The 144,179-nt window shown below is 36.3% G+C and overlaps 1 protein-coding gene across 2 annotated transcripts; it reads right to left on the reverse strand.

The window, feature by feature from the left end:
- Nucleotides 1–5,282: 5,282 nt before the first annotated feature.
- Nucleotides 5,283–97,857, reverse strand: LRPPRC (leucine rich pentatricopeptide repeat containing). Of its 2 annotated transcripts, none has more exons than XM_062571905.1 (38): nt 97,710–97,857; nt 87,341–87,543; nt 83,643–83,765; nt 82,770–82,891; nt 82,624–82,682; nt 81,881–81,967; nt 81,265–81,391; nt 80,161–80,305; nt 79,256–79,398; nt 78,826–78,931; nt 78,635–78,742; nt 72,448–72,566; nt 71,706–71,799; nt 68,477–68,546; nt 65,550–65,577; nt 63,432–63,489; nt 62,221–62,327; nt 61,931–62,008; nt 61,533–61,586; nt 60,660–60,773; nt 59,328–59,458; nt 57,847–57,932; nt 56,037–56,241; nt 48,040–48,164; nt 47,319–47,425; nt 33,372–33,440; nt 33,035–33,125; nt 29,295–29,437; nt 29,081–29,168; nt 25,346–25,469; nt 21,589–21,677; nt 17,984–18,188; nt 14,839–14,978; nt 14,563–14,678; nt 11,375–11,449; nt 9,993–10,077; nt 7,156–7,298; nt 5,283–5,806 (listed from the first exon to the last, which is right to left on the reverse strand). In XM_062571905.1, exons 1-38 carry the CDS (start codon nt 97,826–97,828, stop codon nt 5,750–5,752), a joined length of 4,143 nt encoding a protein of 1,380 aa, XP_062427889.1. In that variant the 5' UTR covers nt 97,829–97,857; the 3' UTR covers nt 5,283–5,749. The 2 variants fall into 2 exon arrangements, with proteins under 2 accessions (XP_062427889.1, XP_062427890.1); XM_062571906.1 differs by lacking the exon at nt 97,710–97,857 and adding an exon at nt 93,605–93,697.
- Nucleotides 97,858–144,179: the final 46,322 nt, after the last annotated feature.

Raw genomic sequence — 144,179 nt, forward strand, 5'->3', positions numbered from 1 at the left:
CGGCAGCGCCGGTCCTTCACCGCGTGGGGCTTAGCTGCCTTCCCGCCCTGCCGGGCATCCCTAAGGAAAAGCGGTCGAGGAGGACAGGCTGGGAGCCATGAGAAAGGCAGAGGTCCCCAGCAGTTTCGTCACCCACCCCGTCCGCCAACGAGCTGAGGGCTGTTCCCGCTCCTCCTGGCCCTTCAAGCCCGTGTAATTTAAACTCTGCCATTTCCAGTCCAAACAGGCCTAAAGCACCACCATAACGCTTCCGGCTCCTTGTCCGTGTTACCTTCTGCACGGCCGAGCCCCCAGACAGCAGCCGCCTGGCCAGAGCTGCCTCCAGACGTCGCTCCAGCACTTCTCACCCCTTTGGAGCTCCACCACAGCAAGCCTGACCACACGTCACAGCCTCTGCCGTAAATAAAAACACAGCACTCAGCAAAAACACCTTTCAGAGCCTCCTTCGAGCAGGCTAGAAGTACCCCTGCCCGTGCTGCCCACGCTCACCCTTCGTGCCCTCCAGGACAGTCCCGCCCCCAGCAAGCCCCCATGGCTTCCCCTCAGCCCAGCCCATTCCCTGCTCCACTTCCATCCGCATCTCCTCCCCTGAGGGCTCATCTCAGGTACCGCAACCCTCCCCACCCAGCCTAACTCCACCTTTCACACACCCCCCCCCCCGCTCTCAAGGACTACGTGCAGAAAGGCAGGCGCAGTCCACTGGTAAAACCAACAGTTGAATGTGTTGCTGGTTTTCAAGAGTCACCATTCTCATTGCGAGACATAGCAGTTGGCTATTTTCCGAACCTCGAGCTCACTCTCGTTCAAAGCTCTTTGAGGTGAAATAACCATCAGAACTAGAGAACCGCAGGGAGGTTTGGAGCTACTGCTGAAGGCCACGGCAACGCTGCCGCTGCCCTTCCTTCATCAGGGCGGTACATCAGTGCGGAGCGCTAACCACCTGTAACGCACACGTTTAAGAGCATCACAGAGAAACTTTGTGTTAATAAAAACACAGCACTCAGCAAAAACACCTTTCAGAGCCTCCTTCGAGCAGGCTAGAAGTACCCCTGCCCATGCTGCCCACGCTCACCCTTCGTGCCCTCCAGGACAGTCCCGTCCCCAGCAAGCCTGCATCTGAAAGCAGAACACAGCAGAACCCCTGTCCACGGTAGCCGCGTGAGACGGTTTCTGTTATCTCCTTCTGATAACTACAGGAAACGGTAGAGAAAATTCAAATCTCGAACGTCCGTATTTGCTCTTATTGCCGTACCTAATGGAAAACTCAAAACTTTGTTCATGCAGCTGATGATCTGCACGCTCATTCAAGGACTCAGAACAACGCCCCTGGATTTGGTTACAATCTCATTTGGAGCCAGTCCTCTAAATAATAATTTTGGGTTTCCTCTGATTATTCATTTCTAAAAGTACTGGCAAGCCAGCAGAGGCTGCAGCCATTCTGAAGGGGTAATTTTGCACTTTACACAGAAATTATGAGAAAGATTTAAAGAAATTGAGAGAAACCTTTGCTAAAAGGCCGTTTTTTCCACCTTTACTGCAAAACCACAACAGCGCTGGAAATTGCAGTTTCCTTCAACATGATAAATCTGTTTGCATCTATGTCATCGACCAGCGAAACATCTCTCATTGCATCCTTGCCACTTCTCCTGCTACCGTGTTCCTGGAGAGCCTGGGAGCGCTGCACCGCTGAGAACAGCAGTAAAGACCGTGGATCCGGTGGACACAGTCCCTCTGCCAATGCACGCGCTTAGGATCCTGCTGTCACCAAAGTCCTCACCGTGAGCTGCAGATGGGATCTCGCTGGCTCGGGTAATCACCTACAGAAAACCATTGGAGCTGCCACTGCCAAAGGTAGGATTGCTTCAGCTACCCATTTTTCAACAGTGGATACATTTTAAGGAAGTCTAAAGACAGCCACAAAGCTACCAAGCTATGTTTCTTGCTACAGAAAAGGGTCTCAGGAGACAATGAGCTAAATGAACTGTTTTAGTAGATAATGATAAAACTACAGCATATAATTATCATGCTGCAAAATGACTATATTTGTAGTTAACAGGGAAACTTTTCCTATGTTGAGTTTAAAAAACAAAACGCAGCCTCCCCGCAGCCCCACGGGGAGGCAGGGGAAAGAGGGGAGTCTGCAAGGCGGCGCCGGGCGCAGCAGCGACGCGGAGCCACCTCAGGTCAAGCAGGAACCTTTCTCTGCTCCTCTCAACCCAATCAAGACGTGCTGTTCTGCAAACACGCACACACGCTTTGCTTTTTACGGGAACGTGTCAGGTCATTTCATGTCAGCGCATGATCAGCTTCCCATGGAGCCTCTGGAAAAGCACACTCCTATCTGCAGACACCCATAGGACACCACACCTGCTCTACATCTTGCCAAATTCCAGTTATCCACTAGCCAGCGGCAAATGATTCTGTTTCAAAGGGATAAGTAAAGTGCTGTGGTCAGTATGACAGAGTAAGTTTTGTATCTGGACTAATAAATCACAGTGACATGTTCACAGGACTGCCATTCTGCATTTTGTCATCTTACAGGTTTCTTACTTTGAATATACAAAAAAGAATTAAATAAATAATGAAACTGCCTACATATTTGGTGAAGAAATGTTAACCGTCTGAATTGTATTTTTATTCATGCTTGAAATGGCTGAGCCTCATAGGGCTGCACAGCGCACCAAGGCACAAGAAACTTATCATTTCAAGCGTATTATAGGAGAGGTGGCACAAATGCCGACTCTGCAAAACCCTCCTAGTGTAACACTGGTTTAGACTGAGATGATTGTGCCCCGGACTGGCATGACTCCCTCACTGTTCCACATTTTAAAGACAGGAGAGAGACTATTTCTCTGTGTAATCATTCCTTAATTGTACAGGAAACATTTACTGGAACAGAAATTCAGAAATACGACGACGCAACAGCAGTCTTTCCCGATCCCGAATAACCCTTGCCTTCCCATTTCTGCCACAATAATAATTTAAGCTCCATGGGCCAGGGCTATGGCAACGTGATCCCAAGCGGTCGGTCAGCGTGCCCCTTTTCCGTGTGCCACTGGGGCCACAAAGCCCCGGCGCCGTTTGCTCCTAGCACGCTCCAGCAGCGGCTCACCCGGAGCAGTAGCTGCCTCAGCGGCCGGCTCCTTCAGCCCACATTAAAGCGTCCCACGCCGCCGCTCACAAAGCAAGTGGTCTTTCAGAGCGAAAAGCAGCATCACTTGTATTCTTCGGTTCCGGACTACCAAATTCGCTTTCCACTTCCAAGCTGCAACTGTAAAATTATGGGCCACCACCCAGTCAGAGCTCAAGTCAAGCAAGTTACAAGAAAATGTAGAGACACGGGACTGGTGCTACCCTGCTGCGGCCAGACAGCCTGCGCAGGCACTAGCAGCCGGCAGCTGGGGTCAGCGATGCTCTCCATAAGAAGGCTTCAGCCAGAGAAAATCATGCCCCAGAAGGCACAGCCTGAAGTGAACAGGGGCCCACGCTTACGATCACAAGCGCCAAGGCAGGGCTAGGCGGACAGAGCCACGCGCTGCGTTACGGGTTTCCTTTCCGCCTCAAAAGGAGGCGGCCAGCAGCCAGGGAGCACCCAAGCTGCCCGGACCGCAGCACGGGACTAACGAAGGCTGCAGCACCTGACAACAAACCACAGCAGGTCAAGCAGGCGGAAGGTCCTCCACCCCACAGGGTCCCTCCTCCTTGCCTGCAAAGCTGGTTCACATCTACAAAGCACTGCCGCTACCTTCCTCAGTGCAGACTTAGCATTTGCCTCAAGTAATATTCACTGCCCTTCCTTACCCTAAGTGCTAGTCCAGCTTAAAAAGCAAACAGGCCCTATTGCCTCAATTTACACTCAGATTTGACTCCACTTACTGGAGCACAGCTACTGCTGTGAAATTGAGAGATTCACAAGATGACCTCTAAAATCAAGAGCTGCGGCATGAGAGAAAGGGCTGCAAACTAGTTGACAGAGTCTTCAATTATGCTGCTATTATACTGAAACACATTTAATGTAGCTGTAGCTTAGGAAAGGGAAACATCTCCATTTTAAAATGAAATAATCTGACTACTGCTTCGTCCTGCTTTCAGATAGGGCACGCAACAACCATTAAGCTGTGAATGAAATTTCAACAGTTAATGCCTTGATCTTGGTAATACAGGAACAAGAGGTGCAAGATAGCTAGCACCACATAGGTACAGAATATATAGTGTGTATTTTCTAGTTCATATGTAAAGTCATCTATATTCATATTCCAGGACTTTTCATCTCTTCCCACCCCATTCTGGATTACAGTAGCCATCGTGCAAGACTACTGTTATTAGGTGAATTCCAAAACCAGAGATTCTCCGCACCAAATCCAATAGGGAGAACAAAACAAAACAGAATAGAAAAGAAAGAAAGAAAGAAGCTGCATACTAATAGTGAAGGTTATCATACAGCCATACCACCGATACAACAGACAGAGCTCATAGCTGGGATTCAACCAGTCTGCTTGGAAAACAAACTTCCCTTCTGCCCTGTCTAGCGTTACTCAAAAAAATGAGGCGTAAGATGAATATTTTGGGCATTTAGAAGCACACTTGCTAGTTTAAGTTAACTGAAAATTTTACCGAAAAAAATTAAGTCTTCCAATTCTTCCCAACTTATTTAAGCTTGCTTATGTGGGAAAACCAAACAAACAAATTAACTAAAACCGCAAAACAAAAACAGCAATGAAAAACACATCCACAAAGTTAAACACTCACAGATAAACTTTCATTTGGAGCCCTGCCATGGGGGGAACAAATTACAACATTAAAACGTGCTTGCAGTGTTGCATTGGCACTTTATTCCGTTGAGTATACTGATACACAGATCTGTGGGTTTCCATCATCACTCACAGAGATAAGGGACATATTTTCTTTGTACCCTTTCATCCTAGTGATTTATAGGAGTGTGTCATTTTCAGGATCCCACAGCCACAGACAGTAAAACCTTATGGGTTTATAGGTTATGCAAACTCCCACATTTATACAACTAAAGCATATTTGTCAAGGCATGCAAGTTAACTGTTGTCCCTGCAAGTAATATCTCCCTTGTTAAAAATGCATTTTTAGTGAACGTGCAGTTCTTACTGCCATAAATAACTGGACTAACAGCTACGAGAGTGGATTAAAAACAGTGCAAAGCTACAACACACAAGCTAGTGTAAAATGTAAAACCTCTTTTTTTTTCTTTTAAAACCTCCCTCTAATATCCAACCCCCTAACGAGGTATCTTACACAGAAGTACATTGAGGTAAATTCTAACCAAAAGACGTCTTTATTTTTTCTCAGTTAATACAGATGAATATTGAAAAGGATGTTCTTTAACCTTTTACTTTCCAAGCCGAAGTACATTGCTCAGGGAAAGAACAACGAAAGACAGGACAGTTGGCTAAGTTACAGCTACGTATCCCTCCAGCAACTTTCCTCGTATATACATATTTAATGAAGCAACAGGAGCCAGAGTACAATTCAGGTCACAGCAGGTCAAACATCAAAACAGAGGAATAGCGTAGAAGCTGCATCTTAATATTTCGCTAGCAATTTTAAGAGAAGAAAAGCATTTCTATTAATAAATGTTTCTATTAATTATAGCTATGGAAAGTGCTGTTTAAACATAGTATTTATATTAAAAATTACACAGAACAACATGCTTTTTAAAATTTTTATTGAATGTAATATTTAAACAATTTCATAAACTAAATCATAAAAGATAATTTGTTCAAGATGCTTCAGATCTTCTTTTCCTCCATTTTTCCACATAGAATTTGAAAGTCTCCTATAAATAGAAAAGCAGAATAAACAAGTTAAACATTGTTTGAACTGAAAAGTTACTAACTGTGAACAAAGTCGTATATCCCGGCAAAAGAAAAATCTATTATTCTGTCATGAAAAACTACATCTGTATTGAAGTCTGTGTAATTAAGAGAAATACCACGGAGAGAGAATAAAAGGCAAAGAGAAAACCTTGCCAAAAATGCACAATGAAACATCTATTACAAAGTGCGATAATATAATCTTTTTCATTCTAAAAATGAAAATACTTTTTAACTACAATCTGCAATTCCGCAGGAAAAAAAAAGTGTAAGATGCTTTTAAACATCAAGTTGTATTAAAGAAATAATTGAACATGAAAATCAGATGATGAATCATTCCAGTGACTTTGAAAAAACCCTCCTATTTTCACTAAGTGCACATGAGAAATAGACATTCTAGAATTTAAATTTACACAGTCCAAATAAATTCCATATTATAAATTATGTCACAATTCAGGAAAAACTGTGCAGCTGGTTACAGGCTAGCACAAACATTTTGAGGCAACATTTCCTCCCATTCTTCTTTGCAAAATTTAAAAAGAAATCACATTTATCGCATTTTATCACAAAGGTCATCACATTTAACATGATGCAATATAGAGAAACCACATATACTCAAGTCCTTAGAAAACAACAGAAAAGTACTTATTTCAAAACGTAAAAAGGGGCTGGCAGATGGCAATAAAAAAAGTTTGCTTGGAGAGGGAAAATAACTCTTTAAAGCCTAACATTTAACTAAAACGGTACTAATAGTCTGTTAGTCAAGGGAATGATGTGAAAGAAGCATTTGCAGTCTTGACAGATTTAGTGTCATGCCACTTGTCACCTTCGAATAAGAGATACTTGCACAATTGCAAGTATCTGTTAGCAAAGTAGCTAGAAATAAAGCTGCAATAGAAAAAATAATTCCTACAAAATTCCATCATACGAGTACAACAGCTTTTATTAGCTATAAAACAGGTAATTAATAAAAACAAAAATCCATTAAATGCTAATGAAATTCACATTCTAAAAATCTTTTGAAGTTTAACTACTGAGATAAATGTCCAAAGGACATTTGATAAACATATACCTGTAGATAAGTGCCTGATAAGGATCAGGTACTTTAAAAACAATAAGCCCCAAAAGGTTTTTATTTTCCCAAGTCAAAGCCAACGGAAGATTACCATAGTTCCTACAATACTCGGTACTTCCTACATTACCTCCTCTGAGGAATCTCTGCAGAGATTTAATCCCCATTCATGCAATCTATTTTATTAATAAGGAACATACCCAACTCTGCAGATCTATTTTTTAATTAGGAAATACTCACAGGGGGTTCAGTGAAAGGGACAGGCTCTCCTGCTTTTTTCAGAAAAGCTGCTATAGATTTCAGAGATAGCTCATGCAGCTGTATATTCTTTGCTTTCGTTTTCTCAAACACAGCCTTTACAGACGCAACATCCCCATCTAATTCTGAGGAAAAAAATGACAACACCAAAACGATTAAAAGCTTCTCTTTTCACCTGTTTTTGTGATGCCACTCAGTCCCATTATTTTCTAAGACATATTCTAAAAGGTCTATTGACAATTTGTATATGAAGAAACACAGAACATAACAGCCATTCGAGCTTTCCCTTTTGCTTTGAAGCTGGACGATCGATTCCTTCCGAATGTGCGGGAACCACAAAGCTGCACAGTGAGAACGCTCTCGGGTTTGAGGTGCAGAGCCATACGCCTCGTTCTGAAGCAAGTGATAAAACATAAAAACAGATCTAGAACAATAACTCCTCGAGTTCAGCACTCAAGAGCTTTGGAACAGAACTTCATTCCTTCAAGTAAGTAAGAGCAGAATATTGTTATGGTTATTACAGTTACAGGTGCGGACTACATCAAAACTACAGGAACAAAGACAAAGGTCAGAATTCATTAAAACAAAACAAAACCCCCAAGAAAAACCGTATTTCATCCTACTGAACAGGACAAAATCTTTGCTAGTCAACTATTATAAACCTTAACTACTTAAGTAACCAGTAACATTTTGCTGGTTATTCCATTAACGGCACCATCTCTATACAGCAACAGTCTCTAGCAAATCCTTTGTCCATTTATTTAAAACTCTATTCATTTCAAGCTGTAGAAGAGCAGAGTGTATTTCTCCTCCCTCTAAAGTGGGAGAGCAGAGAAACAGGATGGTCTCTGCTGTGCTCTTCCTTTTCCATTGACTCCTCTCTCCCCATGCTTAGCCATAAACGTTTCTGCTGCTCAGAGTTTTGCTTAAGCAGCAACAGGATGAAATTAAACAGGTTCCTGACAGTATCACTGTTGTCCTCAGGATCCTAGAAGCACCATAACAGCTCCCAGCACCCTGAAAACAGCAGGGAAACCATCATAACCAGATAAATTCATCTTGTTGCTTGGGAAAACTCAAACATCTGGAGAAGGGGAGCTGTCTCAGGCTCAGAAATAACTTGCTATACCAGTGGTTGCATTTGTTCACATTTAGAAAGTTATCTTCACCACCATAAGGGCTACAAAACTAGTGATGCTTGAAAAGCCAAAAAAGAAAAAAAGCTTAAATTATGCAGAAATATATACCTTGGTCCCTTTCTCAAGAGAAAAGGCTTCCCACTCACATCTGGTAAGTGGATGAGCTACTTTTTAAATGTAGGAGGCTACAGAAACTGCATGAAGTGACAGTTTAGTGAAAAAGACATTATTAACTTCCCATTCCTTTAAAATAGAAGTAGAGCTAATAGATTGTGTTTAACAGACCACACAAATGAGACTTGGCATGATATTTCCTTTTTCTAGAAGACATACTTCACTTCACCCCCAGATATCCAAGTAGTAGGACAACACCTATCTTCCTAAAACAATGATGCAGTGGAAAATTCAAATATAGTATCCTAATATGACTCATCCAACCACGTCCTGGTAAAGCGTGTCAAGTAACTGATTTACAGTCTTTCACCTGATTCAGAAATGAAATGTGTCTAGTACAGACAAGAGCTCTGTACAGACTAACCTAGGAATAGCTTTAAGAACTCTCTATGCTGGTATTTAATGCCTCAGCATTTGAGGCTTCTCTGCAACCTCTTCACAAAACACTGAACTATGGTGTAGCCAGTGAGTATTTAAAAAAAAAATCTGTTCACTTACAGAACTTTTACTGAGGTAAAAGTATTAAGGGACCAGTGAGAGTGTAAAGCAGTAAATAAAATGCTGGTGACAATAATGTATTGTTATTATTTTTAAATAATGACATGGTAGAAAATATCCTCCTGTGAATGAAACCACAGGGCTAAAATATTTTGCTAGCAATTACTGTTTTGAACATTACTGTGCAAGTGAGTTCTGTAAGTTAGATACTCTATCATAAGATAACTGAAATACAGGAATGTTTGTATTCCTTTAACACTATACTTTGATCAGCTAAAGAAGGTCAAAGCCATTGTGTTTGCTTCAGAAGCGTTTTACTAAAATGTTCCTATTGATCTCCCTTGTAACGTATTAGAGCATGAAGACTTTGGTCATTTTATCTTTTTGCTTGTGAAACACATGTGAACAGAATTACATATCCTTCCTGTAAATAAAACTACTTAGCTAAACCCAAATGAAGTCAGCTAGAATATTAAATTTAGCCAAATTAACCCAGGTATAAAGAATCTATACTAATAAAAATAAGGTCTTTGCTAATCACGATTTTGGAACACACAAAAGGAATTAAAACACATATTACAGTTTCAAGCAAGCAAAAAAAAAAAAAAAAAAAAAAAAAAAAAAAAGTCATTCATCCACTTACTTATTTCCCAAGTAATTCTCTGCATAGGTTAGGATGGATTCTTTTTCTTTCCAAGAAGCCACTTCCTAGCCTCTATTGCAGCACTGTCCAGCACAGTTGTTAATACAACTTCTTTTGTAAAGGATTCAGGCTCAAGTCAATTGGTTATTTTTCCAGTCTAATAGCTAGTATGGCATACAGGGCCCAACAAAATTAAACAAAAAAAAAAAAACCCTAGCCAAACAAAAACTCCACCTCTTTGTAGCTCAAGCTGTAAAACAAGCTCCAAGTCGTACAATAGGATCCTACTGCTGCTCTAAGGGTTTCTATGATATTAAGATTTAGCTCTTACTAAAAAAAAAAATATTGCAAAAACAGTACATTACCGTAACATCTCATGAGGTATCGGTATGCAATTGCCAGATCTAGATGATCAGGAATCAGTTCTATAAGTGTCTCTATCTTCTTTGCCTAGGAGATTAAATGCACAGACAAAAGGAGTACTTACTTCAAATCTTATAGAACAAACTATAATTGCCAAAATTAGAATTATTTCAGACTCTTTCAAAGAATTTAACAAGTAGTGGAATGTTCAACTAAATGTAGAAGTCACATTTCACACACAGACAAGAAATAGCCAAAGAAACCGGGCACAAAATAAAATAAATGAAATAAATAATGGGGATAGAGAAGAAAATAATGGGGAGGCAAGGGACAAAACCTCCCACAAAAAGGAGTCTAAAAGTTACCTTCCCAAATAATTTTTTGAAGGAAGTGACTCATCTATTAATAACAATATGTTAGGGTTTCAACGATTAAAAAAAGGTAGCTCACTCAGCTGTATTCATGGACTTAATGGTGGCTGATGATCAACGCTTAAAAACAGTCAGATCACTAATTAACGTGCTTAAATTTGGAGCACCCATACCCCCTTTCCCTCCCTGCCCCCTGGTTTCAAAAAGTCTCAGATGTTGAATTAAAAAAAAAAAAATACAGAAATTAATAGCATCTTTATTCATCTATAAATATTTGTTAATGACGATTTTCTCAGTATATATAAATGCACATTTTAATCACTTGAAAGTATTCACTCTGTTTTTTGTTTGAATTGTCTCCTGGTGCTGCTCTTCTGTGAAAGAAAATTATTATTTTTTTCTTTACTTCTTGGGGCACAGAGGGTGGGGACAGGAGAAGGGCAGGTACATAAATGGGAACATTTTAGATCATGGGAATGAGCAGAAAGGCAAAAATCTGAATACATCTTCAAACTAGATTCATGCCCAAACCACCATAGCAAGTAATACAAATAATGTAAACAGAGGTGTTTTCTAATTAGAAATTGTCTGAGGTTCTAACTTGTATTCATACAATGTAGGCAAAACAATATATATATATATACACACATACACACACACACACATATATATATATATTTCAGAGTAAATTCTCATACTGAATTGGCTAGTGCTGTAAATAAAGAAGCGTGATGTTTGTGAGATCTAAAGTAGCTCATAAAAAATACTGAAACAATAGAGAAGTATTAATTACATTCTCATTTTCATTATGCTCTATAAAATACACATATATATATTTTTAAGGTAACCAGCTCTGCAAATTAACCTTTTCTCCTTCCCTAGAGAAAACTGACAACACTGTCAAACTTTGAACATGAAAAGGTTTTGAAGTTTGAGATCCAAAGAACTTCAATAAAGGTTGATTAAATAAGATACTGTTACATATTCCATGATGTAAATGCAAAATATTATACCTGTCCTGGTTTAGATGATGATTTAGCCATGAAATTCACTAATGTTCTCTTCTCCTCAACTAATGCACCACACCTCTAAAGAAAAAGAAATAATTAATGTAGCAGTCAAGAGCAGATTCTTGATAAGTAAAATGACTAAGATGAAAATTTGCAATTGCAGAGGTTTACAATATAATATATTAATATGTATTACTGGTAACTATACTATTACTTTTCAAAGTAATTGACCAAAAAAAAAAAAAAAAAAAAAAAGACTAAAAAAGACTAAGCATGGAAAATAAGTTCATTTCATGCCCACTTCTGATAAACTTTATACCTACCATTCCAAAAACAATGTTTGTTTAAAACAAAAGGGGAAAGAATTAAACTAATACTTCAACATACCACAAAAACGAGGTTTAGGACTGCAAAAGAACGAAAAAGAGAAACACTGTTCCTCTCCAATTATACTGCCAAGCATTCACAAGTGAGCTAGGGATCATAAGGTTAATTATACATTTAATAAGGTGTCAGGGAGATAACTGCTCGTTTCTTTATAAAAATTAAAATGTACAAAGCAAGTTCTCTTTAAAGTATAATTACCTACACTTATGCATACAAAGGACTGATTTCAATCTCTCTATTTTATAAAAGGCTTTCACTGCAATAGACAGTGTTTGAGAGAGAGAAAGAAAAGTTGAACTTAAAGTTTGAGACAGACCAGATAAGTCAAAAATCTACCTTATTTTAAAAACTAGAGCAATATAAAATATACAAGACAATATTTCAGTTTGTTTCTCCAAGATGTAAATCTTAAAATTCTTACAATGCCCAGTGCTTTTCATGAGCTGTAAGACATTCTATCAGTACCAAAATGCCCAGGAAGAAGAGAACGCTGTGCATATAAAAGTACCCATACCGAGAATTTACTGCATTCAATTAGTATTTCAGACACCCACAGACAAGAACGTTTTGTTGCTTCATTGTTAACGTACTGCGCGTATGATACCTTTTGACAAGTTCTTTAAGGTCCAGGTGAAAGAGGCAGAAGCCTCAATTCCATCAAGGAAATGGAGATGGAAATGGTGACACTCATGTACCCTATCCTGTTCCAACAAAAATCTGCTTTATGCTGATAAACAGATGCAAAACATTTGTGGGGAAAAAACCTTGTGACATCTCATCTACTGCTTCTTGCCACTCTCACCTATTGCCAGTATAAAAAAACAGGGAGCTCAGAGAGCAAAGGGACAGTCTAACTGAAGAAATGCTTTCTGCAGTCCCCTTTCAAGGCTAAGCTATCAAACACTTGCAACTTGCCAGTAAAAGCATCCTCCCCCAAGGTAGTACAGGCGTCTCCCCGCTCCCCAACAAATAAAACCCCAAATCTCTATTGTGTTCTCTTTAAGGGGTAAACAGATCCTTAGATGCACTTCTGAAAGCAAAGGTTCTCTATGTATTACTAACACTTTAGCTTGTTACAAGAGAAAATGCATTTTGGTTGTGCTTTACTTTCTACTGTTCAAGAGAATAATAAGAGGCAGACAGTGACTACTATCTTTGTGTTACCTATTAGTAGAATACTTGATCCACAGTAATGGTAAAGAATGTTTAAAACAACTTAATTTTTTTCTCCTACAGAATATTAAAAAATCTCAAGTCAATTAACTCTGAATTTCCATTTACCATGATACATTTTAGAATCGTCCCCCAACATATAGTATATACAATATTATTTCAAGTATGCTATAGAGTCATAAACTTAAGTATATGTCCTAAATTTGGATTCTGTCCTAATTAGAGGTTTTAAAAATATACCAGTGGAAATTATTCATTAAAAAAAAAAATTAGAACATGCAACTTTTACATAAAAATGTAAAGAACTCTCTTTGCAAAAAGCAAAAAAGAAAAAAAAAACCCACCACTCTGATTTTCATTATCTAATCAAAGAGAAATCAAAGACAAGAAAGAGTAAGGTAACTTGAGAATATTTTCACATTTTGATGCTTTGTATTATCACTAATATAGGAATAGGCTTAGCTTATGCAAAATCACAGAATCACAGTATGCATGAATACAAAATGCTTTTTGTATTAAAAATCATAATCTCCATTAAAATTAATGACGACCAAGTTAGGCAAACAAACAGAGTAATATTCCACAGAGGTCAATATACAAATAACAGACCTCGCTCTACAGCATTGAGTCACTGAACACATTTTTTGATCTCCGTTCTTCTTAAGGAAGCAAAAAAAAAAAAAAAAAGTCTTGGAACATCATAAACCATCTGATGGATAAAGCAGAGGTTTTTCTTTAACAGCTTAAAATACTTAGCAGCTGGTAAGTGAATATAATGCTATTCACTATCAGAAATTGGTAACAGGCCTCAATTTGACACAGGGAGCCGACACAAACACAGCAATCTGCAGAATCGCTGTGATTGTTTGACTGCCACCTGCTGGGAAGAGACTCCCCGACGGAGCCTGTTTGTGTACACTGCCAGCGGCAGCTCTTATCACCCACCGTTCGCTCTGCCTCTGGCTCAGCTCTGTATTTAGCTCTGCTGAAATGGCATGAATGCAGTCGTCTCATTCCTCGAAGACTGCTAATTTCACTGAGACTGTGGCCACAGAGACCAGCATTCGTCTTTTAATGCATCTGTGAGACTCAACTGAATAGAAGGCAAATTCAGCTCTTAATAAACCTTGAATGCAGCACGTACAGTTTTTTAGCAATCAACTGAAATATTGTCTACAAAAAGCAAACACTGACCACTTGTCACTGGCTTGTACACTTTTAAGAGACACATTACGTTTATAGCACTTAAGAAAGTAGGTGAGAAATTAAAAGGAGATAGTTTGCAAGAAGCTGTGTAATAGAATAATTGTCAGTGAATATTGTCTTTGGACAGAATTTCAAGAAACACACAAGTTCTCTTTCCTTTGCTTCAGGTTATTTCACAGGTTGTTAGAAGACAGAAAGCGTTTTCACTCTGGCACCCACTAGTGCCATTAGCACTACAGCGCTAGGCTGCAGTTTAGAATAGTCTAATCTAAACACTATCATCATGCCATTCACACTGTAATGCTAAAGCAGACTACTATTAGCCAGTGCTATGCACTGCACTTCATGACATCTTTTTCTGAGTAATTTCTCAGTTTATTTGTAAAAAATCGTAAGCAGTTCTATACCTCTTGTTGTATCCTTACCTGTAGCAGTGCTCTGGCATCATCCACTCTGTTGGCATCTACATATTGAAGGAAGAGATCTGTGACAGGTCTGTAAATGCCAAACTGATTGGCTAGTCGTTCTGCCATCACACCAACTGCAAGAAGACGGGTACATAAGGAACATTTGACTAAAAAGCCACTTCTGTAAACTTCACTGGCATGACTTTTGCTGACTGCACAGATTTTACATGCAATAGCTCTTCCATAACATCTTTACCTTGTCATAATATTTAAATATCATTGCAATCAACTTACATTTTTCCAAAGCTGGCTCTAATCCTTCCTCAGACAACTTTCTTAACAAATAGGAAATATTTCTGATGGGTTGATCAGGATTCTGTGCACCAGAGATAAGCAGAGGCTCAATGTATTCCAATGCAGTATCAAGGTTATCGCTAAGAAAAAACGACACTGGCTTAATTTTTCACATTAAGATTTATATACCTTAAACAGCATCCATATTCAAGCTTTTCTTCTAATTAATGCTACACGTTCCAGCAATGGTTAAGTACCATGACTCCCTTCATTAAGTTATTGTAACAAAGTTAAACCATTTATGAATGAATGAATAAATGAACCTGCAAGTTGATTTTTTGGATGACAATAAATGTAAAAATACTTAAGCATATCTGCCTGTGCTTTTTTATATCTCTATTCCCCCCCCCCCGATTAAATGAAGATGAACATTGGCTAGTTGCTTTAAAAAAAAACAAAGAAAAGTGTATTCTGCAAAACTAGAAGGTAAAACCAAAACATTAACAGAACGTATTTGAATAATTAATGTAGACAACTCAAGTATTTTTTTAATGCTATTCAATTAATTATTTACTTGGCTTCCCATGTCTGCCTTTTTAGATGCAAAAAATGATACAAAATGTCATTTGGTCAGTACCTTTACCTACATATGCTACTAATGCATGGTGTTAACATACCAAATGCTAATAAAATAATTCAGGAATTATTCATTAAAGTGTAAAATCTACTTCTCTAGTGTTCTAAAAAGTTCAAATGACAACCTTTCTTATCAGTCCACTCAAAAAAATAATTTAATTAAAAAAAGGAAAATAGAGCATGAAAAAGGTTTTAGGAGAAGCAGAAATGCAGTACATTTGAAAGACATGGAAGACATGAGAAATACAAACCTACTAATAAATTAATGGGCATTAAAAATATTACAGTAATTAAAAATATGTATTTTTCATAGTTCTCAAGGTACAGCTTGCCAAGACATTTAAGAATATGTGTTTTTAGAGGAGAAAAAGGCACCTTACTTATGCTGCTGCTAAATCTTTTCATGCAGGAAAACTAGTTTCGATATGGGAAAAGAACTAACAACGCTTAAATAATGTTGTCTGCATATACCAGTTTACTCAGTTTTTGTAGCCAATCTGGTTCAGGTTAAGGACATGTATCGACTTTGAAATGTCTTCATGACATGGAAATATAGGAAAATATGCAGCTTATAAAACTAATCTGGAAGAACCTCCCTTATTTGGGATGTTTAATTTAGGCAAAAGTGATTTCACTAGAATTATGTGCCAAGGCCCACTCAGATCTAAGTATTTTCAGGATCAGTCCTTCACAAACAGATTGTTTTTCAATGACAGTACAGTAAGCTCAACTACTGCAACTGGTCTGCATGGCTCCCCCTCAATTTAAAATCATCTTGCTGTTCCAAATACTTTAGTGGGTATTCTCTCTGGTCTGACATGCCGGAGGCAATCAAGCATCTGTTACTTACTATATAGTTCTACAGCTCTCCTGCTGAATTAGATAGAGGAACTCTACCTCATGAAACTAGTTTCAAGTAAAAACCAGACTGTTTTCCACAAAGGATATTTGAGAAGCTCAGCATCCTTTTTGTCCCAACAGGCCTCTCACTTCAGTTTTATACAAAGGTTAAAGTAACATACAGAGTAGCATAGCAAGTAGCACAGAACCAAAATACGAACAAAGATGTTAGGCAAAAAATGATATTCAATTAAACATTTGAATCAAAGGATATCCAAAGTGTGGGGATAATTGCCATGATGGGAACTCTGGCCCTGTAACAGCACGGCAAACAAATTTTTTCAAATATTTTCATATTGACAAATACTCTTAAAATCATCCCACAAATACATTTTTTTTTACCCTCAAAATGTGCAGGCCACACGTTATCATTCTGACTGCTGAAACAGGTAAGAGATTTTGTTTTCAAGCTAATATTGTACTCATAATACATGCATGCTAAGATTTTTTACATTTATATTGATGAAGTAATTCAACATTCAGATTTCATAGGACTTTTCATCTAACATGAAGGAGAAGACTTTACATAAGATATAACATCTGTTAGAAGAAAAGTATCATAGCTAAATAACACTACCAGAAAGAACATTATGCTCTCCCAATTGCTTCACAGCCATCCCTGTATTTTGTTAAATGATTTCCAACCCAACTATGTTTGTAGAACAAGACCAGATGGGAACTGAAAACCCAGTGTTCAACTTTAGCAGAATTTTAACCTCTAAGACACTAAGAAGGGAAATGGAATGAAATGGATGATGTAAATAATTGAGAGAGGAATCTCATGTAGTTCCACAAAGGGAAGTGCAGGGTCCTGTATGTAGGGAGGAATAACCCCATGCACCAGTACAGGCTGGGACCCACTGGAAAGCAGCTCTGCAGAGAAGGACCTGGGGATCCTGGTGGACTGCAGGCCGACCAAGAGTCAGCAATGTGCCCTGGTGGCCAAGAAGGCCAGAGGTATCCTGGGATGCATTAGGAAGAGCATTGTCAGCAGCTTGAGGGAGGTAAGTCTCTCTTCTCTCTTCCCACTGTCAGCCCTGGTGAGGCTGCTTCTAGAGTACTGTGTCCAGTTTGGGGCTCCCCAATGCAAGTGACATATGGAGCTTACTGAAGAAAGTCCAGCGGAGGGCTACTAAGATGATAAAAGGACTGGAGCATATCTCATATAAGCAAAGGCTGAGAGCTGGGACTGTTCAGACCAGAGAAGACTGCCAATCTTATCGATGCATATAAATATCTGAAGGGAGGGTGTAGAGAGGATGGGGACAGATTCTTTTCAGTGGTGCCCAGCAATAGGATGAGAGGCAATGGGCACAAACTAAAACACAGGAAGTTCTGTCTGAACATGAGGAAAAACTTCTTTACTATGAGGGTCCCTGAGCACTGGAACAGGTTACCCATAAAGGCTGTGGAGTCTCCTCCTTTCTTGGAACCCTCAAAAGCCATCTGGATACCTCTGAGGCAACATGCTCTAGGTGATCCTGCTTGAGTGGGGGGTTGGACTAGACTCCTCCAGAGGTCCCTTCCAACCTCAACCATTCTGTGATTCTGTGAAATGATTTCTGACCAATTCACATAAGAACTTACATCGGTCCTAGAAATTACTTACTTCTTAGCGTGAACCAGTGCAATGGAATTTACGATTAGTGAGGGAGATAAAGCAATTGATTTTGTGATGTCTTCCATCATATTTTCAAGTGCTTGTAGATTCTTCAGATCTCCTTTCATTGTCAGAGCCTCAGCGAGCCTTGTAACAGCTACTCTAGAAGGCAGCAAGCCGCTGTCAAGCATTCCTTTTAAAACAGCCATGGCATCTAGTGAAAAGGAGAAAAGAGGAGAAAAGGAATTAAAATTTTATTTCAGAAGATGACCATACTGCTGATATTATTACCCACTACCTGCTTTGTAAAAACATGTACAGAAAATTTACTAAGTCAAGTTTTGCTCCAAAATTGCTATTGTGATTTATAACATAGATATGTATACAAAAATAAAACTTTCACTAGCAATTTAGGATAAACTCCTTTAGTATTTGCTCACTAAAAAAATATTAAGAGACTTTCAATATTTAATTATTTTATTTCAGCATCCAGTTCAAGGAAAACAGCTATGTTATAAATGCCCTCCCTTATGACATTAGTTACAGTCGCGATGTTTTCAGTCTATTTTTTCCTCAAACTAATGAGTTTTCTTTACTGGACACTAAAGACATTGCATAGTTGAGAAAAAAGATTTTGTTTAAAAAATTAATTCAATATTAAAATAGCTGAAGCCTAACATTGAGATTTGTCATCTTAAGTGTTCAAAAGTTTGTTTGCCAACACTTAATTTTAAATTAATCCACAAGATTCAAGTCTCAGTTAAAAACAAGAATAAACAAATTAAAACTGGACAATTACCTCAGAAACATTCTAAAATGGTAGCAATTACCTATGTTAAAAATGCACAAAATAATTTACTTGCCACAAACTCCCAAAACCCAACAGAGGTGCAGTCACTCTCATTTCTCTAACTACAATTCTTGTCAGTTTACATTATACCTGAACAAACATACATACATAAAGACATGCCCCTCTGGTAAAAACCTCTCACTTCTTACCAGCACAGGCAGGATTAATCACAGATAATAATTATAATACCAATGGATAACACTTCTAACATAATATACACCCACTTGAACTCCACAGCATTAACATTCAAATTCAATATGCAGGTACTACAGAAACCAAGTATTACTTTGTACAGGAAAAAGAGGGGAAAGAGGGAAAGAAAAAACATCCTGTATGCCTAACCTTTGCAGTATATTTCCTCTTTGCCCTCATTTTTTTTTCTTTCTTATTTAGGGAAAAAGAAAAAAAAGACAAGTTTCCTGAAATATAACAAAAGCAAACTTAAACACGCTAATTTCAAATTCTCCTGACATTCAGTGTGGTCCTCCCTTCAGCACAACATGATCAGCCTTCTCAATAACAAAGGACAGAGAGAGTCAGATGCATGCAGCACTACTGCAGGAAACTACCCACAGGTAACGTATTAGATATCCTGCCAGTATCTTTTCTATCTTACGCAAAAATGTCAAAAAGTACTTATTACTTCTGGTCTGAATTAGTAATTTTATCCCATTAACTTTCAACAGTTAAAAGCAGGTAACTATGGGTTTGTGAAACCTAACGTTTATCTTTTAAAAGGCTGGCCTATAAAGCCTCCAAATTCCATAACACTAAACTCAAGTTTTCACTCTTTACTTATTATGTTTTTTAATCAGTTCTTGCCACAAGATATTAGAGTTCTTTTGAGGATACAAATTTTTATGTAGTTCCTTAAATAACTGTAACATATTACACAGCAAAGAATGATGATGAACTACTTCAGGATGTGATAAAGCAAGCAAGTTTTAAGAAGTGAAACTTGTGCAGTGTGTCTGCCATAACAGGATGCAGACCAAATAGAAATCATCAATGCAAGCTTAGAAAAAAAGTTTTCCTTAGAATTTTCTGGGTAACTGATGAGACTCAGAAAATGACTGCTATGGCTAAAACATTTAGTGGTTTACATTTTCAAGGCTTCTTTTACAAAAAGAGAAGCAATTTTTTTAATATGAAAATAGACACAAAGATAATTCTGGGTATTCAATTTAACTGCTAAAGAAAAGTCTGTTCAATGCCAATGCACAAAGATCAAATAAAGTAGTAGTACAAACCAATACAATTCAGGATATTTCTTGAGAAACTCGGCATTGTGCAAAAAGAAACATTTTTAGATTAATCCCTGGACAAAGTTGAGGCAGGCTAGCATCTAGGACGCTGGCTAATAGGTCAAAGAAAGAGATTGCCAGAATACAGAAACATCAGCAACGTTCTGAAGTGAAGATTTTTAGCTGTAATATTTGGGAAGAATTCACCAAGTTTAATGACATATTGGACAGAGGAAAAAGTAGAAGGTTGATTAGAATCTAACAGGACAGTCAGGTGAAGGACTTGAAAGCTGCAAAAACTGAGGACTTGACAGCAGCAAGAGAAGCAATTCCATTCACCACAAATACTTCAGTCTAATTCAGTCTACTTCAGTTCCAATACCTGGAAATGACATCAGACTGGCGACTGAAGGGGGAAGGAATTTGAAAGAAGACAAGCTTATCAGCTGCAAGAAAGAGTACAAGTGAGAAGATGTACCTATATGCTCATCATAGAGTGTTTTAATGTAGCTGATGTTACAGGAGAATAGGCTACCATAACTGCACATGAACAAACTAGAATTAATTAATAGCAAGATCAGAAATGATTTTTCCCACCTTTTTGTACAAAAGTAAGACCCAATTCAATTTAATGCATTTTCTTCAGATGTAGCACCTTTAACATTTAAAGATACTGTTGAAAATAGGTATCAACACTGTACTTATATTTGCACAGAGATGAAAGAAACAGTTATGTGTGAAACTCTTGTGCTTGCACTTTTCCTCTCACAAGAGTTTTACAGAACTGAGCAAGTGAATAAAAATGCAGGCTTCCAGAACTGAAGACTTAAGATTACAAAACAACCAATACTGAGAACTGAAACAGCACAACAATAAAGTTTATCCACCATCTTGTTCTACTTCTTAGACACCCTTCGTCTGCCATTTCCATTTCTATCACTATTGCTAGTTTAAAGAAAAAAAGTAAAATGAATATTTTGTTACTGATGGTATTGAGAACTATTAAAAAGTATTTCATTAAGTTTTAAAATCAATATTATAATCATTTAGTGCACAATCCTGCACATTTAACACTCAATTTAACTTATCTGGTATCTCACACAACCAACACAATACGCAAGAAACAACTGCTGGGAATTGTTTCAGATGCTCTAAAGTATGTTAATTTCCAAAGCAAAATGACTTGTGCTGTGAATTTTAACGCACTTGAAAGCCTGTACTTTCTCTCGTTCTGGAGCACAAATTTTGCATGTCTGAAGAGCTGTGATTCATCTTAAGAAAACCCATCTTGTGTTAAATGGAATGGAAACTGGACTAAGTGGTCAAATGACAAGTACATTCATATTCGAGCTGTATTATAAATGCATGTACAGTAATTTACGTCTCTCAGCTACCACAAAAGGCTCTTGATAAGCAGGTAATTTGCTAAATGGACTCCTTTATCCAAGTATTCGAAGGGCGTTACAAGAAAAATCTGCAGAGGCATTAATGTGACGTAAAGGTCAAGCATTGTGACATACCTTTCAAATAATCCCGCCTAACTTGCGATATGATGAGGAGGCTGCTGGCAGCACTGTTCAGTGTGAAGCCCTTGATGTGGGTCTCAGCGCTAAAAGAAGCAGACATTTAGAAAGGAATTACTGACATGCTTCTGATACGATAATAAATGGTTGAGCACCAAGGTGAAATTATAAAAACTACTGTTCGTATGTTAAAAATATTGCCGCAAAATATCGACCTGGAGACAGCTTTTGTGTTATCCTGTCAATGGTTATAGAAGGATAATTTTTTTTTGCATTCTGACAGATGACAAAGTTGGAAGTGAGCAACAAAAGAAACAAAGTACAAGATTTTTTTTAAACAATCGGTTCAGATTCTTGAATGCTGACATATTAGATGACTAAAATAACTGCATGCCCTGCATTGTTCTGTTGTATCCTAAGCTGGATACTTTTTCTTCTTTTTTCAATAGTCACCATAATTATAAAATGTAAAACTATTCTTTCAGCAATAAAAATGAAACATTTATTTTCAGCACTGTATATTTTAAACATAAACTAAAGCATATTATGAACTAACACCATATCATTTGGTTGATTAATTTTCAAATTTCTGTCATCTAGATGTATACAGGTTTTAAAGTGAACATACTACATTTGCTGCCTTAGCCATGTTAAAATTGTATTTCGCTTATCAATTCTCCATCTCCTACAATACAAACTTCACATATCTACAGTAAAGAGAACTTGTACTTTAATAACACCATTAAAGCTTTTCAGGAACTACCACTACAGAAGTTAGTCACAGGAGACTAACCAGCAATCACGTTTATTTTATACCACACAATGTTCCAGTTCCTAAATGACATACAGCCACATTTTTAATATACCAGGATAACTTTACAAATGTTCATTTCTAGATTACAAAATCTCTGCGCAGAAAAGCAGGGCATTGCCATTTACCATATCAGCAATCAAGATAAACCCCACTGATCATCTTGTGGCAAACAACTGAGCAGCCTACCTACTTGAACTTACATGCTGAGCGGATTGGGAGGTAAGCAGGGTCATTGCTAAATTATTCTCCTCAATCCCAAGAAAATCCTTCACACAGCACACAATATGACTATCCTCTCAGTCACTTTCAGCCTCCCAGGCTCACATATGCAGTCACCGGACTCAGGATTTTCTTACTCTCCCACCCAATCCTCTTAATCCCTGCCTAAGCACCCACTGCTCAGTTCAGCTTTTTTTTCCCCCCTCTTTGTCCCATCTGTCAAAGCCCTTAAGTCAACAATTCATGCATGAGACTGTAAATTACATATAACAAAGGATTTACTTTCTCCAATCTTCCAGTCTTCAGTGTGATTAAATAGATGTTAGCTACTATTACAGAACTAATCCATCATTCCAATACTCCTAAATTTCTATTTAAAACTTCTCAGACTAAATGCAGAAAATATTCCTTAAAACTAACTAGAATCCCAAAGCAACTAGACACAGGCTCACCAACAGATCAGCAACCTTCTAGGTTTTTTTATACCGGGAATAGGAGTGCAATTTCCTTCTACAACAACATCACTTTCTCATGAAAGTTTCTCAGTTCTGGTAACAGAATGCAAGTTTTAAAATAATCTAACCCTTTTAAAAGACAATAATTACTTATTTTGTTGCCTATGCTAATACTTTTTCTACTAATAAAACGCTTCCAGGCTCTCTAAATATTATTTAAATTTCAAGTTTTGCTTCAAGCAGAGTACAAAGAAAAAGATGTTAGCTTGCACAAATGAAGGTAGCTTTCATATATTTTATGAAAATATTAGGAGTTGCACAAGTTTCAGGCCACTGCACACATTTAAGCTTTGTAGGATTTATCTCTTTGTAATATGAGGTTGGTAAAATTGTCAAGCATGCAGAAATATGTACGAAACACAGATTTGCTTTTCCTCAACTGTATGTACACACACAATCACTTTCTCTATATAAGCGAATAATTTAAAACTTACACTCTTCAAAATGCTTAACGTAAGCATGACTAGAAAACACATACACAAACAAACACCATAAACTGCTTATATTAAGACTATTCTGTCTTCTTTCTACAGATGAAACAGAGCTGCTGCAGGCTTCTTGGAATGTTATTATTTGGCATTTCTATGCTATATGATTGAATATGTGAGTTCTGAAAAGCACAATAGCTATTACTATAGTTGGCTTTGACTAGTGATCATGAATACAAAATCCAATTAAATCCAATTTTCATTTTCCCCAAATATCTTGAAGTTTCATAGGTATATTTCCAGGCCTTAAAAATATATTTCAAACTTTATTTAGTCTTTAGAACCCCCCCTGCTTCACTTTGCATGCAGATATTCCAAAATATTTTTCTTATCATTTGAAGTGGGAATTCTGAATGACCAGAACACTAAGAACAAACTATCACTTTCTCTCTGCTCTTTCAAACTGCAAATCACTACTGATAACATCTGTAGTATTTTGTCCATCTTCCTTATAAGGGTGTTTGAGGTGATGGGTGTGGAAGTATTCAGTGCATGCACAAGTCTTCAGTAGAAAGTTTCAAACTACTTTGAAAAATCTTTCTATACATGCATTACCAAAATGTTCTCGAAATGTTTAGGAAATTATGTTTTCCAACATTCTTTGTACTTCTAAAACATGACCTTTTCATCTTTAATCTACACAGACTTATCAGAGTCATTTCTATTTCTTGGAGCATAAATTGTTAAACAGTTTTAATTTTTCCTTGATATATACTATATATCCATCAAGCACAAACATTTCTTATCGTAAAGCCTAGTTACTTAGACTGATTTTTAAAGCTGTCTGTCCTTTTGAATGCAATCTCAAACATTTTTCAAAGACAGACATTTCTTTAGGCAAATATTTTGAACGAAACCACAAAAGTAATAAATGTCTTTTTACACTATATTATTCTCAGACATCCACAACTAAGTTGACAATAAAAAGTATTAAATTTTTACAGTGTCCTATGCACCACATAAGTTACCTACAGGTACTTTCAAATTCACTGTACACAGTCAGAGAATACTGAAAAACATTGTTCTTTTTTTTTAGCTGAAGGAGACTACTTCTAAATTTTTGTTCTTCAGAACTACTTTGATGACTAGTAACACTTCTATTTTGAAGCCTATAATCTGACCAGACAAATATTACATGCAATACTTAAAGTGCTACAGCATACAACCCACTAAAGGTTAATTCTGATTCTAATAATGTATGACAGCAGCTTCAGAGGTATAAGAGATGGATCTAAAGTTTATGGTCAACTTCTAACCATTGGCATAACAGTCAAACATACCATCTGCATTCAGCAGGCAGGTACCTGCCAGGGAAAGAATGGATAGGGTAGGGTACCAGCAGGAATGTGGGTTGAGGGGAAAGCTCAGGGAAAGTTAAGTGCAGGAATCTTGTCCATTTGGGTATTGCTCTACAGGAGAAAAGGAGAAGCTCCAGAAGGGTACACTTCCAGTTCTGATGCCAAGTACACTTGTTGATACTGTTAGTTGAAATGGGTTATTAGCCATACATACTGCCAGCCTGTTACCTTTTTTGATTTACAAAATATTGTCCTATGAAATCTTAGTGTATTTCTTACTATAACACCTAGCTCCTAGTCATGGCCCGTTTGCCCTTTAAAACATTAGGGCCTACCTGAAACTGATCCAGAAATTATGACATAAAATAAATAAGTAATAATAAAAACAATTTTAAAAATAACAAAAAAGAAAAGCCTTACATGCGTTTCACTTGGATGGCTTCTTCAAGACAACCCTGTGACAACAATGCTTTTATAAGGATGACATAAGTACGATAATGAAATTCATTCTTCCCTTTCATTTTCTGCAAAACATTGTAGGCCTCTAGAAAAAAGAAAAGGTGAATGAAGTGTCAGATTGTGATGATGCTGAAGATAAAAAGAAGCCATCTTTTCATTGAAAAGCTCCACCTTAAATCTATTTGTCCTTCTCTTATATCTTTGAGCCCAAAGCTGTTGTTCACAGCTTATTCAAAGTTGCTTGCTCATAACAACCAACACCTTCCTCCACAGAACAAAGTTTGCTGCTGCTGTTCTTCTGTATGTAGCCGTTTCTTAAACATTCACACAACTGGTCAGAAGGGGAAGACTCGGTATTTTTAAAGTAACACCTAATTCTGGGGTATATAGTTACAGTGTCTGGTGCATGATAACAACAGCATTTAACAAATAACATAGGAAGTGATTCCAATATGGGGAAATCAAATTATTTGGCTACGACAAGATTTATACAAAACATACAATTTACAAATATACAGATATTTAACAAGCAAACTATGCTGCACTTGTTTGACTGATTAACAGTTTTATTTCATGCATTCACAATAACTGTCACTGTATGAAAAGATGTTACCATCATTTTTGAAGAAAAAATGATAAGCATACTTTTCAGTCACTTATTTTTCTGAAACAGGATTATGAAGCTATAAACCTGCAGCTAAAACTGCTATCTAGGTAGTAAGGAATGCTAGAAAGCTGTATTAAGAATCACAAATGATCTTTAACATCTAAAATTTAACTGTGTTTCATTTATAAAAACGCAAAAAATAACCACCTTGCTAATTCAACTTTAAGCTACAATAATCTTTAAAACAACTTATCAGAAATACTTTGAGTAGGACTACAAATCTAAAAGCTATGCAAGAAGTTTTCTTATACTTTTCTTAGACTAAAAATGAAAACAATCCATCTGAATCCTACTGTCAAAAGGATGATACTAATAGTATTTACTGTAATGTGCTGTTGAGTTTATATTGGTATTCCCAAAATCAAAACTATTGGTATGCCTTTAATTGAACTTCTTTAATTAAAGAGAATTAATTAAAAAAACTTTCTAAAACGTAGACACAAAAATAATTATGTACGAAATTCATTACTTAAAACATATATTCTTAAGACTGAGTTAATATTAGAGTTAACACTGCTATCCAAAATCTGCTAGGGATGCCTCAAGTCACATTAAATATCTAAGAACAGAGACAAAGGTCAAGAATGCCACAGTAAAAATTATCTCTACCTCAACATATCACTGAGTTATGTGTACACATGAGACAGAGAGAGAGAGAAATAATGATTACTGTTTGACATTACAATTGCACTGTCAACCAAAAAACCAATAATCCAACAACAGTGAGAGGAAGGCAAGGTCTTAGAATCCTTCTCTTTGTTCTCTAATAGTCCAAGGTCTGCCTGTTGCTGCTCATGTAAGAAATAACAGCATTTGTAAAGGTGTGTTCCTATCTAAATTTATTAAGACAAACATTTTTTCTTCTGAAATCTGAAACATCAGTAGATTAAAAATTATATTCAGCAATAACAAAACACTTTCACTAGTGCAATGTATTACAACAGTGTAATTAGTTATTTCTTTAAAAAAAAGAAAGTAGTGACTGGTGATATATTCTTTCCTTGTGCTCATAAAAGCCTGTCCAGATTTTAGTTTTTAAACCAAGAATTCCTTATATTTGGAGACATCTACAAAAGCTCTGCTAGCTTCAGACAAAACTAGCATTTTTCCCTGGCTTTGCACATTGTTTCCCACTAGCTGGATACAAAAAAGGACTTTGCCACCTGCAGAGATGATGTCAAGAATGTTGCTATCAATGACTACAGCTCACAAAATAAAATGGACTGTTGTACTTCATATTTTTATTTTAAACTAATCTTGTTCTGTATAGATGTCTAAGGTGCGTATAGTATCCTCCGCCTCTCCCACTGATCATCTGGGACACCAAAGGCTCAGGCTGTTTTTCTAGAAGAAATGTTATCCAATGCATTCAATTGTCTGTTTCTCAATGTTTCCCAATGAAAAATAATTCTGCTATTTTCTGTATCCTTTGATGTCCCAAATTTACCAGTGTGAAAATTAATGTTTTCAGGAAATCCTTATATCTGCCATGAGTCTTATATACAATCCATAAACAGAATGAGTTTGTACCCCTCATATATATAAAATATACAGACTCCATCTTAAGACTTCTCATCAGTGCTCTTGGGACTCAGTAACACCAGCATTATTCCACTATCAAGAGGCTGTGTGAAGGACTAACAGATTCTTCTTTTAAATTCAAATCTTAAAATTCTGAGTAAAAGCTGAAAAATATATTGCTGACACTGAGAGAAGAAGAAAACTAGGAAATTTATATTTATAAATTCTAGTATTCAGCAACCATTTTTTTTAAAAAAAACTTAAATTAATTCATTTTCTAATCTGCTTTCATGAGAGATACCTAGTTCTATGCCATAGTACAGGCAAAGAAAATAAAGAATACTAAAATACTAAGATGCTCTGCACCTTGGCAAATGCCAGAAGTGGACTCAACTCTTTCCCCTTAAAAGGCAACAGTAACAGTAGTTCCAATTCTGTTACCATGTTTCGGGATGAGATGAAAAGGTATGGATTTCTCACGAGTTAAACACAGACTGAATCAGAGAAACTGAATTAAATTACATTCCTCCTTTCCAAGGCAAATGGTTACTTTCAAAGGCAAATATCCAATCAAAAGTTAATTCCATTTTTAGTTGAGGTAAGGAAATTTGTATGGAAGGGGTATTCATTTTACGTATCAAGACTGATCCCAGTGATGACTCAATAAGCCTGTTTTAACTGTCAGATGGCACCCAGAGGTACAGTGGTTTGGATGTGTGGGACATTTGATTCGATCTTTTGTTTACAATCAATGCATTATAGCTTAAAAGAACACACACTTTTAGCATCACCTTTCCTTGAGGGAGAAGAACAGGAGGAAAAGGTTTGCCAATTCTTTAGAGAGATGCAGGCAATTTTACTCCTTGTCATAAAGAAGCTAAAGATGCAAAGTCATAAATGGAATTCTCCCTTCAAATAGGAATAGCCATTTAAACATTAAAACAAAAATAAAATAGACTAACAGATAAAGGCCAGAAAGAAGGACAACAATGATCATCTCCATAACACAGGCTCATCTAATTAAATCCCATCTAATTTTTTTTGTCAAATCTGCCCCTTAAATAAGATATATAAAGTATCTTATGGAACCATACCTGATCTATTCTTAACTCTTCCAAAGCAGGGAGAAAGCAAAAAACAAGAAAAAAACTCAAAAATACAAGGTGAACAAAAAGATCACCTAGAACGTCGTGTGGATTCAACAGTATAACATAAACTGCCTAACAATATCCCTGTAATTTTAAAATTGGCAGATTCAATGAAGAATGACTTTGAAATACCATTTAAAAACACTAGCACTTCAAATGATATTTTAGACATTTTAGCATTGGTATTTCTCATATCAAATTGAAGCACAACATTATCGCCTAACATTATCAGCTATTCTTAGCTAAAATACTAGCAAACTAAATTACTAGCAACAGTTGGCAACCTGCTGCTCTGTACCTAATCATTTTTTAAAATGTAATGCTGAGGGGAAAAACAAAACCCCCAGGTTTCCAGTTTACCTTTTACATTATTTTTCTTGCAAAGCATCCTTATTTTCTTTTCTTCCAAATAAGCAGCTCTTGAACCTACAGTATCTTCTTCCCTAGCCTTTAAAACAGAAAGGTTAGTTAAGTTACTATGATGCTATCTGTTCACATCTTCCAAAGAAAAGGAATATATGCAAAAATACTGCTGGCACAGCACAATGTGCAAGCCAAATTAAATTCAAATTACCTTAGGCACCTCAAATGGGACAACCTGACCATTTTTCTCAAATATATTAGCCATTAAGATCAATGTTTTCTCACGAGGAACAATATTTTCTTCTTGAATTTTAGTCCAAACAGCTTCAGCCTTTTCCCAGTCACAGTTGTTGTCTGAAAAAAATTCAAGTTTTTAAATCAAAACATGTTTGCAGTATATACATTTATTCAGACAAATTCAGAAAAGGCATCCTTGGGAAATACTTAATCAATTAATCATATTTCTGCTTCATATATGAATCAACTTGACATGTTTCTTTTCACTGTTCATATACATAAATATCAGAGGATGCAAACAGAAAGAAAAAGCTAAATGATTGTACAAATCTTTAAATGAAAGAGACATCAACTAAAAAAAAGAATTATTTTTCTTCCAATCTCTTCAGTTCTAATATTCTTGGTTAATTAATTGCAAAAACAGCTGGAAAAAAATTTCAAAGTCATTACAAAACATTAACACTCTAAGGCACCATTAAGTTCCATTCTGAAATTCTGGAAATGAAGTCCTCTGGGCAAGTTGCTAATAAGAGAGAGTCCACATCCCTGAAGTTTACCACTTTCGAGTCAAACAAATGTTGCAGGCCTTCAGACTCTCCTTTTGCTAAGAAGAAAATATGCATACCTGAAGAGTGTAAAAGATGCAGCTTCTCTAAAGACAAAAACATAACAAAATTGCTACCAAACTTGCAGGCCAATTTACCTGTTCTCAACAAGAATAGCAACTTACTTATGCACATAAATATAAAACTGCAAACAGATAAAAAAGCTGGATTTCTTGTGAAATAAAAGAGCTACCTAAAATTTATCTTACTTACTATTTACATATAGCAGGTGGTTTCACATATCTTATCAGAAGTCATCAGAACAGTAACAGTAATGATTCCTAGTTTCGGGTCCTACTTACAGCTACTTACCTATTCCCAACATCTGCTAGCCAGAATCTGTCAGTTCTGTATCTTTATTCAGAACCTCAGAAATAAAGAGATACAAGGAAAAAGGGCAAAGACAGAACTGTACGATGGAATTAAATATTTGCATGGCAACTTCTCTCTGCTTACAAAAGCAGTTCTTCAGTTACTCTTTACCTGTTCGTTAATGAACTTCAGCTGTTTTTTTCTCAACTAAATTAATTTGCTCATGATTTTGGTGACCAATAAGCAGTAATCTAGATGGAAGATGCCTCTGAAACTATCTCACTTTTCTTAGTTGAGAATCGGACTGTTTGTCTTTAAAGCTTAGCAAGAGATGTGGTAGATGCAAAGATCATAATGCTTAGTCTGGGAGTCAACAGCTTTCTGATATAGAAATATTCTTGAAGGAGACAGATTATGTAGTTAAAGCTCCACTGGACTGGGTATGAAGAGGAAAAAGCTGGAGCAGGACTTGGAAGCAGCTCCAAAAAGATGGCATGAAGGAGATAGATACTTTCTAGCATTTTTACAGAGCTACTTTTTTAAAGCACCAGAGATGGCAAACAATATTGTAATGCAATAATGAAAACATCACAGTGAAACATTTTCTTCCCCAGGAGCAGTATGGGACTCAGGTAGGGAAAATTATGGTAGGTAACTGGACTGGTTCAACACCCAAGCCCACTTTTGACAAGGCTCCAGCCTCACTTCAGCTTTGTAGAAGAGGCAGTGAACTCTAGACTAACCTAAATCAGACAAACGATTGGTTAAGAACTGGATGCTGTAGATGACTTTAAGGCAGTTATGCCATTATTATGGCAGTTTAAAGACGAAAAAAAAACAGAGAATGTGTTTAACAGGTTTTCATGTGTTTGTCCCTCTATTTGGCACTTGGATATCGCATCCAGAGTACTGTGTCCAGTTTCACGTTCAACAAGTATACGACAGATGCTGGCAAGCTGGGCAAATTCAGCCATCAAAAGAGAGGGAGAGTTCAAACAAATAGAGTAAAAAGTTGAGGAAAGTGGTTTTCGTGCAAAATTTCTGAGGCTGGTCAAACTCTGGAATAGGTCCTTCAGGGAGGCTGTCAAATTTCCACCCCTTGGAGCACACAAAACTTGAGTAGACAAGCTGTGATCCAATCTACCTTTCAAGTTGTTCTAGCTCTGAGCAAGGGTTTGGCCTAGATAAACTTCAGAGGTTCTCTCCCGCAAAAGTTTTTCTATGATTCTACCTAACTGAATGCTTTTTTTAATCATTTTTGATCACAGCTTAGATTAGACCATAGACTTTTATTTCTTTATACTTAAAATAGATCTAAATTTATGGTTTAGGTGCACGCTGACAACTCTCTACCATACTTCTGCATAGGGCAGCTTTGATAGATGATCTAAAATGGTTGAAAGCAGGAGTGTGCATGGTTTTTGTCTTTTATGGTGACAGAAAGCCACAAATGTTTTCCACCTCTTTGAGTAGATGAAATTGGTTGTGTCTTTTCTTGCTGACTGAAAAATTTGTGTGACAGAATTTGATAAATTGTATCTTCTTAGATTCTCTTCCTAGCAGACACACTGTCAGACTGAGTCACTGCTGGAGGGGAACAGGCTGCTTGTGAAGAAATAGGAGGACTCCCTCCTGTTGAGACAAGATTGTTTTTCAGGCCCAGTTGCTTTACAATGGTGAACCAGTATGTGGAAAGCCAGAACTGGGTAATATTACAGTTTGTTTTTGAAGTTTTCTGAGGCTGTTCAGGAAATAAGAAGGAATAGAAAAAAGTTCTCATAGGGTCCCCAGCCATTTTTTGTGGAAGCACTCATCTGTTCTGCCTGTGGTAAGTCCAAGGCAGAAGCAACCTCTCTTCCTTATATGAAAATAAAAAGGTGGCTCTAATAGTATTTTATTTAGGGTAATAGCATCCTGTCTTAATTAACCAAGAATATACATGAGGAAAAGCTTAAAATTCTTCTAAGCTCAGATGTGAATTTCTCCTTGAACATATATATCAAATTGCTGTAATGTCTCCTTAATAAATACACAAGACACTACATTTTATGCAATCATTCCAAAGTATGTAACAATCCATCTAATGCTATTTTTTATGTCTTGATTTACTGCTTATTGTTGTTTAATATCTAATCTTAAGAACATAAAATGTTTTTCAGAAGACTTTGAAATAACTAGTGTGAGCAAAATTTCCAGTATTTCTTAGGATGTATGATACAGTACAATACACAGAAAAACAGAACCATCACAGACCGAAAAATACAGAAAACAAGAAACAAAACCCACTACACATACAGTTTAAGACCATAGTATAAAAAACTTTCAATCAAAAAAAAAACCATGCTGTTCCACTCTCATAAGAAATATGGAAATTAGGTAGTGATCGGTTAGGTAAATTTAAAAAATCTGCACCTTTCAAAAACAGATCCTACTACAGCATGTTCCAGATCTTTATCAACTATGAAGACGTATAATAAATGATAATAAACGAACAAAGTTGTTCTTTAAGTTTATTAAAACAAAAACAAATTTTCAAATTAGAATATATGACAATAACATGGGATGGAAGACTTGTACTATGTAAGTTCTATGATGCTACTGTGTTGAGGTCTGCAGATAAAACTCCTACATTCCCATCTAAGACTCATCAGAAATTGTGTGCATGCTAATTCTGTATCAGGCCATCTCCTCTCCAAATCAGGGTTGTATTTCCCATTTCCAACCCCCAAAAATACCCAACCCAAAACCAAAAAACCCATGCAGAATACAACAGGAAAAAGATCAGTTGCTAACTTACCACACAATTGAAGGAGATGGTAGTACATCTCATCTCGATCACATTCAAATAAATTTTGAGTTAATTCTACCAAGTGTTCCAAGGTCTCCATCTTTGAAAAGAAGCAAGAAAGAATATAGCTATACCTCAGCCAACACTCAATTATTCTTATATGCAGTACACATTCATATAAAATAATATTTCTGTTGAAGTATACACTAGCGTTTACACACAGGATTATGTTTACATCAGCCTGTTCTTTCACAAAAAATCTATGACAAAAATAACCTTTCAAACCTTTCAAAGTAATTATTCTTGGAATATGGTCCCAGTTATATAGAATACATGAGTAACATACCTGATTAGATGATATACACTTTTTTGCAAACCACTGCAATCTTCCAGAGTGTGCTCTCAAGCCTGGAGTCTGCAAAATAACATTTCCAGAAAAAAAACACAAAAACCCAATTACTTCACTTAGAACAGTCTCAGCAAATGTCAACATAAAAATGTGAACTTTCATTATGACTAAATATAGTTCCTTAACATGAATGAGATTAGGTGCTCACAATCAAGTTCCACTTACAAAAGATTTAAAATTGTGATCACATTTTATTAAAGACATTTCCCATTTTAGTTGAACACCATTGTTTGCTATGACAAAAAGTATTGTTTTAAAATATGCTTCAGATAAATAGAAATATTATATCTACTTCTGCAGTAATAGAATATTTCTATTACCCTTGGTAATCATATCTGTTATTCATGGTAAAGAACTGTACCAAATATTTGCAAATTATGTTCACAAGGAAAGGTTTATATTTAAAACAATGGTAGAATTTCAGTAACTGGAAAACATTCCTCTCCCATCTTAATGGTAACAGCAACATTTGGTACTCCTCTGCTAACATTGTAATTTCCTTACAACTATTAAGATCTAAGAACACTATTGTTTTTTGATTTTGACTCCTCTTACTACTGTTCAGTAACAAAAAAACATTAAGTTACAGAGCACTAATTGCACTGTAACCAGCTGCCAATGCTAGATGTACTAACTGTAAGGTAACTCCTGCCCCAGAAAAGAGCAGAGGCTTACTCTAGGTATATCTACAAAAGAAATTACATAATATAGTTAATATCCTGTAGTTTTTTCTGTCATTAATTTTCCCAGGTTAGATGAGCCTTTGCTTATTCATTTCTTTGAGTGGACTATAGCCACACAATATACATTCTCTAAAAATGGTAGCTTCACCTAGCATAGACTTCTATGTGTGCCTTCTTAACACGACAGACCATCACAAATACATCAGTTTCTCCACTTTCAACAGTAAAATTTTTCAATAAAGAAAACCTAAAATTCTTAAGGAAAAACATTACAGATCTTCTATTGCCTAAGTCCACAGCACTTAGAAAAATTATAGAAAAATAACTATGTGCAAAGCATCCTGTACTTTTACCTGTCCCTCCCATACAGTACGTGAAGTAATTTTCTATCTTTGTGCTGTCTTGTTTCACTACAAGAATCATTTAGGGAACAGAGGACTGATTCCAGTTTAGGGGTCTAGATTCACATTAATACAGTCAAAAGTGATACCAAGAAAATATCTGCTCATCCCTATATAGAATAATGTTCAGATATAAGAAGTCTCTACCACTTAAGCGTTAACTGCAATTCTACATTACAAACACTATTTTGAAAAAAAAAATGCAAGAGGCAGTTTGAACAGAAAGCTCTGAAAAATACTGATTCTGTTCCAAAATAGTGAAAACAATTACCACTGAAGAGCCAATGTATCTTCTGGCTTTTTAAAACAGATAAACAATATATATTTCCCTGTCACCTCCTGCAATACCTGAATTTACAGAAGAATGACTTTGTAATTCTCTTGTAATTACCAATTACCTCTTCCTGCAATAACTCAGCTTTCACCAGAAAACCAGCATGTAAAGATTCAGTTAAAAATATTAAAATTTGCTAGAGGTATAAGAAAGTGACTTGCAGAGTAAATACTAAAGTCTATCATTCTGCCATTCATCCAAACCAATTTATGCAATCACTGCAAGGAGTTTAAAAGGAAACAAACAAACAAACAAACAAAAGCTCCAGGACCCTAATCATCCACCCCAGTTCCTCAACACAGACAGTCTTCACTGTGAATTTCACTGTACTGGAAAAATATGTCTCAAACAAGAGGTTATAGAAAAATAGTGGCTGCTCATGTATTCAAAAGTGGTATATAGTAAAACCTAAATGGAAAAAACAGCACTATTTGCAAAGCAAAACTGTTTATCCCAGTTATTCATGTTTACAGATATCTGTTCAGTGCTTTTCTAAGATCCACTGAGCAGTTACACATAAAATATGCTGGAAATTGAGTCAAGAATTAACGTCTTACACAACAGGCTCTTGAAAATGAAAAAAGAAAATAGTATGTTGCTTGCATTTGTAGCTAATCCTCTTTGGGACATGGCAAAATTCAAATGCTGAATTCACTTACAACTTTCAATATCATTGCTGATCCGAATGCCAATGAACTCAACAGCTCCAAAGCTACAAACTTTTTATAGTAAATCCTTTCCTGTTCAGAAATGATTGATGCGTCTGTCACTACACGGACAGCTGAGTTATACAACAGATATCCTTGTGTTTCATTTTGAAATTGAGAAGTGTTTTCACAAACTGCAGGTCTCAATCATCAAAAGAACATCTAGGTCAGATTAACTAAATCTCCAGGGCTTGCCTGATAGTCCATATTTGTAGCTTATCCCTTACCATCTTAGGGAATTTTAAACATTGCATTTAGCAGGAAGTAGACTTTCTACAATATAACAGACTAAAATAAAAAATAAAAAATGTAAGGACTACAAAAAAGTTCAGTAAAAATCTGTTACTCTAATTACTCTTCCCAATTCCTTTTAAAAATACTGCTCTTATCTGTTTAATGGACAAAACATCTGTATTTGAGCTTATTAATATTTTTGATTATTATATTTTGTCCTTTTTGCATTTTTAAGAAATTCACTACTTTAAAGAGTAAAACAGCTATTGAGAGTCTCAAACAATTCATACAGTGTATAAACTAAACATGGATGGTTTGTTTTTTTAAAATTATCTTGGAATATAAAACAGCTGTACTGTGTCAGACCAAAGCCTCATCTAGCTTTTTATCCTCTTCCTAGCAGCGATCAAAAGCAGATGTCTACGGGAGGATACGAAATGAAGGAAAACCTATGCAATACTTTCCCCTTAGTGCTCTTCCATTCCTCCATTGGTTCAGTGGTTCAGACTGTTTGTAGTAAGGGATTTCTCTTTTACGAACTTTTCTGCTTGCCTTTGAAAGCCACACGCATTTATCATCCCTAATGCTTTTTGCAAAGGGTTCCATGCCTCAGCTAATCTCTGCAGAAAAACGAACAAAACCCAACCACTTTTTCTTTGTTTTCAATCTAGCTTCTGCCATCCATACTTGAAGTCCTAAGGTTTTGTACTGTAAGACAATGAATTATTGATTTTTCTTTATCCTCTCCATTTTCACTCATTTTATACGAACGATATCTAAAACATGTCCCTGTTCCACTGTTTCTTTTCCAGACTAAGAACTCACCTACTTAGTCAATCCCTACTACTGAAAACATCCTGTACTTTGGATCACCTTTGAGACTATCCTTCTGATATATATTGATTCATTCACTGATTCTCTACCTTCACGCAGAGAACAAAAAACTAACCAGAGAAAAATAAACCTGCTGCATCTTTAGATAAACTGTTGCCAAGGAAGCATTCAGAAGTCATGGGAATGCAATGACTGAAAACCACTGAACCCACTGAAAACTCCTGATAGGTTCTCATCTTTCCCAGAAAAAAAATTTTAGATAGGCAACTGAAGAGTTCTAATCACCAGAAATTCTCTTCTGTACTAATGTTTCTATTTGAGCTAATTTCTGCATAATACAGTTGAAAGAAACAGACTACCCAATAAAATATTGGACTGCCAGAGAACTCTATTTGACGTTTTTGCAGACATTTAAATACTATCATAGAAATAGTTAAGCTTTGGTTAGTGTTCTGTAATCATTACAGTTAGTAAACCAATACATCTATACTCTACATTAATCAGCACAGGATAAAACTTTCAAAAAGTTTCTTCTCTAAAGAATTTCAACTGTACCTTTAAACACAGATTTTTTAAAAATAAAAAACAGCTTTTTGAAAAAAAAAGTTCCTTTTTGAAAAAGCAAACAAGTAATTTACAGAAGAAATACAAAGAAAATACTTCTTCACTTCTCTCTAGTCTCTTAAAGCAGAGATTTTCAGAAAACTGAAGGTGTTGAGTATGTCCCAGAATGGTAATGCTTGTGCTATAGCTGTCTTTCGATGCATAATTATTTGAAAGCCAGATTTTTTGGGGGGAGGGGGGTGTGGAGGGGTGAAGGACACAAATATGTGAGAATGAGAAGATGATTACTGTGTTGTTTTAACCCTCCAACACTGCACATCACCAAACTATTGGGTTTTGCTGTTTGGCTCAATCTCAACTGGTCGGCAAAATAAGCATTACGCATTCTAGGCACTTCCTTGACGACTTATTCCAGTCTTTCACAATATAACATTGCTATGGTTAACACATTCATTTTAAACATTCAAGTTTAACCGTGCCCTCCTTAACAGTTTTTTATTTTCTTCCCAAAGCAGTCCAATATTTTCTTAGGGAAACAGTTCTATGATAACTGACAATTCAACCATTACTAAGAATATTCAAAAGAAACAGTCTAATTTTATAAACCCCATCAGTACTGCACTTTCTGATGGTATTTTTCGGACAGATAGATCCATTCATCTTTCTCTTTGCAGCTGAATAATCCAGTAATAACAAGAGACAGCTAATGCTGCTAAGGAAGAAGAAAGTTTCACAATGAGTTATATCACAGCCAGAAAAGACTTATGTTACCAGTACCAGAACCAGTTACCAAGATTTAGATGCCAAAGCAATGCCTTACAAGAAAATGTTACTTTTCCAAACAGACAGCCTTAAGCAGACAGCTATGGGAACTGATGTATGTCATTCCTAACAGTTCTCTCCAACATAAGCATCGCTGAAGATAACAGTTGATGGCAAGCTTTAAAAGTTTTTTCACTTGATTCCACAAAAACTTTTAAGATATTCAAAAACTTCATGTAGCTTCAATGAAGCAAGAGTGTTTTGCATAGCACCTTACTTGAATGAAGTTTATTTTACACTGAAAGCTAGTAACTCAACACTTGCTTAAATCTTCCCCTATGTTAACTCTTGGCCAAATTCCTCACTTTCCCTAAGCAGTATGTGTACAATTTAATCAGGAAGTTATAATGAACATTTATATATGATTTTCTGCATCTTACATAAGAGACTGTTTACAGTGTTAAAGTAATATAATTCTGCTACACTTTCACTCATTATGAAATATTCCTTCACTTTCAAATAACAATGCACTAGTTTAAAAAAATTGATTCAAAAAATGTTTTAAAATAAAATTAAAATAATTTTATATTTCCTATCAGATACATGAAATAAGTATATCACTTTGCTGCATTTCTTAAAGTTATAATCTTTATATCATAAGTGAATTACCGTTTTGAGATATACAGAAAATGCAAGAGACAGATTTAATTCTCAGCTCTGAATAAATCAATTTTCAGACTGCACAATACTTCAGAAGCTGTAAGAGATGTGAGCTTTAAAAATTGAGAAGCTCTAAAAAAAAGGACTGTGCATCAGAAAACTTCTTTTGCATTGCAATTTGTATTGTCCAACAAAATACACCTCTCTAGAAGCTTTGCTTTTCTTAAAGCCACTGCACTATCAGGACAGCACTACAGCTAGGAATATCTATGCCAGGTATTGTCCTCTAATGGAAGTAATGCTTTTTCTGCAAGTTCATTTTCCACCTTGAAAGAAGGCATGCTCTTCTGGATTTCAGAAAATGGTTTTGCAATTATGGTACAGAAAAAAATCCTCATTTACTTTGTTTTATTCTTTCTAAACAAAACAAAACCTTCAGAACTGCTCATTATTAAGGTGAGATTCCTCGGGAGGCGGGGATGAATAATTGCTTTGTTCTTTGTAAACAATTTTGCCCAGTAACTATTTTCAGAAATAAGTAATTTGACCGAATGCATCCCAAAGCAATAATGCTGATTTAATGAGAAGCTGATCTGAAATATACTGACATTTGCAAAACTACTCAGTCAAGGAACAGTTATAATAAAGTTTGCATACAATTAAATCTGTACCTTAAATATGACAACTTTTCAGACTAGGGCAAATACTCCAGTGTCTGAGTTTTGAAAACTGAGTAGCTCCACACAACACAATTTATGCCTTCAAAAACTAAACAAGTATAGAATATTTGATATATTATTTGTATGGTATTTAATAAAAGACATAAGTGAACACATGCCTACACAATTATCCCACCTATATCTCATTAGGAGTGATTACATTGAAGTCCATGTTCTCCTTTCTGCCTTGGGAAGAGTGTTGCCAGTAGGTTGAGGGAGGTGATCCTGCCCCTCCATGCAGCCCTGGGGAGGCCTCATCTCGAGTACTGTGTCCAGTTCTGGGCTCCCCACTACAGGAGAGACGTGGAGCTACTGGAGAGAGTCCAGCGTAGGGCTATGAGGATGATCAGAGGTCTGGAGTACCTGCCCTGTGAGGAACGGCTGCGAGAGCTGGGCCTGTTCAGCCTGGGGAAGAGAAGACTGAGGGGGGATCTTATCGATGCGTACAAGTACCTGAAGGGAGGGTGTCAGGGGGACAGGGACAAACTCTTTTCAGTTGTCCCATGCGACAGGACAAGAGGCAATGGGCAGAAACTGAAGCACAGGAAGTTCTGCCTGACCGTGAGGGGGAATTTCTTCCCTGTGAGAGTGACGGAGCCCTGGCACAGGTTGCCCAGAGAGGTTGTGGAGTCTCCTTCTCTGGAGGTATTCAAGGCCTGCCTGGATGCAACCCTGTCTAACATGCTCTAGGTGACCCTGCTGATCAGGGAGGTTGCACTAGATGATCTCCAGAGGTCCCTTCCAACCTAACTGATTCTATGAAGATGAGAACAGAAGTGACTATTTTCCAAAATTACCAGAAAATAAGTAGAAAATGTTTAAAACATCAGCTTTACTACTGATGGTCAAGTCTGATGTATATTTAAGTATTATTGGAATGTTCCAAATTTACTAATAAGATTGCTGAAATAAATAATGAAGTAAAATATTACTCTACAAGTTCATTATAATAGTAAGAGAGGTTCACAAAAAATATTTGTGCTTAAAGAAATGATGAAGTCAAAGATACGTAAAAACCTTGCTCAAAAATTAAAAATCCTTGTTCTGGGTTCAAAATTTTGCTCTTTCCATTCTAAAGTGATTTCATGCTGTATGATGAACCCTAAAAGCATTATAAACTCAGTATTATTTTCTCTTTAACAAAGTCCTTGGAGCTAAGAAAGGATGCAAAGCTCTTACCATGACCCCATCTTTCAAACACGTTACACCTCTACTTTTCTGGAAGGAAATGGTTCAATAGTCATCTCCTTTATTTTTCTATCAGGAGCATTGAATTAAAATTCACTAAAATTTACTTTAAACAAATTCATCTATTTTTCTTTAAAAAAAATCAATATTTAAAAACTTTAAAATAACATGCACTGAACCAGTAAGCACGTATTTGTTTATCCCACATACACACATGCATATACATGCACGAACAAAAACAAAATACAGCTTCAATAATAGCTGTATCAGAGTCCAGTTTCACAGGGAGAAGTAATACTTTTATTAGACTAATGGGACTCAGTAATAAGAAAAAAATAATCTTTTCTTGTAATTATAGGGCTTGTGTGCCTAAAAGCTCTTCATCAGTTCCCCTCCCTCCCAGCTGTATACAGTTACTCTAATAAAAGCTATTACATCTCTGTATAACTACTCCTCAATCTCAGACCACCGTATCTATAACTACCTTTCCATTACAATTTGCATTAAGCATTCAAACATTTAATAGTCACCTCTCCTCTTTTCTTAACTGCACCAAAAAAAGTCTTTGTAGCTAAATTCTGACACTAGATACAATCATCATTAAACCACATATTAAAAATCTAAATCCTGCTGCTACAAATCAAGAAAACATCTTCTTCCAGTAGTTTCATCTCCAGTATAAAATCAGCAAAACTCAATTTTATGATGTAGATTTTTATTAGAGCAATTTGGATGAAAGAGGATTGTAATCTCTCAATATCAAGTAGAAATACTCTCATTGTTTTTATGGTAGATTAAATCCAATGGCAACTGGTATCCTGAGGTCTACTGACAGTGGATGTCACAGTACTTTGCTTAGATCTATTTACCTCTAGAATTAACCTGACATCTGTTGATAGATATATTCCTGTACACTAAACTTTCAACTCCAAATAGTTCTTTTGTCAGGTCTTGCAAATACTTCCCCCCCACACACACATTTATTCACATTGGAAGGACATTTCAGAAAAAGTATTTCACATCCATCTGTGTCTCAATTCTTCACAAACACATCTTTCAGTGAGATATGGTACAATATATTTAACTCTAAGGTAGAAGATGAGAATTTTCCACAATTTGATTCTGTCAAAAAGAATGCCAAAGCCCCACACTAGGCACTGGAATTTTCAAGGGAGGTTCCTCTCGCAGTACAACCGTACACACCCCATTTTCTACAGGAAATTCTGCCTTATGGCTCTGAGATCTTTAACTGTCTCCCGAGCACAATAATCTCCCTTTGCCTTTACTTGCAGGAAAACTACAAGAGAGACAGGAACAGCAGCTGTAACTCTCTTACAGGAGGAATCATTTTAATTTATTAGCTCATCAAATGTTTAATCTAGAACAATTTCAAGAACTATCTGTAATAAAAGTGAAGCTTCTCTACAAGCTCCCTAGTTTGTATCAGAAGAGAATATAAGCTTCTCAGATGATTAAAAAATGCCACTGATCCAATAACTGTTTTTTACAAAAGTATTTTGTTATCCAATGCTACAATCTCCCTGCTCTATAACATTATCCTTACCTTAAAAGGACTAAAATTAAAGTTACGAAGATCCTATCTTGATAGTGCAGTGCTAACAGAAGGCTGGTATTAAAATAAATGCTAATATGCACATCCTTAGAAAGATCTAGAAAAAGAGGAATTCGTGTTTACAGATTCTTGGACAGGTAGGTATAGCGGCAGGAGAATGAAAGAAGATTTAAGAGTTGTCTCATTGTTATTTTTTTAAACTGTTCCATGAAAATAGGAAATATTCACACTTTAATCAGAAAAGCCTAGTTTATGAAATATTTTTTGCTCATATTAAAGAGAATCATGTAAGTCAGTAGATAATGCTGCAAATAGATAACCTCTGAAGACACAAAAAGCCAACTGCCCTTGCAACAAATGGAGTGTGATACATATTATTAGGATATTTTTACACAGAAAAGACTGAGATTGATTCATGTGAGTCTTCAGAAAAATAAAGAATTCTAGAAGAGTTCTAATTTTACATATTTTTTCAAGTGTCCTTTTAAGAAAGGGTTATCTAAAGAGATGCACAGGATAAAGAGACAGAGAAGTTTTAGGAAACTGTTACCAGTCATGAAAACTTGAAGTTTTGGATGCAGCTGTTGACAGTATTGTACAACCTTAACACACAAGCTGTTAGCAGTGCCGCCTACACCATCACTGCAGTACTAGCAGAGGCTGCATTACGCTGTCATTCCAAATCCTAACTACCATGGTTTTTGCACATTTATGAAGTAGCTTCAGAACATAGAGCTTCAACCAGTTAACCCATCCTAACAGATTAAAAATTACATAAGCAGGTTGACTAACTCTTCTACTGCAAGCAACAGAAAATGATTAATAATGCAAGATAAACACTCATTAACTATTTTATTATTCTGTTTTCTTTCTTTGGAGTTCTGATAATGCAGTTTTTTTGGTCTTTTTTTAAGAGAGACTACATGTATGAATATACAAATCTGATAGTTCACTTACTTTTTATTTCACATCCTGTAAGTTAACCTGTACTTCTCAGAAAGGCTGATTTCAACTACAAAGAGATTCCTCACTGGTTCAGAACCATGCATATTTAAGTCACAGGTGTCAAGCGTTTGTTTTAACTTCATGAAAACAAAGTTCAGACTTTCCTCAAGTAGATTTTAAGCACTGCTTGCTTGAACCTCTGCTGCAGGACTGTTAGAGTACTTAACTACATGTAAATGCTGTGCCTCGACCAGAAGGAGCCAAGAGCAATCTAGACTATAATGTGGTTTAACTACATGCAAATTTAAAGAATATTTTGAAAACAGGAGTGAGCGTCAGAAATAAATGAAGGAAAAGGGCAAATCTAAAAATATCTAACCTTCAAGAAGGCTAACGGCTGCAAGTATGAGTTCACTGTGCAAAATTCAGAGATGACCTAACAGCTAAGTTAGACATAAAACTACTATATTCTAACTGTTTCAGGTAATGAATTCGTTTAAAGCTAAATCTCCATACAGCATATAAGGAAAATAACAGATTAATGGGACAGAGTGGGGACAGAAGCAGATTTTTTCTAAGGTAGCGTAATACTCTTTTTCATTTCCCCCTCTCCTGAGCGACCTTCTTAACAGTCTAGTCCCCACCATCAGCTAGATGAGTTAAAAGAAAAAAAGTAAAAGCAGAAGCCAACAATGGGTTAAACATAAGGGAATCCCAATTTCCCAGTTCTGACAACAGGGAAGAAGTTATGGTTTGGATAGCAAACAGAGGCTCTAGCAATTATCTTTTGCATATCAGGCTTATAATAAGAGTATTGGGCCAAGAAATTTTTCCAGGCTCCAGGTTCTCCTACTGTATTTACTGACTCTAGAGCCATAAACATGAAAAACTCCTTGAGAGTTTTTTTTCTTCCTACTTGAGAAAATCTGGTTAGATGATACCAAAATAAGACATTTTAGAAGATGACAGGTAAAGAAAGTATTTTTCTAGAATGAACTTCTGTGCCAAACCCATTTAATGAAACTTCCCCTCTGCTTGCGAAATTCTTTTAGCCTTTAGTTTTAACATTTTTAGCTAAAACCAAAATGTATTCTTTTTTCCTTTAAAGAAAAAAATCTGAAAAACAAAACTGAAGAAAAAGGCAATTAAGCTCAATTTTCCAAAGTAACCAAAGCTGTATTTGATGACATAAGAGAAGTTTTCCTGTGCTACTCTAAGGGGAAGAAAACTGTACCCAACCTCATGGTAAGACGCATGAAGAGAGACATACCAACTGTTTGGGTAAGATCACCTTTGAAGGACTCATGAGAAAAGCTTACTTTATCACGGTACAACTAAGAACTGAAGACCAAATCATGCTTGGATGCATTACTGCAACCAATCTTCGCTGCTCACATAACTCTTTCTTCCACAATGCTTGATCCCAGCAGAAAGCAAGTGGGCATCTACCAGCATATCCTTCTACCAGCAGTGCTCCAAGGGCCAGGCACAGCTAGATTAAAAGACTTAGGTGCATTTTTTTTTGCCCATTTCTTTCCTCCTTTCTATTAACCTTTAGTTGCCTTTTAGTCTTATCATTCTCTGCTTAGTCTTGCTGTCCTTCCAGCCTATTCAGTAGCAGATGTGTCCCCAGATCTTTCAGTCTTCTTGCTATGACAGTCTTACACAGGATGAGCTTATATACATGCATGTACAACAGCACATTTGTTACAGATCATGTATGTACACAACTCTGTGACCTAATTTTTATAATCTCACTCAAATCTTAACCCTTTTTCCATTCCTATTATTGTTACCCAGTTGTATTTTATTGAAGATTGAGACAAACTTGTTTGTCTTAGCCCAGAGCCTCAAGTTGCAAATTTTTGAAAGCAGCAGCTCTCACTAACTTTCCCCATAAGCATCCAGTGCACATCCGATTTTGACAAATGGCAGGAGTAGGCTGAGGCAGTTGTCTCCAGTGAGTAACACCTCATTTAACAGATGATATCCTCCATGGTCTTTGCTCCTGCACTTCTTAAAGAAGCCATCTTCCAGCTTCATTACTAACCCTTTAGATACTCTTATAACAAACGACATTAGTAAAATCAGTTGACCATCATAATCAGCAGTACATGATAAAAGTACATGTTGAAAGGTAATCTGTGCCTAATATGCAACAACAACTTCTAAAAATAGAAAGCAGCCCCAAATTTAATCATCTTTGCTGAATACCATTTCATAAGAAAGGAAAATAGAGAAAATCTGTGATGACCACAAATGAAGGAATTTGATTGTAGAAACCAATGGATTAAAAAAAAAAAAAAAAAAAAAAAAAAAAAGGATAAATACACACCTGGTACTCCATCTTTCACATTAGACACATTAAGGCTTCAACAATCAACCTCCCAATGAAACCAAACAAAAGCAAATAGTAAATTTGTTTCTGGATTAAAACAATAAAAGCTACCTGCTGCCTCAGCAAAATAGCAATTTTAAGAATCATTTTTCTCTTTCAGAAAAAAATTTGAAAATACTTAATATTGTTATATAATGTGCTATGTTTTATGCATATTTATATTATATATAATTCATTTTTGACACCTCATGTACTGGTAAAAATACATGCATAATATTCCTAGGCAAATTCCTGTATTCCTAAAAATACAAGAATTTAGAACTTCTTCTCAAAACCATATACAAAAGCTCAAATTCAGACTTTATGAAAGCTAAATAAGATCAGGAAATCCTAATTTAAAGAGTATAAACAGTGAAATAAAGGAGCCAAACTTCCACTTAGCCTCCAGATACAGCTTTACAACTAAGTGTATTTTAGTGGTTACTAATACTTTATGATTGATCACCAAATAATGATTATTTGCAGAGATAAACTGGTACCTATTAAAAAGAAAAAGATGTCAAAGCAAGAAAAAAAATCATAATTTGGTTACTAACCTAATCATGACTACATGACATGCAGCCATTAAAAAAAAAAAGAGTTAAGAAATTAAATACCAGTATTATTGAAGACTCAGTATCAAAGAAACAGGTGCTAAACTACACAAAGTACCAAGGTTCCTATTCATTTACTATTAATTTTATTTCCAAATTTCACCAAATTTCATTCTTCTTGTCCCTCTACATGCTTTAATCACTGTTAAAAAAAAACAAAACAAAAAAAAAAACCCAAACAAAATCAAAAAACAACAACAACCAAAAAAAACCCCCAAAACCCCAAAAGTTAGTCTGTCATCTTCTGTTAGATATTAATATGTCTATTCTTTTGCATTCTTAAGATTTCAGGAGGGCCAAAAAACCCTCTCAAAACAAAATGCCAATGCTTGCCTTCAGACGTGTTCAGCATTTTTTATAGTAGAACAATATTGTTTCAGCACAGGCCACCAAGATGATCTTCAAAGGTTTTTTGAATGCCAGAATTCTATTAGATAGCAATTCAAATAACTTGCATCTCAAATATTTGTAAGTGAATTAGGAAAAAAAACACTTTGTCTTAGGAAGGAAAAAGAATAGACAAAAAAATTAGGTCAGAATTATCTATGTACATAATACAAAAACGAAGAGGACAAAGTGCTGCCTCTCTGCAACATCCCTCCTCCCACACATGAAGTGGAAAACTTATGTAGCATTTAAAAAACATACAACTGTGTTAAGAAAAATAATCACAATCTGGGCAGACTCTGCAGCTGCCCCTTTGACTTATCAATTTCAGCAAGCACAATTTCAATCAAGTCTAGATAAAATATACTAATCCTAAATAGACCAAGTTTGTCACCTACCACTTCCTATAAGCTGCTTAGTATACTGAAAAAGAGAGAGAGAAGAAATGCTAAATTAAATGCCAAACAGTAGCAGACAGCACTTGTTTGGCTGATTAACTTGTAGACAAGCTTTACAAATAAATCTGAGCATGGTCTGCAGCAAATTAAATTCCAGTGCTTTTAAGAACAAAGAATTCCTTCGGAAAGAGGATTAGCAACTTTACACCCAGGAATGCCAGTTTAATTTAATTGTTCCACAATCCGATATTTAATATGCAAATATCATTTTGATACATAACAGTGAATTTGACAAAGTAAGGAAACAATTTCAATATACAACCAGACTGTCTCTCTTCTGAACTGTAATTATACACAATAAAGATGATTTTTTTTTTCATTACTGGAATTGAATTCTATTAACAGGAATCAGAACAAGTCTAATTAAAGGTTAAAAACTTTAAATGTTTCTAATTAAGAGTCTAAATAGCTGCATGATTAGAATACAATAGTTAAAAATCCCACCTCAATGACCTTCCTGGCCTCTTTGTATTTTCCTGTTTGCAAGAAGGCAAAGAAGAGATCATAAAGAGCCATCATGTCCCCATATTCTCTGCTTATAAAATCTGAAACTAAAGAGAGAATAAACTTCATTAATTTACTAAATATATTGAAACTTTTTAACACATAGCCAGACACTGATAGTGAGATTCTCCAAGACACACAAACTCCAAGAATAACCTATAAGGAAATAAACTTTGCAACACTAGGAAGAATTACAACATATTACATAATCCATTGTAGATTGGCAATTGAGTATATTTATTTTATTTTTTAATCAGCACTACATTTTATAGTTATTACAGTCAACAAATTAGAGAATGCCATTGTATAATCTCCCTACTTGTACAGGGCAAGGATTTCTCAACTTCACAACTATTTGAGACAGATGTGAACAAGTTGTTTCTTAACAGTAATTCGTAGATAGAAGTATTAGCACTAATCATCATTACTGATAGCTTGATGCTCTATTACCTAAACATTAAGATTCTCTATATTTAAAATTAATATGAATTTTCAACCTGAAGAAGAGAACGTAGGCATCATTTAGCTGCTTTAAGATTACACGTATACACACATACAATTTTTCTTTCATTTAAAAGAAATGATATGCAGATCATGGAAGAAAAACCACCAAAAATATTCTATATAATCAATAGGCAGGATCTGCTTATATGCAACTAACCCTTTTGCAGAAGATCAGCATCTCCTTTTTCTATCAGTCTACAGTAGATGTTATGAAGCTGCAGAATTTTACCATGCTTCTTGTAACAGTCCATTAAAGCTTCCAGAGCTGCAGGCATGTCATCCCTTGTGGAATGAAACAAAACACAAGAATAAACAACTAAATATTCGAGAAGCAAAATTTAACAGGAGTAGTGCATGCTGAATGTACTTTTATCTTGAAAATTTCAAGAAAAAATCATGCAGAAATATATAATATAAAAGAGTGGTTTTTTTAAATACACCACGGTTCATTTCAAATTGTAATATGAATTTAAAATTAAATTTATTCTTTACAGTAAACGGCTACAGGTAAAGTTTTTCTGCACACAAATACATGCATGCCAGATAGCTACAGAAATGAAACAATTACAGTTTTATCCTTAAACCTCTTCACTGTATAATTTTGAGCGCTTGATTACTGTTTACTACAAATTAATCACTATCAAAAGGTTTCAATGATACATATGTAGTTGTATTTGATTTCTGAAGTAAAATTCTTAAGTTCTACCACGTATCATGTATTGTAACAAACTAATGATTTCAGGGCAATTTCAAATTATATTTCAGACTTCTGTTTTTCTTTTTAATAAATAACATAGTGCATCTTACACTACCTCCAAATGTCTCTGTTCAGACATTTTCAACTTTCAAGCACTTTGAAATTTATCCACAGCATTTTTCAGTATAGAACTTCAGGATTTTAACTAAGTTAACCAAAGCTCTTTAGATTGCTTTATACTTGCTTCACACCTTTACAGAAAAAAAAATATTAATATTTACAAATAATCACATTGATTTCTATTTCCATGCTTTTGTTGCAATTGTGGGACTAGTATTTTTCTGTTTTACGTAAAGATCAGAATCCAAAGTATTCATTAAAAAAAAAATGTATTTTGCACTGAATTAAACAGTATATTGAGGTCCTAAAATTTTTGTTGTTTTTGTTTGCCTATATATGGCACATAGCATAGTCACAATACAGCTGTAAAGCCATAAAAATGATCAGATCACGAATTAAAAAATATATACTTTTAATACTGTAAAACATGCAACAAATAGAACTAAACCACCTAGTGCAGACCCTTCTTGAAAGGATTACAACCCAATTAAAAATAAAAGACAACTACTGAAATGTTGGTAATATGTGAAGTAATTCTTTGAAAGAGAAGATTTAACTTTAAATGAATCAAACTGAGAAGTTAAATAAAAACTGTAATAAATAGCCATAAATCAGTATGACTCCAATTTTAGATTTCAGAAGTCTTAAAGAGCAGTCGAAGCAAGGAAAAAAAAATCACTGAATATCAACAGTTAAAAGCTGTAGAAAACTTATTTAAAATAATGATTTTTGAATTCATGAAGCAAGTTTATTATTGATCAACTCAACTCCAAATTAAAATATTACTGTTAAAAATGAGCCAAACTCAGAGGTCTCTTCCTCATGTTCCAACTTCTACTGCAGCACAAATTTTGCATTTTCAAAGCATGAACTAGACTACAATAAACTACTATCTTAATTTTGAAATATTATTCTAGATGAAGAATAAAGCATAGAAGAATTAATTTTATTCAATAATACTGACATTCTGAAAATGAGCTTAAGATGATGGATTTCTACCTTATCCCCCTTACTGAGCCCTGTTTACAGTGCATCTTCTGGCACCCCATGGAGTCATTTGAATTTTTGTCATTTGGGGTGAAGACTAAATTACAGGTTAATTTCAAAACTGCAAGTAGATGTTGCAGGCTAGATTACTGTCATAAAAGAGAAATACTATGGTAGTTACCATAGACAGATATAAAGCTTTATATAATCAGTATTTTTCTCCTGCTTTAGATGCAAGTTAATATCTTAAAAAATAGTTTTACAGAAAACTACTCAATTTCTAAGAAGACACAACAACATTTATACGTTCAAATTAAAGTTTTCAATGATAAATTTAGCTCTTCAGATTGATGCTCAAACTGCCATAGTATTGTCTCGTCTGTATTCCTAAAGGATTAAAGTGACTGTTTTTAGGTCAAAGCTATCAATAAATGAATGAATAATTAGAATGTCAATCAAACAGGAACATTAAGAGTCTTCTAGACTCTAAATGTATACTTCTGAAGGCATTAATACTATATGCACAGAGAAAAAACTCAGCAAAGGACTGATATAACAAAATGAAATGTTCTTGTTACTGGTACTTACTGCTCAAAGGCTCACGAGTAAATCTGCATCTAAGGAGGTCAGTATATTATGCACCAATTTACTAGACATTTTTTTTTAATCTATAGAGATCTGATACATTTGTTCAGCTGCATGCAGGCAACCAACCATCCATCCAATGCTAGAGAACAGCATTTATAAAACAGATAAATTAGAAAAATGGCAATGAATACTTATAAATCCATAAAAGATGCAGCAGCTCAGTCTTCAAAAAGAAATTGTGCCTACTACTACCGAAAGAATAAAAAGCATCAAGCTTATGTTTATGCTTGAGTTGATATGATTTACTCAAACTGCAATATTTCTTAATTGTCACAAACTGCAATTAAGGCCAATAGCATGGGAGTATGGTACCAACAACTACTTTTGCAAGAAGTTTACAATCCTGTTAGAAAAGCTGAATGACAATTAGGAATTCACTTCAGGTTTCAAATGTCAAGTATAGATAAAATTTGAATGATTCATGTTATTATTCATGAACTTTAAAAAAATGCACAAAAAAATTCCATAGTTTAACAAAATGGTATTGAGACATGAAGATTTTAAGCTAATAAAAAGTCGAACGCTTCAAAATGTTTGGCCATCTTTCTGTACAAACTTATGTATGTTTGTAAGTATCACTAACTAGGTTAAATGCCTGGTCCAGAATTACCGTTTAACTGATATGGATCAAGGCACAAAAGAAATAAAGCCCTAACCAAATACTCAGTCATGCTGGAAAATCCAGCTTCCAATGGCAGCCTCTACAAAATGGTATTTAAAAATAGGAAGACATATGATTCATGCTACACTTTGAATGAGCTAGATACTACTGGAGTTTTCTTTCAGTTACTCACAGATGTAATCTATTCAAGGTTAGTACCTGTTACACTTACAGATTTTATGTATTTTTAGATGTTTCAATGAGGGGAGGGGGAAAGATAGACTATCTTCTATTGACAGCAGGAGCTTCAGTCCTATCACTATTATGCTTGACCCTTACATAAGCAGGAAAGAATCCTAATTTGGCTTCATTTTTCAACTAAGTTGCCTCTATGGTTAAGACTACAGAAGTTTTCAGATACACTTTCTGTTTTAAGATGCCTATGAAGTCCTAGGTACTACGGGCACAATTATGCAGAGTATCTGCACGGGCAATTTTACTCACACACAGAAAAGCTATCTGAACAGACCAAATTATTCAGGTGTCTCAGCGTTTGCAGAACACGCTCAATAGCAAGACTGGATATACATCTGCGGATGTAACATCGCCCTTCAGTTTCAACAAATCACTCCCCTCTTGCTTCAAAAATGCATCACTAAATCTAACCCTTTTAATAGTAATAAACAACTGCCCCAACCAGAGAGTCTGCCTGATAAAAATAAGACTCCAAATATTGATTTTAATTGGAATGAAGTGCTGCAACATTATGCATAAAGCTTTAGTGAAGTGGCAATTTACCTAAGGGGTTTACTGATTGAAAAGCTCTCAAACCTGGAATCACTGGAGAGGGAGAAGGAGAAAAAAAAAAAAAAAAAAAAAAAAAAAGGGACTCTGGGGTGGGGGTGGTGGATAGACTGGTAAAACAAATCCCTCTACAAATCTGAAGCAGATGTTAGTGCGGAGGGAAATCAATTCAGCAAGGTACAATCAGCTTTACAAAAATTATTCTGTTAAAAGAGAACGGGCTCTTGAAAGAGCTAAATGTTTTTCTGTTCATTTGCTATACTAAGGAATCTTCAAGGAGACTGGTGTTGCAATTACAACTAATCCTCCCCAAAAAATTAACTGTGTTGAAGGCTTTGTAATTTCCCTAGGTACAATTTAGCTGTCACTTACTTTAAAATTTACTCAAACATGCGTTCCGAACAGCACTAACTTCACATGTCAAGTGCTTTCCAGCCAATTGAGTCTAAACTGGAAGTCGGTGTTAAACAACTGAATGATTAGACAAGATAGCTCATTTCCCTGCTCTTTTGTTCAGAATAAAATGCCACATTTACATTATCAGACTCAACAGGATTTTCTGACAGAGGGAGAAAAAACCCTACTGAACACTGTCCGTACTAAGCACATGAAGCCTGTCATTTACCAATCATCCTTCAAAAAGCAATAGCCATGAATGTAACTTAATTACGACCCAATGATCCTTGACGAAAAATCATCTTATCACTGTCCTGTCCCCATAGGGCAAATGAGACACATTTGTCCTTTGGCACTGATGATGCTAAATTCTTAATTGCAATAATGGAGTAAGAGAGCCAAGCATCCTTAATTTCGTTGCAGCATTTAAAGAGTTTTAATGCAAATATTTGAAATAAAGCTGCTAAAAGTTAGAAAAAACTGTCCCTGGTACAGATGATTTTTTCCCAAAGTTATCACGTAATTTTTAAAGTGGATTATTTTTAAAAGTTTAAATGTCAATCAACTTTTATGTGTTACAGAATCATTTCAAACAAAATCACATACGAATTTAACTCTGAAACCAAGACAAGAAAAATGGTCAAGACACCAGATCCACGCTACATCCACACATGCACTACATGAGAAACTTAGTAAATGTGTGTTTATATAAAATTAATAAACCAGCACACAGTGCTCAAATGGACAACACAGTATTAAAATGCATTGATCATTTTAAAAGAAATACAATCCAGTTGTATACTGACTTGAGCTATAGAATATTTTATTCGTACAGTCTGTAATGTTTTCACATTAAGTTTTCATGCAAGTTTTCTTCTTATCTGCTAAGAGCACTGCTGATACAGTGAATGTGTAAATTTCAGACATGAGGTTCTTGTTTCTTTAATCTCAGAGATTATATTATACAGGGAAAGCAGAAGCAAACTTATGTCAATGAAAAGATAGAAACTGCATCAAGCTTTTAAAATGTGTATTCCTATTTTTGGCTGCATAAAAGTTAGCTGGTGTAGCTGTCTTGGAAGAAAAGAAAATATAATCGGTAGATGTTGCATCTGCCTAATTTCTCCTCCTGTAAACAGAGATCACCAAAGCACTGTATAGCACAGCAGCAGATGAGCTTCACAAACCTCTTCAGGTTTGTAAACCTGCTTGCATTTGAACAGGATTCCCCTAATAGTTGAAATAGAAGGTAAAGAGAAAACCTACCACTCTTAAAGCCAGTAGAATATTCATTCGGTATAGGTAACACAGCTTTTGCCTTTATCAGCAGTTGGAAGAATCAGTTCAAACATAAGACAAAGTGCAAGCTCTTCCTATTCTTATAGACTTTAAAAAGCTTGCTCAAAGTTAAGTCTTCTTAATGAAGATTTTTTTGTCACACTATCCAAGGCAGGCTTATCATCTTGGATGATAGACCAACATTTCACATGTGGTCTGCTTCATTATTGTTTTCTGCAATTTCACCATTTCTTCAGAAATTGATTCAGACTCATGAATAAAAGATCATACAATTGAGGGCAGTTGATTTTTTTTTCCAAGTAAATTTAGGGAAATAAATAAGTGAGAATGATTTCTTTCTCTAGTTATTAAGTTAAATATTACACAAAATGTCAAAGGCAAAGTGGCCATTCTACTAGAAAACTAAACTTCGTAACCTTTTGTCAACTGATTTCTTTTCTGTGTTTTATTGCAAATTGTTACTCTTAACATGCACTAGAATGTCACGAGAATCTCCAACTCTTCTTGACTGAGTACAGACAACAGGAGTAGCCATAAGCATTTTAGACCGATGCTTGTAGGAGTGTTCAAAAACAAATCAGAGATTCCTTTACAAGCAATTTAAAAGTTAAATCTGAAATAAATTAACAAAACAAAACACTAGCATAACCACTTCTCTGGAACGTGAAAAAAATCCCAGAGCTGATTTCAGAGGCAAGCTGAACACCTGCACCTAAATGACATTTTCACATGATTCTTGAGCTGTAGCACAGCAAATAGTAGAGTGCTCCTGCTAGAAGAAATGACTAACACTTATTTCAGTCAGTCAACTTCCAAAAACTTTTATGTTCTGTGACAGAAAAATCAGTGAATTTCAGTTATTTTTCTCAAGCAAACTGTGACAAAAGCTTCTCCCTTCTGTTCTGCTTAATGTTAGAGAGGAAGCAGGATCTTTCTACTCATAAGGGAAAAAAAACATGAAATGAACTTACTTCATGTTGTATTTATATATATATATATGATACGTACTAAGAATTATACAGGTGAGTATCAATGACTTATATCCAAACAGTTCCACAGTATCGAATTAATTCCTCTAAAAAGTCTATTCTTATCAAATGTTTTTTCCCCCCTTCAAGTTTTACCAAATTTTAAAAACCTAAAATAGTAGAGAATCAGCACTCTTTATGGTTTGCCTTTGCATCCACAAATGATCGCATCTTTATTTACATCATCATATACTAGTTCCCAAGAGAGACAAATCCAGTAGTACCATGTACAACTCTGCATGTCAATGTGCATAAACCAATTACATAAAATGCAACTGCTTTTACTACATGCTACAAGCGTAATATCAGATATTTTTCTGGCACATCGGTTACATATGACTGCAATTAAATTACTTCCATAAACATCTGCCTCCTCCTGTGATCTAAGGCAGTGCTGCAAACTAAAAAGGTATACGCTATACATTCATATTGATGGACCAATTCATTAAAACACTATTTTTAAAAGAGGATGCACATGCAGCCAACAGTTTGTGACATTGTGATAAACATTCTTAATACAAAAAAAAATTAACACTTTGCATGCCCAGAACACTGAGAAGAATTAAAAATCTAGATCTCTGTGTTGTTAACAGAGAAACATTAACATGCATCTTTGAGGCTGACTTACAAATATGGTGTTACGAAAAGTTCACTAATTTCAAAGGCATTATATTTAAAATTAAGCCAAGGAACCTCACTGGAAATACACGAACCAAACTGGAAGAGAGCAATCAGCTGCACTAGCTGTAAGAAATTAAAATCCAACAGCTGTAAAAATGATATGCTAAGAAAAAAAAATATTCTGCATTTTGTAGAGAAAGCAGAAAGGGTTTCTTGGCCCGGTTTCAATAAGAAAGCGTTATATAGTTCATACATTCATTAATTCAAATGTTGTACACCTCAATGAAAAAGTTATGCAAAAGGAACATACCACAGGAATTATGTATACCCCTTGCCAGGATGAGTATATGGACTTCCTTTCCTTGTACCAAAGGTATGAATGGAAAAACCACAACAGCCAAACCAGACAGCACTTATTTCAAACTTCAAATTCAGCAATATATGGTCTTCTAGCATTAACATCAGATTATTTGAATAATTATGTGAATTAAGAGTATTTCAGTGTCCAAGAAATGCCCTAAGATCTACTGTATTGTACAGCAAAATAATGCTGTTTTGATTATTCTTGTGACAAGAGCTGAGACTATACCTACCATACTCCGATTAACTATTCCGTCAAACAGGCTTAAAATCCCCAGCTTTAGAAATTTGTAAGCATATTTCAGTACAATCAAATGATCTTTGACACATCCATAAAACACAGCTGTAGTTCCCATACAGATACCATGATGTGATGTGTAACACTGATGAAACCCTATCTAACTTACAAATACATACTCATTCATCATTGCATTCCTAGCTCACTTAAGTTGTACATGTGTGTGCATGCGCGTGTTTATGTACGGAGCACCTTCAAACATGAACGTGCAGCTGTATGTAACATACACAGGTCGATTAATGTAAATAAATACTATAACATGACTTGTTTCATATCAAGCCCAACCACAGCTTACTTTTCAAGATGAACCGTAATCAGAGGAGAATACAGGACAGCAGCTTCTGCCAATCCGAGGGTCACAATGGTCTCATGTAACCGATTCACTGTTTCAACTTCACCTCGCATGGCTGCAGCATTAAGAATGCGGAAAAAAGATGCAACTGTTCTATCTGTGATAGAAACATCCTTCTCTTTCATCTCCTTTAGAACATTAATAGCATCTACAATGAAACAACACAAAAGACCCTTAGGTAATTTCATGTAGGGAAAACAAACTGCTATTAAAACAGCATTTCAAACCCAGCAGGAATGTAAATTCTGGCGTATAATGCCGATTTCAAGTTAATTACTACTTGCATTTCTAAACGAGACTACAATTATAAATCCACAATAGCATGGTTTTATCATTTTGCTGCAACTTTGACTACAAATTATAGATAGGAACTGTGTGCCCACTTTGCACCACATAACCCTGTATAGTCTGCCCTATAGCTGCAAGATTCTACTAAATGGATGCTTTTATCATTCAATGCTAACATCTGCTAAATCACTCCATTGTTTCTTCGGCAGATGGCTTGTCACGAGGCCAGATAATAAAGATATGTTTACACTGTATATACAGCCAGACTAATGGTCTGATACCGATAGGGCCTGTTTGCTGTGTCGATACTAATTAGCCGAGGAGAGCCAATGAAAGCTTTCTAACAGACTGCATGTTAAAACATTAGGTTCATTAAGCTTCATTAGTAAGGCAGAAACAAACATTTTGGTATACGGAATAAGTGCATTTTTATAATGTTCTTAATTATTGCATAGAAGGAATGTTTTGACCACTTTACATTTGGCTACATTTATGAATTGTTTTATTTTCAGAGGGACATTTGTACTCTTAAAAGCAAGCTAATCTTTTCAAACTGCTTTAATGCAGAGGTGGTCATGATCTGATTTATTATGATTTGGAAAAGGTCAGCTTTGTTGATTATTTTTCTAACAATAACCCTAATAAGTGGCATAGACAAATTTCTAAAAGAGCTGACAAGAAAAAAAAAATGCCAAACATTAACTGTTTATTTTATTGTTTTACATAAAATCATTAAATTTTCATATTAGTCTTGGTCTGTGTTCTTATTGCGTGAGATCCTGTACAAAAACACAGAACTCAATATTTAGAATAATCTTTTACAGTTGATTAGAACCTAAATTTAAGATTAACAAAATCATGTAAACTATAGAAGTTACTTTATAGTAAACTACAAAAATTATAGAAGAGCTTAATGCAAAGATCTAGAAATCCAGAAATAGGCATAGGTTGCAGGACACTGATTTAGCAAAATTTATAGGCAGTTTGACTTAAAATTCAATTAAAAGACATTTTATAAAGTATATATTTTTATGTTTTTTTAAAGTTAAATGATTTTTTTGCAGTACTTGCCTCTTACAAGAAGGTTATGTTTATAGGTTTTATGTTCAGCCTTCAGACCTTCTTAAGCAAAAACAAAGCCATTAGTCTAGGCACATATGCAATTTGTGCCATAAGTCATGATCTTCAAACTCAATCCAAACAGCAATGCTAATAAAAACTAGCTGCAGAAATGCAAAAAGCACTGAGCTGTGCAAATGTAAATGACAAGCTTGCCAATCCATTAAAACTAATGGCCTGCACTGTCCAAGCATCTCTGGCTGAATTCACATGCAAATTTGTATGCAAAATGTTCAAGCACTTTACAGGACATGATATACCATTAATATCAACTCATATTTTTTATTCTTCAAGCAAGATACCTTTATTACATAGCACAAATATACAATGAAAGCAAATGTATTACCTTCTAGTCTGCCATGTTTTCCTAACACTTCTACCAGTGCTACGTACTTCCCAGTGTCAAGAGCAACAGGTGAATTCTTAGGGAAGCTAGAAATTAAACATTAGGAACTGTATCATCAGAAGCTTACATTTTCTGGATTCACCCTAAGTCTTTATTTTAAAAACTACATAACAAAAAAATAGCATTAAGAGCTAAAAGGAAAAATCTGATACGCTTTAAAAGATGTATCATTAAACTGCAATTAGAAAATATTTTCCATACACACACATACACTTGTCCCCAAAAGCCCCAAACTTCAGAAATCTTTTAAAGACCCAAGTGGCTTTATTACTTGTTTGGTAGTTGCTGCATAAGCAGCCTGAGAAGAAAATTCAGTCCACAGGAGTGGGGCAGGGCATTATTCTTTATTAAAACGAAAAGAACAGGAAGCTATTCATCTACGGTAACACATTAAAGGTTATTATCTGAATGTTACTGCGAGGTATTTGTTTTCTTTTCCCCAGAAGTTTTAAAATTATTTCTTTTATTGCTCTCCTTGCAACATTTCAAAAAGTTACTTCACAATAAGCTAAGCTCAAGGCGGACTAATAAAAATACGGGCAACTGAAATGAAGCTCCAATGTATGACTCAACTTTACTGCATAAAATCTCACTTTAGGGATTGTGCAAGAGTGATAGTACACAACTAAAGTCAATACAAATTACTGTATGTAGAGTGGTATTTTTTTTTTAATATACACAGCTCAGTCATTTCACATGATTTCATACACTAGCAAAGTTCTTACGTAATGAGCCTGTACCCTATTATAAAACCAAAGTAAATACTTTGCGTGTGCACATGGGGGAGAGAAAATCTGGAGATAACATGCAACTTTTTATTCATTGTATCATCAGACCAGATAGGAGTTTTCAAGAGAAGAGGAAGGGGCAAATGGAAGGATGATATGTAAAATTTGCTCCAGGATATAATCACACATAGCATGTTTTAGCTGGGAGATAATTTTCACAGTGAAGATATAAAGCTCTGAAACAAAAAATTAAAATGGAATGCTTGTTGACAGTCTTAAAATACATAATGTCATTTAAAAACACTGCCATTCTAAACGTAATACAGGTGCAATATATTCTGAACACATTTTAGGTGCTATTCTAAAACATAATACAGGTGCAGATTTTTTAAGCTGAACTTCAATTTAGAAGCTACATATGTTTAAAACAAAAACAGAACATAGCAATTTGCGCTCTCCCCTCCCCCCCTTTTTAAAGGTAATTAATGACCACACAAAATAGCTGTTTCTGATGTTCAATTATACTAAGTAAATTTCTTTCAAAAAAAATCTTGACTGTTTTAAATGCACATACATTGGTGGGGAAAACTAATTAAAAATGGATGAGAGGGTTAATACTCAACCTACTTAATTCAACAAGGTCTGTGTATCAGCATAAATCTCTGTGACATGTTTCAGTGCCGGTGTACTTACACTTTTTCTTTCAGGTTCATTGCATCTTCTACGTTATCATGTCGACAGCACAAATTTATTAAGGCTGCATAGCCACCGACAACCATGTCCGGTTCATATTTGGCTTGCACTTCAAGGGCTTTTTGCATATTCTAAAAAAGGAACAAAGCAAAGATATGAACTGGAGGAAAAGTCAATATGACATTATGAATCCTAGACATTCAATGTGCAGTTACATGACTACTTTAGTCTTTTTAATAGTAGATGATCACATTTGAAAATACAAAGCTATATCGTTCTAGCAAATTTTCAGAGTGAGAGTTATTTTATGGAAACTTAGCTCTTCATTTCTAAAACATCCTTTCAGTTAAATGGAAAGTAGATTTCAAAGCAAATTTTCTTGGTTTAGTTAACATTCTAACATGCTTTAATGTAACACATTTTTGTTCACTCGCATATTAACACCATAAACATGATTAATCCAAACTCTAAAATAGATCTATCTAGAATTCACAACATTGATTTTTACCTGGTGCACAGCCAAGCATAAAACAAAATTACTTTTTAAAAGAACAATAAACCAGTTAATGATCCCATCGATAGCTTTTTTATTCCCCTCTTATGTTCTATTCATACATTTGACCACTTTTAACTTACAATGGCATTTGCTTCTAGCCTTATTTCATATGCAAAATCATAAATACAGGCAGCTGAAAAATCACTGTCTATAAATTGTATTTTTAGTAACAGAATATTGTGCTATCATGTTCATGACTGTTACGGTTCCTACATATATATACAGCTTTGCAGGCAGGCTCATACAGAACAAGAAACTGAACGTAAGTGTGGTGATACCCCACAAATTACAGACACACACTAAATGAATGTAAACTACAGCTGGACGCCTGCCGAATGAAGGCAAGAGACCCTTTATCTCAGAAGAGCTTTCCTCCTGCAGGAAAATGGAATTTCAATCCCTGCATTAACAACCTAGTAATATTTGAATTGCAAATGACTAGTGCATGTATCAGTTGCTTGACAATCTAGATATTAGAGACCGGAGCCATGGCTTGAAAGGACATTTGGCATGTATGATAAACCTATCACAGCTGTTACTATCATTCACTTTGCAGATTATTGTAAACAAACTTCAGCAACCCCAAAACATGCCATTCAAGGTGTTGTTGAAATTAGTTAACCTTTTGATTTAATTGCTTTTTGCACTTATGTTTGATTTATAAGCATCAAACCATGAAACCTCAAGCACCGCACTTGTCTATCCATAATAGTCATTTATGTCCCTTTAAAAATATAGCTATGTGTTTGCAATTATCACTGTATTGCTTAAGATACCTCTTCTTCACAAAGAGCGTGTATGAGTTGTTTCAAGACATCTGTAATAGGCTGGTTTTCAGCTTTTCGCTTTTCTAGTTTCGTCTCCAAAGTAGACACGTCAGATTTAGCACTCTAAATGGAGGTAACAGAAAGAATGTCAATTACTAAACAGCCTTCCCCTGAACAACTTGTCGGATCACTTTAATAAAAGACAGACAAAATAATCCTCTTTCATATTATAAGAAAATTTTAATCATGTATGATTCTTTTATCTGTTTAAGTAGTACATACTAATTGAATATTTCAGTCAGAATATAGTTTAAAAAATTAAGTAACATATCTACAAAGGTTCAACACTACTATTTCACTCATATTAAGCTCTTTGTGTTCAGGGAAGTAGGGTATAGAAGCCCGGTTCCTCTTCCATCTCTACTCTGCTCAGATCAGAACTGTAAAGGCTTGAGACTCCGCCATTAGTAGCGGTGTAGTTTTCTACAGCTCCTGCCACTCAGGTGATCAGTGTAATTTACAAGTATGAATTAAGCTTCACACCACCACTGTTAACTAAGTAGAACATTAAAATACACACACACACACACACATATATTTATTTATATATATATGTATACACATACACACATTATTTACCAGATAGAGAAACTGAGGCACAAAACTTCAGTCAATTCCAATATCAAGCATCAGGTCTATATGAAAATCTGGATACTCTTTATTCCTATTCTGGAAAGTAACCTCTCAACTTTAAGTGGCAGATTTAAATAATGTTAACATACTACTGTGACCTAAAAGCTATTGATTACCCTTCATATCCACATCCAAACATTATTACTACAGCAAAAAAAAAGAAGTGTAGCTTTTGGTGAATTTACTTACTTCTGGAATGTTATCAGTTGACAGATTTTTTTTATGAAGTAATAACCTTGCATCCTAAAACGCAGTAAGACATAAGACATCACTAATCCAAGAAAAATGTTCACTTTATATGTAAGCATATACGAAAAATGCTGTCCCGTTAATTCTATAATTATGTCTAAAAAGAATACTGTATTTTGCAACATTACTCACTTGACTTGAAATAGTACTTTCAAATGTATTTCTAAAACTTTCACGTGAGAATAAAAATAATTTCAACAGTTAATGAAGAATTACAGAAAGGTTAAAAGGCTTACATATAATCATCACAGTTACATATTTTGCAAAGGAGAATATATTCATAGAGCACACATACTCCATTTTTTAATCTTCAAAGTAATTGCCATAGAAGCACAGACCTTAATTAATTCAGGAACTTGAGAGGAGTCCAGCAGTCTGCAAATGCCGCTGTAGTGGGTTGTAGGGATAACTATATTCTGTACCAAGAGGTGGGGAAAAAATTATATGAGTTTTGAAACACAACCAAACTGAAATTTGTCTAACAGAAATTATCTCAGACGTAATTCAAGTCTCCAGCTCTTGTATGTCATTGAGAAGTGGTCTGGTTGTACTTAAAAGCAGCAATTTCAAATCTAATAGATACATGTCAGGCAGGACAGGCATTATGTAGCAAAAAATGAAATGGTACCATCTTCTTCAGCTGATGGAAGTATTGTCTCAAACGCTCCTCCTTGGCCTGTACTTCTGAGTCACTCATGCTGTCAATCAAGTGATAAAGAAAATAGCCAACAGCTTCTGTGGAAAAAAACAAGAGAAAGCATTCCACTAAAATTACTGAGACTGTCATGTTATCAAGATTAATTTATAAGAAATCATTTTGGTGTGAGATGTCACCCTGATGAGAGGCTCTGAAATGGCAACAATGATCACTGAGGCATAGAGATTATGTGGTTTGGGAGCACATATCTAACTGGTGAGTGAAAGGAATATTAATTATTTTCAGACCCAGTGACAGCTTTTCAGTACAGAATCTTACTTCAATCTATTTTTTCCACTACTGTGTGACAGAAGTGGTACTGCCCAAGGCCTTCCCCCCCTTTCCTGCCCACTACCCCAAATAGTTGCCACAAATATTTTGTCATTGCTCAAAAGAAAAAACAGAATTCTAACACTTTGCATATTTATTCTGTATATTTTAATGTAGCTTGGTAATGGAATACAACAGCTAAATATTGTAATATAAAACAAAAATATTATTTTAACTATAAGGTCAAGTAATACTGAAGGAGTTACCTATCAGCTAATGCAAGTCAATATTATCAAATTTTAGCATACGATACTAAAGTTCTTATCTATTCAAGTATAAAATATATGAGGTCTTACTATTCAAGAATACTAAGAGCATCAATTGCTTTTTTTCGCAGGTTAGCTTTCCCCATAAAAAAAAAAACCCTCTGACAGGAGGGAAAAACTGTTTTTTTAAATACAGTTTATATGAAAAAGCATACTTGCTACAAAATAGTAGATTGGTGATGTTAAGTACCATTTTGCTTCACAAAATCTAAAGAGCTACCAAAGGTAAGACTAAATGGAAAGACTGCATTTTGTGTGTGTGTGTTTATACACTGATATTCTGTTCATTCTAAATCTCTCTTTCAGTTAATATATTTAAAAAAAATAGTTATCAGCTAGATTTGCTTATAATTTGAGAACGAAGAGATCTCATGGATCTCACAAAATATGCTCTGATTATTAGGATAAGGATTTTACCCAGCATGTTTTCAAATTTCACTTTCAAAAAGAAGCAATCAGTGTTTACTGTTGTAATCTCTCAAACCCATCATTACACAGAAGAACGGATTTGTGGATAAGTTACAATCATAGAAATTGAAACTCTACCAGTTGGTCCTGGAGGCGTCAGGCAATAACGTTCATCCTTGTACAACAGTTCTGTTATCTGGTAAGACAGAATAATCGTACATTGCAGCCAAAAGAAGCAAGCAAGGACAAATAGTATCTGAAATTGAATTCTCAAAATAATAAAGCATCTCTCTGCTAAGGTATTATTCTTTACCACATCATAGTAATTCACTAAAAAATACAAGGAAGTTTTCTTTTGTAAATAATAGTTTTTTCTTAAAAAAATGTATTGCAAACCGAAACACTTTCTGAGGTATGACAGCAAGACAGACACTCTACTATTCTGTTTATGTATCTCATTCTACAGAAAGTTAGCAATCGTAAGACATTGCTTATAGTAAATATTAACCAGTGTCACTCCTGGAGATGCTATAATTATTTTCCAATTTACCAGAAGGCTGAAATTGGCCCATAAAGCTTTTCTTTTTATATTTTTAAAGAAGCAAATTCACAAAGAAGAACCTGGTTTACCTGCTCTACCAAATAAAACTAGTATAGTTGTTTTAAATAAGTATAATTTTGAATGACAAAATATGTCCCCATAAGAATTAATTGCATTCTTTATATTTTAACTAAATTTAGCATCTGTTCCATCAGTCTTATACAGATTGAAGGAACAGGTTGATTTTACTTCATCTGAAAAAAAGGGGAAAAAAAAGTCTTTACCCTAGAGCCTTCACCTTCTACATGCAAGTGCTTAAGCTAAACCATATCACATTTTAAAAATCCATTTAACTGTTTTTAAAGAAATTACTCAAAAACCCAGTTTTTAACTATTTCAGGAATTTTGCTTTATCTCCTATGATTCTAGAATGCAACCCGAAATAAGCAGGAGGGAGATGCATTCACTGTTGAAGAGTTGTGTTTTAAGTAAAGACAGAAGGAAAGGAATCTTCACCTTCAATTGTTAATGGAAATGAATAATCAAAGCCAGAAAATATTAGATGTGCAATGAACTATCTTATCTATTCACTTCTCATTCTACCAACAGCATGGACACTGTGGACAGTTAAATACTGCTTTCTTTTGCTCCTTTGCCCTCATCCTCCTATGACAAATCAATACACAGAAGAATCTAGTACTATAATAAAAATCAAAAAAGTCCAATTGTCCTTCAAGATTTTTTCCACAATGGGAGTATAATGTAAGAGTTCCTCTTTTTTTTCTTAAAACACAGAAAAGGAAGGTTTAGAGGCAGAAGACAAAAACATCCTCTGACCATAAATGTCATAATGACATTTATGTTTCTTTACACATCAAAAAAGCGTAGGGAAACAGAAAAAAAAATCTTTAACTTCAGTTATATTTCATTTGTCTAATAATTCTGCAACAAACAATGGCTTTCCAAATTGTAATTTCTATTTCATCCTAAAATTTCCTTTCAAAACTTGAAATATACTAGCAAACATGTTGTACTTTATTAGTCAACAAGTACAATATCTAAGAAAAAGACAAAGCAAAGCGCATCCCTTCCCAAATTTTAAACTCATCCCCGTCAGCATCTGCCAACATCTCCTTTATTCTAGTACTCTGCAAAAACATATTGTGGGATGTCTTTCCAAAGTAGTCCGGACCATGGAGGGCAAGATGAGCAGCCATCTCCATTTGTTAAGTCAGTGATTTCCTCCATCTGGCTTTGCTTTCAGTTGAAGTTTATATTATATAAACATGAAAATTCTAATTGTGCCTTGTTGTTAGTTTAGTATTGGAGAGGGGACAAAAAGAAGGTTTTGTAGAAGGCAGGAAAAGGAAATAAAAAAGTCACATGGGAAAACCATGGCAAGCTTTCCTCCTGAAGCTACAACTATATGGTGATAAAAACATGGATCTAGAGAGAAATCAGAATAGCATAAGCCACACAAAGTGGTAACAACACCACATTTTTTTCCCACAACTACACTTACCAGTCCAATTTGAAAACACAATTTTGTATAGTTGTATAATCTGTCACTGAGAAGTGTCTTGCTCAAATTACTGAGGTTACCAGGTTCAGAACTCAGATTTATGGTAATGCATTATAAACAAGCAGTGCTTAAAGAATTTCATTTGAACCCATTTAGAAAAGCTTTCATTTATAGCATTACTGTCTCTTCTTACCTTGCTCCAAAGATTTACATCATCTGAGCTGAAGAGGGCAGCAAAGGATAAGAAATTAAAAGCAACAAAATGATTTTTTACATGTACATTCTTTTTTAAAAAAGAAACAAACCATATTAACATTGATGATCTTATTAATGCATTTAAAGGAAATTAAGATTAATATTTAGCATTGTTTAAAATGGACACTAATTTTATATAGAGCAAGTGTTGCACTTTTACCCTACTGCATATAATCTTGTTTTCTACTAGAATAACTTTCAAAATAACAAAATAACACAAACAAATAATGAAGACTAGGAAGGATATTTTTAGTTTAATCTTTTATCATGTGGTAGCTGTACTTGTTTATTTCATATTTCATTCTGTTTAGCATTTCAAGAAAATGAGTTTCATGTAGACAAGTCACACTATATAGCAAATAGTCAAAATGTGAAATTTGCTAGAAAAGAAAATTAAGACTTCTATACATTAAAGCTAGATTTTTAATGTGATCTTTTTATGATGAAAAAAAAGTTGTCATCTCTCACTTAAGGTACAACGCTTAAGTAATTAGAAAACAAAAGATAGAAGAGAATTCTCTTTTCTTCTCTCAGAGTAACACTGAAGTAGATGGAAAGCATTCCTCTGGACAGCATCAGGTTACAACTGAAACTAGAATGCTAGAAAACTCAATAAAGTATAAAAACTGATGCTGGTTCCTGTAATTTGCAAAACATCAGTTTCTATCTAGAAGCTATAGCTTTTGGACAACTGTTGAAGTTCAGGGTTTTCTTTTATTTAGGAGGTTCAAGTTTACAAACCATTTAGTCTTTTTGTGCTGCTGCCACTTTATTTGAAAATGAGTCAAATACAGATCCACAGAGAGAACAAAATGCTATCTGTGAGGTTAGTTAAGCTTTCTGGGATGAACTCACTCCACCAATGACAGCATAACAATGAACTGCTGGCATCAAATGCATCAATTTCCCAAAGTACTTGACTTTGAAACAGCAAAGGTGCATCAGGTAGATAGAACAGGAATGCTTTGAAGCAGTAACTAGAACAGTAGCATCAATAGAAATCCATAAACTAGTTTACTAAGACATTGCTCATGTATCCCTTGTGTCCATCCCCCAGGCTTTTGTACGTCAATCCTAAACTCTGCTCATTTGAACATTCTAGGCCAGCTTTTAGTTACCCAATTTTATTGCACTTAGGTCTTGAAAAAGGTATGGTGATAACCAAAATATTTTTCTTCTAACCTACCATACGCTCAACCTTCATTTTTTTGGCTGTTCTAGCTGCTCAGTCTAAAAGTAAAAAGGAAATGTGAATTGGCGTGCTTTCTGAAACATTACAAAGGTCAAGTTCAGACACAGCCAAGACTAGTAGGTAGCTCCTGAAGCCAGGCAACAATGAAGGCAGACAAGAAAAATAAAGAACAAATCCAAAAACTGTTTTGCCACCTTTACATATGGCAAGGCGAAGGGGCAACATTAAATCAACAGATGTCAAGTAAAATACTGAATTTCTTTCAGAATCTTAAGATTTATCTCAAGTTTTCAATAACAATTTAAATCTTAACAGCGGTAACTTTTCCTACTGAGGAGGGTTTCACTGCTGAGGAGAGCAATTTTCATCATTCAAGTTGATAATGCTTTATAAGTTACTTTAATTGCATTCTGAACATCTGCACAACTCATCAGTAGTAGGAGTATTTCATGCTAGCATGGGAGGGAGGTGTGGTAAACATTAGCAGAGCTTCCCTTCTAGTGCGAGTTCTACTTTAATGGGATGTTTATCTGTACTTACAGACAGAAAATGTATTTTAAGAAGCCATTATTTTAATTAATACATCTGAAATAGATGATTCTGGGTATGACTAATAGAGGGAATAATAAAATATCCCTGTTTGAGCAAAGCATTATTGCATTTATCCTTTGAAAGTCAAGGTCAGTTCGGGTCCAATTAATACACCCAATTTGTACACACTGTCTTTTGTTTTCTCCTTCTTTTCCCTTGGTAGAACATAATCAGCTAGATAGAACTTGCATTTTTACTAGAAGATTATTTTGACCATATTCATCTGTTACCGTATCTAACCTAAACATATCTGCATTTCATAAACATTACAAAATTTTAGGAAACAGCTGCTGAGATAATTAATTAATTAAAAAAAAACAAACAAAAAAACAAACAAACAAACAAAAAAAACAGCCTTAAGACTCTGGCCCTGAGTAATCCGAGTAATACTTAGGTGACTTTTGTGTTTCCCCATGGTGGAGATTCACTGCACAACAATTCATTCATAGTCCTGAACTTTTGACTGCGGTAAACAGGCAATGACAGAAAACCTGTGAATTAACAAGCATTTCATAAGCCTATGACAACCTTGCAAGTAACTAGAAACTCTTCCATGCAAAATGGGAGCCTGCGGCTGTAAATAAAGTCATCACAATGGTATTAAGTGCAAGCATTCAGGAGTCCTGTACTGGAAGATACCAGCTGGGGACAAGGTAGCAGAATATGCCCAGTTTACTTTAGTACCTAATGGCGAGAATCTTTAGTGGAATCATAGGTTTATGTGGCAGTTTACAAACACAAATATTAACAAAAATAAAACACCAAATGTCTCCTATCCTAATGAATTTATACACTGTCAAATACCAGAGAATAAACAAGATTCATATAACATCAGAACAGTAAAGTTACTTTAAACCTAATAGATGTAATACTCCAAAGGAACCCTCAGACAGAGCAGAGATAAGGAAACAAGGGAGAGCAGAGAAGAACAAAGGTAATCCTCAGATCTGTTACAGCTGGAACCCTACTTTTAAATTCTCCAGCACGGAAAAAAACTTCTACATAGACTTACTGCTAAGGGGGGAAAACAAGAGAGGGACCTTTGCTACAGAAAAGAAAAGACATTCTTACAGCAAACTTACCTTTTAAATCCCCAAATGAGGCTGTTTCTAAAATGACGAGTATCAATAGAGGGTGTGCTTGATGACGATACTGTAAACAAAACAAATGTTTCTAAACAGTCATTCTACAAAAAAGGCCCAAACTCCAACAAGTCAACTAGCCGTGTAAATCAGGACTTAATTATATATATATATATATAAAATATATATATAATATATATATATATTTTTTTTAAATATATATATATATTTAGTAAATGATGACCAATGTTTGTAAACCAAGAATACTGCGGCATCTGAAAAAGCCCTGGCTTTTATCAGGTTTTAATATGCTCCCTTTCCAAAGGGATCAAATATTTTTAAAGGGAGATTTGACTTTTCATTGCCTTTATAACCAACAGTTAGTATCTGTTAATCTTCTGTGCATATTAGTATTAGGAATAAGCACCCTCTCTGTAAAAATTTAACAAGGCCAAAGAAAAATTGTTCAAACCAAAACTAAACAACTCTAATGAAGAAAACTTAAGACAGTAGCCCTGAAACAAACAAACAAAAGAAATCCACCACAAGAAAATAGCTTGTTATTGAATTTCAGACTGAATGCCTGCCTTAAAGTAGGCTTCACAACTTCAGTGTTTTTACAGTGATATTTTCTTAGGTGCTTGTTTCTGCTTATATAAACTACATGACAAGAAATAAAAATTAGATCTAAAGTGCTATTTACAGAATTAAATTAAACATAAAGGGGACCCCCCCAACCTTTAGTAGCACTGAGCTGTAACCATTTTAAATGTTGGTATTTACAATATTGGATGAACTCAAAAGAAAGAGGAATATTATCAAATAGTAATAGATGCATTTAGGCCCTGTATGAAGTTATCATCATCTAAATTCAGTATTATTACAGAATTAACGCCTCTGAAAAAATGAGGGGTTGAAAAGGAGCCTCTGGGTCCCTTTTGCAAGGCCTACAATATTGTATAAGGCAAAAGAGAACAGAAATAAAAACACCAGTTCTTTCGGAGCTTGGGAAATAAAAGGCAGAATAAACATGCTGAACTACTCCTTACTTCAACTCCAAGCATTTAGAAACTTAAAACAAGTGATGTAAATGTTTAAATGTTTTATTTTAGTCTGAAAGTCTCACGTGAAGTTTATTACAGGAGATCCTCAATACAAATCTTCCTCCAGTGGCATATTAAACTTTTTGCTCATAAACAGACAAGCGTAAAGCATCTCTAGTATGCTCAGCTGCTGCTGACAATCGGCAATCTGGTTTCCTTAGCAACAAACAAGTCTGAGAAAATCAAGTGGCTGACAATGAAGTGGAATGAAATGGCATGATAAAGGGAAAAAGCAGCTCTCATGTACACTGCCTTATGTGCTGAGATTCCTCAGCTGATGCTTCATAGCATTCACCTTGTCAGTAGCAGAAATCTATACATTATAAGGTATGAGAAGCTGAATCAATCCACTTAGATAGCAACCAGCGTTAATACCCAACCTTCACCTTCCCTGACTACGCTGATGAGACAATCTTGAACTACTTCCCATATCACATCTATTTTCTTCTTTGTAATACTGCAAAAGAAGCCAATCAAAAAAAAATCACCTGTTTAATATCTGTGCCTTAACATTTTAGGTGCTAATTAGATTTATCAGCATTCATTTCAGCTTAGTAGACTATTTACAGGAGTACCTTCCTTTAAAGCTCAAGTTCAAAAGCAATTCTGTAGAATTCCATGAATTATTAACCCTTGTCTTTGTAAAAAGAAATACCGCCACAAGAATTAAAATCAACACACAAACAACAGCTAAATAATGTATTATGTAAGACTACTTCATGACAGTAAGGCAGTATACAGCCTGTTGATAACACATTCAAAACTGATTTTTCCAGTTAACCAAAACAGGGTGTATGTGGGACCCCTACTTTTTCGTGCAGGCAAAACCCCCAAATATTTCCGTTTCCAGGAGCAATTTCATTGCTCCTAGTAAACAGTCATCTTTTCAAAAAAACTTCAAAGGCAGGAAATCTACATTTTTCACGGTTAATGCTTTTGGTTGGAATAAGAACAAAAGATAGCAGAATGTAAGGTCAATCTCAAAGATGAATTGGTACATTACAAGAATTAACTAACTAGTTAATTACTACTTATTTAGTTTTTGGCATCATATGCATTACCTACTGGAATTCAAAACATAAATACAATCGACATACTTGAGTTTTGTTTTATACAGACACTTCAGTTTATTCAGCCTCTTATTGTGACTTTTTTCAACTTAGATGAACAGAAGACTACTTTACTATTATTATTTTACTATTAGCTTCCACTTAATGTTATTTGCAAGCTTCAACACAGTTTCCCAAGGCCATGGTGTACAGATCACAAACAGCAACCTGTTTAAACTTTTGCCTCAATGTTGGACAAATAAAACTGCTATTTAAAAAGGGATCCTTCTGTATCAGATTTAGTCCAAATTCAGAGATTTTGTTAATGAATCAGTACACTAGGAAATACAAATCTTGTTTAAGTTCTGTAAAGAAACAAACGTGCTCCTAGTTAACCATGCAAATTATCCCATTGTAACTATTCAATTAATGATGTATAAGTATCTTTTGCAAATACTGAGCATCAGAATGGCCTTTGGAGAAAAAATTTTGAGTTAATTTGTTAATTTATGCTATTTTAACTTTATCACTTAATTACCCTGTCAAACTCATATATGCAGCTTCCATAGACTGACGCACCAGGACAGCACCTGCAATTTATTGTAAATATTGACCAGTTCTTTTAAAGCTGATCAATCATTAATAATTCTGTAGTACTTCAGAATCATATTGTTAGACTACCATCACATTGTATTTGTGCCATGAACATAAAACAGAAACAATCTTGCATCAAAGTCTCTGCATTGTGCAAGGGACATTATTTCCTCAAGCCTTCTTGAAATACCTGAGAGAATTGTATTCAGTGCACAAGGCTATGATTTCTAAGTACATTACACAAGTAAATTTTATGGCCCATTTCAATATAAAAAGGTTTTAACAAAGATATGTTTTCTGGAATTGGCAGAACAGTCTGACATCTTTTCATAGATGACCTGACATAATAAAAACCTTGCTACATCCATTCATTGCTCAAATATCTTTAAACCTCATATACTAATACATGTAAATCTCAGCCTAAAACCAATCTATGAGCAGTACTGTAAGTACATGGTAACATGCAACATTAGAGATACTTACACAGAGAAAGAACATTTTTCAGCCTTCCCTGTGCTGCTTCGTATCTTATTTCTGCTATACGGAATCCAACAGTTTCAAACAGGCAGTTGTTCTCCTAGAGATAAAAATCAATCATTAGAGATAAACACAGAGAAGACATTCTGACACTTAGTATTTTTTAATACTTCCTTCCCAGGGGTCACTGACATTTTTGTATTGATACTGTAGAACACAGAAGGTGCTTTACAAAAGTCTACACAGCTAGCTAGATGAGTTGCTGCTGATCAAAATTTATCCAGTTTTTGCACTGAAACCAACTGCAGGAAAAAATGGTACCAAAAGCACAAAGACAGTTGTGAGGGACAGTTCAAAGTTTTTTAACCTGCAATTCTGAATTCCCGAACAAATGAAAAACAATGCATCGAGAGTAATTACTGAAACACTAAGACTTCTCACACCCAGTAAAAGAGAGAATATCACTAATTTATTAAGTTTATATTTATTTAGTTAGTTCTTACCAGTTACAGAAACAAGAAAGCTAGTAAGACTGAAGTATTTTTGTTAGTTCTTAGAAGGAAAGGAAGCAAGAAAAAGGCATTGTAAACAAGCCAACAGTTTCAAAAAATAATCTGAAATATACCAAACAGGCTTGATCATACTAAGCTCATATTTAGAACACTACTGGGATCTAAATCTTTCAGAGAACATATAGAAGAACAAACTATGCAACAGTAGCTTTTATGAATTCTGAATTTAAACTCACCTGCAGCTGAGCACGGGCAGTCTCAATATCAGCAAAATTTTTAAAAACATAGTCTGTGTAAGTTTCCGTATCAAGTTCCACCCCCAACTCATGCATTACTTTGAGGATCTCAAAAACACCTATCAAAGGAAAATTGGTGAAACTAACATTTCAGAACATTCCAACATTTCAGAAAATGAAACTTAAAAAAGAAAACTAGAAGAATTAATATTTCTTTTCAGAAATAAAAAGGATTTCTCCATTTACCTCACTGTATTTGCAATGCAAAAGTCTAAATTTTTATTTTAGTTACTGTTCTATCAAAAAGAACAAGCCCTTGGTTAGTTTGGAAATTGCTAGTTTACAAAGTTATTTTCTAACATAGGGAAAGATATACTAGTTATACACAACACATCTTTTAAAGCTATATATAAATACCAATGTTATCATGCCTTAAAAAAGAAAGCTAATCTGAAATTTCTTCTAATACATATAACCATTTTCAAGATAAAAACGCATTCTTCAACATGTAATATATTCTTAGCATTGTTCTTGGCATCCAATCCTAATTGACATTTTAATCGAGATTTTGATAGATTTGTACAAAAGAAAATAGTATTTTTGTAATCAAATAGGTTGATTAGTCTTCAATTCAATAAATCAGTTTCTACCTGGAAATTCAGACAAAGTCTGCAGCATCCCAAATTCCCACAAACCCCAAAGAGGCTATGTCATAACTTACACAATGTTTCGATCAATTTGACCAACTAGACTTTATATTATTCTAAATATGCATTTGAAGACAAAGAATACCAAATCTTAATGGAGTTCAGGAAATATTTCTACATATTTTGTGCTGCTTTTTAATTGCTTACACTCTTCTGATTTGCAGAAACTTCCTACAATAGCCCTAGCTAGCAAACTCTGAACCCCTGTCAAAACCTATGCAGGTATTACCATTTATTGCTGGTCTAAAAATGATTTGTCAGTTGCTGCAGGACACCAGTACCAAACAGCATATGTTTTTTTCAACTTGCATTTCATACTTATTTCTTTAAAAATGTAAAGTTTCCCAAAGTCCTCATCTTTGCCCTGGAGTGCCACCTATGGAAAAGTGACACTTCCATGAATATTTTATGCAGTGCACTACGGTGCAAATAATCAAATGTGAATTCCCTCTGAGCACTTAAAAATACATGCAGGCAAGTCAAACTAGATTAAAGTCGCATCATCTGTTCAAGTTTGCCTTAAACAAAACTCTGTCCAATTTTGGCCCAGAATCTGCAAAATTATGAATAAAGAATTAATTACAGTAAGTCTTTCTCGATACCTTACCAATTTTGACAGCTAGTTTCTATTTCATGTTTGCAGCTTCTCAGAAAATGTATTAAGCCCTCTTACGCTAAAGCATTTTCAAAAGTAACCAAGTTCAAATCTGTATCACTAGAAGTAACTGTTTGAAGACAGAACTAGATACCACAGTGAATGCGATGCAGTATCCTTAGGAGATTTGGGTTCAAAACTGTATTTAGGAAAGAGCAGAAAACGCATCCCCATTGCCTAGCAGACATCTGTCACAAAAGCATTACACTACCTGGCACAGTTCCTCAGCAGAAAAGGGCATGAACGAACATCAGCAGAAAACAGTGTCGAAGACTAAGGTACACCAGTGACAATACCAAACATAGCCAAATTAATCACAAATTAAAAAATAAAAAAACCACAAAACCACAAACAACAAAACAAACAAAAAGAACAATGCTGGCACATATTTCTTCATCTCTAAGGTTGCTGATGCAGGAATTTTTTGTATAGAAAAAGAATACTGAAAATCAATAAAGAATCCTTCAACTCTGCAAACATTTTCCACCTCAATGAGAACAGGAACTGCTTTATTATCAAATAAATATCTTGCCCAATATAAAGCAATAAAACATTCCCAATTCAAGCAAAACACTATTATAATGTCAAACACATGCATCAAAGAAGATGTGCCTGCTTTTGGAAAATCTTTGCTCCTAATAACAATATTTGACAATACACTAACCTCTCCCACCTCGAAGCAAAGAACAGCCTAAAAAAGCAGAGACAGAATTGCAACCGCATATATCTAAAAAGCTCTGAGATGATGACAAAAAGCGTTCACAACCAAAAAGTCTTCTATAAAGAATTAGTAATTCTTTTTTCCTTCCCTCTCTCAACACAAACAATTCTTTGTTCTTTTACCAAGAATTAGTATCTCTGCACTATCTAATAGTTCATTCAAAAAAACCTGCATCAATTTGAACTTGCTTAAAAATATTTACTCTAGACCTGTCTAAATACTGGAATTATACATAATTCTAGTATTCTTCTGCCGTTGGAAGAAAAAAACAAACTAATGATGAACTAATATAAAATGCAGCATCTGCATCAAAGTTTCAGAATATTTACTCATTGCAGAGAACACTCAAATTCTGAAGAGTCTTTTTTCTTAAATATGCATTAGTTCCTTGGGCCCATATGACCTCACAGTAAATCTTCCAGCTGCCTCCCTCCTTGACCAAGGATTTTTTTTTTTTTTTTTTTTTTTTTGGCTATCTTGGGTTGAGATGAGGAAAGACTGCAGATATTGCGCACCCAAAATCAAACAGAACATAGACCAACACTTCCGTTCTCCATTCTGTCATCACCGGAAACAGCACTGGAACATCCCTCCAGAAGTAAGAAGCAAGTAACAAGTAACTTCCCAGCTTCAAATCAGTATATCCAAGAAAAATACAGAAGAGATGAATTACAAGATGGTCTGTGAGGCTTGCTGCTTCTCAAGGGGTGCAAAGTGAGCCTTGCAATTCAGTCTACCTTAATTCCCTGTTCTTCACAGCAAGTAGCATCTTTCTGAAGTGATGCCACAAGAATAGGTGGAATTTCTAATGCAGTTAAGTACAGTTCAACATGTGCAAAGGCAACAAAACAAGGCATAAAGCAGTTTTCTGAACATTTTTTTTTTTAAATCTCCAGTTTGAAAAGTGAGGTTATAATAAAGACAACAGCATAATAATTAACATATTTTTGCAGCGTTGTTAATTTCAGAGGTACTCAGAAAACTTCCTTGCTCAAAAAGTCTTTCTACCAGACAGTATTTCAAAATGATTATTTTGGGAAATCATCACCCTTCTTCCCCCTGGGGGGCTTTGACACTTATGTACATTTTCTTGTGATCCGGGGCAAAGCAAAAATTGAATTACCATTCACTAATCAAGCTTTGTGTATAACTACAACATTTTACTGGAAAATAGAAATTTAAAAACACAGTTGACTTTTTAAAACTTTAGTTTTACAACAACTAAAGTGATTATATGAAGGGGGGGGGACTAAAAAATGTTCTGCTGCTAGCATAAGTCAAGAACTTCTGCATAACTATGCAGGCCTTCCTGGTTTTACTGTAAAGTCTGACACAAGATGAATCCCAATGCCACTAACCTCAGTGCTTTTCTGATCTACTACATACTGATCTTTCGAATCCTTCAAGCGCTTTCCATTTCTAAAAGCCTAACAACATTTATTTAGATAAACTTATGGAAATAAGCTATCAATTTGTGTAACAGACGTGTATAAAAGCATGTCCCATCTAAAATTATTTTCCTGCATTAAATGACTGAAAACAGCTGTTTGCTGTCTTGCAGTGGCCAAGTTCTCTATGGCATATTTAAACAGTTGCCTTGCTTTATGTGTACTAGCCACCACTTCATTGCTGCTTCTCTCTTGGACTCAACTTCATGATAGAGAAGTTAAGAAATTCTCTTGATATCCAGTGTCAGCTTTCCTAATGTGATTAATATTGCTACTAGTTATGTAATTGCATGGGTCACATTACACATATTGGTTCAGGCATTTGTACTTCTCAGCTCTGGATAGGTTATTGCTTATATACTGCCTCTTTTAATGACTATTTAGCTCATTAGCTACATTCTATCAGTTGTTCGATAGTTTTTGTTTTTCCTAAGTTCCCCCTGCCCCCATTTTCAGCCTTTCCCATACCAAAATGCATGGAATTATATGCATTGAGCCAGGCATCAGTACTTTGCAGAAAAAGCAATTATCACCTCCTTTTTGTTATGAGACGTGATACAGTGTCTATCTTTACTTCTGTTCATAGAACCCTATAATTTTTTGCTGCTATAAAGCACCATTTTTCTAATACACTTCCTATTGTCACCTTTAGGTTCTCACTACAGCATTACTCTTTACTCTATTATTTCTATTAAACAATTCCAGAATTCTTTTTCTCCACTTACTTTCCTTCAGGTGTATTAGTTGCATTTTTAGATGGTGAATCTCATTTTATTAATTTTAATATATCTTCCATTTCAAAAATGAATGCAAGTGAGCTTACACATGGTAAAGAATATGGTAAAAATTTATTTCACTGCAGCAATTATACTAATTTTTACTACAGAAGAGAATGCTCAGAAAACTTCTCTCCTGTATTTTAAAAATTGCAAAATTACCGACCTTTGTAGGTATATACACAACTTTCACAGCTGAAATTTCAGATTGAGAGACTGAGTACTAGGTAACAAAAACAGGCTTGCAAATCCACAATATTAACATACAATCATACAGAAGTTTTTCTGTTTACAAAAGCATCAGATGCATAAAGAAAGGCTTTCTAGAAGGTGGTAAAGAAAGCTAAAGTTGATCTGTTTAGGGGTTCCTTCACCAGTTTTCTTGACAGTTTGCTTACATGACTGCCAGCAGAAACTGCTAGCCAATGTACAGCTGATTTCTACAGTAGGAGTCCACACTCAGTCAACCTCTGACCTTACCAGAGATCAAAAGAGGTCTGAAACTTAAGTTTTTCTTAACAAGCTGATATACTTTCAGTTTTGGAACCTAAGTCTAAACCTAATAATGCTTTCAGCATTTCTAATTCTAGTGTTATTGAGGTGAAGTATTCCTTGCAGTAACAGAAAGCATTTTTGTTAGTCAGTAGCATCTGCATATACAGAAATATGACACATATCTCAACCGACTTATATTTGGCTACACTGTACTTCAAGCAAAGATAAACCTAAGTTACAAATTTGACCCAACTAAAACAATGTAGCAACAGTTTTTAAAGAGATCATTGAACTTTCAAGCATCTGAAAACATATGAGAAGATAAACTTGGGAAGTACTCTAGCAGGAGCAGAGTCTAAGGAGTTAATAAAAACTGAATATTGTTTTTATAAAGGCTTTTTGAAAAGGCTTGAGACATTTTTATAGCCAGAAACAATTAGGGAATACTTGTTTCAGCAGTTCTTCCAAACTGGAATATGACTGTATATTTAAGATAAAATTGCGATACGAAGAGTCTGCTAAAAGCACTTTTTTTTTGTTTGTGCATTTTGTTTGTCACCCAGTGTCACACTAACAACTCTGCATCTCATTCTAAAGCACATTATACGGTGAGATAAGATGAAAAAGACAGTTTTTTGTTTCCCCAAGGGGGAAGTACTTCTGTTAAAAGCATCTTTTTACGATACCATTCTTTCTGAATTACCAATAACGCAAACCAAAGAATTAGATACTATACTCTTAAATTTAATATTTTTTCAATTCTTATTCATATCCTGTAGACATCCCCATGTGTAACAGGGGAAAGTATGCTAAATGCTTAAGCCTACTTAAGAATCCAAAAGATTGAGCATTTCTGTCCTTCAATCAGTATGCTGTCAGGTCAGGCTCACAGATTGAGCAATGTAAGTTCTCCTGCAGTTTTTATTACTGTAACTGAACTCACATTTGGCTTATCAGATAGATATAAGAAGCAGATTTTAAAAAAAATACGTATAATATATATTTCTGCAGTCCAAGAGAGTTGTTATAAAGTAATCTTAACTTCAAATGCTTCGCTCAGATTTCCATTTTAGTCAAGAGTAAATTCTGTACAGGACAAAGAGGAACTGGAAAGCAGTAAGAAGGCAAAGAGTTGAAAAGATAATTAAACTTTTTCATACTTCTTTCCATTTAAATGTATAGGATTGTACCATGATTAAGTAGGAAAGGTGGTTTTCAAAAAACCTTTCTGAAGAATAAAATGCTTGCAACAAAATAACTCAGGCAGCAATTCTTCATTTTCTTTCAATTCTTCAAGAGTCTGCTAAATCTTAAAACAATGTTGTAGGAAAAAATGTGCATTAAGGTTAAAATAGAGCAACAGGAACACATATCAGATAGCTAACCTTTGAGATTCTTCTCTTTCTGGTACCCAACAAGTAGTGGCCAGAAATAGTGAGGTCTGAGTGGCAAGCCTTCTTCTTTCATGATCTTCATCACATCAATGGCCATATCTAAAAACATTCATAAGACAATTAAACAGTGACTAAGTACTTTAAACAAACACATTAAATAAATAAATAAATAAGCAGAGTACCTGATCTGTTGGCCTCCAAAGCACAGCGCAAAATAAATGGTAAAGGTGCTGAGTGCATTTTTGCTTCTTTTAACTCGCTACAATATTGTTTCAGCTTGCTAATTGGCTGCAAAAATACATTAAATTTTAAAATTCTTTCATTTTCTTTAATTGACAGGAATGTTAGATTCTTCTACTGTTTAAAAATGGATATTATACATGGCAAACATTAAGGGATAGCAAAAAATAACTTTGTGAATTTCATCTTATTATGTAAATTTGATATGAAATATTAAAACCATTCTACATGTATTAACTGTGCAAAAAATCTACCACTTTCAATCTTCAGTCAGATTAAATCATAAATAAATATAAAAATAACTAATAAACTAACAAAATAAATATACTGTTATAAGTATAGTTAAGAAAAAAATATTATTATGCTGCATACCATATCTGTATTTACACAGTGTTGTAGGAAGAAGCTACCCTGGTCCATATTGTCACGTGATAAATGATGAAGAGACTTCAAAATACGAAAACTTATATCTTCAAAGCCATGAGTTATTAAAGTCAAACATAGGTTCATTGCATCTAGAAAATGAAAAACAGAAAACAACAACAAAAAAGCATGGTTAACTATTTTAGCATTAAACCACTAAGGGAAGTAAATATGTTTTAAAAGCATCACTGACATACTACTTAACATGACTAACCAATCAAATTTGAGACTACCTTTTACAGTATTATTTATATTATCAATGGAATTCACTTTTCCCACTAAAAATGCCATGCCAAAATTTTTAGAAGCATCACCACAGCAACATAATAGAAGGATATGAGATAAGAGAAACATTTCTAGACATCTTAAGGGAAGAAAAAAAGAGATGAAGATAATCAACAGTTATCAAGCAGATTAAACACACTGGGATCCAAAAGTGAGTTTTAGTTTAGTTAGAGAAAACTATATTCAGTATTTACAATCTCCCTTTTTGTTAAATTCATGAACAGCTATGACAACTGAAGTTTTGCAAGTGTTACTTGCAGAAAGGACTCCACACTTTACCACTTTCCTATAAAGTCTTAATAGATTTTAAGTTACAGTTTTGATACATTAATTTTATATGCAAATTAAAAGTGACTTATAATATTTTAAAAATAATTTAAAATAATTTGAAGCAGAACAAATGAATCCACAGACATGTTAAAAAAAATATTATTTTACTTTAAATATTCAACAAAACCCAACTATTTGGGGGGACATTACTTACCATTGCAATGAACTGAAAATGCCTGCCCTCTAATACCTGAGTAGTATTTCTATGCAAAATACCACTGCAGCAATTGAAAACATACCTGGAATTAATTCCCTTTCAAATCTTATGCGCTCTTTAATGTCCTCAATGTACTGAGGATATCCAGCCTTTGCAAGGCTTAAAATCACCTGCATCAAAACCCTATCCATAAGATATCCTTCAGTCTTCTCAACCTCTTCTAGAGTCTGGAAACAAGAATAAGCGTAACTTTAATAAACTTTATACAGACTCAAAACACGATACATTAAAAGAATAAAATTCTCAAAAATTTGAGGTCTTTTACATTTTTAAACACAGTTTTTGGACACAGAAGAGATGATAGAGAGAATACTAATTATTTAGGAAGAGTCTCAAACACCTCTAGATTTTAAAAAGAAAAAGGGATTGATAAAGGGATAATTAGATTCTCTCCAATAACTAATAATATATGAAAATATTAGAGAGATGACTTCCAAAAAAAAATGCTGTGAAAAAGACTGTAATTAGTCAAACTTCATCATTGCTTGGAAGAGGGATGTTTGAGGAAGATTTGTTTAATTTGTAAGCCACAGAAATATACATGGAATATTCTCCTCCTCGAGTTGGTCCTTCCATTTGATACCACTCATTAAACTCAAATCAATACTCAAATCAATTTTCTGCTGTTTCCTTACCAAAATTTCAACTAAACAAAGGTCTGTTGTGCAGGTAAGTACCCATGCAAGTTGGCCTCCAAAGCAGCATTATGCTACACAAACTTTGTGAACATCTAAGTTAGTTTGCATGAACTCTTGCAAAAATTCAGTTTTACTGGAAAGATTCAGTGGCTTCAACGGGAGCAGGATGATCATGGTTATCTTTATACATACCATAAACACTGTTTGTCCATTGAAGAAATAAAGAAAACCTCTAATTATTATATCACTCAATAGCACATTATTTACCATATCTTCACACAGAGTAAAAAGCAGTTATCAGAAGAGAAACTTTTGTTTTTAAATGAAGTATGAAACTGTTCTCAGTTAACCAACTATTCAGATGCAAAAAAATTTTTTATTTTCCTACTATGAGGAGACAAATTTTAAAATACAGTATTAATCTATACATACAGATAGAAAGCATTCCAGAGTTAAACTGAAAAAAGACAAACTCTAACTTGCAATACCTTTTTGATGCTGTCAGCATCACCCTTTTCAGCATACACATTCAGTAATGATAAATAGGTGTCTGGGCCAGGTTCAACACCAGCCATCCTCATCACCGAGAGGATATTTTCTGCACTCTTCATGTCTCTAAAAGCATTCAAAAGAAAGAATCTCAGTCAATTTAATCACAATATTTATTGCAACTTGCATATTTCCTCATTCAATTAATAATGAAACAAACTAAACAGAAACAAACTCTGAGAATGAAACAAGCATAGAGAAACCTATTTTAACCAAGTAAACCCCAAAGGTCAAAGTGCAAATCTTCTAATTATTGTATTATTTAGAACACTTACTTCAACTTCAGCAGCTGAAAGTGAAAAAAATTTGCTGTGCTTAAATTTTTGAAAATAGAAAAAAAAACAAATTACCTTGAAATTCAACCTTTTCAAACACAAGAAAAATCTACTTTTCTTAAATAGTTTTGTCTCAAAATGCATATAAAAAGTCTTCTATATATTATTATTCAAAACCATTACATTACTCCTAGTTTTGCAGCTTTTGAGTTTTCTGTACAATATTAATTTATATTGAAGTAAAAAAAAAAAAAAAAAAAAAAAATTGTATTAACATTACCCTGATCTTGCATGACCTTTCACAAGGCTACTGAATACTGCCTCTGTGATTGGGAGATCTTTATTCTTCATAAATCCAAGAATCTTACTGAAAAATAATACAACAATTATTAGAACTTTTATTGTTTGAGAAGATAAAGTCCTGAGCTATTGCTGTGCTGCTGGACAAGTACTGTATCAAATAAACAAATATTGATGTCATTAAATAATTATATTTCGGGATGTTGCATAATATGCTTATGATACAGTCAATTTCTTTTCTTCCAAGGAATTATATTTATTGCTTAAAAACAAACATACCTATTCTCATGTCTGTGCATATTTTTATCTTCCTTTACTTATTTTTCCTGTTCAACAATCAGTTATAAACTTAAAAGATAACCTTCCTAAAATTAATGCAACTAACACTACATGGATATCCACACATTTTTTCATGTGAGATGTGGACATCTCAAATTTTTTAATCGGCCCTAAAAATGACAAAACAACTTGTTTTCAGAGCAACTTAAAAGCCAACTTGATTTAAACACACACTGGTCCATCACATTTTTATTTTGCTTATGTAGCTTCCAGCTGCATCTAAGAAACTGCTATTCAATGCTTGATTAAAATATGCTTAATCTCCTGTGCTTTACTCATCAAGAATTTTGAGGATTACCCTGAAATGAGTTTGAATATTAATAGTAGGAAGTCTGAGAAAGATTTCTTGATGTAATTCACTTGAACATAAATGCAAAGGAATACCTGGCTCCTTCAATGTCACCCTCATTGCAATAAGCAGCAATCAACCTTTGGTATGTAACCTGCAGAAAACAAAGGGGAAGTTAATAATTTCTACCCAATACATGACACTGCTATTGAGAAAGAAGATATCATTAAAGGATACCCACTCGATTGGGCTGCACATTAGCTTCCTCCATTCTGGCCAAAAATTCGGTTGGAGAGAACTTGTGCTCATTCTGAAGGTAGACTTTAAGCAAAGCATTATAATGGCTTGTATCATACACAGCACCTAAGGAAATATTTCAGGCACAGTCACTGAGTGTAGGTTCTTTAAATTGAATGCAATTTTAGAGCTTTTTCAGATAATTTTATATCAATTTTATTTTGTACCAATTTTACGTACAATCAGGTTGCTTCCTTTTATCCATCTTTGCAACATTAGACAACTATTTAATAATGCACATTTGCTTTTAAAAGGCTAAAACATACCAAGAGTATAGAAATATGATTGCTTCCATACATTCCATTCTGCATTCTGCTATAGGAAAATTTATTTTACAGATTTTATTTTACAGATTTAGCAATATTACTCTCAAGAAGCAGTTCTTCTGTGAGAGATTTGTAGATAAACAATTAATTTAAAATAAAAAGTATCATCTAATAAAATAGCTGATAACATTAGGAATACTCAGGCCATCAGATATGAAGGTAATGGTCAACATCCAACTGAGAAATAAAATACGTCCTTACAATAATCAGAAGCAAGTAGAAGGCTGATTTAAGCACTGAGGGAAAAAGGGGGCATTATTATTAAACACCCCTAGATGTCAGTATAACTCCCTGAATAGGAAATAGGTCTCTCACTGCAATAACAAAACCTATTTTTCATTTGCTAATGAATATTTGCCATTATAACCTAACATTTAAATACCATTAAAATGTAATTAAAATGTAACAGTTCTCTGTTACAAAGAAAGCAACCTGGCAACACTAAAGCACATTGCTATTCTTTCGTGATGGACTAACAAAAACAGACCTACCCAGTTCTTTCATTTTGTCCCATATCATATGGGCTAGTTCTGTTCTTTCAGATGACAATACCTCTGGTAATAAAGCACCACAACTTCGCAACAACAGCAAAGCCTGGTTACTCCCTGGAGACCCTGCAATAAAAAAAAAAGAACATTATTAACAGATCTAACTCAGGTTAACCAGAAAAAGTCACGTAAATAAAATAAATATATGCATGCAACAAGTCTGTCAGATCAGACAAAAATCAGTGGGAACTGTGTTTTTAAATGAATACATACATTTTTGCCTCTATTGTTTAGTGATTCAAAGGTAATACTAAAACAATTATTTAAAATATTTTTATAGAATATTACTTTCTAAACTTAGGGCTTTTAGGTTTCTATGGTAACTTCTGCAAGAAATCACATACACTTCTGAAGAGCTAGCTTCTGCAAGTAATTACATACACTTCTGAAGAGAATTCTCATCCTTTTGAATGGAGTTCCAAACTTCCTTTTAAAAATTTTATTTTTGTAGCTCTTGGATAGTAAATTGGTGTCAGTCTTTTCTTCCAACCAAAACCAGTCCACACAACAGAAGTGTCACAGCATAAGCCTTTTCGAAGGAGCTAAATTTGCATAACCCATACCAAACTCATCCTACATACCAAGTTCTACCAGTGCTTATGTCAGTTCAGGATTATACCTAAACAAGATGGGATGAAGAAGCTCACAAGACGTCATCATAATTTATCCACCTGTCTGACACAGGCTTTTGTTTTTCAGCAGTGTCAACGTGGACCCCTAAAAAAGCTTCAAATTCACTTGAAAAGAAATAGCTCTATAACCCTGCTGAGTTTGTAGTCTATTCAACCTGTTATTCTGTTGCTATGCTATTGCTGAAACAACTGCTAACCTCCAATTTTTGTTCATGAAGTGAGATGACTCGAGTCTAAAGCTGAAAAGCAAGTCTGCTGGCAAACAGTATGAACTGTATATCCGAACACTTCATTCGGCACAAAAATTCTACCATTGTTAGGAATGAAGTGAAAGATGGAAGGAAAAACTTCATGTTTAAGTAGAATATAGTCACGACAAATTTCTTCATAAATTATACATTTAATATTAGTAGAAAAAAATAAGATTTGAGATTGACCCATTGAAATACATACACTTTTCCCTTATAGGAGGATCATCTTCAAAATTCAGAAGTTTTACAGAATAGGATCCCCAAAAGATTAAGTAACGACACTATTATATGCTGAAAATGATTCCTGGTAAAAACATGGCATTTAGTATGGTAATGAGGTTGGCTGAGCAGGAACTCAAAAAAGCAGCACAACAAATCTTAAACTCAGATGATCTAGTACTTTAAATTTCCCAATCTAAAATCTATAAAGATCATTTTATGCCTTTTTAGCATAAAAAGGGACATACCTTCTGGCAAATTTCTGAAACTGCACAGTACTTCATACTAGCATCATACTGTTTCAAAACTGCTATTCAGAAATGCTCAGCTTGAGTTTCCACTATTACCATCTATTTTAGCTTCCATCCACATTCAAGATCAAGTAAAAGACAATTTTTGCCTAGAGAATAGTGAAAGAGACTAAGAAAAAGTCTACCTCCTCCAACTCCTGCACATAACACCAGGGATGCCAGAAATAACTACAAACCTAGTTGTCTGTCTTGGGCTGCACTACTGCTCCTGAAGCAAAGTATGGCAGGGCTGTCGGATACTTCACAGATTACCAGGTAAGCTGAAGACATAGCATTTTTCCTATCACATCTTTATAAGCAAACCCAACAATTTCTAATAAAAAGGAGAGTTTCTTTAAAAAGCAGTGTATTGCTAAATAATAATAATAATAATAATAATAAAGGGGCAGGAAAAATGTTAACCCTTTCCTATCACAGGAGGAAGGCATACCTCAGAGGTGATTTTTCTCTAACAAGGAACAAAATAAATGTATGATTCCACAAAACACAAATTACAAAAAACATTTAAGTTTTTACATGCCAAACTGAAACATACAGGCAGATCAGAATGGGTATCCCCAGCTGCTGCTGCTAATTGTAAGTGTAATGGAAAATGCACATGTTCCATAGAAAATTAAGTTCCTGTAGCATGCTATTATACAGAGCCGTGGAAGCAGCTATACAGTTATAAAATAAAGGCAAAATAAGATAAAAAAATCAAAAGCAGAAAAATTAGCTCAAAAATTTCTGCTCAAAAGCAGAAAGCTCTATAAGGTCTAAAATTAGACATATATTTGATGATATTTATACTAATGACTGAGTACCTTGAAAGTCAAAAGATAGCAAAAAAGTCAGGAATATGAACATGAGAAGATACAGCACAAGACAGTCACACCAATCTTTTTTTTTTTCCTGAAGGTTATATACACATGCAAATCCTTTTTAGAAATAAACTGTAACCTCCCACATTTCTGCTAAATTAGTTTCTAATGTTGCTATTAGAAAGATAAATGAGGGTTGATTCTCATTTATTCAAATGGCATCCTAGTTAAATTCTTGAAGGAAAATTTCCCTTTTTTTTGAACTCTAAAAAACAACCTCTGCTTGAAATATACTTACATAGCCAAATGAAATCATTATGAGCAATTATCTCCTTGCTAGCTTGACTCTCTCCAAACTGTAACTAACCAAAGATCACAAAGAACTGTGTTTTGAAGGGTAGACATAAAACCCTTTCCTACCTACACTCACAAATCATAAAGTCAATACATAAAAAAAGAAAAAACAGTCAGAAAAAGTATCACAAGCAAAAAGTCAAAACTAAAGAAGTTCAACAGAAAGAGAATAAGAAGACTCAGCTTTCAAACAGTAAACCAAAAAAATAAAAGAGCTTAAATCCAGCTGCTTAAACCCAGTTAATAACTGTCCAGAGTAATACTCAAAGTTTAAAATTAAAACAAAACAATAAACAGTCATTTCTCCATATACTCTCACAGACTACTAATGCCAAAACACTAATTTATCAAGTAACTCCACTGCTTCATCTTTTGACCTAACAGGTACGAAATCTCATCATCAACTATGGAACAGTTTATAGAAGATTATTCTGGCTATTTTTAGCCCAAGGAATACTGAGTTTTCAAGAATGAAGAGTGTTTCAGCTATTTTCTTTCTATTCAAAAACATAAATCTCTCTAATCCCAAATATCCACAACCACCTGGGCATGGAGAAACTTGGAATCATCTCCACTTTTCCCTATAAAGTTCCATTTTAAAAAGTAGTGACATCTTAAGGACAGCATTAAATACATAAGCATATGTAAAATTACGAAATCTTACATTTTTAAAATACGCTGTATAAAATAGACAGATACAATCCCTGTTCAGTTCACAGTACAGTTTATATACAAACTATGAAAGGTAATACTCAGCAAGGAGGAAAGTGTAACATTACTGCATAAAAATCCATAAAAAGCAGGTGAATACAATAAAGATTTCTTGATAGTACACTGAATTTCTACCAGATGCGTTAAGTTACCAAAGACAAAAACACACTGGAAGAGTGCATGTTCAAAGGAAACTAATATTTCTAAAACATTTGAAGTTTGTTCACCTATGCATGCAGTAGGTTAAACAACATCCAAAGGACAAAATTAACATAAATCAGAATTCTTTCATTTAAGTTCTTTGACTTGACAAACTATTATATAGCAGCTTTAACAACTTTGTTTTAATTAAAAGAAGCTTACCTGCTCTGCATATTTCATGGAAGATTTTTAGTAGAAGGGCCTTAGGGATGCGGCCAGTTTTTCTGACAGAGTTATCCAGTTTATTTAATGCCCAGTCAAATTGCCATGCCCGTCTATTTTGGATTTCTGAATTTGGTTCTTCTGTAACTCTTCCCTCCTGTTCAGGTGCAACTGTAAGGAACCTTGTTTGGTACATCAGATTTCTGCTTATATAAAAACAAAACAAAAGAAAGCACACAGAGCTTACACTTCCTTGAGTCATTTGGCAACTACCTCAGCCTCACTTAAATGTAAAAAAGACAATCTTCTATTTCTTACTCATAAACAACCAGTTTCTCAAAAACATTCTGCATTCATTTAAACAAATGTAGGTGATTCATTTCGCTGCACTTTGTTAGTCTTTCTATCCCAAAAGATGGATATAGTAATACATACTTTCTCACAGTGACAACTGTTTATCTGAGGTTAAAAATAAAATGACAACTAGAAGAAATGTAATGAAGTGTACTTATTTCTAGCAAAACAGGAGCTTGTCTTCTTTTAAAAAACAGGTTGATATACATAAGAACAAGAAAAATTTATAATTTTTCTTGTAACAAAAGAGTAAAATTCTTACTTTAAATAAAAAGAATAGTATGAAGAAGAATTTCAATCCTAATGGAGTTGTGAAAAACAAGTAGAAAATGTTTGATTTTTGAAGGTATTCCAAAAAAAAAAAAATAAAATCCTTGAGCAATGAGGACCATTATTAACATTCACCCATTATCTTTTTCAAGTTGTAGGCAATTTTTTTCACTGCCAGATCCCCTTCAGTGTCCTCCTGAAGCATTTTTCCAGAGGTTAGCAAATGAATCTACTTTTTTTTTTTTTTATTATTATTACTATTTGGATCAGGGAAAGACAGGGAAGAAAGAAGTGGAGAATGAAAAAAGGTAAGACTGCCAAAAAGGAGAGGTCCCCTCCCTACATTTCAGTCTTCCTCCTTTTTGGGTGCAAGCTCCCACTGTTTCCTCTGGGCTAGCTCCAACACTAATCAGATCCCTCTGTGAGCAAATTAAGCTCACTAACCTGGCTGAACAACAACTCAGCCACCATCATCCCCCCCCCCCCAAAAAAAAAAAAAAAAAAAAAAAAAACCCCAAACAAAAAACCCAGTTACTGTTCCATCAGGCTAGAGAATGGAATCAGCTCTTGATATCCAGCAAACACCACAATGAACAAAAGAAAGGGCTCAGGAATATGTGGCTAAAAGCAGAAGAACATAGAAGAACTAGGGAAGTGAAAAATTACTGTTGGTAGCAAGCAACTTGTCAGACCATCTCTAACCAACATTTTTATTACTAATAATACCATTTCTCTCTAGAAATCTACATTTCCAGGGGTCTTATTTTCCCTATTTTCTTCCTTTTGTTGTAGATTCTTCTCCTACTATCTTGTGACACAACCAGACATACAATACTATCACAAAAAAAAAAAAAAAAAACAAACCAAAAAAACACTGGGTTAATAAGTAAAAATCAGGAATATAAAATAAGAACAACAGTAAGATACTAGATCTTCAAATTCTTACGTGTAATAACCAAATGCAATAGTTATAACCTTGAACAACTGTTTAGTAATTCATAAACAACAATACATAACTATCAGCTAAATTTACAGTAGGACTTCCATTAAAGAGAAACAAAACTCCTGTGTTTCAGAGAAAAATTGAAATTAAAAAAAAATCTGTTATTATATAGCTACATTACATCTTATGCCACACAGCACACTTGCAACCATAAAATTGATCTGTATTTACATTTCTTAGCTAAATTACACGCATTGCTTTAACAAAGCCATCTTTCTAAGGTTCTCTACATGCCAAAAGGCACTAACATTTTAAAGCACTTCCATAGCTCCATCATGTTAGATACCACAACAAAAAAAAGCATTTGCATGCTCGAAATCTGCACGAAAAGACTTGATGGCTATAAACGTTCATTTGTTACTGAACTATCTGTGCTTAACATTTAGCACAATGATGTTTTAACTACATTAAAACATTACACTGCTATATCAAGTGCCATGCTTATGCAATGTGAAATACTGTATAATTTTACAATTACGAGATCTTTAGAAGTTGAGAAAGAACATAGGGCTAAGGAAAACAACAAAAGAGAGATAAAAATCAAACAGGTCATGATAACAGTTTCAATTAGCAAGGCACATAAAAAGGTAACAAGAAAGGCTTCTAAATTTACTAGAGAAAAGAAAATTAAAAAGTAGAGATACACCTTAAAACAGAAAAAAATACAAATCATACACTGTTTAGCTTTTACAAAAATGTTAATCATGACCATATATTAGACTAAGTAAATTTTGACAAAGAGGTAGGAACATGGGTGGGAATGGGGAAGAATGGGCTAAATCACTTTTAGACACATTAACTATATTCAAGAACTATTTAACGAATCTCACTCAATTCTCAGATCCTTTGGAGTTCTCTTCAAAAATTAATGGAAGACAAATTGTGGTAAGAACAAGTGTCAAAATAAAAATATGGATCAACATACAGGTCTTTTGGCATCCATTCTATCTGACATTCTTATAAGCAAATAAGGAGATCTAATGTAATTTCAATCAGAAAAAATAGGTGCACTAGTGGCTTAAAAAAAACCAGTAAAGACGGCTATCAGGATTTCTTGCAAAACTGGGAAGATATTTCATGGGATCCTAAATTACAGTATATCCTGACCCAAATGGGACAGGATAGTGTGACCCATTTCTATTTAATAGTTTTTATTAGCAATTTGGATGACAGAAAAGAAAAATAACTTATAAAATTTGTAGACGGCAGCACACTGATAATGGTAGGAAACTCTTAAAAGGAGAACATCAGATTTCAAAGCTATCTTGATTCCTTGAAGAAACTGCCTGAAATCAACAAAAAATTTTCAATACAGACAAAAGACAAAGTGTAACACATTTTGGACGAAAAACAAATGCAGCAGCCTGAGGTGGTGTACAATCAACCTGACAACAGTACAACAGGAAAAGAACTGAAAGAGAGCCACAACATGAAACACTTCAAACATAAAACATCATGCAAGAAAAAAAAAAAACTAACTTTAACTGCAGGACCTACCAACAGAAACAAAACAGATAATTATTCTGCTCATTATTCATAGGACATAGGTCTGAAAGACTCATCTATCCTGTCCCTCTCTCCAAGAAGCAGCTGTATCTAATCCATTGGGCATCACACTGGTAATTAATATTTTAATTGTAATGAAATATTAGAACAAGATAACTTTGTCAAACTGAAACTTTCTCGTCTGGAAGCTTATAAAATAAGATTAGGAAAAAATTCCAACAGGCATGACCTTAACTTAGCTGATCTTACCGCAGTACTAGAGGTTAAATTAGATAACCTCACAAAGTAAGTATGTTTCAATTATTTTAATTAACTTTATGCAGCATTGCATTTAGTTCTGAATTAAGTACAAGGTACTATTCCAAAGGCTGCAACAGGCATTTACGTTCATTAATATCTTTAAACAGCATTTTGAAATCTCCACATGAAACGCCACTTGCAAGCCTATCAAGTCACACAACAAACTTCAGGTCTATTTCAATTACCATCTGATTCTTTCCCAAAAGGTGTAATTTCTCTTCACTGCATTTCAGAACTGTTTCTTTGTCCTTACATGGAGAGAAGCTTAAAAGGATAGATCAAGCCTAAAGCAAACCACAGCAGTCTTTTACTATAACGTGTACTCTCTCCTACCCCCATAATAGCTAAACTAAAAGTAGCTTTCTGATTTTCAACTCTCTCTACAATCACAAGGATTAAACATGTAGATCCTGCCCATGTAGGAAAGTTTATAACCCATTATATTTTTTTAATCCCAGTACACAAATCCCTTATTTTGCAATAAAGGCAATTTTTCCCCTCCAATTTAGCTTAGAACGTTTGAAAAGTAATTGAAGTACTTAATGTGTTTTCTGTATTTCTAGAGCAAACTCACAGATAATGCATTTGATTTTCTAAAGGAACAGAAGTATCTTATTTACACATCAGCCTGAATAAAAAGCATCTCGTGTCTTTCCCAAAACTCAAAAACATAGGTGGTTTCAGACAGAAGCGGTATGTTTCTAAGAAACATCATGAACTCCAAACATTCAAGAGAATTACAGAACCTCCATATAGATTTTTTCTTCTCTTTGAGAGCCAGTTACGTATTGGCTATGCTAAGCCATGCTCAAGGTAAAATAATGGTAAACTTAAAAGGGTAAAATTTATTACTGTATATAAAAGCACTGCAGACTTAAGTTAAACAGACTAAATATTAGACTAAATTTATCAATTGATATCCCAGCATGAATCAAATGACAGCTAAATGTTATTTTCTCTGATTTACTTACGGTCACTTACAAAAAAAAAGACATAATGATCAGATGACAGAATAAAGATCATTATTTCAGCGAAATGCAATGGTATACTATGAGAAAAGTTTTTTCATATAGACTGAGAAACCTCAGGCTTCCTGGAGAATATCTTAAAATTTTAGGTAAGCGATTCACAAGAAGTAAAGCAGAAAAATCTTGCTTTGTGCTACTTCTTAAGAAAAGGAATTCTCTAAATAGAAACTTTTTACTTTGGTCACTAAATCACATACAACAACCATGCAACTCAAGGAACTTCACAATGCAGTAAGTTGCTTCAGCGTTACCAAGAATAGGTCTACTGAACATCTCTTCTGAATTCAATGCAGATCACTTATCGTTTTGCTAATATAAAGTAATTAACATTTGACTTTGGATGTCCACTTTTGATAGCTTTCTGAGTATGACAATGAACAATCAGAAGCAACTTGTTTGCTGCTAATTTATATAAATTGTATCACGCAGTAAACCATGAATCATGAGTTTTTAACAAAGGGCTTCCCCATAGCTCAAATAAAATCCACAGATATAAAACCATATTATTTAAAGTATTCCCCCTATGTCACCAACACGCTCCCATCCTGTACACACTACAAATTATTAAAAGCCAACAAAATATTTACAGGGACAACTAAAATAGTGTTGCATATGGCACTCATCAACTTCATCAGCAAGTCTTCTCTGAACTGGACAGAGTGAAGATTATATTATAGATCTTGCAGAAGGAGAAGTTTTGACTACAGAGTATTCTACTGTTCTAGGGGAGATGCTCTTTTCTCCACAATCATGAGAACTGACGTCCAGACTTACAGATGAGAACGTCAAAATTAAGAAGTGGCAGCAAGGAAAGGATGTTTTGAGAGACTTGCGTATGAAAAATTTACTTGATTTTCCTGCTCCATTATGTTTTTTTGGTCCATACCTTAGAAGCTTAATTATCCTCATTTGTCAACTTTAGGATGAACATCCTAGCACTTGTACATCTAAAAGTGCAGTTCAGCGATATAGCTGAATTGATCTAATGGCATGCAGTCACCTAGTGATAGTCCCAGTCCTTCTTTTCCTTTTGCCCATGGTCCCACCCTTCTAGAGTTCATCAGATCTTTAAGTGACTCAATATAATTTGTTAATCCCTCAGAATTCCTTTTCTTGGCAGTCCAGCAAAGGAAATCACCTCAGTAACATGTCAAAAAAGCACCCTGAGTTAGTGCAAAACAACTGGGCCAGTAATGAGGCCTGAGGGGAATAGAGCCAACCCTCTCTCCCAAAACACACTTTCCACAGCAGCAGACAGATAGATTTATTTCAGTTGTAACATCTAACTATGAGACCTAGAGTATATAGAATAAAGTCCCCAAAAGATACTCAGACTTTAATTCCAAATCCACCATGAACATGCGTGGCTTGTTACAGCATTCTCAACTGTCAGCTACTATAGCAAATTTAAGTATCCCTTCACTTAGACACATGAAATGGAAAAATGTGCCTTAAATCCAACCTGAGAAAATGGTCCTCAATCATCCAGTCCAGTTGGATATCCATCTATTGTCTTAAACAATTTTCAGAAAAAGCTAAAGTTAAATCTGCACAAAATTAAATGAGGAAACTCCCATAAACTATTTCATCGGCTCAACTATGGAACATCCAGCAGTAGTATCAGTCACTGCAGGGAGACTACCTTAAACCAGCCCATTTATTCTGTCCAGCTGTGCTCAAACTCCACTCAGTCACAGAAGAAAAATTAACTGATATGACTGGCAATTGCTGTGAAAAAAACATCTTTCACAGTAGCATTTAGGTTTGCAGTCTGTACATCCAAAGTCACTTTAATTCCCTTACCTCCACTCCTGATCTCAATCTATCCTTTAATTCAAATTCTTATCCACAGGCCCATACGTGATCTTGCAGTTAAGGTGTGAAGTCTTATTTCTCCTCTTCATTTTCCTGTTACTCTCTTGTTCTCTAGCATTAGTAAAAACACTACAGAAAAGGTCGTAGTGGAATACATTCAGGGAATAAATATTGATCTGAGAAAGGAAAAAAAGTCAACAAACTTAAGGAGATTTTATGATCTACATCAGCAATCTGGCTGCAGGCTATAAGGTCTCACTAGTTCAATAACAGTCCTTGGCAATTACATAATTAGTCTTTTATGTTTTGCATAACTGCTTAACTATACCAAAGACCCTTACTGGGCTTCTATCAAACTTCAGTTGATTAACACTGCTGTTAATTATCTATAAAAGGCCATTAGAATCAAGTGTGCTTTTTACTGCAGGTCTGATAACACACTAACAAAACTTATAATACTACTTATCAGCAGACAGGAAAAGTTACTTGTAATTATCCATTCTGTGGATATGCATACATCTTGCCTAACAGCTTAAAATCATGGACAAACAGGTAACTGCATTTCACATGACAGACTGAGTTTCAAGATCACTAAGGATTTATCCACCCCACACCCCTGTTGTTCAGATCTTGCAACAGGCATCCATTCAAAATTTGTACTGGTACATTCTTGCACCATTGTAAATACCTGTCAGTGTAACACTGGTACTTCTGTTAATGCACGCATAAAGACTGTAGAGTAAAAGCAGAGTTTTTACTTTGGCTATGATAGTCTCACAACAATATGTCAAGTCTGAGCTATTTGAAATCCACTTTGGATGGTCACAGAAAGTCATGCTTAAGTTTTCTTTCGTTATTCAATGAGGCAGAAACTGCTTTCCGGGAGTGAAGGCAACAGAGAAGAAACCTAGCTACCTTCCTCACTATTACAGTTGCAGATCAGCACTTCAAAGTACTGACTTCAATCTAAGAATTTAATATAATTTGAAATCTTACTTATATTTACAGTTGCTTCTCTAATCCCCACATATCATACTGGCTCTGAGTAGATAAGCAACATATCCCGAGCATCTCTAGAATTAAACAGGCATAACACAGAGTTCAACTGTCTTTTGGGTACTGCACATTTGGGGATGGTAATTGGGACCTTCCTGGAAGTTTCAAGGCCATAGTGTGTAACAATGAAAACTCTGCTTGAAGGCAAATGCTTGCTGTTCAACATCTCTAAAGCAATCAATAGTTTTGCAACTTTTCTATAACCACTACTGTAATGAAAGAATCAAAACTGCATCTGAAGTGACTTCACGTTTAATGTTAAAACAACACCTACAAGCATATGTAGATATATTACAGACAGCATATAGTCACTTACTCAGTTCTCTTGCTAAATGTTGGATTTTTCCTTTTTGTTGATTACTCGCTCTTAAAACAGTGTTTTTGTTTGTTTGTTTACTGTGTAAACACTATCGTAACCAGAATGTCTTTAATATTCTCTGGAATTGATCATAGTGAACTGCATTTCATTGTCAAAATACCATCTTGGCACCTAGACAGTCACTCTAAATGTTACCCGTATATCAAAGTCGCTCTATTCCTTGAAGAGGTCAATTTCCAGAAGTTAATGGTTAAATGGAAGAAAAAAACATTGAACAGTTACTTAAGCTAAACACTGAAATGAGATTATATAATTTCAGTTCATGAACATTATCCCTACTTTACACTTTGGTTCTAGAGCATCACTTGTACTCACTAGGATGTCTAAATTCATACACTAAATGAGAAAAAGATTTTAAATTCTGTTGATCAGCATATCTCTCCTGAGTTCCCTACTCCTTCCTTCACAAGTTTTACCCCATTCTTCACACCAACTCTAGTATTTAATGATCTGTTCTACTATAATCACTAAAACCAGCAGAAAACTATCTTTTTTTTTTTTTTTTTTTTTTTTTTTTTTGGTATGAGTCAGTTTTCTGCCAGGCTACTCAATCAAATCAGCTCACTACAAGTTTGATGAACACCAGTGTTGGTGTAAAGGGAATAAGTAACAGTAATTTGCCTATTTGGGGAGAGGTGAGACCTCCCCTTTAGGAGGTCTTTCTTACCCTTTTCTATTGCTCACTCTCTTTTCTTCCTGTTCCTTTTCCAGAGTCAGCTCTGGAGCTCACTAGGTCCTTTGCTAAACAAATTTGTCTATCTAGAATGGCAGAAAACTGTTCATCTTTTCTGAATGAGCTGGTTTTGTACCATGGCACCTCACACTGACTCAGAGGGATCACTAGAGCTATAATAAGCCAAGAGTGAGATAGGTCAGAAAAACTTTCTCCTTTCAGGAGCACTAAGTTGCTATGTCAGTTCACTCTGTCCCATAAAACTGAGTGTGTGTGCTGATGCTTCTAGATTCTTAGATTTTATGCAAAAAAAAAAAAATATCAAAATCACATTGCAGACAATGAGATGAATTTCAGCTCAGTCACTGATACTGACCAAATCTACATGCTGACTCGGCAGGCAGTAGCGCTATGCCCCTATTCCCATTTTCACTACAGAATGACCTGCTGAAGATGGCTGTAGGAACAGTGAACAAATTCTGCTGTTGACAGCTATTTGTGCCCCTTCACTTTGTATCTAACAGAAACATTAGCTGCTACCAGAATAGTTTGTAAGATGACAGTACTATACAGTAAAAGCACAATATCCCTTTCCTACCTAACTAGACTGGCTCCTCAAAAGGTTTTAAAAATGCTGCAAGAAATAAAGCAAATTGCTTTTAATTAACAATTGTAACTACAGTTACAGTAAGTCATTTTTCATAAACAAAAATTAAAGTTAAAGCATTCCCAACTTTATATTCTATAGACATAGAAATAGAATATGATGGAAAAAAAATCTAATCTTGTCAAGGATTAGAAAACGCGACCAAACCTTTCTCACATTCACGTGCAGCTTGAGAACTTGCTGACAATAAAGTAATCCCTAACATAAGAAAAAGTTCACACAAGTCTTCATGTAGCTCTAACAGCATCCTAACTATATAAAATATGAAAAATAAATATGACTGAAAGCCCACTTATCAACTTCACAAGGTAAAGATCCTTGACAAAAGTAATTGAGCAAACTACAGAAACAACTAGCCTACCTAAAAGAGAAAATCATCATCTTTTAGAAAAATCAGTGCACAAAAAGTGCTGAAAATTTGTATGCAGCTCAGAAACACTGATTCTAACACATATTCAGGATTGAGCCTTATGTGTTTTCATGTTCAGTAAGTAAATGCTCAAGATAAAAAAAACTCCCCAAATCCCAAAGTGGCATTTGACCCCCACGGAAGAAAAGGCTTAGCTCTCACAAAACTAAAAAGAGAATGGTCTAACACTTCGATGCAACCACATCATATGCCTTAGTCCTGCAAAGCCACAGAGGGACACATATGACACCATTACCCCCCACTTTCACTTTCACTATACATCCCACATTAATGACCGATTTGTATAAAACTGATGCACTCATCCTAGGGAAAGACTGTGCCTCAAAGCTTCCTGCAACGCCCCAACAAGGTATTAGCGTACTCAGAACAGGAACAGGAGTGCAGAGAGGGCAAGCACTCCATAATATGATGGAAGAAGCAACCACATAAAAGGAACTGAGATATTCCTCCTGATAACAGACCCAGCAAGGCCTAGTGAGCAAGTGCAGCAAAGCTTCAATTCCAACTGCTCTGGTCTGTCCCTGCTTCCACAGCTTGTCTCATCTATGACTGCAGTCGCTAGAAGAAGACTTGCCTCCTGTTCTCCACGGACAAGAGCGAGCCCGCTTTCACCAAGCCAAAAGAGACTACGGTGTAAAATAAAGCGACGGAAGGGGCGCACCTCCTTCGACCCTGAGCTCACCCTGCTCACACGTGGCTAGAGGCCACCGCCGGGCCGGCCCCGCACGGCGCCCCCGAGCCCGGCAAACGAGGCGCTGGGCGGCGCGGGCAGGCGGCGCGGGACGGGCCAACGGCCGCCGCGGGCCAACGGCCGCTGCGCCCCGGCGCGCGGGCCCCGCCGCCCCCGCCTCAGCGGCCGCTGGGCGGCTCCGCGGCGCCGGGTCTCACCTGCCGGGGGGCGGGGGCCGCGCGGCGGCGGCAGCGGCCGGCGGTGGGCAGCGGAGGAGGGGCAGGAGCCGCGGGCAGAGCGCCCGGAGGCGCCCGGCGGAGCTGAGCAGCGCGGCCATGACCGCCGCGCGCGCGCCGCACTCGGGGGAGCGCGTGAGCCGCACACCGCCGCTACTGCGCGTGCGCGCCCGCGCGGGAGAGGGCGGCAGCACGCAGCGCTCGGCCTCTGCCGGCCCACGTGACTGGCGGAAACCATCCCTTCGGGGAGGGCCGTTGGGCCCGTCTAGAGCCCGGCCCGCTGACGGCGCGGGCGCGATTTCCAATCCCCCCCCCCCGTGCCACTGATGGAGCATTCCACGGGAGGTCGGCACTGCAGCCCGTCACCCCGGGAGCGGGTCGACCAGAAACCAACCCGGAGTTGCTCCATACCCCCGGCGCTTAGCAAGGGGAAGCCTCGTCTCGGAGGCGAAGACTGCGCCTCGCGGCGGTTCTGAAAGCGGGAGGGAGCGGGGGGGAAGCGACGGCAACGCCAACGCCGTGCCCCCCTCGGGAGTAGGGCCCCGCTCTAAGCGCCCGTCGCGCAATTCCGCGTTAGGTAACGGTTGGCCCCGCGAGGGCCTCCCGGCTGGGTAAGTGCCGGGCGCCCCTCCCCCGAGCCGGAAGTGACGTAGCACTGCGTGTTTTCCTGCGCGCGGGTCACGCGGCGTGCGGCGGCCGTTGGGGGCGCGCGCCGCCCGCCCCCCCCCACCCCCCCCCCCCCCCGCCGCCGCCACCTTCCCCTGGGCAGCGCCGTGGGGGACAGGCGAGATCAGCGCCTCCGAGGGCCTGGGGCAAACCGCCGCGCGGCCGCGCTCCTGGCACTGCCGGCGGGGGCCGCGCTTCTGCGCCGCTGCCGGAGCCAGCCGAGCCGCCTCGGTTGTTCTCATCTTCTTCGGGCTTTCGGGCCGAGAGAGGAACAGCGTTCTCTTTGGTTCCCGCAAGTTTAGGATTTTAGGCCGGATAGAGCTGCTACCAATTCCCAGTGTGTTATTTCGGATGCTGTGATGTGTGTCTCTGCCAGTCTGCTGGATGTATATATGCCGTCTATGAGAGGTGGCATACAATAATAATAATAAAAGTCTTGCCCTACTTTACTTCCTTTTGGGAGAGACTGGGGTTACAGAGTGTGGGAGGCAGAATCTTAATTTAAAAACTTTGTAGCTGTCAATCTTTGCATGAGCGTGTTTACTAAGGTGCTCTCTATTAGCATGCAAGTTAAAGCTGGATTCCAGGATGTAATTACAACATCAAATTAGATAGGTACTTCTAAGTTAAGTGAATGTTTTTGTGCAAAAACATCTGATTATTTTTGACATTGATTGCACATAGCTACTCCGGGGGGGGGGGCAGATTGTTTATCAAAACAGATCAGATTGAATTTATCAGGTCAATTACAATCAGCCATTTTCTATTACAGTTTAGTTAGTAAGACTTGTAAGGTCTTGAGGACATCCAAATGTGAAGAGGACAATTTTTTAAGTTGAACATTGCTTTTGTATTTATAAGCAATGGGTGCTCTATACTTCTCATAGTCAAGCTTTAAGGCATGAAATAAAGATAATAGGACAATATTTATAGGGTTGCTACTTATCATGAGTTCTGCTTTATCACAATGTTAAGATATTTCACACAACACAGATTTTAGTATGAATAAGGGAGTCCAAGGTGAATTTCTTAAACTAAGTGCAAAGGTAGTAACATACACACTAATTATTAGGATGATGTAGGAACTTACCAAACTGTTGCACAGTAGAGGCCCAGTATACTAGAAGCTATAACAGCACAATACAAAAATATCTAGATTCTTATAAGAAAACCAAGAATAATGAGATAACATGATTATTAATAATGCTGATAATGGTTGATCAGTGTAATAAATAGTAAGCTCCTGTTGCTGAGACATCACTATTAGTGAATTAGTAAAGACAGTTTAAAGAAATGTTTTGAAAGAGACAAGTGCTGACCAGGAATGCCTCTAAAAGTTAAAGAAAACCCAAAGGTATTTATTTGAAAATCTAGTAAGTAAATAACTGAATCTAAAATGATGGGCTACTCAGAGAGGAGCTGACTCTTCACTACGAAGTGAGAGGTCATAGACCTCTGTGTCTAGGATTCTGTGTTAGAAGTGAAGACAGCTATTTGTTTGATAATGAAAAGGGAAGGAGGCCTTGAGGAAGTAATTCAAGATGTGCTATACCTGAAGTAGTAGACTTAGGAAATTGTATTTACTAGAGTTCTCTGAATGGATGAATGGGTCTAGCTTGCATTGTAATTGAGACATAACTGTTGGAGCCTTGCTGAGAGTTGTAGTTCTTTGGATGAGGACAAAAATTAGGTATGTTACTCAAGGAGAAGAATGATTAGCACTTGTATATGAGAATCTGTGTCATGCGTGAGGTGTGAATGAGACACCAGGATTTTAGTTTAGACAAAAAATTTGAGATAGATCTGTTGGGCCTCAACATAGGGTTAGTAGCTATAGAACTGTGGCCAAACTCTTCCAGTTGCCTTCAGAATCAGAGAATGGTTATGTTAAATGTAAGATAGGCATATGCAGACATACGTGTTCTGCATCCATTCTATATCTACTAGAACATTGCCAAGTCTCAATAGGGTTTCTGCTAATTTCAGAGACTATCATAAACAACCCTTAATGATTTTAAACCTTAATTAAAATGTGACATGGAAATTTCCAAAGCAGGCATTACAATAAATGCACTGATTCAGAGATCTTTTCCCCTACTCCCCATTATTCCAAAAGCAAAACCCAAAACAAATGGACTCTCAAATGTGCAAAACAACCAAAATCACAAAATCTGAAAATTCGAAGTTAAAATTCTGCTATAAATGCATCCTTTGAATATGAGCACGAGAAACTTTTGGAGTGAGTGGTTCAGTGTGTCAAAATCCCTTCAGTACAATGGAGGAAGTGTAAATGGACCTGCAGCAGCTCTACTGCCTTGTATTTGTGCAACTAACATAAGGTGAAGAGAATTAAAATTGGCCTGGGACTGTTGCCTTTAGGCAGTTTGGATGTGGCAGAGAGTAAGAGAATAACAGGAATCATCACTATGCCTTTACCTTGTATAAAAGGTTTATGAGATGTTAACCCTTGAAAAAATCTGCATGCTTGCAGGCTATGCAATAAGGTGAAATTATTCCATAATTACCTCAAGGGTCTCAGGAGTGCTGTCTGGTGGAGCAGTCAAATCTATCTGGAAGGATTTTTCCAGAGTTTGCAGGACAAAAGGATTTTAAGTTGGGCACAGAACATGGTGCAGTAGCAGCAGGGAACCTCCTACCTGTACTTTTGCACGTTCTCTTTTCATTGCCTACATTAACATGCCCTGCATCTAGAAGCTGCTGTGTGCACATGAAACCGGTGTAGTAAGATGGGAACATCCAACCTCCTGCCAAGGTCGTCATCCAAAGCACTGCATGGTCTGTGTTACGTAGTGGAGAGTGGCAGCACGGTTCCCCACATTCATTTAGTGGCTGCATTCATCTTAGAAAATGGCCTACAAGGAAGGTTTGCCATGAAGAGAGTAATCTGGAGGGTTTACCTGAGACTGTGGGGAAAGGTAGGCCACGGAATTAAGAAGATGGTGAGGTAGGTATGTATTTGTATTGCTAGCATTAATATTGGTTTTATTTGTGACATTTGCGTAAGGATAATCTTAGATTTCAGGCAATTTAGAGCTTTGGGATTCTGGTATAAAAAATAAGCATTTTTGGGGGGACATGACAGCGAAACCAGAAGGTGACCATTGTTTGTGGCTTATTCTCCTCCAAGCCTGACTGAAAGTGTTAACTTTGGCCTCTTGCCTCTTCTCAGTCATGCAACCTAGGCTGAAGCAATAGTCTCCGAAAAAGATGAGTCCCAAGGATGTGACAGACAGAAGGGTAACAATGAATATAGTTCTCTGTGGCTGTCAGTATATATTTCTGTATATATATGCAGGTACTCCTTCTGTCACAAAGAAGAGAATCTAATTCTAAAATCACAGTTGGTAAGGTTTTTTGCCACTTTTAACATCTCATTTCCATTTTGTTCTGAGAAGGGATAATGGAATCAACTTAGTACTCATAAGAATGTTACCACAAAACCTCAGTTTTCTGTTAAATCTTTTAATCTATAGTATTTTTCAGATCTAGAAATCTTATGAAAATGCAAGTATCGGATTCATTTGCAAAAAAAACCTTAAAACATAATCTGAACATAGCTGATGAATTCAGAGAAAAAATATTTTAAAATATTGTTTTATAAAACAAATTTATGATTTTTAGGGCTTGTGTTGCTTAATGCTAGCAATAATATGATTTCCTTCATTGGTATATTTTCCAGTATCCCAGATAGCCTCCAGCTTTTATTACTGAAGTGTCTTTCAAGTCTTTTAATTTGGCCAGTGTTGCCTAACATGTTGAAAAGCAGATGCTTCAAGAAAAATCTCTCATTGTAAATGAGATTGAAGTCAACAAGTTTACTGAACTAGTCAGGATTTATTTTGAGGCGATAAAAACGAAGAAGTTCAAGAGCTATAGAAGTGAGATGGAAGAAGGTGTAAGCGAGTATGTTGTTCAAAAGGAAACTGGAGAAGGATGACAACAGGATAGTATGAGGTATAAGGAAGAAACAAAAGGGAAGGAAAAATACGTAAGACAGGAGTAACTAGTAAGGCTGCTAAATGCAGATGGAAAGGGTTTGCTGTTTTATCTCTGAGAAACAAGATGAAGGCAAGTACCCTTTCAAGAAGCCAGTACTTAAGGTCCATGTTTTTTCATGGACATTTGAAATGCTAGGATGTCTTTGAGGGCAGTTTGTTTCCCAAGTGTCAGTTTGTCCTCTCCTTGTGTACACCAAAAAAAGCTTCCTGCATCCATGCTGTAAGTTTTCCTAAGTTTAAGCTAGTTTCAGGATCTATGGAAGCCTGACCTCAGAGTCTTAGCTTTGGCAATATGGTGTGTTGTTTTGCTTTGTTCTGTGTTTGGCAGAGTGATAAAATGAAACTGAGGTACTGGAAGGGGAGCTAGCAGCAGCAACATAAAAACCAAAGCGCCAAGTCTCAGCAGAAAGGTATACACTAATATCCAAGTTTCTTATTGAAAAGAGAAACAAGAAGACAGCCCAGGAATTGGAGAAAGATGGATAATACCCAATTTTGAATGGAAAATTGCTGCTTGAGAGTCCTGTTGATTTCTGTATAAAGCATGCTTGTTCTTCACATAAAAGCAGTTCATTTCCAGTGGGCAGATTGACTTTATCACTAACAAAGAAACTAAATTCATTTCTTACCATATATATCTGTTAGTTAAAATATTACTGCAGGCAAAAGTATGCCTTTGCTATTACTTGATCACTCCCAAAGTCTTAAATGATGTCCTCTAGACTTTTAGAGCTGTACTGCACTGCAAAGTAATTCTGTTGAAGGTGCAGAAGAATTCAGCTCCCTCTTCCTTCCCTGTTCTCAAGTATGTTAGTTTTGCAGTGTTAGTAGAAATTTTAATAAGTAGTAAAGTCTTTATTTTTGTAACCAAGTCAGCAGATCTTATCCTGGCTATCTATGGGGAGTAAATTTGATGAGTAAGAAGGTGCTTTTTTTTTTAATACAGTTACTTTCAGAGAATTGCAATTTGAAAATGGTTGTGACATAACTGGGTCACATCTGAAATTTTTCTATAAGTTGCATAAAATGAGAAGTTGAGGTAGCTGGATATATTCTTAGATCTGTAGTGAATCATAGCTGAGAGATTTGCATATTGTACAGTTAATGAAAACTGCAAAACAGTCATAAATCTGTAACTGATTAGTAGTCCTTCAGTCTATTTAATCTATTGCATTTCATTAAAGATAAAATAGGGATTAAATAATTTTGTATTAGGAAATGTGCATATAAATGCGTGTGCATCACCTAATGTATTTATCATTGTCTTTGTTTTGAAAGTTTAATTGTGCACATGCCGTACCCTGGAGAATATCACATCTGAGAGTTCAACTATTCTGAGTGTTGGAGGGGAGAAAGTAGATTGGTTTTGGGAATGGTAAAATTGTATTTCAGCAGTCTATAGCTCCAGCAAGTAATAAATTGTCTTCAGGTTTTGACGCCTGCTTCCACTTTCATTGGAAACAAGAATGGGAAGTTTCAGATTCATAATTGAAGTGGATTGTAACTGGAATGGGACTTTATAATAAAACCTGATTCATAAACTCAGAAGGTTTACTTCAGATAAGAATCCTTATGCATAAATTTGTTTTTATATCAGTTGGCATCGTGGCTGATCCTTTCTGCCAAATATCCTCCTGTCCGGAACAATGAAAAATTTTTAGAATTCTGGATACAAGACAGTGCAGAGAGAGTGTCTGAAGTCTAGGCTTCTGCTTTCATTCAAAGTATTTGAGGTTTCCTTACAGATGTTCCGGCTTAATGGTTACTTGGTTACTGTCTTTTTTTTTTTTTTTTTTTTTTTTTTAGGAGTTGGACTATTCTGCCTTGATACGTGATTTAGAAGAATTAATCTAAAGACAATTAGAAGTAAAGAGCTGCTTAGAGTCTGCAAAACTTAATACACAAACATTAAATCCCTTCGTGAACCATACAGTATACAATATGTGTATTTTTCATACATACATACCTCACTGTCCTCTGTCAGGGACAGATGCTTCACACTGCTATAAACTTGTACAGATCATTTGTCTAAACAACACTTAATTTGGTTTCATTCAGGTCATTCATACATGGTTTAGGTGTCCCAAATGGTAACTGGGTTGTTACCTTCATGAACAATAATCAAATTAACTTTTATTGTGTGAAGAGCTCCCATCTCTATGTTTTTTGTCTTCCTCCTGTTAGTGAGGCCGCACACCCAGTGGACTGAGAACACAAATATCAGGAGAGGTGCAAACAAGCATTCAGAAGGGCAGGGAGCAAAAATCTCTGAAAGCAGATCAGCCACTGATAGAAGAAGTTTTTAATTCTTTTGGCAGCTGATCTGCTCTGAGAGATTTTCCTTCTCTTGCTAATTTTTTCCATCATCCCTGCTAGACATTTCTGCCCCACTGATTAAGTCAAATGCCAAATCAAATGTTGATATGGCTGTGCTCTAACTGAGGAGTAAAAGTTTCCAACTGTGAAGACAGGGCATGAACAATTATTTTTTTTACTGTTTTTTACAAGTACTGATTGTGTTACAAGGCAAAATTTACAACTCAAATGTCAGTTAGCCATGTGGAATATTTCTAGAAATCTGACAACTTTATAGACATTCTCTTAAAGGAGGAGAATTTTTGATAGATTTAGTTAGGGGGAAGTTTGTATTGTTACCCTGATTTTAATTGTTGTCTGAAAGCTTTTCTCTCCTGAACTCCAGAGCAGTTGAGTTTGAAAAACATGTATTTACCCTAAGTAGGTCAGTGATGGCCTTTTCCATGTTGCTCTAGCTCCTTGCGTGGGTTTTGCATGCATTTTTAGTGTGTCATGAAAGAATCTGTTTCCTCTCAACAAATGTACATTTAATATAAAACATCTTCCTACCTAGACACAGTGATTTTAGGGGCCAAGTGTCAACTTAGCTTAAATGAAATTTTAACTTAATGAAGGTCTAAACAAAATGTTGAATTCCGAATTTGCTTAACAAACAGCCTGAATTCTCTTTCTGGTTTCTGAGTATCTTCTGTTTTCCTAACTACTTGGGTTTTGTGTTATTCAGACGTTTATCATGAAATATTGTAGAGTCTTTAATATTGAATATATTTTTTTCATAAACTTCAATTAAGATAACTGAGGCGATATCATTTAACTGTAGAGAATAACCTCTTTCAGCAACATGGGTAGTGTTGCTAGTATTTTCCCATTGCTGTAATGTGTGATGGCAAGAAAGTTTAAGTATTTCCCACAGGGCAGATAGTGTCTGGATAAATCAGGATAAAATAGCAGTCAAATATAGTAGGAATATCCAATGTGCAGCACAAGTGATCCCTGCAAAGCAGAAAAAAAGATTAACATTTTAAAATAGTCTCCTAAGAAAATTCCCTTTTACTTTTTGTTGAATTGCCAAATGAACTACCTTAAATACACGGCTTTTTCTAGCATAAAAATATTTGTGTAGGTAAAGTGTTTCTGTTGATTCACGTTATAGATTATAGGACATTCATCAAAAATGCACAAAAGAGAGTATTTTTAGCAGTGCAGGAAGGAATGTTACACACACTCTGCAAAATCCTTTGCCTATTATTGTTAAAGTTTGACAAATATATGTTCTAATGAAAACATGAATCACTTTGGTTATTTTACTAAATCAGTGAGTTAAACAGGAGTTTCATAAGGCTATTTCTGATTTTTACAACGAATATAATGGTTAAATCTGGCCTTTGTCCTTGTCTGTTTTGTTCCTTCATTGCTGCTGTTATTGCAGTCTTCTGCAGTGAGAATTTCTTCCCACTTACAACATTTGAGCTGAAAAAATGTTAGCAAGAAAAAAAACAAAATAAGCAGTTTTTAAATGCTATGACTAGTTTTATAAACTTGCAGGACAAACTTGAGAGTGAAAGATTCTTCCCACTCTTTATACAAAGGAGCTTCTGGCTATATCTAATCCCTGGAAATTTTCTCTTCCACTCAAGAAACCATGTGTCTCTTCAAAACCCCAGTGTACTAGGTTTGCAGCTTTGCAGAAGTCTAGTCATGCTATGTTGCTTAGAATCCTGTTTGAAGTGTAGGCACTGTATAATGTTCAGTTACGCAAAACCACTCAGTGGCCCGATACCTGCTGTTTGAGGTGGAAAAGGAATGCCTTACTGTTATGCAGTTACTCGATAGTCACCATTTGCAATAAACAAAACACAAAGAACAAGGTTTACTACTGTCTGATATTAGAAAGGCAATTAACAGGTTTAAACACAGTTTTTCAAAAATGTTTAACTACCTGTTCAGAATGAAGAAGTTCCTCTCTCTTATCTAGCTGAAAAGTTTCAGTTTGTTTATACAGCATCATGGCTGGGATACAGTTCTTATAATAAAACTTTCATCCTAGCAACAATTGCTGTTGAGCACAAAAGTTGGGAAAAGGCTTTTTTTTTCGTGATGATATGAAAAAGGGAAATTCTGATAGTAAAAGGTCACTTCCTCTGCAAAAAAAGGTAACATTTTTTACAATATAGAAAAGGTGGAGACGCTTAAAAATTTCATGGTTGCCATTTACAACAAAGCTTGATGCATCCATATTTATGAATGATAAAACTTTTCCACAATGAAGAATATATTGACTACTTTTTGCATTAAACATTTTAGTGTAAGCAGGTTGAAATAAGTCATCAAAGAGGGTCTTAAAGAGCCTTTCTGGACTAATGATGTTGATTTAAAATGAAAATCTGAGAAGTTCCAGAGAATCAGGAGAATGATCTGCTACTGTTATCAATGGTAAAATGGGCAGCTCTTGACTAGACAGCTATTTAGGCCTGGAGCCTCAACAGAGTAATAGGTGAACTGATGGTAGACTTCAACAATAAAGGATTAATGCTGAAAATGCAATTAGTGCTAACCAGCATGATTTCACAGAAATTAGGTTTCGTCAAATGAGTTTTATATTATTCTGACAGGATTGCAAGTCTGGTTCATAAAGATGACAGCTGTTGGCACCCTTTGTAAGGTGTTTGACTTAGTGACAACAAAATGACTACTATTCAATATCAGTAAATTCAGGATGAGTTAACTGGTAATACTCAAAATGTATTTGCTAGGAATACCTAGTAAAATAAATGCTAATCTAGTCAGGTTCTATGGGGATCATTCTTGGTTTATTATTTTCATAGAATCATAGAATCAGTAAAGTTGGAAGGGACCTCTGGAGGTCATCTAGTCCAACCTCCCTGATCAGCAGGGTCACTACAGTATGTTAGACAGGGTTGCATCCAGGCGGGCCATGAATACCTCCAGAGAAGGAGACTCCACAACCTCTCTGGGCAACCTGTGCCAGGGCTCCGTCACTCTCACAGGGAAGAAATTCCCCCTCACGGTCAGGCAGAACTTCCTGTGCTTCAATTTCTGCCCATTGCCTCTTGTCCTGTCACATGGGACAACTGAAAAGAGTTTGTCCCCATCCCCTTGACAGCCTCCCTTCAGGTACTTGTACACATTGATAAGATCCCCCCTCAGTCTTCTCTTCCCCAGGCTGAACAGGCCCAGCTCTTACAGCCGTTCCTCACAGGGCAGGTGCTCCAGCCCTCTGATCATCTTCGTAGCCCTACACTGGACTCTCTCCAGTAGCTCCATGTCTCTCTTGTAGTGGGGAGCCCAGAACTGGACACAGTACTCGAGATGAGGCCTCCCCAGGGCTGAGTAGAGGGGCAGGATCACCTCCCTCGACCTGCTGGCAACACTCTTCCCAATGCACCCCAGGAGACCATTGGCCTTCTTGGCCACAAGGGCACATTGCTGGCTCATAGTCAACTTGTCATCCACCAGCACTCCCAGGTCCTTCTCTGCAGAGCTGCTCTCCAGCAAGTCAGCCCCCAACCTGTACTGGTGCCCAGGGTTATTTTTCCCTAGGTGGAGGACTCTGCACTTGCCCTTGTTGAACCTCGTGAGGTTCCTCTCCGCTCAGCTCTCCAGCCTGTCCAGCTCTCTCTGTATGGCAGCACAGCCCTCAGGTGGATCAGCCACTCCTCCCAGCCTGGTATCATCAGCAAACTTGCTGAGGAGGCACTCTGTCCCCTCATCCAGGTCACTGATGAAAAAGTTGAACAGGATGGGACCCAGTACTGAGCCCTGGGGGACACCACAAGCCACAGGCCTCCAACTGGACTCCACGCCACTGATGACAACCCTCTGAGCTCTGCCTTTCAGCCAGTTCTCAATCCACCTCACTGTCCGCTCGTCTAACCCACCCTTCCTGAGCTTCTCTAGGAGGATGTTATGGGAGCCGGTGTTAAAAGCCTTGCTGAAGTCAAGGTACACAATGTCCACTGCTCTCCCCTCATCTACTCAGCCACTCATTCCATCGTAGAAGGCTATCAGCTTGGTTAAGCAGGATTTCCTGTTGGTGAATCCCTGCTGGCTACTCCTGATCACCTTCTTTTTTTCCATATGTCTGGAGATGACATCCAGAATGAGCTGTTCCATCACCTTTCCACGGATGGAAGTGAGGCTGACTGGCCTATAGTTGCCTGGTCTCAATTTTAGTTGAGAATAAAGGAAAAGTCAATTTCTAAGAGAGTGAGAAAAATCATGGAGCCCTAAGTGATGGGAACGGGTCACTTATGCAAAATGATTTGAATCACATTTTCAGCCAGTACAGGTGAAAAATATGCATGTTATTTCAGCATACATAAATACAGGTAAGTTGGAAAGGGGAAGTAATCCCTGGACAAGAGGACCCTTTTCTGGAAAGAGACATCACCAGAAATGTGGAGTATTCCACAGCTACACAGCATGATCTTTATTGATAGTTCTTACTCTGCTTCTTTCAGCATGGGATGTTGTTCTGGAAATCATCTTAGTATGACTTATCAACATGTGTAAACTGATTTTGGAATAGTAATTCCTTGAAGCTTAAACTGAGAGTAAAAACACACTTCTTGGAGAATAAGGGGGACTCTGCAAAGATTTATTCTGTGATAGCTGTGGTACTTTAAATTTATATTCTCTGTTCTGAAAAAGTTACACATACAAGGAAATCTGTACAATCATAGACTAAAGTTATATTCCTGGTTCTTGTAGAACTGCTTGATGTAAAGACATCACCAACAGGATTTCAGGGTGTGTAAGTACTTAAGGATCAGCTCTATAATATTTACATTTGTTTAAATTACTGCATAGACTCCACTTCAATACTATTGTAAATTTTTCCAGCCAGGTTATATTCCAGTCTTGGATAATGTGTTCATTCCTAGTTTAAGATGAATTAAAATTATTGCCACATTAAAAGTGGCTGCTTTTATGCTGATCCATATAGAGTTAACTTTCATCATTTGGTCAAGACTCTCCATTTTTCCAGAGTTTTTAGCAGAGGTATCTCTAGGTGGCAAATTTCAAGCTCAAGCATCAAGCTCAAGCATCTAGAAGAGATTTTTACAAGACAGATGGAATCTCAGATTTTTACTTGGAAGACCACTTTCAACTCTGAAGTCTAGATCTGGATTTAGAAGATGCACAACAAATTAGTTGGAATACTTCAGGATGTCAGTAGGAAGATTTTTATTCTTATCGGCAAGATAGGTCAATAGAAGAATACAGCTAGTCTGTTATTTTGAGGATCTCGGTAAATGCATTTCTATTGCTTCCCCACCCACATTATCTCTCAGAATTGTATTTTTTCCTGCTGTCCGTTTTTAGTCTTGTGTATGTGCTAGTATTTTTATCTGTTAAATACATTTTAATTGGTCATTTTGGGAAGAAGTTAATTGTTTTTGTCTGTTTTTTTTTAACTTCTGCATAAAACCTACAATTTCACATTTTGCTTCCCCCTTTTTGCCCACTCTTGACAACACTAGCCACTGTTTTATAAGTACTTAAGGCTTGTCTTTCTAAGATGTATGTGAAAATAGAGACGTGCTTAAACATTTGTGGGGCGCAGACCCAGATGTCCATTGAGCAGTTATTCTTCCCTTGCCAACATTGAATTCCATTATGAATATTTGATACAGAGAAGACCATACACATTTTTTCTTGTAGATCTTTTTGCTCTTGTGCCTCTTTAATAATTCTTCCTCACTTGATGTTCACAGGGCATTTTTTTTTCAGACACATTTTATTATCGGAATTACTTTAATTACTATTACTTTAATTAATAAAATTAATTACTATTGCTATTACTTTAATTAATAAAACTTTTTCATTTTAGCTTAGTTTTGTTTTATTATAAAAGTTTTAGAAGGTGAAGGGAAGTTTTGTTTTATTTTATGGAGTAGATCTCTAAGAACACTCTAAAACATGAGTAGGTATTTTTGTCCTTAAGAACTTTGAATTTTAATTTTAAATTTTAGTTTTATTTTTAAAACCTTTAGGGTCTTTCTTTTACATTAAAAGGAAGCAAAAAAGAAAGAAATGTTCTTTCCCCCAATCTACTTAAAGTTTTTTCATCTTGGCCTGCCATTACATTTACACAGAAGATGAGTTTGGCCTCTGTATTTTTCCTATTCCACGTTTCTTTTCCCACTCAAACCAGTCCCTCTCCCTCCCCCCTTTTTTTCCAAGTATTTTCTTCAGAGTCTTTTCCTGGCTTTCTCGTTATTCTCTGCATCTTTGTTTTCCTCCTGTCCTGTTACCTCTCCTATTTCTTCTTTGAGTAGAGCTCTTTAAACATTTAGTTTTAGAAAGTCTCCAGTCTGCCATTGCTACTGAGTTCTTAGAAGATTTTATCATCTAGAAATGTCTATATGGAACATTGCTACTTCATCAAATGATAAAATATTTTTCTAATTATGTGTCAATTTAAATTGCAAATTTCACATGGAAATCCTGTTCGGTGGTTATTTCCTTAAATACATTCCGGTGAGGAAGACAAGGGTTGGTGAGTGTCAGTAAGATATGCCTTCAAACTGTTTAGGTTTGATTGCATTGCATTATAGAATGCTTCATTACTAGTTTAATCTCTCGAAGGTTTTCAGCTGCTGTTTTATTTAGCTATACCGACTACACTGCCTACAGCAACTCCAGGCAATGATTCCCCCAGTGGCATGCATGAGCTGCCCTGCTCTGCTGCAAAAATACATTATGGCTGAATTTGCCTTCAGAGTTTGGAAAGATCTAAAGTCTTTGGAGACTAAAAATGTGTTTTTTCTTTGTTTTAGCTGGCAGTATGAGCCTCTGGCATTTTAAAGTGCAAGTCATTAGCGTCCACAAGGGTGATGTTAATATGTCTGTGTTTCAATCTCAGGACATTTTCCAGTTGCTTCTGCCACAACAATCTCTGCCATCTCAGTGCTTTTTAAGCCCCATGTGAATTAAGTAAGCTTTGCAATGCCAGTAAGAATCACTGTGGACTTCAGCTGAAACCAGTTGCTACCTGATTTATTCTTTTTGCAGCAGTTGGCAGTAAGGTTGAAAGTCATTCAAAGCTACTGGCGGAGGAAAAAAAAATAAGAGAATAAAGGATGTAGTGTTTAGAAATATTAAATGTGGTCAAAAATAAAGCCAGAGAATTTTGGACAATCTTACTTTGTTTACACTGTCTAATTGTTTGCATTTATTTTCTAAACCTGAGCTATAGTTTAGGCTTATAAAAACATTTGATAGCCCATACAAAATCCTGGCAAGAGTGATAGCATGGCAGCCAGAAATAAAAGGAAAATAATGGATCAATTGAGGTAGTCCAGAGAGTAGCCTGAGGGACCAGATGGCAGTCGTAATTGATGAGGATAGAATCTGTCAGCAAAGGTAACGCCTTGTGGGAAATGCAGGAAGGCACCGGAGAGGGATCAAGCCCGTTCACCCGATGCGCAACAGCGGAATGGAGATGTACGGCGTGTTTGGTCAATTGCTGCTTGCTTTGACTGGCAGGAATGTCATAAATATTCCCCCTTCCCTTTTAGAGTACTTTACTGTATTCCCTCCAGTTCCTGGCTCAGTCATAATCCTAGTTCCCGCAACCGAAAGAAATATAATCTAATTGGAGGATAGAGCAGTGGAAGGAAAAGAAGTATGAATGCTAGGGCAACCAAGGAAAGCTAAAACCATAAACATTTTGGCAAGTGTTACTATTTCTAGGCACTTTGTTTCATCTTGAGGAAAACCGGTATGCTGTGCTTAGCTCACTGTTTCACAGCCATCACTGCCTCACTGCCTATCCCACTAAGAACACCTGAGGACTTGAGAAGAAGTTCCAAGAAGAGCGATGAACAGTAAGAAAGTTGGTCTCTCTAGTGATGCTTGTCCCTCTTGGCTTCCCTCTCTACTCTTCAGTAAGGTGGTGGTACACCGTGTGCTTGCTGGGTGGTTTGTCAGTGGCACAGATACATGCATGGTGTGTATATACAAGTGTTTGATTTTGGAGTCACTGGTTAGCTAGATCCTTTTTTTTTTTTTAATCGCAGGGCTGTTGGAGATGTGATACACTTATGATCCAATCATTATCAGTAGGAAACCCTGTAGCTCAACAAATCGCTTTTAGCCCTAGCACTCTTTCTTTCCCTCACTCTTTCCAACTGTCTTGTGTATTTATCCTTTGGAGAAAGTCTGGACTCTTGTTTGAGTAGTGCCTAACGTAATAACCTGGTTTTGGGGGTAAGCACAACTCCTTGTTTTCTTCTGGTTCATTATTGACTTCCCTTGTTACTTTTTAATATTAAGAACTGGGCAGGGGACTTCTCTTTAGCTCTAAGGCAAGAAAATCTCTCTTATAGGTTACTTCCTAGGTACTTGTGCTGCCAGTTTCAGAAACCACTCTTTCAGAAGAGAGAGGAAAGAGTAACCTACACATGTATGTTCACATGCACATGCCCATCTACCCACAGCCGTACATACACTCACTCTGGTTATGGCTTAGTATAAGAGGCTGAAAGAATAGATGACCCTGTCCAGCTGATACGCTTTTTTATAGAGCTGAATCTCTTGCTCAAATATGGATAAAGAGTTCCAGAAGGTTTCATCAAATCTGATCCAGATCTTCAGTTATTTTTGAGCTACGGTATGAGCTGTCACACAGTCTTTTGCTATCTGAAGCTCTATTAATGTTAGTGAACCTGCAGGTGGTGTGATCATAGTGTTTTAGTAAAAAATACTGTTGACTCATTAATTTTTTATATTAATTATTACATTAATGTCTAAATGTAGGCTGTCCAAATGTTTCGAAACTCAGGCTTCTTGGAAATGTCACAGGTCCTAATTTCCTTTTTGAGTACATTTATTTTCCTGTGAATCCCTGTCTTTTATTCATAATATTTGCAGTGCGTGCCTTCATTCTGGCAACCTCCTGCTGTTCATTTATGTCCTGGTAGCACTGAGAAGCCCCAACCCAAGAAAGATGTGGAGGCCCTTTGGTCACTGGTTGGTTGTTAAATGCAGATGTGAGGTGGCTCAGACTTGTGCCAGGAAAGTATGACTGGCCACAGGGAGAAATTCAGTATTACTGTTCTTGCGGGTTAAACTACTGCATCGACACAACAGGTTAGATGTCATCAGCTATGGTGGAAACAGCTGCCATTCCCAAATTAAGAGTGGTTGGCCAGTATAAGTTGGCCAGTCACCTGACGATGGAAGATGCAGGAAAGCTGGGTGGTTTGGAGCGTGGGCTTGCAAGTGCGGCTGAACTGAGCTGGGAAATGTGGCGGAGGGAGAGCAGACTCAGGGAAGAGCTGAGCCCAGAGAAATCTGGGAGTGATAAGGGTGCACAGGACAAGTGGTAAAAACCAGAACTCAGGTGTTAACGGATTCACTGTACCCTAAATGAGAAGATCTGAAGAAAGGGGTTGATGCTTACTTTGTATTGGAGCAAGAGGTCAGGCTGTGTTATGGGAACTGTAGCAGTAGATACTATTCTGTCATTAGAATGAAAATTGAGAGTTCCACGACTAAACTTAAGGTTGCAAAGTGAGTGAATGGAGAGCTAAGCACAGAGTTGTTTTGACTTCCAGTCTCATATATTTAATCAGAGCACACTTTGCCTCCTTTTATTTCATTTGAACAGGACTGGAATTAGCAAGTGAAGGTCTTCTCATGCTCTTGAAACTGTTTTAAAATGCTCCTTCAAAAATGTGAATTCAACAGAATTTACAGACAAGTACCAGAAATTAAAAACCAGTGGGCAGTGTCTTATTCTGTGCATTTCCCCTTTGTTGAAAGTTAAAAGCAAGCACACGCTTTGAAAGCTTTATACATATTTTACTGACAGGAAGAGGCAGTGATGACTGTGGGTCTGTGTTCATGTAGCAGATGTCAATATGATGAAGATATCCAATGCATGCACATCTTAGGAGAGGCTGAGTGTATCTGATGTGTTTTCAATTTAGTTTATTTATGAAAAAAATCTGAAGGCATCATACTATTTTAATGATTAATGGACAAAGCAGTTTTCTTGTATTGTTACAAAGAACCAGTGTTCCATTTTATATAAATTCAACAGAAATTGTTTCAGAATAATTGTCTGAGAATAATCAGTATTCCTTTTTATATAAACTCAACAGAAATTGTCTGGGAATAATAGATACAAGAGGTTCTGTTTTGCATATCTATCATTCTTTCAGTTGGATGCTCTAAAAGCATTTTGCAAACAATAATAAATTTAGCTTTAGAACACCCTGCTGATGTGAATGAATATTATCAACATCTTTAAAAGTAGGAAATCTGAGGCATAGAGGTATTCAAGCAAATTGCTTGAAGAGTAGCTATTGGCATTATTTTGGATGCTTCCATTTTCATTCAGCGTCCAGCCCCACTACGTTAGCAAACTGATTGATGAAAGTCTAACAAAAAACTTATTATGATGCTGTTGTCATGTCTGCCTTCTCTCCTTGATTGTAAGATGAGTGATAGTCCATATAGTTTAGTAGTCTGAGAGAATGTTCAGACTTTCAAAGAAAAGGGCTCTTGTGAACAGCATCAGACCTCTTGCATAATGTGCTGTATTAGCTGTTACAACCCTTATCGTATGTAATTACATACAGTTATATGAGGATGTAACTTTTAGACGACCTTCTGAAATACAAGAATGATTTATATTTTAGTGTTGAATCTACCAGAAATTTTCCATATATGCATTTAAAAATTCCCTTCTCTTTTCCTAAATATACAGAGAAGTATTTTAAAATGTCAATATCCTTATACTTCCAACACAATGTGACAAACAGAAAGCTATAGTAAAGTTCTCTCCGTTGCTGTAGATGTTCAGTTTTGCTAATGCAAGAAAAAAAGTTTGAATTAGTAAATAAAAATGTAAAGAAATGAGCCTGCATGTAAAGTTAAAATATTTTATAGTCTAGTTAAAAAATAAGTACTTCTCAGAAAAGACAAGAAACACACAGCAGAAACCATTAAAACTGTACCCCGTAGATGCATCCAGAGTTAGATCTAAACTGTGCTCCATGGATATATGAAAACCAATCTAAGTTGATGGATCTCTACAACTAAATGAAGTTCCACTGACTTCAAAGGGGACCTGTAGATTTATAACTTGGTTATGTTAGCTGCCTTAATTTTCTTGGCTTCTGTTTCAGCCATCCGTGGAAGAAAGGCCTGATGGAGTTTATTGACAGCACTACAAAGCTGCTGCAATTCTTTTACCAGCAGATCTGCAATGAGCTACTGAAGATGTTAAGAGTGGAAATTAAAATAGGTTAGGACCAAGGGCGGCCCTTAGCGACATCTGGAGCAGAGTTACATATAAATTTATACCTCAGTGGAAAAAGATACACTATCTTATGTCCTGATTGTTGAAAATTTTGGATCAAGCTGATTGTACATACATATTCACTTAGCATTTATAGACTTGCAGCTTTAGCATTCTGTCTGTACTCCGTGGGACTCCCTGCTCTGCAGTATAATAAGGAAGGAAATTTTCATTTATAAGTTATTCAGAAATTGCTTTGAATGTATGAGAAATTGTTCTTTACAACTACAGCATTGTTGCATATTGCATACTCAGTGTATACCCTAGTCATCGGTATTGTTTCATGGTTTATAATGTGCTCCTTATTTCAGCTATTTAATCTGTTTCTAAATAAGCTAGGTAAATTAGTTGAGAGTAAAATGAGAACATGTAAAATGGGACACTGTCAATATCATTTGCCATGTTGATACTTCCAAATGTAATTACCTTGGTAGTCCTACCGTTGAGTAACAGGATAACTTACAGTTCATTTTGAAGCGCTCTAGAGCACCTTGCTACAAATGTCAGTCTAAATGCTCTACCTCAAGCTGAACATTTACCTTTGAGTTGGAACATTAGCACTGATATCTCAAGGAATGAAAGAAGGAAATTAATGAAGTAACTGAGTTAAAGAAAACAGAAAACAGTGGTCTGATTACAACAATTCTGATTTACTTGAATCTTCTGTCTATCGGTAATCTTAAAATAGCTCAATGGTGATGTAATTAGTTGGTCTGTCAGCATTTCAGGGGTAGGAAATCGTATTAAGTTAAATATCAGGCATTTGAGAAGTATTTTTTTCTGAGGCTAAATACTTTTTAAATGGAGACCATGCTGCAAATGCCAGTAGGACTTGCAAGACGGATGTTACCCCTGAATCACTGAATCACTGAAATGCTCTTGCTCCAGAAACTCAAGATACAGAATAAAAGCTGATTCATATTGCCTAAGAGAGACCATACGAGTTCCTGAAAAATCAGAATGTCTTCTTTCCCCCTTATTATTCCAATTATGATTGGAGAGCACTGCAATTTTCTCATCTTTCGTACTTAGCTAGAAAACCTCTCATGTTTTTTTCCCCTTAGCTTCCCAGGTAAGCCATTTCTCAGTGTCCTCCTCCTGGCTGGGCAGGACTCAATTCTAGTGTAAGAAAAAGAAGGCATTAAAGCTGAGCAGCAGAATAATAGTAAGAGTATTTAATCAAATTGTTTTTCAGGTGTTCCCAGGATAGCTTGATAATTTTTTTTCCCCCACAGGCTATTGAATTTCAATATTTTTCCTGTATGACTCTGTGTTGGAAAAGCTTTCAGGGCAATGAAAACTCACTTAATTTTAATATAATGTGCTTATTTTGAAAATAATAGTTTAAGGTTTCAGTAAGGTAATTCCCTTCAGAAGATTAGCCAGGCTAATTATTCATAAGATTTCTTGAACTTTGCCTGTTTTGATATGGCTGGGATGGTTAATGTGTTTTTAACTGAAGCTTTTCTAAAAGTAAAATAATCTGATCACAGTACATGGTGAATCTGTGGAAATCTTGAAAGTGCTTGGGCAGCTGAACTATTTTGACAAATTAAAATTAGTGGAATGACTATATATATATGTATATATCCCATTAATTTTTGAACTACAGAGTAATAACTGTTCTACAATATAATCTGTATTTTAATAAAGATTTCCCTATCTCATGAGAGTCACTCTATCTATATTAATTAAACTACTGCATTGCAGTTTGCCATTTATGAGCATCAGTCCTGTAGATGCTTCAATCTTTTCTGATTAGACTCAATTAGCTGGTCATCCCTCCCTCACCCTCTCTCCCCACTGCTCAGCATTGAGCACACACGGTGCTGCGTTGAGGTAATGGGTACATGTAAGGGAAAGGCCAGGTTTCGTTATGGATCAGCCTTGTCCATAAAAGATTGTATGAACTCCTGACTCTTCCCTGGATTAATAGTTGTCAGGGTCACCGGAGTCACAGCAGACATTCCTGTGCAACACGAATGTAGGATTCCAAGAGTTAAAACGTGAATATGAGTTGTTACAAGACCTGCGGCCCCTGCAATGGAAGGATACTTGCACCTTCACTGTCTCTACAACACGAGAAGGCTGAGGATCTCTCTTTAGAATTTTTTATATGATACCATTAATATCAGTTGGACTACGGTTCTACAGATGTTGAATACATTTGAAAATTCTCCCCATGGTACGTTAATACAAGATCATTAATGTATTTTCTTGTATAGTACCATTACTTTAGGGCTGAGGACACTTCTCAGGTACCTCTGAGCACACCACTCATAAATCTGGTGATAAAGAGCTCCATACGGACAAAGACAGTATAAGCAGAAAAAGGAAAGAAATGAATGTAAGCGTAGGCATTTTATTACTTCCTAAAACATTGCTTTATGGGAGAGCTAAAATAAAGCTTATTGATAGTATTTCCATTTCTGAAGCAACCTCAATTTGCCCTGACATAAGTAGCACTGAAGAAAGCGTCAGGACATCACTCTAAATGACAGGAAGGAGTTATGAAAGTCTGATCCTGCAGTGTGTTTGAACTCCTTCAAATGCAAAGTATCAATCTTAACTCCCTCCAAGGAGTCTGTAGCTTTGCACAGCAGGAGTTAAGGACTGTTATTTAATTAAACATACCTAAAACTACTAAAATGGAGAGTTCAGAATGTGGGACTGAAAGAACCTCTTAGATCATCAAATCCAATACTGTTGTACATACCATATCATACTCTGTACCAGAACTGGTCAGAATTCATCATGCTGAGGACAGAATTCATCACAGCCATTTCGCTCCCGCTGCTCTGGGAGCTGCGTTCCAGAGCCTCGCTGGCGGGACAGCTCGCTCCGGGAGCCCCAGCGCCTGCTTACGGCCGTTCACTCGTTTGCCAGCCACCGTCCTTAATGGAAATTCTTTTCCTTCTCCTCATTGATATATTAAAAACAGGTGATACCTGTCATCGGCCTGCACGGTCACTCTCCTCTTGCGTTACCTCAAAAGACTGTCTTTTCTTGCAGGACTGTTCCAGTTTGCAGATTTCTTTCCTGATCCTGCTGGCCTGAAAGCTTCACGACATTCCAGGTAAGGTTTCATCAGATGTGTTGCACAATGGTATTAATGTTTCTTTATCTTTAACAGAGAAACCTCATCTGTTACCGGTTTGGTATCATTTGCCTTTACCGTGCTGGCAACAGATTGACATTTGCTATTTCTCCTCTTATCAGTCATTATACCGGTATGAGTTTTTTTTACCCAACTGAGGAATTCCCAGTTTACAACAAAGATCTTGTTATTAATCTCCAAATGCACAGTCTTGCATTTTGTGATACATAATTTACTCACAATTTTATTACACCAGTCATCAGGTCTTTCTCTGACATCCTGATTCTTGTATTGCAGTATCTTTTAACTGTACATGCTCAACCCATCTCGTCAGCACACTTTTACTTCTCTGATAAGGTCAGAAAACTTTTGACAACTTGTTTTTAAAATTATCCTAGAAGATATCCACTAGCAACCTCTCTCCACTTGAAATGCTTACTTTCAGTATTGTTTGCTATTATATTCCCTTTGTTCAGTTTCTTATCTACTGTGGTTTACATTACTAATTTTTCATGTTTTCCAGGTAGCAACTTTTCAGATTTTGTACTGGAAACCAGGCGGAGATCATCCACACGTCTTATGCCCAGAAATTAATAATTTACTTGAAGAAAAACACCAGATTAGGCTAACACTGACAAATTCATGTTTTACCTCTTTTTCTTTTTCCATTTTGTTTAGGCAAGCACTTCCATTCACTTCCAGTCTTTCTTGTTGGCTTGTTAAAAGTTGCACATTATTAATATCTGATTAACATGTTCTGTCCCTTTCTCAATCTATATGATTATCTTCCTGGCATTTCAATAAATATCTTGATCCTTGAGTCCTCACAGAGGCAAGATGTTGAAGGACTTTAGTACAGAAAGTTTGGGTTGAGTTACAAATGAACTTAACTAAAAGAATGACTACGTAGAGAAAAACAAGCCACTGAGCAACAGATTTTCGTGCTTGCTTGTCCCAGCTGTCTGGTGGAATTTTTTAGCTCAGAAAAACCATAAAGTTTAGCTGATAGCAACTACTACAAATTTTGTTTGTTGCATTTTGCTATGTTTATGCCTTTTACATGAGTTTTAATAAAGGATTCACAAGGAAACCCAACTGGCAGTCACTTCCCTATACATTTTATCACATATCCCAATAGAGTGACATTTTTAGCTTGCTTTTCCAAGTTGTTACATTAACAAATTTGCACTGATTTCTTTATCCTGTCATCTAAAGACCACCTTGTAGTAAGACAGTGAACTTTTACAGCATTCCATAGTTGATGCACTGTCTAATGTCACAAATGTCTGCTCAAATTACTTCACTAAGACTTGAGAAGACTCTACATTGTGCCTTCCTTTTGAGCTTGATTTGACAGAATCAGTCCCCGCGCTAGCTCATGGCACTTATCAGTTAGTCAGCCTTCCTCAGGGAAGAGAATTTAGAGTGCACCATATTCAGTTTTCAAATCAAGCCCTGTCCCCTTAGGAAGCTGTGTACTGCATTATTAAACAAGGTACCATCAGCCGTAGCACCATGCTTAAACATTCAGTCAAATAAAAGACGACATCATTATGTTAACTCTTTTCTTACCAGCTTCATTTATTTTTCAGTGCTCTGAAATGGAACAGTAAGACAAAGAAGAACTTTTCCACGTCTTCCTTCTAATTTCTCTTGAAAATACATTAGCTTGGGCAGGAAAAAGAGAATGATATCTTACTGTAACGATTAAACTTAACTTATATAAGGTTGTGAGGTTTTTCCAAATTGGAAATTTTAAAATTACTTCATACTGATGTTTATTTTTTCAGGTTTTTGTTAGTTCTGATATAGACTAGTCATTTTTTATGTTTGTATTTAACTGTCATACCTATGCACAGCCTCATTCTGATCATTACTTTATTTTTAAATCTATCAAAGAAAGAAATGTACTTTGACTAAGATGTCTAAATGAGAGTGGAAATTGGTCCTAAATTTAAAAGTTCCTTCATAAAATATATTCGCCTGTTATTTTCTACCATCAATGCATGGTGCAATAAGAAGTAAGTAGATCATGATCAAATTATACACACAGTATGAAGAATAAGGATCCTTTAAAGTATTTTATATCATTTCAATTTAAACTGAAAATCAAACAGATGGAAGGAATGTGTTCCCTCTTGAAAACAAATAGATTCAAGATGTATACTTTAAGGTCTGCATTTCAGATCTCCTTGGTTCTTCTCCTTACATTCAAAGTCAGTTTTGTACATTTTTATTTATCTTGTCAGACCAGAAATTGTTGAGGTTCTCCGAGAAAAGGAAAGATATCCTTTTTAAAGCTGCATGTTGATATAAATATGAAAATGGATTAAACTCTGCTTCCAATTTTCAAACATATGTACTTCAATGAATATTAAATGGTAGACCCATATCATCATCATGACTTATTTACTTTGTAGAGTTTTTATCAAAAAAGGACTGGAGTTTGCTGTGGAGCGTGAAACTCTGCTGTAATTGAGTTTAGAGTGGTAAAACCACTAAAGAGGCCATGGCCCCAGAGAGTTCCCTGAAACCCACCTGTCAGCTGGCATTACATCACTGACCCAACAAGCCGTGCCTTCCTCTTCCCGCTAAAGACTTCTGTGGCAAAAAAAAAAAAAAAAAAAAAAAAAAAAAAAAAGAGAGAGAGAGAGAGATGGAAAAAAAAAATCGAAGTTGCTCCTAGAAAAAAACTCTGCAACAGCTGCACAGTGTCAGCAGAAATAATGATCTGAAACTCAGCCTCCAAGGGATGCTAGTCTGGGTCCTAATTCAGTAAGGTGTCATTTCTTTCATTGCAATGCCATTAAGCATGAAAGTAATGGAGAGGACATGAAGTATTCTTTCATCAAAGTATAGCAAGTGAGAGAAAGGATACGTCAGGGTTTTGACAGGAGAAGGTGGCTTGTGTTTCCAGCAGGATATTCTTAAAGGATCCGTGCATGAAAATGGCAATTTAGTTCTCAGTATTTGACCATCAAAATTACACATTTTAATATGTAAATTTTGAACATATATGTTTAAATGAAAATTGAAATTTTGAGCAAATTTAGTCCCATAAGTTTCTTTGAGTTAGAAGCAATTTTGCAGATAGATTGAATGATTCAGAGGACTGATATTGGACTACTTTTAAATCATTGATGAATGAGTACTTAAGGCAAGTGTTTTGCTTGCAGAACTCCATTTACTTCAATGGAATTAATCTTTACAGGATCTGATTATAAGTTGATACTGACTGTTGGTATTTAGTGAGCTATTCACTGGTCTGTTTTCTATCCAGCAGACAGCTAGATCTAGAGCAAAACTAAATGCTATAATTTAAGCACCTGTACCAGTCATTGTAGCAGACATGAGGAGCCAAATGACATGGGAGATCAATTCCTTGTAAGACCTGAGGTGATTCCTACAAAGCAACATTAAGGTAAGTTGACAGGGCAGCATGAGCATTTTTCCAAAATGGTGCATTCATTCTATTTTTGGCATGGAAAGAGGCTTTAGTCTTCAGACTGTCAAGTAAATACCTTTACAAAAGCTAACACCTGTCTTCGAAGACAATTAAATATCCGAGTCTCATTTAAGAGCTTACCTTCCACTGAAGTCACTACCGTTGTGACTTTAGATCAAAACGGGTAAAACAAAGGAGTCCAAATGTCTTCTTTTGCAAAGATGTAGCTGATCGTATTGAGTCACTTTTTCAAGAAGGGGAAAGTAACTGCGACTTGGATTTGTCTCAAAGATTGCCGTTGGCAGATGTATTGTTCTGAAAACTACTCCTGCCATTTTTTATCTATTACACCTACATTAATATTCAGTGCAAATGAGTCTTCAGTTGGGTCTTTGAATTACTACTGTGATCATCGGTGATGAAGCTGAGAAAGGATATGATATTTCTCCTATGTCTCTACTGAACATCAAAGTCTGAAATACGGCTTCCTACAGGAGATGTGCTGCTCTAAGAGCTGTCCTGCTGTAATGTGCTTCAAAAATATTTGCTGGGAGGAACAATACAAATTGCTCTGCATCCCCAGCTACATCTTGGCATTCAGACACGTCGAAAGGACTAACTCAGAACTGGATCACTGCTGAGAAATGGATACACAGAAACTGCCAGTCCACCGGGGGACTGATTTGGGCTCCCTGCCTATTCCTGAAGGAAATTAAGGCTGAGCACTGCCATTAGGGAGAGTGCCCTCCAGGCTGTGAAGAGGTATACATATATATATTTTTTTTTAACTCCAAAGGATATCACTGCAAATTCAGTGCCTCCCAGTATTTCCAGCTGCTATCTGCTTCAGACCCTGTTTTGAGTGATTATTTGAGAACAACACTGAAATGAAGATAGCAAAGGTGATGTTCATCACTGCAAAAATCTCCTTATTAATGCCATTCTTCTTTACTATATTCTGTGCATTTTTGCAACCAATGAAATCTTTAATCACATAACAAAATGAAAAAAGTGTGTATGTTAAGAAAAAAACACAAGTTTTTCTCTTTTGATTTAATCTTAATGTAAAGAAGCATGCTTTTTCTTCAAAGGATGCAGCTTAAACATCTAAAAATGTCACTTTCTCTATGTTAAAAATCAATGTAATTTTAATATTGGCATTTCAAAATAAACCTTTACTCCCCCACCTGAATATTTGAGGCTTCCTGAAGGGATACACCTCACCCCCATTCGTGAATACTTTGTTTTTTAGCTCTGCGGCATGGTTTCAGTTGTTCTCAACCCAGCTGAGCTCTGGGCTGCTGCCTGAAGTGGTGATCACCTTCCTTGACTGTTCCAGCGCTGCTCCTGCCCCAGCATGTGAAGTAGTGATATAGCAGGGCTGCAGGGTGCCATTTTTGGCAGCTGATCTGATAGAAAACTTTGTTGTGTATTTTTTCCTTTTTTTTTTTTTTTTTTTTTAGTTAGCTTTCCATTGGATCGACTCACCGACCTGACATGATGAAAGGCTGTGGGACCACTAGATCTGACATGAGGAAAGTGGTGAGGGCACACCATGGTGGGAGGGAAATCTGGATGAATTCTTTTGGCAGTAGTCTGTGCTACTTGGGATAAGATATAACATGAAATCATTTCATAGTTAATGACAGTGCCACTAAACAAAAGGGAAATGTGATTAAATATCTCTGAATTATCCTCCTCCTTCTCTTGCTCTACTCTCCAATGTGATCTGGCTTCATGTCAGCCTTAATTTTAGCAGTACACCAAGGCAACAAGAGATGCTTAAAATAATTTTTCCCCTTCATTTTCACAGGTAGCCTTTTTTACATCTCACTGACTGCCAGACAGACTCCTTGCCTCCGACTGTGCTCAACTGTAACATTTTCTGGCATCTTTATTTGAGGGGCCTAAAATGTGCTAGGCGCAACATATAACAACTAATGAAGTAATGACATAGGCCTTACCTCAAAGAATTGACTCTTTAATTTTCAAAGGAATGCACCAAACTTCTGATATGATAAACTCTGTTCATATTTGCTGTTCATACTGTGCCCTGAGAGATTCTAGGGGCTGTGTAGGAGAACTTCGTCCTGCAGCACATATCTGAAGCATATAGTCTTCAGTGACAGTAGAATTTTTGTGCTAGGAGAACGGTCAGGATGAAACCGGGGCTGTGCAGTCTGCAGCTCAAGTTTCATTAGCTTTTTTACTAAACTAAAGCATGAAGTCTCAGTCTGAAGTAGGTTATATAGGTCTCTCTATTTTGGAGTTTCAGGAGAAGTATGTTGTCACAATTTGTTGCACCACAAGTCAGACTATCAGTTCCAGCAATTTATTAAAATAAGCAAACAATGTAAAGTCAACGGTATATTCAGGATCTTGTATTCTAATGTTATTCAGCTCTCTGTAGCTGAAACATGCCATTTCACTATTTCTGAAAAAGACTCATTGTGTTTTAATGTGCTTGTTACTGGATTTGACGAGCGGCTTCCAAAGAGTGAAGAGAGTCGTTCACAAGCTGCTCATGTGCGCTCACCTAACCTGGTGGATGTGACATATTACTCTTTTTATTTTTTATAGCCATACATTTAATACTTATGTGCAGTATCAGTAGCCTGCCTCTAAGTGATGGAGGATGTATTATGAATATTGCAAACTTCGGGGCAAACAATTAACATCTCCCTTTCGACAGACCATTTCCAACACTAGATGGCACACTTAGCCTCAGGATCACTGCCGTTTGTGAAAGTGCTTTGGGTTGCCCCAGTCTTCGGGTTTTGATCTGTTCTTTCTTACTACAAATAATAAAAAAGAAAGGTGCTGTTACAGAGCACAGTTGAGCCACCATAATGTAATAGTTTTGAAGCCTCCGTTCTGCAATTTTCCCAAAGCCTATATTCTACCAATTTTGATTTTTTTTTTGCAAAATCCTTCAATGTGGAAAGAAAATAGCCCTGAAAGAGTACAATAATGCGAGAAATAGAAATTATGATAGTAGAGTACTAAAAATAGCAACATTTTAAAGAAGACATTAATTTGTCAAAAAAGAGAAAAATAATACCGAATTATTTTCCGTAAGCTTTTCTTCCTCCTGTTTTCTATTCCATCCCCATCATCTGTTATTGTCATACTGTGAGATTAAAAAATGCTAACATAAACTAAAACTAAATTGCTTCATGTCCATTTGATCCAAATCAAGATTTAACTTTATTTTAGGACATCTCTTGTTTTGCTCATTTAACTAGAAATCCATCATTTGAACGTCCTTAAGGCAAAGTGGTGATACACTTGGGCTCTGTCTACATTACAAATAAATGTGATGTAACAGGATTGTGTTTGAAGAGCAAAACAGATGGTGCGAAGGAGCCCGTGTCTATCCTAAATGAGTTTCAGGGACGTTACTGCAGACTATCTGTAATCTGGGCCTGTGGGTTAAATGCCCTTCAGCCTTTGGTGCATGTTAGGTGAGGTCTTGGAGCTCAGCTTCTGTTTCAGTTTCTTTGATCTTGATGAGCTCTTGAGAGGTTTTCCACACCACGATGTTATGTTGTAATGATTGAAACTGTGTTCAAAGTCTGGTTTGATCTTCCCAGTGAGCACCTTGTCTCAGCTGTTTCTTCTTTCTGAGGGAGTGAACTCAAGGTACAGAGCACAGGGGGCTGTGATGGGCTAGGATCCTTGTGTTGGCAAATGCAGGTTTTCAGCAGAGCGCAGAGCTATTCTTTGCACGCTGGTACCACTCAGTACCAACATTCACTCTTAAGTATGTTTTAAAATAATTAGGCACCAAGTCTTTCTAAATTTCTGCCTTTCTACCACTGTAATTTAAATAATTTTAGTGGCGTTATTAATGATTTATGTCAACTGAAATACGAAGGAAATCAAACCACTAAACTTAAAGGAAAAGAAAAGGGACTTCATTGTACTGTTCACATTAATGGCAAATCTACTGAATTTAGTAGTTTAGCGTCCTAATTTTTAAAAACACTGAAATATCTCCCAGCTGGATAAAAAAGAAGGAAAGGCATCTATGTGTAGCTGACACAAAATTAGAAACCTAATAAAGGGAATGCAGCATTTGAAAGTACAAGAGTCAACATGGCATCATAAGTCAACTTTGTTGGAATGAAACAGATGAGTCCATTTGTTGGTAGATCAGATTAACGTAAATCAAACCAGTGTAAAGGTTACACATTATAGGGATTTGTGACTGATAAACTTTCCTAGTGTGATCACAGATAGTAATCATCTGGCAGTGGGAATAAAAAGTCAAAGTGAAGCTTAAACTCTGAATCAAAAACCAGTCTTGTTAATGTCTAACACGCTGGGGTCAAAAATTTGTAAGAATCCAGCTGTGAAAATAGGATGGGAGCTGTATTAGTTTTCTCCATTCTGTATCTCACATTTAAGTGTTGTCAGTTGATGAGAGTTTGTCCCTTGAGGATTGTCATGGGGTAGTTTAGTCCATGTAAAGTGAAAATTTTGCATCACGTAGAGGATCTTGTGAAATTCTGTAAGGCATGCTGAGATTCATAATGGCAAGGAAGGAACAGTAGAAACAGTAATCTGCCACATGCCCTTATCTAAAAGTGGTTCTTGACAAAAGAAGGCAGCATGTTGGCAATATGGAAGCTATCCGAATCTGTGACATATTTTAACAGTCAGTGGTTATTAATGGATAAAAACTGGTTACTTTAGACTGAAGCTGGCATACATAACTATTAAGAACAAATAAAAAAACCCGATGGAGGCATTCTTGTCATATCTTTCAGTATTATTTTTGTTTGTGACGTTCTGTAAAGTTCCATTATTTGCTCAAAAGTTTGTTGTAAATAAACTGTCTAGCAGGATTTATATACTGAGCAAACTTGAATTTAGAAAACATGTCACGTGTAGCTCCTATAATACATATGTTGCATAACATCTATGCAAATATTTTACAAACAAAGCTTTCTGTACATCTTTGTCCATTTTCACCATTTGTTTTGAAGTGATGGAGTCACAATTCATTCTTTATGACTCCAGAAGTTCCTAAATTAATGTCACAATTTAATATCATGGTTTTACTATGTACTCAAGAGGAAGAAACTGAATCAAGCAAAAAAATTAAAAGCAACATACTTCTTTTCTAAAGATCCTTTGCAATCTTTGGCAGATTGTTCAAATGTCAAGCCTCTCTGATTCAAATTCAGATGTATTTAAAAAGTGCTTTACTTGGTATTTAGCCCCACTCTCCTGTTTTTAATCAATGATTCTTTCCAAAGAGTAACATAGTAGTAAACACAAGAACATGTGTCACTATGATTCTTTGTGCTATGGTTCATCCATCTGCAATGAACTTACTATGTATTTACAGACTACATTATACAGATTTATTGATCTAAGGTATTCAAAGCATTTTCCAAGGTTTATTTGTTTGGTATAATTAACTGCATTTATAGATGGGGAAACTGAGTGACAAAGAAACTGAGGGCAGATGGTGTCATGCTTACACTCCATAGCGTCTTCTCCTGTAATGGTCTAAATGTGATCATAGGAATCTTATGAAAATGCCTGAGGCTGATGTGCCTATGAGCCCATTTGTTTCCACAGCTCCATGCCTAGCTACTTTTGAGCAGTTGAAGCTATGGAACATGGAGAAACATGAGAAGCTGTGGTGAAATCGAGATAAAAATACTCAGGCATCCCGATTATCCTCTTCCTGTTCTGGTCACTAGATCATGTTGCCTCCTGCCTAATGATCACAGTGAAAGCAGCACTTCAGCAATAAAAATAAAGTTCTCAAGCAGCTATTTATCCTTAGAAAATAGTCACAAGCTGAGAATAATGTGTTTAACTAGCATCAGGTCATAATATCAAAAGAACAGGTTCCATTGTTTTTACTTGAGTTAAATATATTTTACTGAGTATTCCCATGACTCCCAAAGAGAAGACAGTACTACCCTTTGTGAATAAGATGACATACTCTTTCCAAATCATCAACAGTAGCTTTAGCTTTTAAAGTCATTTAACGGGCCAGCTGACTTATCTACTACATTGAGGGAAACACACTTAGTTACACAAGTTTCCTCAGGAAAATCAGGAGGTACTTGATTTACAGTTCCAGCTGGAAAAAAAAAAATATTACAGGGTAATAAGTCAAGCATTAGTGCTGATGAAATGGAAAGATCAGGAAATGAATCTGAATAGACTAGAGCTTGATATCCAGAGTGGATACAGAAGACACAATTTACTGATCATAATTCATTGTGGGATGGTACCCTAACCTGAGGCACTATGTTTAATCAACATGTATTTGATTAAAAAGCTCCTAATGGTAAAAATATCTACAATTAAACTAATAACTGAAGTAATTTACTTCCATTCAGAAAGGTCTCAATTTAGTTTATCAGTTACTTTTGTGGAAATTATTTTATTTGCCACATGAATCTAGCCACCTCAGAAATGGGACAGAAAGCTTTTAGCAGTTCAGAGTAACCAAACGTCAGTTAATGACATAAAATGGAAACCAAAATGTGCTACTGAAATAATAGTATCTATAATAAATGTAGTGAAATACCAATGTCCTGAGAGGCAATCAGTCGTTCCTAGGATAATTGGAAGACTAACCTAACCTAACTTAACCTAAATTCTAATTCCTATTAGAATTCATGGTAGACCTAGAGAAGAAGGAAGGATGATACTGAGTTAGAGCTAAGAGCTCTTAGTGAGAATGATCAGTGACAGAAAAAATACAGCATTGGCAGAAAGACCCACGGAATGAAGGCAGCCGCAGATTTGTAGGGTAAGTGAAAAATGAAATATCTGACTGAAATAATAATAATTGTTTTAGACAATGTACTCGAACTGGGTTTCATTAAAGACATGAAGTCTGCCAACATTCAAATGATCTTGAAATCTTTATGATAGCTTTACTGATGGGTGCTGACTGAGACTTGACGAAGATGGCATCTATTGTAGGGAAAAGCACTCTTTCCTGCAAATCTTTGAGTTTTCTTGGAAGTTTCCTATCTAAATATTGACCTGCCGTGACCCTACTTAGTTTGTGAGATCTGATGAGATCAGACCCTGAGGTTATGGTGCTAAACTAAGAAAAATGATAACAAAACAAAAATGGCATGATTGACAGGGTAGTGGGCTGAACACAATGAACCTAGGGAGAACTATTTGTATGTATTCCGCTCCCTAATATCCTATTTGTAGATAAGAAAAATAAGCCTTAACCCTGGAGCTAAAATAGTAATAGGATGAGGGCTATATGCATTACTTGATGGCCATAAACAAAAAGTATATCATACAAAGATGGATTACTGAAATGGAAAGTGGGTACTTGTGAGATGCTACCTTGAGGCAGGATTGAGGCAGCAGCTATCTTAGACCCTTATGCTGTCTACAGTTATCTGCTTTTGGTGGCCCTGTGTTTCTCACTAAGCTGTGATGTGACCTTGTGTAGTCCAGCTTTGCTGCTTTTCACTGTCAGGTTCATTGAAGCTATATAAGATTATTTTGCTTGGAGAAAAAAAAGGATATGTGAACAAGTCACTGAAAGCATCTACAGATAAAAGAAGTAGTCAGCAGAAAGCTGTCTAAAGAGGTTTCTTTTGTAGTGTACCATCAGAATGCAGCTACTTATGGCAATAGAAAAAATGGCAAGAGGAGAGTTATATAAGGAAGCTCTGATTTATTTTTTTGTCCACGTTTTCCACCGATCTTGAAAATTATTGAGACGCGTGCTATTAAGGTTTGTGATGAAAATATACTGCACTGATTTAAGAGAGCTGTAATAACAAGTTTTCCTCTTTACAATGAGTACAATAACATTTGTTAGTAACTTCAGTAATTACACCAAACTCTGATGCTCTAGTACTACAAATAAAGTTAAACTCCGTTCATTACAATGTGATAGTTCTAGATCAATACCAAATAGTTAGAATTTTTAAGTGCTCATTCTTTAGCTTTTCAGAAAACTTGACATCTTTCATTTTACAGACGACATTATATGCAAGCTAAAGGGTCATATACAGCTCTTGTTTGCTCTGAACAAGGTTATAACTGAGCTGGGACAGGTCAGAAGTCCCTGAGGCTTTTTCCTCCAGCATTCAAATTAAGACAGGAATGCAAATACATGTAAGAAGAAATTGCATGCAAAATCTTCCTGTTTTGGAGATTCAAAGCAGGTTTGCAATTTCTGAATGTGAACTGGAGCTGGTGGGAAATTTTCTGTTGAAAATGCTTGTGGAAAATTGGATTTCTGAGGGATCACAGGGTTCCATAAACAGGAGAATTTGTAGTTAGAATATTAGAAATGAATCAAAGTTGTTGCTGTTCGAATATATTTTAGATCAGTTCTACTGAGGATGTCACAGATCTTCTGTCATGGTTAAATTGAATGTGAAGGTCACAGCTGTTTGGTTTATCATTTTTAGTGCAACCTGAGATACAGGGCTTTTTTCCTCTTTACTAAAAAATCAAAAGTGGTTGTCTTCTGTGCTTTCAGAAGACATGAATTAATTTGGAAAGCAATAGATTATTTTCATGGTGACTTTTCCAAACGTCATTTTATTTCCTTGTGAGGCATACTGTGAGCATTGTTGTCGTACATTCTGTATAAAACTCAAATGGAATAAAATATAAAGTTCATTTAGTACTGTTATCTCAGTTGTCGCAAAATACTGTCTTCAATCAAATTTGTAGGCATAGCTTTGCAAGTACTGAGAAGTCCCTGAGAGTAAAATCACTGCTAAGAATGAGCTGAGAGGCTCCCTGAGAATAAAATCACTATGGCAGGGATATCTTAAATCTGGAATACAGATCATTTTATAAAGGCAAAGTGGTCCAACCTCAAGTCTTTGTTACTAAATTCATGCATATGCTTTAAAGATATCTGAGGCTACTTCTTGGGAAAGATGATATTGGACAAATCCATGATTAAACCCTTTGTAATGTTAACCATCCCTACTGCGCTCGAATTGATTACACACATTTTGTGAAAGGCAATTTGAATGGTGAGTCACTTAGTCATATTCTCGTTTTCATGCATCATTCAGCTTCCTACTGTCCTTCTGCTCACTCTTTTCTCTTTCCTCACAACGGTGTGCACAGCATGTTCCCACCATTGTTCAGCATAGTTTGAAATAACAATAAGATAGAAATGTTGATGTAAACATGTGGAAATAGTTCCCAGTGAAATGGCCAGGATTCCCCAGCGCACACACAGCTACAGCATTCTGATATCAGATACTCTGATATAGAATAAATGGAGAAATTAGCAGCCTTTCGCTGAAGAGATTAATTAATTGCTGCAAACCAGTTAAAACTAAGCATAGGCAGCAACTGTCCCTTAGATTAGCCCATTTAACCAAATCTTGTTTCCTGCATGGAATATTTGGAATTGAATTAACTTGAAGATTAGAACTGAGCCAAAATAAAACCCAGACCTGAGCTCTAAATCTACATCAATTTTATCTTCTTAATCACTAAATTAAAAATCTGTGTATGAATATAGTGAAGTATGAACTTTCCCACATTGTAAAGTGCTTTGATTCTGTTTTGACAGAGAGCAATATTATAGGTAGACTCAAATTTAAACAGTTCTTGATCTACTGTTTCAAGCTCTACAGTTTTCTCTACCCTTTGAGACTCTTACTACTAAGCAGCAGTCACAACTGGCCATCCCATAGTGATGTTTATGTCACTCAGACATCAAACATTAGGACTGATTGTTTTTACCTAAAATAAGATGATTAACTGAACTGCGTCACATAGCTACCCAGAGCCATGGTTGTAACAGCGCTGAGGTCTTCTCACGATGGTGAGGCTGTATGCTGAGGGAAAAAAGGCATCTGTAGCTGACATCGCAGTCTTGATTAGCGATATTTGGCCAGAGTCTGAATCTGCAAAATGATCAGGGTGATCCAGAGCAGCCTTCTCAATTATTCCTCTGCATATGTGAGGTAGATCAGTATGGCACGATGCAGTTCTGAGGCAAGAAATGTGAGATGCTAAATGACTTAGGGATCTGCAGGAGTATTACTGCATTAGCATCGGGCTCTACCCAGGCTTCTAAAGCCCATGTTTCTTGTAGAACCAATTTTTGGCCAGCTGAGCTACTTGACCAAGCTTAAAACGCATCCGAAGTGCCAGTGCAGGTACAAAGGACGAGGTGGTAAGATGCAGATATAGGAGAAGGCAGGATCATTGAACTGTCTGTGGACACACTGGGCTAATCTGAAGCTGTGCTCTCAGGCAAATGCCTGCTCCTTGTAGCTGAACATCTCATTTACAACTACATTGTGCAAAACTGGTTCTTCTCTCTGCTCGTACTCTCACTGCAGTCAGCAATAAAATTTCTGTTGAATTAGTAAGATATATTAAGACTCATGTGGTTGGGAGAAGAGGCATTCCAAGAGTCTAAAAAACACCTCAGAGAAGTAATAGTTTCAGAAATTGTGTTGCAGTAGGAGCCAAGATCTCATAAATCTTATGTGGATTTCAGAGATCCATAGAGTTAAGGTAAAAGGGAGCATCTAATTTGTCTTCTTGTGTAACACAGGGCAGAATTTCTCCAGTTATCCTTGTTTTATTGAACATTTCAAGTGGTCAACACATAAAAAGAGAGGGACAGAGACGTGTTCATTCTATGTGATGCCCAGGAAAATCCAGTAGTGTAGGGGGGTCTATATTTATCATCTGACTTTTCCAGGCATATTTAAAAAGGCCTCAACAATTATTCTGCATCCAATGAATCCACCTTTTAGAAATGTATTCCAAGTCTGGAGAGGTTAGGTACATCTGCTATGTGGACTGGAGGTGGCACAACATAGTTTCTTGTCTGCCTGTGTGGTGGGCAATGTTCCTTAGCATTTCTTCTTTCCAGTAAGTAAATCTGTGCATAATAAGACGCTGAACATTTTTCCCTTTGATAAATTTTTTAGTAAATATTCCTGCTTGCATAGGGCTCTCTTTGGCTCCCCTGAAGCCAGAACTGACCTACATACAGTGAAAATGAGGGTGTTTACTCAACACACAAAACTCCTCATGTTCTTACTAGCAGTAAGAATGAAGTAAAAGCAAAAGGACTTTTTCTTCCTTTGTCTTCCAGCAATGTCAGCTTAGACAGCCACCAGCACATGATCATTTACATAAGGAGGGAACTGCAAAGCTGCTGCCAACTGCCCATAGTGCCTGCCAAAAACAGATGTTAGATGTTACTGTTAGAATAATGTCTTCTTCAGCTTGACATGTGAGTGCAGCAATCTTTATTTAAAAGGAAGAGGGAAAAATATGGTTGAATTAATGAAACAAAGCACACAACATACGGTTCTGAAAAAATTATAATGCAAGGGAAAATGCTAGTTGTCCGATTGCCTAAGACTGCTAATATTCAACTGGGTGGATTTGTTATAGAGTATTGTCCTGGACTGACATGTAGATACATCTGGTGATCTAATAGATGTGTTCTATTTTTAACTCCTATGCCTTCACAACAATTTTTTAAAATATTTTCGAAAAGGCAAAGATTAAAGCTGTATATTGACAAGGATGGTGACAAATCAAGCATTCTTTGATAAAAAAAATCTATACATATGTTAAGTACCAGGCAGTCTTATCACAAAAACTGTGAATTATGCATCATTTTGCATGAATCCTGGAAGCTTTATAAAAACACAATTGAGATAAGGCTTTTGCATTTCATCTGTGATGTATTTCGTTTGTGTATCTTCTGGGAAAAGAAGGAATCTGTCTGCAAAGGTGAACAATACTACAATTTTTACTTTGTTTGCCTGTCTTTCTGTAAACAATGAACTAAATCTCTATTGTCTGTAGTGCTGAAAGGCTGACTTATGTTGAAGGTCCCTGGTTCTAGGGGGCCAATAGAACCCGATGAAGCCTTGCTCCTCGGATTTGTATTTTGAGGTTGTCTTTTTTGTGGACTTAATGATTTCTAAAAATGAGTAGCTCACTTTCCAGCCCTTCCTTTGGTAAATAGGGATACTATCTTGAATTGCAAGCCAGTTGTGGAAACTTAACATCTCTGAGAAATTTCTGTCTCTGACTAAACATCCTTGAAAATTTTAATGGAAACTACAGATAGACATGCAGGCACATGCACTGCATGATCACATCAGCATTGTTTCTTCAGGAAGCCTGCCCTGAAGGCTGGGGGTTCAGATCCTCAGCTTTCAGAAGTGGCTGCGATTTCATTGTGGTTTACAAGACATCTGTCCCCAGATGACTACAAGATCAAGCAAATCTCTCTTCCCTCTTCCCCACTGTAAAAGAAACAGATATCAGCTACCTCTTGGAGAATGCTCCTGCAATTAGACACGGCTTAAGAACTTGGAATACAAACTTCATGCAGTCACGTGTAAAAAGTAGCTTCCTAGTTACACAGCCATCTACTTCGCAGGGACTTACGGACAAAGTGCTTCTTTCTGCTTTTGAAGATAAATGGGACAAGAAAGTATGTCTTGTCCTGTCTACCCCCTTTTCTTCTCCTCACCTGGCAAAGGAAATTGTCAGGATGTTTCCTGGGTATTAGACGCCAGTGAGCAGCTCTGGGTGAGATGGGCTGTGCAGACTGGCCGGTGCCGGCAGGAGGGGAGGCTCTAGTTCCTCACTCCAGCCCTTCCTGTGGCAAGCTCTGGTTCTCCTCTGCTCCTTTGCTGAGCTGCTTCAGCTCATTAACATGGCATTTTAGGCATGTTGTCTTACTTTTTCCAGCTTTAGTGAGCCAAGTCAGCTCAGTGAAGGGTCCAATGCGCTCCAGAGCTTGCACCAGAGAAGAAGAGGGAATGGGATTATACCTTTTGGTAACACTGACCTATTAGACTGGCTATCCATCTTGATTAAAAGCACCGACAGACTGTGCTGAGGTATTATCACTGCAGGAGGATTACGTAGATGTTAGATATTGTGATATGGTTTCAAAAACTCTGTAGTAATATTTGGCTTCATTCTGATTTGTTAGGCATTTTTAATTCCTTCCCCCTCTCAAATTAGAGACTATTTCCCCAGTGATTTGCAAAAGGACCAGAAGAGAAAAAAGTAGGGAAGCCTGTGCTGTTGGAGTTCTGCAAAATGTCTGCAACTGCATGGTGAGGAAGAGCTTTAGTTGGATGCAAAATACAGTGTGTTTGGCAGTTAAGCCCTTTCTCTTTGCATCCTCCTATCCAAAGAACTATTTACATGAAATGTCAGTCACCCTGTGGAATTACATGAGAATTAATTATCTGTCAAGAATGATTTGGCCCTATTAATTATGGGTCTCATATAAGAGAAAGAATAGGCCTAAAGTGTCGTATGATTTTTCTTGGCTGGTGAACTAGGAACTCATTGGTATCAAATATCAATAATGGCTTTGTTGAATACTGATTGATGACCTCTGACAAAAATTATAGGAGAAACTTGTATCATTTTATCTTATTATAGCCTACTAAGACCTTAGTCCAGATCAGGGCCTTATTTTCTTAGGCTGTCACGCAGGGGGTTAAAGCTGATATTTATCAGATTATTGTTTGCAACCAGTCATGAATGAATAAGACTTTAATATATGTAGAGTCAGAAATAACTAATGTTAAAATGCAATCACAAATCAAATAGAGTATTTCATGGAGACAGCTAAAACATTATGCCTAATTAAGTCTTCATTTAAACATGTGTGTAATTTTGCTGTTTATGTGATTTATATGTAGCTTTCTAGACTCCTCCCTACGGTGAATCATGGTGCCTGTTTATATGTTGCTCTTTGGCAAAGGAAGTCTTGAATTTTATGGTTTGCAGATACAGTGAGACATAAACAAGTGCCTAAGACATTTTCTGGGCTATTCAAAAGCTGAGAAAATGACTTCATTGAGAAAAAATTAAAGGGTGGGTTATCATAGTGTACTTGTAAAATCTGCTCTGGGTATTTTCTTGTTCTTGCCCTTTCTCTCTCCCTTCTCCTGTTGTTCAGCACCTTTCCTGAATGGCTGCAAAGCACAGCACTGGCACAGGAAATCTACTGGGATAGCATTTTTTTCTAAGTTAAATAGCCTCTTGACTGCAAGGGAAAGTCATGCTTAACATATGAACAAAACAGAAACCACCACAATCCCGTGCATGAACTTCCTGCTTTCTGAACTTGAATTTCTGACCACAACATGAATATGTGAATAAGATGAAAGTCCGGCCTGATATATATATATTTTTTTAATTTTGGAGGGAAAGTAGGTGATGAAAGTTGTAACAGAATTTGAAGGAGGTTAAATTTTTTCCCCTTTGAAAATTATGAATGACATCTAGCCAGCATCTTTCTGTGTGGTAAAGGAGTTTAGGAGGTTGACTGAGCTAAATCTGAAGACAACTCACTGTATCTAGCTGCTATAGAACTGTATAGGTGCTGACTACACCATATAGAAATATCATGTCGATGGTGGAGATCTTAGTAGGATCTAATATTTGTTGCATTGTCTCGTTAGATTCATTGTTCCGTGAGCTTAAAAAACATCTCTGTCAGGGTGAGAAGACATGATGCAAAGGAGTCTCACAAGAAGGAGGAGTCTCACCGAAAGTCTGTACAAGAAGGGGAATACAAACAACACATTCAGTAGGATAAACGGCAAGAGAATTTTTTTTTCCCTGAATTAATCCACTATGGCAGAACTATTTTCTCTGAGATAAAATTAGAGCAAGCTTAATTTTTGTTCGGATACTTTACTGCTGTAATAATGCACCCACTGCTGGGTAATAGTAAACCAGTAAAAGAATTTGCTTTTGAGAAATAGTGCTGTAGTAGGAGCAGTTAACATAAATCAGATGATTCCCAGCTCCCAGGTGGTGAAGTTGGTCTGTAGTTCAATGAAACACACTGACACATTCATCCTTCACACAATGCTCTGGAAGCTGGGCATTTAAAATCAAAAATAAATGGCAAGAGAAGCCCCACCACAGGCATTTGTGGACTTTGTGGTCTTTTACTTTAGAAAATCATTTCACCCACTGCTTGGCTGGCAAGTTTAAGAGCTGCAGTTAAATGAAACTGCCAAATCTCAAACCAGTAATTTGGAAATAGAACAGAAAGAAAATTCTAAAGGAAATTCAAATGATAGAAATACTTATTTAATATCAATTTAATACATCAGTCTAGTGGGATAGCATATAGTGAGAAATGCAGTGAGGGATTCCACAAGGACACTTAACTGAAAAAAAACCTCCTCCTTTGTTCTGTGTATTTATCTTAAAAGCATTTCTGTTGAATTCTGTGTCATCCTTCCAGTCCAGGTTTTGCTTTTCTTGTAATTTCTATGCAACAGATAAAATGAAAATGTGAATTTTCATTTATTTTCAAGACACAAGCCATTTTTACATGCAGATGGGTAAATTCAAGACCATTTATTCAGATATAGACATGTCTACATAGAAGTGCAAAACCAAAAGAAAACCACAAACGGGAAAAGCCATTGAGAGGTTTTACTGCAAGCATTTTCCACAGCTCTGCTGGAGGTCAGTGGCCCCCACTCTGTGATATTTTCTTGGACACCACAGATCAAGTAACATGCTTTTGTAGAACATGGGCTGTAGAAGTGAATCTGATTTGGGAGAAGAGAGAGCGCTAAAAAGGAGATAGAGTAAATGCATACAGGTACCATTCTCACCTGGTTTGTAGGTCGTCTTGCTTTGCTCCTGTGAGAAAAAGAAGACAAGTATAAACAACAATGGAGACAATTTATTCATTAATGGCAATTTTTTTTAACAGAAGTAAACAAGAGTCTTATCCCAGTGGATGCAGAAGGATGGAGCATCATCTCTACCTATTATATACCACACCTTTCCTATTCATTCCTCTAGAAAGCCTTGTGTGGATGGGATGGGCACATAAAGAGCTCTAGAGCGCCTGCTATAATCCACAAACTCATTTCCCAAATATACTTAACAAACCATATGAACTCACCGTACCCTTCCCATCAATATCTTCTTTTCTCCAAGGGATAGGTCAGCAGTCCACTGCAGCCAAAAAAAAAAAAAAAAAAAAAAAAAAAAAAAAAAAAAAAAAAGCTTCTGAATATTATTTTCAGAAGGATAGAAAGAAATGGAGAGGCTATAAAAGAAATACAGAAATACAGAGCCTTCCATATAGTTCCTCCTTTCACAGGTATGAATGTGTGCACACACGGACCCTCTTCCCAAAGCAGGATTATATAAAGTTTTTAATTATGATGAGGACTGGGTGAAAGAACAACACTACCTAGTAATTTTGATAATTGTGTACCACACATGCAGTATTGATGAAGTGTATGATGGAAATAATATTTAGTTCCACAAATTCTAGCAGAACTATTACCTCTTTAGTTTGTAATGATTTGCTACATATATGTGATCATCACATACCAAGGCCTTATGAGCATAACTCTGGATATTTTTTGCAATCACAGTCCCTTTATCTTTCCTGATCTGGATGATGGGACCGAATTCACCCTCAGCAAGTTTGCAGATGACACAAAACTAGGAGGAGTGGCTGATACGCCAGAGAGCTGTGCTGCCATTCACAGGGACAAGCTGGAGAAATGGGCGGAGAGGAACCTCATGAAGTTCAACAAAGCGAAGTGCTAAGTCCTGCATCTGGGGAGGAATAAACCCGGGCCCCAGCATGCAGTGGGGGCCAATGGACTGCAGAGCAGCTTGGTGCAGAAGGCCCTAGGGGTTCTGGTGGACATCAAGTTGAACATGAGCCAGCAGTGTACCCTTGCAGCAAAGAGGGCCAACCGTATCCTGGGCTGCATTAGGCTGAGCATTGGCAGCAGGTCGAAGGAGGTGATCCTTCCCCTCTGCTCACACCTGGAGTGCTCGTCCTGTTCTGGGCTCCCCAGTTCAAGAAAGACATGGATTTAGTGGGGTGAGTCCAGCAAAGGGTCACAAAGATGTTTAAGGGATTAGAACATCTTTAATGTAAGGAGAGGCTGAGAGAGGTGGGACTGTTCAGCCCAGAGAAGAGAAGACTTTAGGGGGATCTTATCAATGTGTATAAACATCTGATGGGAGGGTGTCAAGAGGTTGAGGCAAATTCTTTTCAGTTGTGCCCAGTGTCAGGATAGGAGGCAATAAGCACAAATTGAAACACAAGAAATTTCACTTGAAAACAAGAAAACGTTTCTTTACTGTGAGGGTGTTTGAACACTGGCAGAGGTTGCCCAGAGACGTTGTGGTGTTTCTGCCCTTGGAGATACTAGACGTCTGACTGGCCAGGCTCCTGAGCAACCTGCTCTTGGTGACCTTGCTTGAGCAGGGAGGATTGGATCAGACAAGCTCCAGAGATGCCTTCCAACCCCAGCTATTCTGTGATGCTATGATTTTGTGACAGTTTCCCAGGGTAATGATTAAAGAAAGACAAAATATTTATTAGTAAATTCAGAAAACAGGGAGTATGTCTCTCACTGAAAAACATATCCACTTCTAACAAGCATTATAGTGTTTACTTCTTTCACTTGAGTTTCAGTTTCACGTTGTTAAAGTAATGCTGATTTGAAAAGTTAACTTTAATCTAACTCAAGATGCATGGCAAAAAGAATATAAAACAGAAGGAGGAAGCCAAATAAAGAAAGGTATGTACAGATTCCCTGGGCACAGTTCAGTATTTATGTTCCTATTTATTCAAAAATATACATGTTGTACATATTTTTCAAGCAAATTATACTTCAAAAGGCTATACGCAGAAGTGTTGTTCTTCAGTACTTTTTCAGAAATTGATTCCAGGAGGCTTACGAACAGCTGTATCCTATTTCTTTGTTATTTCTTATGAATATTCAGATGATAACCATTTACTTAACATCCGATCAGCTGTAAACATAATTACATACTGTATCACATATAGACTAACACCCAAACGCAACTCTAACTAGTGATAAGCTACAAAAAAAGTCACAGCATGGTATCACTACAGTAAGGTGGCATGGGTCTTGCCACAACTTGTTCTTATTTAATCAAAGACACTGTTCTGTGAAATTAATATCACACTGCTGTATCAGGGTCATAGTCTGCAATCACTCTGAGGCTATCTGCAACTATATTCAAGAAGGTGTTCCGTTTTTCTTTTCCCTTTAATATTTCTTTGGAAGGAAAGATGTCTTCCCTCCTTCTGCCTTCCTTTCTTCACTTTTCTTCCTTAGACAGTCTTATGACCTGTTCAGAGCTTTCTAAAGGAGCAGAATGCACTTGATCTGAGTAAACTCTGCAAAAAATAAATGGGCTTGGATCTTGTAACTCTGGTGACATGAGTTTGTATAATTATTTTCACCTACAAGGCCCAGAGGAATTGTACATGGCTGTAGGATCACACTCTGGACATATTTGTACTAGTGTACTGTTGGTATTTACAGGAGCATTGAAGTTCACAGTTGTCTGTCATTTCATAGATAATCAATAAATCATACATCAGCTCTGGCGATTATGCATGTCAAGTAACAAGTTGTCAACATCTAGGCTATTAAAGGTTGTGCACTATTTTTGTGTTGATACAAGAGCCGTAAATTCGCTCTCACTAAAAGAAGCAAATAAAAAAAAGTTCTTACCAACCATTACTTGCTGCCCTCTGTGGCTCTGGTCAGGAAATGCAGAAACGTTTATGAAACAAACAGATTTTGGTCGCCCTCTGCCCCCCCCCCCCCAGTAAAAAATCTGCATGACCTCTAAACCATTCTAGTTGTCACCAGCTGGCTGATCTGGAAAATAAAATCTACTTTTGGCATTTACTGATCTTTATCTACCAGATGGTTTACGGCACTTCCAAACCAATGTGGTAGGGAAGCTATGAATAGATAGAAAGAAAAGCAGATAGCAACTGTAAGCAACCTTTTTTGTAATTCTGATGACCATTTGCCCACTTCATAAATTAATCAGTCTCATTTTCAATCTACAGATTGAAATATATGTATAAAATAAATATGTACACATAAAATATATAAAACTGAGTCTATAGACTCAGTAGAGTCAAAACTCTACTGAAAATCAGGCTAGGATAAATGATTATGTTCTGCATCCCAGATGAAAATAAAGATTAGAGAAAAAAACACATTATTCTGTGGGACTCTAGAATCATCTCCTTACCTCTGTTGCCTCCCTTGTGACAGAAAGATGTTTATAGTCTAAATTAATGTTAATGTTTTGCGAGGCTTAATTCATATTGCTAAGTGGCTATGTGATAAACAGCTAGAAGTGCAAAACATTATTACAGTTCTATTTCCCAGACTATAATTTTCTGCAACAATAGAAATGCATTAGTGCTGGCTTTGACTTTTCTGCCAAGTAAGGGCATGTTTTAATGCATTTCTGAATCTACTGTACCTTGTTCTTCTGGGGTAGTTCACTGACTTATTTCCAAACAATAAAGCATGGGCAAATGCTGATGATCTGAAATCTGAAATTGCGCCTAACATCTAGGAGCTTCCCTCAAGATGGCACTACTGAACTGCTTCACATACCTCTGAACCCTTATGTAATCTTGTTTATACAGCATCAGGGTCATTTTTAAAGCTGGGATCACACGATGCTAATTTGGCCAATGATTTTCATTTTCATTTTGGCAAGATGCCTTCTTTATGTCTAGGCACAGACATTTAAAGGCAACATTTTTGTGCAGGCTCTGCCAATAGAGTCTTGTAGTCAGGGAACACTTGTTAAAAAATAGCCAGGATTATACTTCTGGATTTCCCTTAAAAACTGTTCATCGCTCTCAAATATGCTCTACAGATTTATGTATGTCAGATTTACAGGCCTGTTTTCATGTTTGCTGAAACTCAGGATCTGTGTTGTAAAATGTGAATAGAAAAGGATGAAAAGGGATAGAATGGGAAGAATTTGTTTTCCAGTATCTCTGGGTAGAGAGAGCCCCTCCACACAACTGTCCATTCTAATGTAAGAAAACTCTTGCCTCTACACCATCCCACAGAGCTTTGCAAGATGCTGTGTAGGAATCAGAGGCCATATAGTATGCAGATGTGAAAAGGTTAGAGTGACATTCATTATTTTTTCTCTCATCTCTAACTCTGCAGGAACTATACCCCAAATTTCCCACATGCTGCCCAGGCCTGGTACTGGAAAGAATCTGATTATACTTCATGCAAGTGTTTTAGGAGATTTAATGAAATTATCCTCACTGTGGAAATAAAAAACTTGCTATGCTATGCTAGAACTAGGCTATGTCTTGAGTAACTGGTTCATCATAACAAAACCTCATCTGCATACCTATGAATAACAGGAGAGGACCTGAACAATATAGAACTAAGGAAAAGTTTTTACACTGTGAAAGAAGTGTAGCATCATAGCCACAAAACTCTCCTCAAAATATCTTAACTTTTTAAAGCTTTTAAATATCTCTTCCAAAACCCCAAACCACCATCACAATGTTAAAAATATACATTGTAATTCCTGGTCCTTAGGTAAAAGATGTTACTTGAAGAAATCCTTTTGTCTTCTTCCTTGTGTGGAAAAATGCAGTATTTCTGTGCAATAATGGTAAGAACTACTGTGGTTAAAAGGTCTAGCTGAAGCCAATAAAAGCTTGCAGTTTATTCAGCAGAGCCAGCGGTTCAGTCCTGAACTCTTGGAAGCTGCTGTGATGACAAAAACAAAGCAAAGAGAAATCATGGTGGGTTGCTACTCACTGACTGTAGTGAGCAGGCTTAAAATAAACAGTACTGTGTCGCTTACTGGGCCCTGGTCCTGAAAGCGCATATGCATGCTGCACTTCACAACAAAAAACTTTCTAACTGATTTATATTGCACAACTCTGTGGAAGTATTTTGGGGATTAAGACCCTAAACCTGATTACCTGCTCCTTGGTGCAAGTAAGAGTGGAGAATATGTCCCATTATTATTGATTGCTTACACAGTAGGTGTGCTCACAATGTCCTAAATGCTGGCCTAAGAAGGCACAGCCCCTGCAGCCTTGTGTTAATAGATATGAAACAGGAACTGAAGTATAAGGGAGGAGGGAAGATTAACTACGAAAAGAAAGTCAGGCACATTTCCAGTCTTTTAATACCTACTGTGCTTTCGCTCTGGCAAACCAGGAAAATTAATGCAGGATGTTTCTGATGGTATGAATGAATAACTGTATCAAAATATGCAACAGAGACTCAGAACTTCACCTAAAAATGACTGAAGGCATCATTCCTATCTTGGGAGGAATAACGGAATTTTCACTCTCACTGATCTCTCATTATACCTGTCTGCTTTTTCAGGTTTTCTATCCTTCCATCTTCCTGCTCCTCAAAATTCATTTTATGGGTATGATTTTACAGGTTACTGATTGTTTCCTCTACTATCCACTTAGTAAATGTTATGTAAAATTATTCTCAGATTTAAGAAGATCAATAAATAGGAAAACAGAGAAAAGAATCAAGCCTAAGTAGATCTTTGTATCTCAGTCAATTTTAGCTCTGCCAATGGCACAGCCTCTCAAAATGGCCCACTTCTTAATACACTGAGCAGTTCTTCAGTTCCTTTTGCTTAGAATATAACAGATGCCAGTGAAAGATGCAAGAAAGTGCACTTCTAATTGCTAAATCTATCCTATCCGTGCATGCGTGGAATGTCTCTA

This window comes from Rhea pennata, chromosome 3 (genome assembly GCF_028389875.1).
Source record: "Rhea pennata isolate bPtePen1 chromosome 3, bPtePen1.pri, whole genome shotgun sequence".
NCBI classification, from domain to species: domain Eukaryota; kingdom Metazoa; phylum Chordata; class Aves; order Rheiformes; family Rheidae; genus Rhea; species Rhea pennata.

Excerpts from the sequence above, each read along its gene's own strand:
- LRPPRC (XM_062571905.1), bottom strand. The coding sequence starts at position 97,828 with ATGGCCGCGCTGCTCAGCTCCGCCGGGCGCCTCCGGGCGCTCTGCCCG. Across the intron at positions 79,399-80,160 it reads TGAAAGGGAATTAATTCCAG|ATGCAATGAACCTATGTTTG; the intron begins GTATGTTTTCAA and ends TTCATTTTCTAG. Across the intron at positions 11,450-14,562 it reads ATGCCAGAGCACTGCTACAG|AGGTGTGGTGCATTAGTTGA; the intron begins GTAAGGATACAA and ends CTTTTTCTTTAG.